The 121524-nt window shown below is 44.5% G+C and overlaps 1 protein-coding gene across 2 annotated transcripts; it reads left to right on the top strand.

Moving 5' to 3' along the window:
• The first annotated feature begins 12681 nt into the window (after positions 1 to 12681).
• LOC117056443 (A-kinase anchor protein 13-like) lies at positions 12682 to 121114 on the top strand. 2 transcript variants are annotated; one of them, XM_033166808.1, is made up of 8 exons: positions 12682 to 12857; positions 67876 to 67967; positions 82243 to 82286; positions 94861 to 95011; positions 102458 to 102754; positions 111296 to 111479; positions 117196 to 117385; positions 120884 to 121114. In XM_033166808.1, exons 3-8 carry the CDS (start codon positions 82254 to 82256, stop codon positions 121085 to 121087), a joined length of 1059 nt encoding a protein of 352 aa, XP_033022699.1. In that variant the 5' UTR covers positions 12682 to 12857; positions 67876 to 67967; positions 82243 to 82253; the 3' UTR covers positions 121088 to 121114. The 2 variants fall into 2 exon arrangements, with proteins under 2 accessions (XP_033022699.1, XP_033022700.1); XM_033166809.1 differs by lacking the exon at positions 82243 to 82286.
• Positions 121115 to 121524: the final 410 nt, after the last annotated feature.

Raw genomic sequence — 121524 nt, 5'->3', positions numbered from 1 at the left:
GAACAATGTTAGCCTATGTTTAAGATTGTAAGAAATTCTCTCTTGGATTGGGCCAAAGGTCCAAGCAGATGAGCATCCTGTGAACAACCACTGGAGAGTACAGTACCCAGCTCTCACATCAGTGAATCCTATGCGAGGGATCCTAGACCCACTTGGCTGATAAAAACTAGGAGGGGAGAGCTGTCTGGGCCAGGGATGTGATTAATGCCTCCTCAGGAGATGGGTTTGTCCTTGCTTGCTTGAAGGAGGCAGTGGTCCAAACACTTCTAAATAAATACACCCTGGATTCTGAAAATTTAAGTAATTACTGGCCAGTTGCCAATTTCCCCTTCTTGGGCAAGGTTCTTGAGCAGGTGGTCACGGATCAGATACAGGCTCTCTTGGTGAAAACCAATTTTCTAGATCCATTTCAGTTGGGTTTTAGGCCTGGTTTTGGCACAGAAGCTGCTATGGACATCCTGTATGATGACTTCTGTTGGGGGAGAGATGGGGAAATGTGTCCTTGTTCATTCTTCTTGACCTCCCAGTGGCTTTTGACCATGGTGTTGGAGTGGCTGTCCAAGTTGGGGGTGGGTGGCACAGTTCAGTGGCGGTTCTGATCTTACTTAGATGGTTCTCAGGGATGATGCTTGCGAAGTGTCGTTTGGGTTTGATTTCATCCCTCATGCTGCTTAACATCTATCTACATGAAAGCACTGAGTGGGATCATCCAGAGTCTTGGAGGACTCTGCTGACAACACAGAGATCTGCTTCTTCAGAGGGTGGCATTTGTGGAATACTGGGGTTGATGGGAGTTGTAGTCCAACATTTCCGGGGGGCATCGGTTGGCTATGCATGTAGTAAGTATGTAGTCTTGTGTCTGGGGTCCCTCCTGGCTGTTCTGCTGACTAAGGCTCTGGATTTCCCCTAAAGTCTATCCTGAAGGCAGTGGTGGCAGTAAAGGTAAAAAAGGACCCCTGGACAGTTAAGTCCAGTCAAAGGCGGCAATGGGATTGCAGCGCTCATCTCGCTTTCAGGCCGAGGGAGCCTGCGTTTGTCCAGACAGCTTTCCAGGTTGTGGCCAGCATGACTAAACCGCTTCTGGCACAACGGAACACCGTGACCAGAGCAGTCTTTCCCATTGGTGTTAGTGGTTCATTGCGCCGGGGCGCTGGCCTCTCAGGGGCACCCTAGCAAGTGGGGGCTTTGCTGACAGCCTCCCTTTCCCTGCACATCTGCCAGCTGCACCCCGCCAACTATATGCCTCCCAAGCCTCTGCATCCGCTAAAGACGGCCCTGCTCCTGGTTGTTGTCCTCCTGCTTCCTGGCAAAAGGTGGTGCTTTCCCGGCACCCTGATGCCAGAGAGCATGTCCGCCAGCACGTTTTCCTGCTTGATCGCCACCACCACGCCAGGGATCAGGGCGGTGCGGGAGGCAGAGGACACTTTCACGCCCCTCCCTTGTTTTGGAGTTGCGGGAGGGGGTGCCGGAGGGATCTTTGTACCACAGTGCCGGATATGCTTAAGACGGACCTGACTGTGACGCAAACCAGAGCGCACGGAAATGCCGTTTACCTTCCCCTGCACTGGCGTGCTTCAAACTGCTAGGTTGGCAGTAGTGCCCATTGGGGGGAACGGTGGGGTGGAAAGCAATGAGCCCAACAGCAGGGCACTTATTATTTGTCCCCATCTTCTGCTGAGTTTAAGGAGGACCACACTGAGTCAAAGAGGAGGAAGCAGACAGGACTGAGTGCAAGTAAGAAAGCAACGTGGGCTTGGTGTGGAATCAAGACTGAGGTGGTGGGGCAGTGCCCCATTTGCCCTAACAGACACACACTCTCGCTGAGGGCATTCCATCCTATCCATCCTTGTGCCAAATTGCAGACTGATCAGCAATTTCCTGTTTCCAAGGTCATTGCTTGGTTTGGTGGTGCAACCCCTTGGCCTGCATCCCGAACCTTTGCCAGCTGAAGGGCATCTTTTAAATGGGAACCAGAAATTAAGGGTTGCCATGTAGAGGTCTTGTTGCTTCCCTCTCTTCTATTTTGTGGTTTGCTGCCAATTTTGAATTCATGCAGAGAGTTCACGGAAGGAAGTTAACACCCCCAAATGCAGAGTCTATTTTGGTGCCTTAGAATGAAAATCAAGTGCCTTAAAGCTGCGAACATTTCCTTTGCATTTTGTCACGAGCTTGTTTCTCTCTGGCTTCCTCTTTGCGCCCATCTCAAACAGGAAGAGCTCTCTTTGCTCCTTCCCTCTTGGGAAATATAAAATTCTTCTGGCGACAGGAGACTGGAACAGTGGAGCCACAGGAAGGTGTGTAGCCGGAGACACACATTTCCCTTGGCTGCTTTTTAGTGTGTTATGCACACACACACACACAGAGAGAGAGAGAGAGCGAGAGGAGGAGAGAGAGAGAGAGAGGGAGAGAGACGAGAGAGAGAGAGAGAGAGAGAGAGATTAAAAGCACATGAACTAACATCTGCAGTAATTTCTAGCATACTTCTAGCAAACACAGGAACATAGGAAGCTGCCATACTTAGACCATTAAATCATATACCTGTAGATCAGTATTGTCTACAATGGCAGAGGCTCTCCCAAGATTTCAGGCCAGGATCTGAACCAGCCCTGTCTGGAGATGCCACAGATTGAACCTGGGACCTTCTGTGTGCAAATTTAGAGGTTCGTGCCAATGAGCCATAGCCACGCTTCCCCTGACCAAAGCGGTGGAATGTGGGTTGCACAAATCACTACGTATAAGACAATTTAATTGGCAGATTGTGACGCATGTTTGTTAGTGGCATGAACAATAACATATTGTTGAAATAGACAATGGTCACCCACTGTTTTAGGCCCATGGGCAGGTCTGGTTTTTTGAGTGGGCGATATGAGCACCACCTGCTCTGGCCACTTCTCTCCCCTGTATCAGCCCCTCACTCCAAAGAGACAGAAAGAGAGAAAGAAAGTGCACACTCGTGGGCTTCATTTTTTCCAAGCAATCTGGGTGCAAGTTAGGTTCAGATGAAATAATCTGAGACTTGAAAAGCACATAGATGTAAAAGAGCAAGCAGGAAAGAGCACCACTAGGGGAAGGGTTGTAACTCAGTGGCAGAGGCCGAACATCCGCTTTGCATTCAGACATGGGCATCTCCTTATAGGACTGGGAGAGGCTCTCTGGCTAAAACACTAGAGAGCCACTGCAAGTCAGTGTACACAATACTGAGCTGGATGGGCCAGTTGTTCCGACTCTAAGGCAGCTTCCCCTGTTCCCAACACCCAACTTCAGCTTTATATACTTTTCTGGGGAGGAAAATGTAAGCTCATCACTACCTCATGACTTAGAGGCTTTGTGGGCACCAGAGGAAGACCTCAAGGGCGCCATGTTGCACCCCCTGAAATAGACAACAACATACAATTGCATCTGTCTCTGCTTTCTTTTTCTTCTGCTTCTGTTCTTTCTGAAGAGCTATAAAAAGTGGGAAAGTTCGGGGCTTTCAGCACTTGGGGGTTTCCTTTTGCAAATTAAATAACACCAGACTCCAATACAAACTCTACTCAGAAGTAAGTCCCATTGAGTTCAATGAGCCTTACTCCCAGGTAGGCACAGCATCACAGTCCATTTAACTTAGCGGGACTTATTTCTGAGTAGATATGCGCTGTAAGCTGGGATTATGTGCTACTGAATTCATTGTATTTCCGAGTAAGCATGTTTAGAATCGCCCTGTGGTGATAAATGTGTTTGGGCAATCCCAGCAAATAGTCAAGTGCTTGAACTGACACTATTTAGCCAGCTACAAGAGTCCATTCAGGTAAGGGCTGGGCATAGCTGTCGACCTTTTTGCGGGAAATTCCCTTATAGCAGTGGGGAACAGCTGAGGGTTGACAGCTATGGGGCTGGGGAATCTCTGGCCCACCAGATGTTTTGGAACTCCAGTTCCCACCAGCCCTTGCCAACAATGGCAAGGGATGTTGGGAGCTGCTGTCCTGGAACAGCCGGAGGAAGACCAAAGTTTCCCATCCCTTTTCTAGACTTCTGAGTGTTTGTCACACCAGCATGTTGTAGTGGTAAGTGTATCAGATTAGGAATTGGGTTCAAATACCCAGTCAGCCATAAAGTTATCTGCGTGAACTTTGGCCCATCACTCTCTCCCTCATGAGGCAGGTTAGGCTACTCAGAGCAAAGTCTTAACCCAGTGCCTAAAAGATGTCAGTGTTAGCGCCAAGAGGGCCTAACTTGGGAGTGCATTCCACAGGCAGCGGGGGCCACAACCAAAAAGACGCTCTCCCTTGTTCCTACTCTCTGGGTGTCTTTCATGCAGAAAGGCCTCAGATGATGCTAGTAAGGTGTGAATTGAAGGTGGTAGATGTGGAGGAGGGCTCTGAACAAAATGACTGTCTCTTTAAAAATAACTCATTCACTCACATTCCCATACCCTCTGCCCCAGTGACCTAGATTCTTCATTACAGAGCAGCCACCTTGTCACCTCTCAATCATATTCACCATGAGGCGGCGGGGTGTGTGTGTGTGTCCATAGCAGGCCTTGCCTTCAATAGGAAATCTCTCCCATTCCACGCCTCTTCCTCCCTTATTCCTTAATAAGCCACCTTCCTACACATTCACCATCTCCTACATGCACCTGATTGAGAGATGGTCCAGCTCCCGCCCACAATTCTACTGGCATAAAAGTCAGCTTTTCCTTATGTGAATTTGGACCTCAGCTGAGCAAGATGGGTGGCCTTTGCTAAGTGTAAGTAAGAATTAGACTACATGTATAAATTTTTGAAAAAGACTGACTGGTGCAAGCTGTTTAGAATGTACTAAATGGACTTACGAATTTGCCTATTTGCTTATCTTCCTAATGCTAGTGAAGGCTAATTTGGAACTGGCAATTTGATGGCACACTTTTGACTGGGTGCCAGATTGCTTGTTCATACTGTGTGTGTTTTTTTTTTCTTAAGAGAGGCTAAAGGGCAGGCAGGAGGGTGGGACAGGCTGAAATTGCCCACTGGTGACTGTGGAGTTAGCTGGCAATTGCCCCCTCCTTGGTTAAATCTTGCAGGTGTTTTGAGTCCTCCTTGCTGAAAATCTAGAATTAAATTTAGATAAATGGAGAAGTGTTGCAGGCTGGACTGCCCTATTCTCCGTGGTAGAATGGATTGTAATGTCTTAGGCTGCAGGTGGGGGGGGGGTTCAAACTTTTAATGCTGCTCTGTGTTTGAAACACAAACGTGTGTACACACACACACACACACACACACAAAACTCCATGCAGTTAGAAAACTAACATATCTAGCAGACACTAGGCTAGCACCTTAGGTGCTAGATTTTTATTTTTACTTGTAGGGAAGACTGAAAATAGTTTCTCCTCTTTGCAGCCTCAGCTAGCACAGTCTATTTCAGAGCAGGTGGGGTTGCCTTTTTTGCTGCAAAAGGTAGGTGAGGTTTTCACCAACAGAAGGTATGAGTGCGTTGGTATACTGAGTAATGAAATGCAATCCCCTTCCTTTGGGCGAGTGGAACATCTGTCTCTGATGGTATTCTGAAAGGCAGGCAATATAATCTAAGTTCTGAGGCACCTGAGACCTCCCAATTTCCTGACATAACCAGCCTTGGTCTGGTCAGTGTCTGGATGGGAGACTTCCTGGGAGCCACATGCATGTTGCCTTGGGTTCCATCATGGGGAAAAAGTGGTCTATAAACTTAACAAAGGGAGTTACAGGTAGGTAGCTGTGTTGGTCTGCCATAGTCAAAACAAAATAAAATAAAAAATTCCTTCCAGTAGCACCTTAGAGACCAACTAAGTTTGTTCTTGGTATGAGCTTTCGTGTGTGTGTCTAAGCAGCAACCTTCTTTAGTTCATGCATCTCTGACTGCTATGTATTTACTGCTGCCTTTGTGTGGCCAGGGAATTGCAGGATCTGCTGTGCATGTACTCGCTTTGCCACCTCCCCAGAATTGTGGCAGGATAATTCTTGATATCTGTGTTCGGATGATGGATTACTGTGTGCATGGTGATGAGGCCCGTTAATGATGGGAAAGTACCACCAGATGGCGCAAGTTCACAGATTGTGAGCTCAGCCAGTTTCAAGCCTCCAGCTGCAGACTTTCTTAGACCGGCAGTTCTGTTGCCTGTGGACCGGATTTCCTGGCTGTTTCTGAAGCCTCCTCCATCTCTTGTTAGAGTGGTAAAAGCGATGGCTGTTCATAGGAGGCAATGCAGAAACCCAGAAATATATCACTGTAGTGACTACTTGCAGCACTGTGTTGTCCCCCCCAAACTAAAAGGAAACACAAATTCGTAAACTCCTGAGCTCAGGATCACCACATACAGTTTCCCCCTCAGCTATTCTGCAGCCTACCTTCAGGCAACCTGAATGCAGTGGACCATTATTTGAGAATCTTTGCCCTAGAGCAGGTGTGGGAAACCTCTGGCCCTCCAGATGTTGCTGATCTACAAATTCCCATCTAGCATGGCTAATGGATGGGACTTGTTGCTCACACCTGCTCTAGGGCACTGGTCTTCAGCTGGTGGATCGGGACCAGTTGCAGCCTGATCCAAGGTGGGTCACAACAGGAGCAGTATCACCATGTAAATATATGATAAAAGATTAAGCAGTGCCACCCTCCCCATGCATATTTGGGATAAATGTGGGTCCTGGGTCTCAAAAAGTTGCAGATACCATACCTGCTTGAGAAGACGTTTCGGCATTTTGTGTGTCATGCCAATACTTAACCTGGGTGCTAGGAGTACAGATGGGAAGGCCTGGGAAAAAACGGGGGGGTGGGGAATGGGGAAAACCCAGTTTCCCCCCATTTTTTTTCCTAAGCCGTTTTTTCTCGAAAATTTGAAAAAAACAGTTTGATATAGTTTGAATATTCCACATACTTTCCTCCCCAATTTCTCTGGAGAAAAACCTGGTGTCCCCCCCCCCCCATTTTTTTCCTGGTTTTTTCCAGGCCTCCTCATCCCTAGCTAGGAGTCAATACAGTTGGGTTTTGTGTATCAGTTACACTTGCTAAACAAAAGTACAGTACAGTATTCATTTATTATAGGCAATGAAATTCATGGCCACTGGGGGGAGATGTGCTGTTGCTCTTACTGCTGAAGAAGAAAGCTCATTCACAAATGTACAAAAAAAGGGAAACCCAGCCATATTGCATTGCTCAGATTAAGTTATATTTAAGCCACTGTTAGTGGGCAGTTCCCTTGACCGAATGGATTGAAGGTTGCCCACTCTTGATGAGGTTACATTCCCTCTGAAGGAGCGGGTACATAGCTTGTAGGTACACCTGGATCCTTTGCTGTCACTTGACACTCAGGTGTCCATTATTTTCAGTTGGGGGGCCAACTGCACCCCTATCTGGACAGGGATAGCCTAACTTCTGTCATCTATGCTCTGGTAACTTCCAGGTTAGATTACTGCAATGTGTTATATGTGGGGCCGCCTCTGAAGGCAGTTTGGAAACTTCAGCTGGTTCAGAATTCAGCAGCCAGGTTGCTCATTGGGGCAAGACAGTTTGAGCATATTATGCCAACCCTGGCCTGACTGCACTGGCTCCTGATTAGTTTCCAGGCCCAATTCAAAGTGCTGGTTTTCACCTAGAAAGCCTTAAGTGGCTCAGAACTGCAATACACCCCCATATGAACCACCCCAGACCCTGTGGTCATCATCTGAGGCCCTCCTTCATGTGCCTCCTCTGTGAGAGGTTTGGAAGGTGGCAACACAATAACAGGCCTTTTCTGTGGTGGCTCCCTGTTTGTGAAATGCTCGACCCCAGGGAGGCTGGCTTGGTGCCTTCATTACATATATTTAGGCACCAGGCAAAACATTCCTCTTCTCCCAGACCTGAACAATCCAGGGTGGGGGTGGTATTAGTTTTGTTTGTTACCATGTTGTGCGTTTTTATGTTGTAAACCACATTGTGATCCTCGGATGAAGGACAGTATAAAAATTTAATAAATAACAATATGAAATGCAATAACACCAACCAGTAAATATGCCACGTAGTTAAAAATGTTAGTAAAAACATCAGTAGAAAAAGGTTGGTTTACAGAAATCCATATTGCGAAGGGCTGTCTAAACAGTGCAGTTGTTTCAAACTGTTTTATATATGTAACTGTCTTTGTGTGTTGTTGTACGCTGCTTTAGGAGGCCTCATAGGAAGTGATTAATGAATGAAAGTCCAGTGATTCTTGCTTTTATCTTTCTTGCTCCTTCAACTGCTGTCCTGCTGTTTTAAGCAGGTGGGAAAGCTTTACCTGTATAAATTCTGCATCTCAAGCTGATGTTTCAAAGGTGCAGCAGGAGAGTCAGAGCAACACAGTTACAGCAACCTCCAGCTGCAGTCTCGTGTTTACTTACTCAGCCAGGGGCGTACCCAGGATCAAAACTGGGGGGGGGGGCAAGCCATGGTCGTTCAGGTTCAAAAACAAAAACAGCTTCAAAAAAACAGAAAAACTCCCCCCCCAACAGAAAGCCCCAAATGGCTGAAAAACTCAGTTTCCCAGGATCTTCAGTCCTCGCGAAGGAACTACTCACCATGCAAGGGAACTCCATTTCCCAAACTCCCTTGCAACAATGAATCCCGGCAAATTCAGAAACTGTTCCTCTCTTCCCAGCATGATGTAGCGTGGATACAAAAAGCAGGCAGGAAAGGAAGGATGAGAACCCAGGCTAAGACCATGGTCAGCCCTCGGATTCGCCCCCTGACACTGCCCAAGTCTCAGCCTGCATCCCCATTTGACCAAGCAGGGTGCAGGCTAGGATCCGGTCTCTGATAGGCACACAAGCTCTTTGTAGGCATGAGGGAGGGGGAAACAGCCGGCGCAACACACACACACACAGTGGCCAACAGTGCCTCGGCAAGAGCTCAATAGTTATTGAGATTTTGGGAGGGGGAGAAAGACCAGTCGTTGAGCTTTTTTCCAGGAGGAAAGCTTTTTTTCCCTTTTAGGCTGCCGATAACCTTTTTTTTTTTTTTGCTTCTAGGGAGGGGCAGCTGCCCCCCTGCCCCCCTGGGTACGCCCATGTACTCAGCAGTAAGCTCTCACTGAATTCTATAAAGCTGCATGCGCTTGGGATGCACAGGAAGCTGCAATAGGGACTACGACACCTTTTCTTTTTATGTCCCCTCCATCCCTTAACTCTCAACCCATTGCAAATGGGGCAGCGGTCTTCATGGCAGGGAGGTACAGCTGAGAAAGGACTCAGTCTTGTCTGCCTGGTAGGAAGGAAGATGAGGAATATCCCTTGCTTTCCGATTACATGGGGCTGACCTGAAAGCAGCCACTCTTCAACAGAATGATTTAAAAAGGAAGACTGGGATGTGGAATTCCTGAGCTATCTGCTAGTTTGTTTCTATTCACTTAGAATTCAGGTGAAACCAGATTTTCCCCCCTCAAGGTTGGGAAATTAGCATATCAATACTGGGGAAATATCAATTACTGCTGTGTATAAAATCATCCTGCTTTTATGTTTGAGCTTTGCATAGATAGGCTGTACATTGTGCATTTCAGTGCCTTCTCTGCTTTACATCTTACGCATATATTAAGAATTGGTGCTGGGTTTTACTTCTTCCTCTTCCCTCTCTGTCACTCCTTCCTTTTGTGCCATGTTGTTTAGAGAAAGCTTAGCTGGTGGGGACTGTTTTATTTGAACTGGTTGCATTTAAGCTGCCCTGAGAGTGCCACTCTTCCGGGTGAAGAATGGGCTGCACATGTTCTGATATTATAATAAATGTTCTATTATGCAACAATATATTGTCATGATAGCCCTGCCAGCTTCATGTATCAGATGGAGACAGCTCTAATTTGCATTCTGTTAGTTTTCATGGTGCCCAATATTCCTTTTTAATTTTTAATTTTTGGAATGTTTATTTTTGGAATGTTTTGCAAAGGTATGAGGAAGCAATTTTGTGGAGGACAGTGGGAGAGTGCTGTAGTGCTCATGCCCAGCTTGTGGGCTTCCTAGAGGCATCTATATGGTTGGCCATTATAATAATTTTTTATTTACACTGTGCCCTTCTGGCTGGGTTTCCCCAGCCACTCTGGGCGGCTCCCAACAGATAATTAAAAACATGATAAAATATCAAACATTAAAAACTTCCCTAAACAGGGCTGCCTTCAGATGTCTTCTAAAAGTCAGATAGTTGTTTATTTCCTTGACATCTGATGGGAAGGCGTTCCACTGGGCGGGCGCCACTACCAAGAAGGCTCTCTGCCTGGTTCCCTGTAACCTCACTTCTCGCAGGGAGGGAACCGCCAGAAGGCCCTTGGAGCTGGACTTCAGTGTCGAGGCTGAACGATGGGGGTGGAGACACTCCTTCAGGTATACTGGGCCAAGGTAATTTAGGGTTTTAAAGGTCAGTACCAACACTTTGATTTCTGCTCGGAAACGTACATGGGAACAGAATGCTATGCTAGATGGTACCTTGGCCTGATCCAGCACAGCTCTTCTTATGTCCCTATGACTGAAACAATAGGAATGGTATTATCTAAGAAGAAATATCCGCAGGGGATTGACCTGTTTGCAGCAGACTCTCAAGTAGTATCTAATCTGAAATCTCTAGGTGGCTAACTCAAGTCGTAAAAACAACAAATAAGACAAAATAAGGAGGGGAGGAGAAAGATTTTTGCCTCCACAGTGACTTCTTAACCTTTTAAGGTATGTTGGCTGGAATAGTAATGAGGACTAGCAGAATGAATGTTAGGTGCTTACAGGTATTAGACTTTCCCTTTTTTAAAATAAAGAATTTATTAAATTTTTCCAATAAAACAAACAATACAAAATACAACAAAACAACAACATCAAAAACAACTACAAACAACTACAAAAACTACACAAACAACAAAAATCTAAGTATCCTTATCTTATTCTTAACATTATATTGGGACCTCCTCACATCCTCTCTTCTGCGTTCATTTCTAATCTTCTTTAGTAACTTTGTAACATTGTAAAAACAGCATCTTAAAAAGCAAAGACATCACCTTGCCGACAAAGGTCCGTATAGTTAATGCTATAGTTTTCCCAGTAGTAATGTACGGAAGTGAGAGCTGGACCATAAAGAAGGCTGATCGCCGAAGAATTGATGCTTTTGAATTATGGTGCTGGAGGAGACTCTTGAGAGTCCCATGGACTGCAAGAAGATCAAACCTATCCATTCTCAAAGAAATCAGCCCTGAGTGCTCACTGGAAGGACAGATCCTGAAGTTGAGGCTCCAGTACTTTGGCCACCTCATGAGAAGAGAAGACTCCCTAGAAAAGACCCTGATGTTGGGAAAGATGGAGGGCACAAGGAGAAGGGGACGACAGAGGATGAGATGGTTGGACAGTGTTCTCGAAGCTACTAACATGAGTTTGGCCAAACTGCGAGAGGCAGTGAAGGATAGGCGTGCCTGGCGTGCTCTGGTCCATGGGGTCACGAAGAGTCGGACACGACTGAACGACTGAACAACAACAACAACAACAACAACAACATTGTAAAATTCTCATCTAATCTTAATCTTTATAACCAATAATCATAACTCTAATCTTAATCTTAATAAAAATAAACATAGCATATTTCTAACTACTTCTTATATCCTATTTTAGTCTAACTTCTGACATTACTGTAGCCTTAAATGTCCTCTGATTTCAAATTCAAATGTCTATCTTTTCACGTCGTTTCAAATAGTCTTTAAATTTCTTCCAATCCGATATTAGACTTTCCAACAGTGTAGCCCCGTTAGCTTGCTGCAGCAAAACCAACAAGGGATATTTGTAGCACCTTAAAAGATTAAGCCTAGAACCTGGTGAAGTGGTCTGTAGGGCAGGGATAGCAAATATTGTGCCCCCCTGAGGGTGTTGGACTGCAGCCCCAGTTGGCATGACCAATGTGTTTAGGGATGGTGGAGGTTTAAGGCAGTACCCGATGGGGCCCACATTGGCTCTCCTTTCTCTGTGCTGTAAGAGCTTAAGCACAAATTTCTCTCTGTGCAGGTGCCCTGCAAAGTATAATTTTTATGGCTTCCTCTCCAGTGTGCCAGGAAGTGAACTTCTGCAAAAATACTGTGTCCTCTGCAAGAGTTTCCTCTCCCTTCAATAGAACCACAGTTCCCCTTAGACCCTTTAAACCGGGTTCGAAAATGGTTTAACCTTGCAGTGTAGACATGCTCTGTGGTGCATTGCAAAACACTGTTTGTAGGCAGAACAGTGGTGGCGAACCTCAGTCCCAGGGGCTAAATGCACACCCCCCAGGCTCCTGTCTCTGGCCATTGGGACTTTCTGCAGGCTACACCTTTCTCCTTAGCCACCCTGCTCACTGACACAGCTTTGCACCTTCTTTGAGTGCTTTGAACCATGATAATTTCTCTTGCATGCCTGGAATGGAGGCTAGAGAGGAGTGCTGGTAGAAAGTAGCTCATGGTCCACAGACAAAATTTGCATTAATTTTGTCTCTGGCCATGTCCACTACACTGGCATGTGGTCCAGAGGGAAAAGTGGCCCCCCTTGGGGCCGGGAAAAAGTTCCCCACTTCTGCTTTAGGGGAACCTGTGTTTTGAGCTCACCGTCCAATAGGTGGCGGTCATGGAACCTATTTGGGTTCCATGCAAGAGCAGAGGGAAGAATAGCTTTTCTCCAATGTCCTCTTTCAAAGTCTGTGCTTTCCACGCAGGCGCACGGCGTTGGAGAGCAGCCAGCCTGCTTGCTTGCTTGGTGCGGGAGGGGGCAGCCCAGAGCTCTCGGGTCCCGGACGGAGCCACAGCCACCACGCAGCAGCAGCGGGCGGTGTGAGCGGCCATTTCCCCCCGCGGCTGCCCATCGTGGATGCTTGGAGACCCCCCACCCCAATTCTCCTGCGGCCAAAGAGGGAAACTTCCTCGGCGGGCGAGTCTCGTGGTGAGCGGAGAAACTTTCCTCCTCCTTGTTTGTTCTTTGCCTTTGCTCGTTTGAGGAGCCCGCGATGCAGCGGCTGCACAGGATCGGGGATCGCCACCCTCCTTTGCGCTTTTAATAAAAAACTGCCGTAGGGGGACCTTGGCCGGGCCGAGCTTTTTCATTGCGGTTGGGGGTTTAGGATCGGGGCGCGCACGGTGGCAAGGCTGGCGGCGCGCGCCTCCTTGGGAGTAAATCCCATTGAACTTGTCGCGCGGTGGTTTTTAATCCCGAGTCAATGATCGGTGCGCTTCCACGTGCAAATAATGGCAACAGGTTCCTTTGCTCGGCGGCCGGGTCTTGCAGTTCGAGGGAAAGCGGAGAGGGGGGGGGGGTCCTCCATATTCCGTCTTGCGTGAAGCAAGTCGCTTTACCCCCCCCCCCCCGCCGCCGCTTTGTGGGTGTGTTAGCAAAGATGGGCTCGAGAAAGGGGGTAGAGTAGATGCCACTTTAAAAGGTGATCTTGGGAGAGGTGGGGGTAAGTTTTGTCTTTTTAAAAGCATTTCTAAAGTCTGACGTTTTACAGATGGCCTCTGGGTGGCGGGGGGCTGCTCATGGATCCCCTGCAAAGATTTGGGGGTGGGTAGAACGGAGGAAGGGAGCAGGAAGGGGGGCGTCTGTGCTTGCGGGAAGGGGGGGGAACTTGCTGCTCTTCCTCTAAGGGGAGGGGGCTTGTTTGGCGGGGGTGTGTGTGTTGATTCCCCCTTGCAAAGCCCCCCCCCCTTTCTACTTCGAAGGGAGCGCCCCCTCCTCAATTTAAACGTGGCTTTATTCCAAACCAGGCTCATGGCAAAGTTGCAAATCTTAAAGGGGAGCGGGGCGCTTGGGGGAAGTCGGTGTGAAGTTTTGCAAAAAGTCGCCGGAGGGGGAGACTCATTTTCTCCCCAACTCTTTTAAAATGTTTTGCAATGCGGGTGGGGGGATCCTTCCTCCACCCCCACCCCCCCAAACAACTCCCTTCTCTTTCTGCACATTCTTGAGTATTAGAAAATGTTGTAGGGCGGGGGGAATAGGACTTTTAACTGCATGGAAGCTGGTTTTTTTCTTCCTTCAAAAGTTCCTCTCGGGTTGCGTGCGGTGGTGTGGTGTAATCTTTGGCATTTTGGGTGATCTGACTTGGTACAGGCCAGGAATGGGATGCGATCTGTGCTATGGCGCTGAAGGGTCTCTGCTGCCTCCGACTGCCGCTATGTCTGCCGGCCTTTTCCGCTTTAACAGACATACTGTGCGTGAGCCTGTTGAATTCCGCTGTGCCCCTGCATGTGGGGCGGAGTTTGGGGGGCTAGGCTGTTGCACACACGAGACATTTAAGCCCCATTCTCACCCCCGCCTTCCAGAACCCCGGGGGTGTATAGATTCTTAAGCGGTGCTGCGAATTGTAGCTCTGGGAGGGGTAAACTACAGTTCCCATGATTTTCTGCAGCGAGGCTGTGCTTTAAAGTGCACACAAAAACGGGGATCTCTTTGGGGATTTAAGTGCGGTGGGGTGGGGAGGTCCTGGATGTCTGAAGCCCCCCTCCTCTCCCTCCCAGCTCAGATTCTCTCCCCCCCCCCCTCTTCCAAGGGTATCCTGTAAAGTCATTGTGTTCCTTTTCTCTTCTCCACCGAGGCCTCCCCTTCCAAATGTTTTTTTCTGTCTAATAGGCTGTATCCAGCCTCCTGGTGTTTTGTAACATCTGGGCCTTAAAACGGAGCTTCATTTAAGCAGGCAACACTGTAATTTCTCAAGTAGTACTTTAAAATTTTGAAAGTGTAATTGAGAGAAACTTAAAAAACAAAAACAAAAAACAAAACCCAATGCCATTTTTTTGGGGGGGGGAGGCGGTTACAAAGAACTAATTGTGGTGAGGTTTCCATTCCTTCTCCACCTACCATGCAACTTTTCACTCATATGAAGTCTGATTTTTGATTATTATCCCCTTGCCCCCAATTCTGGTTTGGGATTATGATCATTCCTGCATATGTAGGCTAATTTGCAAGTCCCCCCCCCCCGAGTTCTTATTGAAGGCCATCGGTTATAGCACACATATACTCTCTCTTACTGTTATTTTATTTTTCATTAACATATGTACCATTGAAATTCTGGATAGTTTCTAAGCAGTTTGCAAAAAACATGAAAATAAACTGCAAAGCATTGGTAAAAATCCAAAATAATTAAAAGCACATCTAAATTTGAAATACACGACAAAGCAACCCCATTAAAAAATATAAACCACTATGAATAAAAATGATTTTACTTTTGATCCACTTGGTATTCTGGATAAGAGGAAGGGGAAGGTCTGGTGGAGAGTTGCTTTATTAAATGTGTACAGTATAAAGTTTTTTGGGAAAACGTCTTGAGCAGAAAGCGCATGCATCCCATGTAGTGGATGAATAGCTGGGGGAAAGGTTTAATAGGAAATTACTGAATGCTGTGCAGTACATTTCATTGGTCTGCTGTGAGCTTGTTCAGATGATCTGTTCATTCAGCATTCGTTCTGTTTTGCTTGCTCAAAGCTCACATGTTGGTTGGATTATGTCCAGTCTTTATTAAGCATTTGTTTTGATTTGTTTATGGGCTGTATGGCAGTGAGCATATATACTGATACTTTTGTTCATAAGTTCTCCATTGAGCATGCATTCGTTCATTCACCCTACACTTTAAATACCTTTTCTCCATCACTTTCCTAACCACAAAAGTTTGGGTTTTAAAAGTGGATTTGTTGTGCTGGGGCAACAGTAGCGCCACAATCCACTTTATTTGTGCAAATGTATGTTGACAGTCTGTGTCTAAATCTCTCCCTCAAAATATTGACAATCTGGAGACGCTCTTGAGAGTACGCCTTGATGGAATACTGAAATTATTTACAGTACATTCAAGTGTTTTTCTGTAATAACAATAATGTTTTATGTGCTCTGTTTTCTTACCTTCTCTAGTGGTTATTGACTCGCACACACACATATAATATAATCCAGGACATGTCCAAGGTCCAAGTTACAGCTATTTTGCGTTTACTCCTTTCACATCTGGTAGTAGATGTTCCCTTTATCGTCCTAAAGCTTTTGCGTGTTTGTCAGTGAATCCATGTTTTTATTTGTATAAGCAGAAGTTTGCTTTGATTTTTAAAACAAAAAATGTTCACTAATGGCACCTTATTGTTTTAGGTTATTCTAGATTCAGGTGGTAGCCATGTTGGTCTGAGGTAGTCGATATATATATATATATATATATATATATATATATATATATATATATATATATATAAAATAATTTTAAATGTTTGGTAGCACCTTAGAGACCAACTAAGTTTGTTCTGGGTAGAAGCTTTCGTGTGCATGCACACTTATTCTTACTTGGGTCTGGAGCCGCCCTGCCCATGAGGCGGGATGAGGTGGCTGCCTCCTGCGGCACTTTCCCAGGAGGCAGCATCCAATTCCACCACCCAGCTTTGCTGCCAGCCTCCCTAGCATCTTGGGGCAGAGAGGGACCGGTGGCAAAGTTCTGCAGAACTCCTGCCAATCTGGGAAGAGGGCAGGTGTTCTGCCACCCGGCTTTGCTGCCAGGTGGGATAGGGGAGATCTTTCCCTCCTGCCCGACCTTGCGGTGGGGCTTTGCATTCTGAGTCAGCCAGATTTGGCCTGGGTCGTGGCTCTCTCCAGTGGCTGATCTCTACTTTAGCCTCTTGAAGCTGTTTTGCAGAGTTAACTATGTGATGTTGAAGGAAGGGGTGGAGTGCTTCTAGTAGTTCATGTTGTTGTCCTAATGTGCGTGGGAGATTTTAATCTTGCAGCATAATCTGTACATGTTTTTCCCCCAGTCTGTGCAAAGTGGATGTATATTTGTTTATTTACCCTTTATTAAAAAAGAACGCCCCCCCCCTCCGGTGAAGAGCCTGGGTTAGAGGTATATGAAATGTGCCTCTAAAAATTATCTTTATAGCACATTTGAAGAACATTCTTCCTCAAAGAATTCAGGTTACTGTAGTTGAGGGTTTTGACCTAGTTGACATTCCTGCATTGCAGGGGGTGGGGGTGGGCTTGATGACGCTCGAGTCCCTTCCTATTGTTACTGAGAATTGAAACTATGAAGGGAAGAACTAAAGTGCCCAGAATTCTTTGAGGGAAGGAATGTGTTTTGAAGGTATAATGGGTACACAGCCAAAGACTTTGGCCTGGTTTGCCAGAGGTGGGGAACCTCTCTATCCTCCGTTGATGCAAATAAACACACCAGAAAGGACACTTCGTTGGGAGCAACAACTCGGAGGTCTTGCCCCGTTGTCTGAAGGTGGGTTTGTGGTTTGTTTCTCTCCATATAAATCACAAGCTGCAGCCAAGTTTGGTTTTTGGCTTGCCACTTGTGGGGAACAAACCATGAATCTTGAGGAGCCATGCGGGATTACTAAGAACATTTGTTCCCCCTCTCCTCAGACAAAAAGGCTCCCAGAGTGTGGCTTGCTCACAGTCAATTAAAATATGGTTGTCCCACCCACAGGCTTACATACAATCTTAAAGGGGGGAAAAACAGCACCGTGGCACACAAGGTGAAAGGGAAGGAAGGGGGAAATCAAACTCGGACACCAATTTCTAATCAGTTATAATGACCAGCTGACACAGCTCAAGGGTAGGAGGTGACTGTTAGAGCTGGCCTTTTCTGATGGAGTGAGAGCTCTGCTTTCCATCTCTCCCACTAAGGCTGTCTGATGAAATGGCTGCTCCCAGATGATGGGTGGAAGGAGAACAGTTGCTCCCAGTGTGTGGTGGCGAGGAGCCAGTTTTTGAGCCACATGCACCAGCAGGCTGCCCATTTGCTTTAAGCACAACTGTGGCTTATTTAATGTGACTTCCAATACAGCCATTTTGATGCAGTAGTAGGACTTGGGGGGTGGGTGGGTATATGACTTATAAAGCACTCCACCAGAGCCAAGTAAAAAACCCTTCCTTTTTGTTTAAGTGCCAGTGCCATTTTTTATTTTTATTTTTTTTAAAAAAAGCTTATGTGTCATTCCCATTCATTTCAGTATGGGAAGTGGTGGATAATGTCCTGTGAGTCACGTTTGTCTCCCTCTCTGTGACTCCGAACAGCGCCCCAAAATCTACCACTTGAGACGGACACATCATCTTGATGCCTTGAGGCAGAACCGCCTCAGTTTCCATGAATTACTGTTGAGAGAATTTCTTTTTTTATTGTTTGGCTTTCTCCACCCTGACGAAGGCATTTATAGACACCCCCCTCCTGTACATAACAAATCACATTATTGATATTTATTGATATGTGATTGTGGTCCTTGTGGTCCCTGAAGATGATTGGTATTAGATGCTATGGAGGAAAAGTAGAACGACTGCATGTTGCTCCACTCCCGGTCATTAATACTTCATTCCTTTTTGAATATTCCAGATGATAATTTTGAGAGGAGGCGAACTACTGGGAAAACAAATTTAAAAATTAATTTAATTAAAATATTTCTGCCTTGTCATGTATTGCTAGACCATGGGATGGGTTCATAAAAGCAACACATATTAATATAACATGACGTGAAAACTGAACCTGTCAGCAATAAAAGAAGTTCAAAGGCAAATCATTATATTAACTATCATTGGCTTATCCAAAATACCTGCATAAACAACCAGGGTTTTGATGCAAAAACAGAAGCCGCTATGATCATGTCAGGCCTCCTCTTTTCCCCTAGAGTAGGATATAAATGCCACCCCCTTTTTATCGTCACAACAACCCTGTGAGGTAGGTTCGACTGATTTCTCACAATGTAACGTCTTTATCTTCAGGGATTATAGAGATTTGTACTAGGCCGCATCCTCACAATGCATGCGCCATACGCTCCTTAGCATGGTTTGAGTCAATCCCTCTTCCCAGGGAACCCTGGAAATTGTAACTCTGTGAGGGGATTAGGGGGTTCACAACAATTCCCAGCCAACAAACTACAGCTCCCAGCATTCTTTGAGGGAAGTCATGACTGTTAAAGTGGTATAATATAATAGTGCTTTTAATGTATGATGCAGATGTGATACCAGCCTAAGTCCAATGTCTTCTCCACTACAGGTGCATTTTTCATACATTGGGAGTCTTGCATTCGCTTTCCTGGTTGTAATGCTAGCGCTTCTTTCCTTTTACACTACATTGCCTGTTGTTTTAAGGAACTGTGGCTTTTGATACGTATAATGCTATGTTGCGCTAAATTTCATTCACACCAATGGTGTGTCATTGAACATGGACTTTATAGGTGTGCATGTTTCTGTTCCCTCATGAAGACACTGGGAAAACAACTGTATGCCGGAATGCCACCCCAAATTTCATCACATTGTATCATCCATGAAAACCACGGGAAAGTTACAGCGTAGAAAACTCCTGCGATTTTCCAGGTCAGGAAGTTGCAATTGTGATTTTCCTGGAAGCAATCAACATGGAGATCGGCATTAAACTTCCGTTATATGTTACTCGATTTCCAGAAGTCGTTGTTGCATTGGGTGAAAGCTGAACTAAAACATTAAAATCTATGGATATGGAAACGTTTGGGGAAATGGAATAAAGTCGTGTTTGGATGCAGCCTCCATTATGCATTAGGATGGCTCTAGGAAGGCTGTCAACAAGATTCGGCACCTCTTTAGGAAAAAAAGCCCTGCCTCCCTCAGAGGACACCAGGCTTGTATTCCACCAGTTACACCCCCCCCCCAGCTGTCCTTGCATTCTCCTCTTCTCCCACCCCTGGTCTCCAATGCCAAAAGCTGCAGTTAGGGCTTGGTATCTTAGCAACAGCCCTGCTCTTGAGTTTCTTTGGGCCAGGTGGCTGCAGCTGTCCCAAGCCTGGAACAGTTACTTCTTGTTACGCTCTTTAGTTTTGCAGCGAAGTATTGACAGCGGAATTTTAAACATCGGGGGTTTGGGCCAGAAGCAAACATTATGGGATCTGTGGTGCTCTGAGCATCCAAAGGTACTCTGAGATTGCTTTTGCGCCATCACCAAATGTCCGCTCATTTATTGTGGCACTTACCTGAAGTCATTTTACTGTGGTTTCCTGGTAGCCTCCTTACAATCTTTTTCTAGCCCTTGGCATCTTAAATGTGAATCTGGGAGGTGGTTGTTTTTTTTTTAAAAAAGAGAATAGATCACAAGCCATGTTGCTCAGCTCTACTGTGATAGCAAGTTGATTGGCGATATGACTCGGGATTTTAAAAAGCACCTGGCTCCTAACAGTCAATACCAACGGTGGAACTATGTGTGATCAGAAACACTGCCTACCACATAAGAGTTAATTATTTATTGTGGCAGTGCTCACACTTTGAAACTCCCTGCCTATTTACACGAGGCAGGCACCTTCACTCTGTTCTTTTCAGCACCTAAAAACCATTTTAAAGTCTATGTTGACACGTGTTTTTAACCTGGTTTTTAGAGATTGTCAATTTTAATCATTTTTTGAATGATTCAAATATTCGTTTTTAACTGCGTTCTGTTGAGAATTTCATTCTATTCTTTTTTTTCGTAAACTGCTTTGAGGCTTTTTAAAAACAATAAATGTTACAAAATATGTAAGTTTCAAAGTGTTCCATTCTCAGAGTTGTTAAAGCTATTAGAGCTGACTTCAGGCTTGTGGGATCTACTTAGTTTGCTACTAGAAGCTCAAGATCTAGAAGCTCAAGATCGGCAGCAGATTATAGTCTTCCAGGTCACTGGTCACCTACACCAGGGGTCAGCAACCTTTTTCAGCCTTGGGCCTGTCCACCGTCCCTCAGACCTTGTGGTGGGCTGGACCACATTTGGGGGGGGGAAATGAATGAATTCCCATGCCCCACAAATAACCCGGAGATGCATTTTAAATAAAAGCACACATTCTACTCATGTAAAAACACCAGGGAGGCTCCACAAATAACCCAGAGATGCATTTTAAATAAAAGGACACATTCTACTCATGTAAAAACATGCTGATTCCTGGACCGTCCACAGGCCGGATTGAGAATGCGATTGGGCCGCATCTGGCCCACGGGCCTTAGGTTGCCTATCCCTGACCTACACTGAAAAATGAGAAAGCAGCACCCAATTAGCAATGGCTGTATCTTTCTCTCCTTCCTTACCTGATTTTATCTTGAATAAGTGGCTGTAACCTTTCTCTTTTAGGTTACTGTTGTTGGTTGCTCTAAATGATTCTGTAGTTATATTTTCAGTGTCAAGAGCAAAAGTTTTTAAAAAGAAGGAAGAAAGTAGATGTACTATAACCGGAAAAACGTGTAACCTGGCTCAGAGTCACAGGTTATATGCAGGTAAAACAATGCCAAGTATGGAACCTGATCTGCGTCCAGAACACTTAATAAATTGGTGGGGGGTAGAGTGTGAAAAATGGAGCGGGTTCAGCTTTTGGCTTGATTCTCCCTCTTGCCAAGTCTCCTTGTGCTTTAATTGGGCACTGCTAAGCCCAGAAACTCCTTCATGGATCACTGCCTTGTCATGGCAAAGGGGCTTGAATGCTTTGGCCAATATTTTGGCCACCTTATGAGAAGAGAAGACTCCCTGGAAAAGACCCTGATGTTGGGAAAGATGGAGGGCACAAGGAGAAGGGGACGACAGAGGACGAGATGGTTGGACAGTGTTCTCGAAGCTACCAACATGAGTTTGACCAAACTGCAGGAGGCAGTGGAAGACAGGAGGGCCTGACATGCTCTGGTCCATGGGGTCACGAAGAGTCGGACACGACTAAATGACTAAACAACAACAAGCCCAGAAAAGGAAAGGCCATAACCATTTTGCAAAAGCAGAGACCAATTCCCACCCTATGCCAGCCAGCCTGTGTTTTGCTAACCGTTATAAAGCTGTTTTAGCCTGATAAAACATCAGCACTCTTAAGCACCTTTATCCAGCTAAGAAGGAACATGGGTGTAGCAGCTGGGTATATGTATGTTTCAGCTCTGACTTCCCAAGATTGGGTGAATTATTCTAGCCTGTTTTGTGATAAAAAGTGAACCTTCTGTATTGGGGAGCCTTTGTGTCCATGGAAAACTCTCATCTTCCAGGCTTCTTTACTGCGATAGATGCAAAAGTCTCCCTGTTGCAAAAGTTGAGTTTCATCAGATGAGGGGCTAGTAGACATTTGCTTCTGTTGCTCGGCTGTGCGCATGTTGTTGTCATCTGCATACTCAGATGTTGGTCATGTTATATCTCGATGCACTTTGACTGTTCTGCATCCAAAACTGAACATCAGGCCAATGTGGGGACTTCAGTGTCCTGAAATACGGTAAATCTATCCCACTTAGGGTGGTTCAATCTACTTCCAGGGTCAAGTTTTTAAAATAACATAAGGTATGGGGGACCTGTGCCCCCAGATGTTGTTAACCTGTAACTTCCATTGTTACAACAACATCTGGACGGTCCACAGGTTCTCCACCTCTATCTTAAAATATTTGTTTAAAAAAACTAGTCGCTTTACTAAGTGAATATATTTTCTTAGCTGTCTTCCTCATATGGAGTTAATCTTTAAGCTGCTCTAGAAAGCCATAAACATCACCTTGGTGTTCCTTTAGTTTGTGATAAGAACTGTACTGGCTGTATTTCAGCAGATGTGGTTTCTGAGTAGTGAAAATAGGGAGCACAGTATTCCTACTTAAAATATATACCCCTTTGCGTCCTTAAAAAAAACCCCTCTATGTGACTCTTTTCAGTGATGACAGAATTCAAGCAAGTATCTTCCACTTAATTATATTACAACACACAGTTTCTTAATATGTTTCCAAACAGAACTCTGCCCTGTTTGTAATAGGCTTTTAATACAATTGTGTGATAAAAACTGAGAGGGGCATTCCAAGTTCTGTGCTAGGCCCGGTTGAACTGCAACCTTGATAAACTATGCAAATTTGTTCATTTTGCATAACATGTACTCTGCAGTATTTTTTTTTTGTTTGCCAACAGGAACTATGGAGGGTATAGGGCTCCAGCTTTCCAGCCATTTGAAATCTTCACCAATTCTTTTTCTGTTGAGATTCCTATGTACTTTTCAAGCCACGTTCGCAAGGTTTAGGGACTTGAATGTTCCAATGAAAGGTTAATTCATCAAGAAGCAGTGTAGTGATTCGTACCACAAATCTCTGGGCAAGGGTTCAAGTCCCTACTTGGCCATGACTTGTTGGACCACTCAGTGTAATCTACTTGACAGGGTCCATGAGAGGATAAAACTGCTATTTTGGAACAAAGTCCACACAATCTGGTAGCAGCTCTCCAGGGTTTCAGATCGGGGGCTCTTGCACACCCAGAGATTCTGAGGATTGAACCTGTGGCTTCTGTATGCGAAATAGATGTTCTACCCCAGAACTGCAGCTCTTTGGAGAGAAGAACCATTTATATCACCTTGAGCTCCTTAGAGGCAAAGTGAGATATAAATGTAAATTTGTACCCAATACCACAACCCACCTACTCCCAACCCTTGCAGAACAGAGAGTACTTGTTCAAAGGTGCCATGGGCAACTTAATCACATCCTCATGTTGCCATCTCTGATCATGAATCTGCATCTTTTCTCCACTTCGGCTACTAAACTTCCTTTCCTAAAACTGATCTGGTTGTTTCTTCATTCCCCGAATAGTTTCTTTGTGGTGGCGGTGTTGATGTTGACTAATGTGCAGTGTGCACTCCCCTTTTGTGCCCTTTCTAAGCCTTTTGAGGGTAACTGCTTAGCAACCGTCCTCGTTTGGTTAATGTTTTTACAGGCTTTTTCTGTGCAGAAGTGGGATCTGCTTCAGTGACTGGAGGTTTATAATGTTCATCAAGGTTGAAGGCCCAAAGCAGTTTAAATCCATGCCTGGATTTAATTCCTTGTTCTCATTTCAAGAGGCCTTTCCTAATAATTAGTGGGCACAGTAATCTTCCATTCTAGTTGTTAATTTGCACCTGATAGGACCAAGAACTCTAAAAGCCCTTGGCTTTTCATTTGAGTTGCCATAATAGTGTCTTCCGTTACTCTGGTTTGATGCTAAAGACCAAAGGCTGGGGATGATTGAAGTGGCAGGATATCTTCACTGGGGCTGTTTTTCAAAAGTGGGTTGGTTAGGAGCCCAGAGACACATGCCTCCTTAAGATGGGACAGCTCTTTCCACCTTGCATCCTTATGAGACCAGACACCTTTTTCTGTAGGTTTGCTGCATTTCAAAGTTGCTCCCGTACTGCATCCTGCATGTAGCTACATGACTTCTCTCCAAGGTGGCCCAACATGTAATGCACCTGTAAGCATCTTTCAAACCTGTTGTTTGTGTGCACACACTTTTTTTTCTTTGTAATGCAATCTGAACTTCAAAAAGAAAAGAAATGCTTGTGGCAAAATGGCTGTTTTTTGGCTCTGTGCTGGCAACGCACCTTCTCTTCCAGAACACTAGACCTTACATAATGGCAGTAAAATGGAATTATCCTGTGTCAAGCTATCATCAGAATTGTTGAGAGTGTGGCTTAAAAGAGACTGGCTTGTAGGCTGAAAGGTTCTTCTTGTTCATGTGGCAATATTGTTCTCATTTGACCCTTTTCTTGCTATCTGTGTTCTTCAACTGTGAGTGCGAGAAATGACCTGTGGACTTGTGACATCTGAGGATCTTATCAATTAGACCAGCAGTTCTCAAATAATTGCTCTCACAGACCACTTGAACATTGCTGTGGGTTTCTGTGGGCCACTTAATCAAATTCCTTTGTTCTATAAATTACAGTGCACAACTCGAACTTTAGTAACTGGTATAGGCTTGCTTTTCTAACATGAAAGATGGGCCTGTTTTTGTGAGCAAAGTTATGTGAAGCTGGGTGGAAGACAAAAGTCTGAGAACCCAGAGCTGGGGAACCTTTTTCAGCCAAGGAGCTACATTCCTGCATTGGCAACCTTCGGGGGCTGCATAATAGTAGTGGGTGTCACTAGATGAGCCCATCATGCCTGTTATAACCTTGGTTGCTGTTTCCCAGGATGTTGGCACGTGACTTCCCCTGAAGAATCATGGGAAGCATGATTTGTTAAATATGCCTGGAATTTGTAGCTCTGCGGGGGAGAAACCACAATTCCAGGATCCTTTGAGAGGACTCATGTGCTTTAAATGTGTGATAGATGTGTTTAGAATGTATGGCGTGTGCATCTGCAGATGTACCGTTTTATTCTGATTCTGCCAGGGCAGGTAACTTAGAACCCTTCCAGGAGGCTGGTTGGTTGAGCATTCATCCTGATTTCATTACCGGGAGATTAGACAAAGTTGGCTGGTTTAATGAGCTTGGATTTGTTAGTGGGGAGGCTAGGCGGCATTGTGTCAAAGGAAGTGTTATCTCATACTTTTCCCAGTGATTTTCCCTGTCGCTTTCCTTATCGCTTTCCTTGCGCAGAAGCCTTCCAATCAGCGTACAGTTGCGCAGCCTGAATTTTCTGCTAAGCGGTTGAGTCGCATCCAAAAAAACAGCGACAGCCTGGAGTTGCCCTTAGATAACATTCAGGACTTATTTAGCACCGTATCAGCCATGGTGGAAAACAAAATAATTGAAATGTCAGATGATAATAATTGAGCAAAATAAAAGCAATGTCTGCTGTATCGCCTCAAAATTATGGCAACCCGCTAGAGTGATTTCAATTACTGCTTGCGTTTCCTCTCTCAGAGCTGCATTAACTGCAGCGAAATAACGGAAGGCAATGTTCTGGGATCTTTGGGGAGTTTTTCTTTGGGAAGGCTGTAATTCAGTGGCAGAGCACCTGCTTTTCACACAGGAGGTTCCAGTTTCAATCCCTGGCATCTCCAGGTAAGGCAGGGAATGTCCCCTGCCCGAAACCTAGGAGCGATTCTACCAGCAAATGTGGGCAAGACAATTTCCTGTGTCCAATAAGCAGCATGTAATGTAAAGTGGGGATACAGAGTTGTGGATGTTGTCACCCGTCTGTCTCGGGAGACAATGGATTATCTTCTGGAGTTCTGCTCTGTGGATATGAAAGGACAGTTGATGGTTCCATCATACGACAACTTCTCTACGGATACTTAAAATGCAGTGTTAGAAACTCAGATATACAGGTATAAGCTAGGTGCCAAAATGGCTCTTTAAACCAAGGTTACAGTCACCAAAATGGAATGTCTAGTTCAGTGTTTTTCAACCACTGTTCCGCGGCACACTAGTGTGCCGCGAGATGTTGCCTGGTGTGCCGTGGGAAAAATTGAAAAATTCAAGAGAATTACTTTATATATAGTCAATATAGGCACAGAGTTAAATTTTTTAACATTTTCTAATGGTGGTGTGCCTCGCGATTTTTTTCATCAAACAAGTGTGCCTTTGCCCAAAAAAGGTTGAAAAACACTGGTCTAGTTGTCGTTTTTGGGCAAGACGGCTCTAAAGTCTTATTTTTCAAATGATGGACTGACTGTGATTGATTATCAGTTAAACACCTGGCTAGTTCAGGTGGCAACCTTGAGCTAGGTTAAGAGCTTTGAGAACTTAAAGAAGAAAAGCCACTTGATCCAGGGAGACTCCACATATATTCCTATTCCGACTTCTTTTTCTTAATGGTGACTGCACAGGAAAAGCATTTTGGTTCCTGAAATTCATTCCGTTTGTGCAAATAAAATATAACTGATAGAATTCTACAGGATGGCGTATTAGGGTGTGGAAACAGTCCAGATTCAATGATCTCCAGGTATGCACCTCCAGATGGTGGCGATGTCAGGTGCCATCCTGGCACCCAGACATCTTCACTTGGTCTCAAGTGGTCGAAAGCCAGGTAGCAAAATGTGCCTGGCGCCTGGCTAATTTCAAACACTGCTAAAATGTGACCGAACCATGCATTTCTCTGCTTGAAGAGCCTTTCAGAAGAATGATCTCCGCGTGAGAAGTCCAGTTTGTAGGATGTTCAGTATTCTTCAGCAATGCTGGTTTCAGGGGCCTTGTGGGCTGGGGCCTTGCTTAGTGAGATGCCCGTGGCTCTTCAAGCACTGATCACAGGCACGGCTTCCCCAAAGAATCCTAGGAATGGTAGTTTACCCACAGAGCTACAATTCCAAACACCCTTAACAAACTACAATTCCCAGGATTCTTTGCAGGTAGCAATGTTCTTTAAATGTATGGTGTGGATATGACCATAGGGCAGTAGTCTTCAATCTTTTCAGATACAGGACCTATCTTTAACCCAAACACATATTTAGAGAACTGCCGGGGTGGGGGGAGCTCTGCTTATCTTTTTAATAAGCTGATTTTAAATCAAATTTTCACAATTAGCCGTCTTTCTTGGGGATTTTTAAATGACCCAGACGTGAAGCTCTTGTAACCATTCAGGAAGAGCCAAGTAGGTATTGCTATTAATATGATTGCTATTATTAGGCCTTTTGTAAATGTTCCCTCTAAGTATCAGATTTGCGTCAAAAACCAGCTCAACTTGTTATCAAACTGCTGCCTTAACGTACACATTTTGTAAGAACCTCTGCCTGTCCCTCTGAAGGCCAGACTTGGGAGGGAGGATTCATAATTAAAGACCTGGGTGAAAGCAAATCTTGGGTGGTTGCTACGTAAACCTGAGGACCTGAATCTAGAAAATGAAGCTAATGTTCCTGGCAGTCGAGTTGTCAAGGAGTCTTCATTGAAAACAAACAAACCCTCTTTGCTTATCTGTCTGCAAGAACTGAATAGACCCGGCTATGCTTTGTGGTTGGATTCCTCTGACTCATGAGAGCCCAAAGTGTTTTGAGCCTGGTGGCTGTTCCTGACGTCCACAAGGTTGTGCCTGCAGGTCACTTCCAGCTGGCTCTCTGTTAATTATTACTACTGTGCTTCCAGATTCCCATTGCACAGCCAGGCACCTCCATTTGCACTGACTAGGACAATCACAAATTTCCTTTCCGATGGTGGCTTGTTGGGCAACATTCAGCTGAGCTCTGTGAAGGATCTCCAAACTTTCAGGAGGTTTGTCTTGCCAGCTGGGGGGGGGGGTTCTTGCTGGGAGGCAAGGACTTGAAATCTGGTACGTTTGCCTTGCATAGCTCTTTTGATCTTGTCTCCTAGTTCATTCTTGCAACCCCCTGTGACATGAAACCAATAGCTGTCTGACTTTTTTTTCCAACTGACCATCCCTAATGTTTTCAGGCATGCTCAAGTGTTAACCAAGTATGTATGTTAACACTCCACAATGCCTGTCTGCCTCCCCCCCCATTAAAATCTAAATAATGGAAGGGATGTACACGATATTGTGCTGCCTTGTCTGAAAGCATTTACTACAAGTATTCTCATAGAAGAGATTTTCAAGTAAAGCTTTTGAATAGGACATTTAATAAACCATATAAAATGCAGTCTGTCGAATTTCCGATATTTCCATTCAACTACTTTTGACTATCGGAAATACTTTTTTATTTTTTATTTTTTTACAACATGTAAATTTAAAGTTATGTTTCTGTTTTAGCATGTGAGTGGCTTGCAATTCTGATAGACAAGTCTCAATCTATTTTAGGGAAGTGGAAGGACTTCCGGATCGGAATTCTCTGGGAAACCAACATCACTGCTTGCCTAGAAATTTAAGTTCTATGGAACTGAAATCTGAAGAATAGCACCTTTCTTTAAAAGGTGGTTACCAGGGACAGATTTGATACCTAGACATCTGAACTGCCCTAAGTAAATATTTATGCACTTTTTTAAAAAAGTATCTTGCCTTTCTAGAATGACATGGGTTTTATCCTTCTGAAACTGTTCTGGAACAATTTCTGAAACATTTTTTATTGTTATGAAACTGCACAATAAATAATAATAAAACTTATTTTATAATGGATGGTTGTATCTTTCTAGAGTAGCTCATTTCCCCCTCTGAACAATCCATCCTCTTTCGGATGCTGCAAATGGCTGCGATTCGGTTTCTCATTATGACAAAGCGTCTGCAAGGAGTTACATGGAGCTGACCAAGTATTTTTTTACTGTTTCCTGCTCTGGATTAGAGACTTTTGGCATGATGAGGGGGACTCGGGGAGCCTGCACATTGCTACTGCTTAGTCATCCATTGCGCTGGTTTATTAAACCTCATTTGGGAACAGTTTTGCCTTTCTCTGCTAGCTGCATATGCTTTTTTGGATCCTTCCTTCCCGGAAGTGAAAGCTTTACCCACCCATTGATGAATAATGAATTGAAAACCTGCCTAGTTTCACTGTAATCTCTGTTTACAGCCTTTGCTGCCTTCACAGAAAGGAAGAGTCTAATCACAGGAGGATTGTGGTAAGCAGGCACACCTGTTTGAATGCCGTGGCTGCTGTCTTTTAGTATCTGGTTTTTTAAAAAAGATGTTGGCTGTTTAATAAATCAGTTGCTTTATTTGGCGGTAGTTTACTATTCACAGTTTGGAGTTCTCTTGTGTCATAAAGCTGGTTGAATAAGCTCTTCAGTCAGTTGTTCAAAGAAACAATTTTGGGGGGCTATGAAGTAGGACATGGGATCGCAGGGGAGGAAACAGCCCTTTAGTTAGATCTGAGTGTATAGCACCACCTTCCTGAAATGAATCGTTAAAAAAAAAATGCTAGTCATTGTGATATGCTTGAAAATGTATGGGCTAAAATCCTGAAAGTCAGAAGGTGGCTGAATAAAATTTCCAGGGATTGAGGGATAGGGGTCTAGCGTTCTTCCCCGTGACTAGCCAGATTGAGTACAAATACGCAAACTGGCAAAAAAACTGAATTGATTGTGCTTTCAAGCTACAAGTGTTTGAGCAACCATAATCTTCCTTTCCTTCTCCCACCAAGTGGACACTTGAAGTATCTTCTTCTTTGGCGATCATTTGTAGCGGAGTAAGATTGTCTTCCATAAACACAGTTTTAGCAATGAGTCCGTAAATGACCGAGGAGGCCAATTCTGGATCCACACGTCCTTCCACAGCAGGGACATCGGTTTTTGGGCGGTAGTTGATCACGGTGTGGATTTGCCAAGCATGCCTTGCTCTTAGCACGTTTCTCCCTTGTGTCCTAAATTTGAGTGTCTTCAAAGCCCATGACACATTTTGCAAAGGATGTTCTGCAGTTGGAGCGCTTGCAGGCAAGTGTTTCCCAATTGTTGGTGTTTATACTAAATTTTTTAAGATTTGCGTTGAGACAGTCTTTGAATCTCTTTTGTTGACCACCAGCATTACGCTTTCCATTTTTAAGTTTGGAATAGAGTAGTTGCTTTGGAAGACGATAATCAGGCATCTGCACAACATGACCAGTCCAACTAAGTTGATGTTGAAGAATCATTGCTTCAACATTGGTGATCTTTGTTTCTTCCAGTACACTGGTATAAGTTCGCCTGTCTTCCCAAGTGATGTGTAAGATTTGAAGTATGTGTTACCATTAGCCATAGCTTAGTAGTGGAGCAAATTCCTTGTGGACAGAAACTCCCAGGTTCAATCCCAGGTGTCTCCAGTTAAAAGGGTTAAACAGCAGATGACAGGGAAAGACCTCTTTACCTGAGGCTCTTGAAGGGTCATTGCTGCTGAGTTTCAGTAGACAACATCTGCTAGTTGGACAGGAACAAGGTGCACAGAGCAAATGAGATGATTTATATCTTCCTTACATGGTACCATCAGCCTACATGCCCATGTTCAAGAATAACAGAAATAAAATGGGTAGTTTGCTGCCTCCAGAAACTTGGTGATCTACATTTAGACAGTGTGAGGAGGTGGTAACAGGTGGAAGACTGTAAGAGAAAGAAACTGTGAGTGACCAGGGATGTGTGTGGGCAAGGGAAGCAATCTTTCTCAATTATAAACCTGAAAGGGATTGGTGTAGGTTTCTGGGCTCTCATCAGTTTAATGATATAACATGGTCAAGTGAAAGACAAGCAGCAAAACATGCCACCAGTCACTTTAGTCGGGGCTGGAGCTGAATTCAAGTAGAGCAATATGGAAAGTGGCAAATTGGGCACCAGATGCTAAATCCAAGTTGCTGTGTGTATATGTTTGAGAGATTTCTATCCACCCTGTCTTCAGTTCAACTAAACAGATCCTGGCAGAATGATTAGAGGTTGAGAAATGCAAATCTATAGTCAGGTAGTGAAGTCTATTTGCCCAAAACTGTTGGCAGTGTTTTTGGCTCAAAGCAGCTGTCTATTTCCTCCTTAGCTTTTTCCATATTTGCTCAACAGTTGTCTCAGGCGGTGGTATCTGTATTTGGAAAGGATCTTGTTGTGAAGTGGAAAGGCAGTTCCTCCCTTCAAATGCATGCATTTAAAACAACCAGCAGGTCTAAAAGGACAGCAGCGAGGGTTGGCCCAGGCTTAAGGTCTTAAGACGCGTTGCACGGCAGTCTTGCTGAAACCAAATTGGTCTGGGTTTGGTAAATGCCTGAGAATCCTATTCCTTACACTTGAGTTTGTTGGAGGAGAGAAGGGATTATAATGAAACTAACAATTCCACAAAGCACGAGGTTAAACATGGTCAAACAATGAAATATCTTAATAGATAGAATAACACTAAAAAAGAAAAGCTACCCCAGAACACGAAATCCTAAAAAGCAAGACATAGAAGTAGGATTTTTTATTTTTTATTTTAAAGAATTGCAGGTAGCTATTGATCTATTAGATCTGTTACTGCGACGGGGTGAGCTCCTGTTGCTGGTCCCAGCTCCTGCCAACCTAGCAGTTCGAAAGCACATCAAAGTGCAAGTAGATAAATAGGTACTGCTCCAGCGGGAAGGTAAACGGCATTTCCATGCGCTGCTCTGGTTGCACCAGAAGTGGCTTAGTCATGCTGGCCACATGACCCGGAAAAACTGTCTGTGGTCAAACGTCGGCTCCCTTGGACAGTAAAGCAAGATGAGCACTGCAACCCCAGAGTCGTTCGCGACTGGACTTAACTGTCAGGGGTCCTTTACCTTTACCTTTTATGTAACTTAAGGCTAGGCAGTAGTCTTCTGTCTACTGTTTGCTGTCCATGAATTGGCTGGTTTTTCCACAATAGAAATTAATTTTATTTAGAAAGACATATGGAGTGAAAAACAGCTGCCCTACCTACTCTGGGCAATGCTGACCCAAGATCTGAACATTTGAACGCTGCCAACTTGAGCACTCTCAACTGCACCCATCTCTATCAGTTCTGGCCTTTTAAATTTAAAAAATGGATGAGCGCAATTGCTAAGCAAATAAGGGAAGTTCTTTCCCACATGATGGATCTGAATGGAGGAGTTCTGCTGGTGCCAGTATTATTGAGGCTCTATTGTTGGCTCTGACAAGTCATCAAAGGAAACGGAATTCCCATATCAACTTGTTATTAATGCTGGAAATGTTTACAAGCTCAGTTCAGGTTTACTTAGCAGCCAAGAGAGGTGTGACTATTGATAAAAACTCGGAAGTTGGAGATTATAGCCCCAATTTGGACACAATGCTTGGTGTCTGCTGAATGTTTTTTCTTCTTCTTCATGCTCTCTCTTTCTCTTTCTTTCTTTCTTTCTCTTTCTCTCTCACACGGGCATCGTGAGGGGGGGTGACACTTGGGCCAGCCCTGCCCCGCCGTCGGGCCCTGAGCGAAGCCGCTCCACCCTGCGGCCCGTCCGGGGTTGCCTGCCGGTGCCGCTATGGGGCTGCCCCGCGCGATTGGCGGCTCGTGGGTCTGCGCACGGACGGGGAAGCCCCAGGAGCTGGTCCTCACTCGGCGGGTTGCTGCACAGCGCCAGCGGGATGGACTGCGCATGCCCGGATTTCTGGGCATGCACAGTCTGTCCTGACGCATACGTCGTGACACCCCGTCCCAGGGGGTGCCTCCGTGCAGCAATGCCGCCCCGGGTGCCCAAGAGGCTTCCTACACCTCTGCTCTCTCTCTCTCTCTCTCTCTCTCTCTCTCTCTCTCTCCACACCAATGTTCTTGTTAGGTGCATAAATATGGAAATGCTGTATGGCGCTGATTTCTCTCTGTGTAACTGTTTTTCCAGGGATCCATCGACTTAGAATTGCTCATTAGATTGGCAGATAAGATGGCACAAGCAACTAGTTTGCAACTCTCCTTACTAATCTTCTTTAGTTTCTCCTCAGTTTTAAGTCATTGCGGCGCATTCAGAGCTTGGTTGGTGTGTTATGTAAGTAATCTTTGTACTTCAAGAATTATCCTGCTGGTCACCTCACAGTGGAATCACTATTTGAACAGGGATAACTTGGCTAATCTATGCTCTCATAGATCGGATCACTACAACGTGATCTGTGCAGGGCTTCCTTTGAAAACTGTCCATAAGCTTCAATTAGTGCAGAATTTATTTGTTAAATTTATACCCTGCCCTTCCTCCTGAAGGAGTCTAAGATGGCAGATGCAACGCTGTTAAAGCATTAAAGTTAAAATAAACTAGCAAGTTTAAAACATCTGACAGCAATACTCTCTCGGCAATAGTTTCAAAGGTGCCTAGATCAGAATCATTCAGCCTTCAAATGCCCAGGCAAACAGGAATGTTTTTAAACTCCTGAAAGTTATTGGGGGGCGGGGGGGGGGGGTCAGACACATCTTACCAGGAAAGGCACTCCACAAGCAGGGAGCCACCACAGAGAAGGCCCTGTTGTAGGTCTGTGCCAACCAGACAACGCTGAGTGACAATTAATATACAATAATCCTGCAACTTTCACGCAACCCCGCCCTCCATTGAACCCAATGTGTTTTGAGTATACGTGATTTTGGCTCTAGGCGTGATCCCTAGATTGTAACCCCCATGTAATTTGTGTACTTACAGTAACACCATTTTTGCCACAGCTGCAGTAGTTGCCTATACATTTCTGAGTGCAGTTCAAAGTGCTGTTTTGACCTTTAAAACTTTACAGCTCATGACCCCCATTACCTTTTGCAGCATGTCTTCCAATATGAACCTACACAGACCCTTGGATTTTTATCTGAGGCTTTCCTTTGAGAGGTTCAGAGGGTGGCAACAAGGGAAGAGGCCTCCTTTTGGTTCCGAGTTAAAAGCTTTTCTCAGTCTTTGATGACAATGCTTGCCTGTTTTTAGTTTTCTGGTTTTGCCGCTGGAGTTTTGTAGATTTTCTTGACAAATTGCATGCTGCTGTTATTATTGTGAATCTTACCACCATCCATTCTTATGCTCTTAAAAATTGTAGTATATCACTCGGAGACCTTTTGTATGTCACCAATAACAAACAAGTTCAAGAAATAACAATAATATGGGATCTACTCTCTGCAATAGCTTTCCTGTCAGATTTGTCCCCATGGAAAAGTTACATGGATACTGTAATTGGTTCAGACCTGCTAAAGATTAAGTCATCCTGTAATTGCCTAATGTGACATATTGGCACAGCATCTCTGAATCAGTAACTGGGGGGGATGGGGGAGGAAGCAGCCTGAGCACACCTAAAGCTGCCTTATTCTGAGTCAGAACATTAGTTCATCAATCCTAGTATTGTCAATTCTGAATAGCAGTCATTCTCCACTGTCAGGTGAAAGTCTTTCAGATCCTTTAAGTGGAGATAACCAAATGTTGAACCTGCAGATTGACTGTGTGTACAGAGTATATGTTCTTTCACTGGCCTATGGGGTATGATTTGAACTGCTGAGAACAAATGGATCCCTCTTAAGTGTGCTTCTTGAATAATTATTTGTCTTTATGTCCTGCCAGCCTTTGGTCCTGGAATCAAAAGCAGCATACAGTACATGTTTCAAGGCACTCTTCTATCCAGGCACTGATCTGTTTAGCTTCAGCAAGGTGGTAGCTTCACGTGGCTCTGGAACATACCCTGGGAACGATACTCAATTTAATTAAGGATTGGCACAACAAAGTCTGTGACTTGATAGAACCAACTCCCTTGCAATGTCTGCAGGATGAGCAGACTTCATCCTGGAAAAAAACATTGCAACACTTTTTGTTCTAGGAAACGCCCAGTGGGGGTGTGTTTTTGGATCAAACTAAAAACACACACAGAGAAGCTGTACGCTTTGCTGGGGCTGACTTGCACCCAGTTTCCAAACTCTTATTTTGTCTAGAGTGGATATGCATTTGAGGACCATTGTGTTTGTAGTGGATAAGGCTGGACTAAGACTGGGGACACCTAGGTTCAAATTTCTGCTTGGTCATAAAGCTTGTTTGGCTGGTTTGGGGCTGATTGCCTTCTCTTAGCTTCAGTCTCTCAGGGTTGAGAAATTAGTGGTTAATTTGCAAGCCACTTAGAGGAATAACAGAATACAAATGTGATAGATAAATAAGAGCAGATCTCTTTCCTACAGAAGCCCATTTTTTCCTGGAGTAGCTCAACCCGGGCAGGAGAACATACCCTTTTCACTTTTTACCTATTCTGATTATTTGGACAAGTTTGATGTCTTTTCCTGACTTCTGGAGGAGTGGTGATGGTACGGGAGCTAATCTGTTCCTTGGCCTTTTCTGCGTTCCTGTGGCCTCCACTCTTAGAACTTTCATCTGCTGTGGAGGTTGATCTGCTTCTCAAGGCTGTTTTGTTCTGGAGTGCATCGTACCTGACGAGTCCTGCTGGATCAAGCCAGACACCCATCTAGTCCAGCACTCTGTTCTCAGAGGCCAACCAATAACCACATGAACACAGCAGTGCTCTTCCCACTTGCAATACTCTGGCATTCAGAAGCATGCTACCTATGTACAGGTAGAACATAGCCACCAGAAGTTCGTGGCCTGCGAGCGGGTCTTCTCTGTGGCAGCCCCTAAGTTGTGGAATCCCCCCCCCAAAGTTGCATGTGTCAGCTTCCTTATGTAGCTTTCAGCAAATGCTGCTGATGTGTCTCTTTACCCTGGCCTCTTTGACACTTGAGATGTGTGTTTCAGGATCCACCCTATAATTTGCTTTAACTGTTACTGACTTCTGAATTTTAAATTGTTGTAACCTGTCCTAGGACCTGGTGTTGAAAGGGGGTTAACAAATATAATGACAGTAGTAGTAATAAATAATAATCGCAACTAGCAACCAATGATAGCCTTATCCTTCCTGAATGTGTACATTTTCTTAAAGCCAACCAAGATGGCGGCCAACACTTGCCTCTTGGTGGGGGGCGAGCTCCATGTTTTCAGCTATGTGCCACATAAAGAAGTACTTTATTTTGTCTGTCCTGAATCTTCAAGAATTCAGCTTCATAGGATGTCCCTGAGTTGTAATATTATGTGAGAGGGAGAAAGCTTGTCTCTATCCACTTTGTTCACACCATGTATAATACTGTGTACCATTCTATACAAGATAACTTACTTAACCTTATGTGTTGAAATGGGTCAACATCTGATGGAAATCAATGCATGGCTCACTACAATCAAGGCGTGGCTGAACGTCCACTTTAGAACAACATCTAACTCCTTTGCTGTGCTTGAATATCACATTTCATCTAGATGGTATAGAGCAATTCAAGATAAAATCCGTAGTTTGGGCATTGCTCTTGAGAGCCTTGAAGCATGTGATGAAAGTTACATATTCCAAATAATCAAGCAGCAGCTGTACAACCATGAAAGACGGCGCGTGTTACCTCATACTCCAAGATCCTGTTCTCCGAACGCCTTAGGTATTATAACACCCTATGGAACCTGTGGCCAGATATCTAAAGGATCCACTACTCCCTTCCTATTGAAGAGCCTTTATGCTCGCAATATTAAATGCCTTCCCCTCTGCAGTGACCAAAGGTAGATTCTCACATATCCCATATCAAACCCGTTTGTGTGCCTGCAACCAAGAAGTACCCGATTCAATGGACCACATTCTATTAGATTGCTCTCTACACCAGTGTTTTTCAACCTTTTTTGGGCAAAGGCACACTTGTTTCATGAAAAAAATCATGAGGCACACCACCATTAGAAAATGTTAAAAAATTTAACTCTGTGCCTATATTGACTATATATAAAGTAATTCTCTTGAATTTTTCAATTTTCCCCACGGCACACCAGGCAACATCTCGTGGCACACGAAAAACACTGCTCTACACAGTAGACCTCGCCAGCTGATGCTGAGCAAAATGTTGGACCTGTGGCCTATAACTCTGAGAAGAAGTCAAATGAGGTTTCTCCTGGCAGATACCACTGCTTTAGTACCTTCCTTTTTAGCCACAATTTCACCCGAAAGGGTTCCCAACGAACCATCCTTTTGGGGAACAGACAGGGCGAAGCAGTATATCTAAGTGTAAATGATCACAGTGTGACCTTATGACCCTCGACAGCTTCACCCTTCTCCTTTTAATTATCCCAGTGACCTGAAATGTTTTATACTGTGATGCCAATAAAGGTATTTGATTTGATTTGATTTACAAGATAACTTGCTATGGTTTCTGACCTGTTAAATTTGGACCTTGCTAGCACTTAGAAATAGGGGAGGGACACGAGTTTTGGCCATCCTTATGACGTTGGACTCCTATCCCCACCAGCTTCACCCAGTGTGGCCAGTGGTTAAGGAAGATGAGAGGAGCGGTCAAGCAACATAGAGAGAAACAGGGTCCCCACTTCTCCAAAGGGATTGGAAAATGGAGTCATGATAAGGATGCTGCTCTTGAAGACTGTGCTTTTTGTCAATTGGTCACAGGTAGCTCAGTTTCAACTTTTTCTCGTACAGGTGGAATTGCTGAACATTTGGAAAACCGGGTTGGCCCATGGGTATGTGCGTTAATAGTCGAGCCTCTCTTGCTGTCCCCTTGTGTCCATGCTATTACATAATCCATTGCATAACCAAAAAAACCTGACTAAATTAAAATCTGGTTAACTTTTTATTTTATTTTCAATCCTGTGCTTGCCTTCTCTCTGCCTAACTGAAATCGACCATGATGTTTATGGGTTAACTGGATGGGTTAAAAGCAAACCATGCTGCTGTGAGTTTGGACATGTAGCAAGAGCCCTTATTGAATCTATATGGCCCATTTGGTAATGTGGGCGTACAACAAGTTGCTCAGCATTAGGGGCGAGTGTGTGTGGGGGTCACACTTACCGGTAGTATGGGCTTGTAAATAGCCACTCTCCTGGTGGTGCACAAGACTGTCCTCCAGCTGACTAGATAGGGATGCTATACAGTCGTTAGGTCTTCTCAATAACTGTTTATTTTTATAACTCCAAAAGAGCTGTTAGTGGGCCTGGCAGCAGTTTTGAGTTGTGCGTGAATGTACTTAAATTGGGGGAACTGTGGGTGGGATGAGAGGACTAAACACATCCTTGCCAGCATTGTTGTTCAGTTCAAAGTCAATGCTGATCTTATGTGGCCAGTGCAGTTTGGATCTTCATTTGGAAAGTACTAATTTTATCTTGGGTACTTGCCCTTATGGGAAGAAGATGCTCTCAGGGCTCTATATATTCTGTGCTAAAAGACTAATCTGTATTAAGACTATCTGTACTAAAATAACCCGAATTATGTGACATGCAAGTTAAAGGAATCTGGTGGGTATTCTGCAGGCTCTGCAAATTTCATTCAGCTTTTGCTAGTCAGAAAAGGGGTGAGAAGAAGCTATATTGGACACTTGAAAGCCTGATTGCCGACCACTGGGAATTTTATTCCGTGCTTCTGAGTTTCACACCAGGCACTGCTGATGCTCTTGCTCGCTTGAGGGTTAGAATGTTGTGGTTCCTTCCTTTAAAAAAGAAAGAAAAGAAATTTGACACGTTCTCCGCTGAATTCTTTGTTCAGTATCACATTGTGCAATCTATTCTGCTGGATTGCAGTTCACAGACTTGTTTCCTGAGAAGACAATTTCGCATTGAATCTTTGTTTCTGTCATTTTGTAGGCTGTGTAATAAATGGTCCTTACTGAGTTTTTGTGTGTGACATTTTCGTTTGCAGGCAATCATTAGGTGTGTGGTGGCTGTAGTATTTTGTTAATGCATGTGGTGTTTAGGTGAAGTAGATGTCTTGAATGGAGCTGAATTATAGCCTATTAATCCCCCTTAATGCGCTGCAAGATCAAGCCTTTCCTCTAATGAAAAAAAAGAAAAAAAAGAAATCTCTACTCCTTACACCTCTAAAAGCCTTTTACTAAGTTTACACTTCCCACCTGAAGGTTGCAGAGTTCTCTGTATTCTTCACATCACTTCTGAGTTGTTGTTAGATTATGGCAATGTTAGCGGCATGTGTGTGTTTGTGTAGGTTTTCCTTTCCTTCTTTAAAGTCACACTGCACTGAATTAAAACACAAACAATCCATCTGGTTGTACTCTGCTGGAAAGGAAGAGCTTGTTCAGAGTCCTTACTCGAAATTGAGTTTCCAGATGCTGTAAAGCTTCCTATTCTTTTCCAGATAATCAAGTACTTTACCAGGCATGCTGGTGGTGAACTCTCTTCCATCTGCACTCACCCTGCTTGACCAATATCCATAAAGACCGTTCTTTTCACTACCCTAAGTCGGTGGCCACATGCATTTGAATTGGTATTTTTTATGCAATTATTTCATTTATCACAGAATTGTAGAGTTGGAAAGGGAGCCCCAAGGGCCATCTAGTCCAGCCCCCTGCAATGTGAAGGTGTGGCATGCATGGTTCTCCCCCTCATTCAGTCACCACAGCAACGCTGTGAAGTATAAACAGAATTTTAATTTTTTTTTTCTTCCAATAGCACCTTAGAGACCAACGAAGTTTGTTCTTGGTATGAACTTTCGTGTGCATGCACATGAAAGCTCATACCAAGAACAAACTTAGTTGGTCTCTAAGGTGCTACTGGAAGGATTTCTATTTTATTTTTTATTTTGACTATGGCAGACCAACACAGCTGCCTATCTGTAGCTGTGAGGTATGTTAGGCTGAGAGGCAGTGAATGGCCTAAGGTCGCCCAGTGAGTTTTATGGTTGATTTGGGATTTGAACACTGGTCTCCCAGGTCCTAATCCAACACTAACCACTACAGCACACTGCCTGTCAATGTGAGTAGCAATTTCGGTTATACCAGTAGGCGGTCCCTTTTGCGTTTGTCTCCACCTTTTGATTCCTCCCCCCCTTCAAATTTCTGTTATGGCAGTTAAGTAGCAACAAGGCATGCGTGTAGATAGCTGTGTGCACACTTAAAAAAAAACCAAAACCTTGCTGAGGAAGTTCACATGCATACAGTCAGGAAGTTGTAAATTTGCTTGTGCAGTTTTGGAGTTGGGGGTTATGTGCAAATCTATTCAAATCTACCGGTACTATTTTGTTCAACTATATGCCAGCATCCCTCTGTGCAGGAGCATGCTAAGCACAGTCGGATAATAAGTGAAAGCAATTGTAAATTCTCAGCACACATTTTTCAGGTCGCTGGTGTGGAGATGTTTAATGTGTGATGTTTTCTGCAGATCTGAGGAAGGAACAAAGTGAGGCTCTGCTCCTCTGTTCAGGAGCACAGCAAAAATAGGAGCACTGCCGGAAAGGGGAGTGGCAGAAAGTGATGGTTGAGCCACTCACCCCAAGACACCAAAATAAAAAAATCTGCAACCCTGAGTGGAGTGGTTTGGAGCCCGATTTCCCCCAAAGTTATCAACAAAACTTTAGGTTCTGCTTACCAAAAAGCTCTCCAAGGACACAAGAGTGTCCAGTTGCTTCACCCTCTTTTTCAAGATGTGTCTTTAGCATGTGTGCAGCTACACATCTTCAAAAAGAAAACGGTTGGACTTGCTGCCTTTGTTTCTGAGGTTTTATTTTTCTAACTGCGGCTGTTGAGCCTTGCCACCCCTTCCTGCCGAAATTCCTTATCTGCTGTATTGTAAACCCTTCTTCTGGTTGTCTTAACAGCCTCTCTCGCCCAGGGGGGGAGAGAGATGTATAAAAAGGGTCTTTTCACTACCAAACAGGAAGCAGAATGAATAGCAGGAACTTCTGATAATGCACCGTCTGTGTAAAAGAAAGAAAAAAAGAGCCAGGAGGGAGTGTGTGTGTGTGTGTGTGTGTGTGTGTGTGTGTGGTGTGGTGTGTATGGCGATGAGCAATGAGGAGGGGGAATTTGTCTCTGTGAAATGTACCAGAGCGATGATTAGACCCACAGGAGGTATCCAAGACTTGCTGAGTGTAATTAATACTTGTGGCTGAAGAATGTTCCCTCTTCAACTAATTATAAACTTACTGCCCAAAGTGCTGACCCAGGAAATAGCTGCCTGGTTTTTTTTTCCTACACAAGAAGAAGTTCCCATATCCATACTTGAGGGTGCTATGATACCACTTTAAAACAGTTGTGGCTTCCCCCAAAGAATTCTGGGAGCTGTAGTTTCTTAAGAGTTTTGAGAGTCGTTTGGAGGTTCCTGCTTCCCTCACAGGGAAGTCCCTCTTCACAAGGAACTTTCCTCCACTTTTCCCATGCCGTGCGTAATTTCATAAACTTCTCTTGTGCCACCTCCTACTTGGCTTTTTTCTAAACCAAAAAGTCCCAAACGTTGCAACCTTTCCAGTGTGGTGTAGTGGTTAAGAGCAGTAGTCTCGTCATCTGGAGAACCGGGTTCGCGTCTCCGCTCCTCCACATGCAGCTGCTGGGTGACCTTGGGCTAGTCACACTTCTCTGACGTCTCTCAGCCCCACTCACCTCACAGAGTGTTTGTTGTGGGGGAGGAAGGGAAAGGAGAATGTTAGCCGCTTTGAGACTCCTTTGGGTAGTGATAAAGCGGGATATCAAATCCAAACTCCTCCTCCTCCGAGTTGCTCCAGTCCCTTGATCATCTTGGTTGTGCTTTTATGAACCTTTTCCAGTGCTGCAGTATTTAAACCCTGTGTATCAGGTGCTTAGGAAAGGCGTTCCTGATGTAGAGATGCTGGTGTGTGGTTGCCTGCCAGAACTTGTAGCTGCCAGGCCACTACCCCATTGTTTCCTTGCTGACATCAGTTAATGCTGCGTTTCCAAGGCATATCCAGCATCTCCCAAGCTCAAAGCAAACAGTAATTTAGGTTTGATTCCCTGCCCTCTTCTCCAGCTCCCTGCTCAGTAGGATGGCTGGAGCTAGTCTCCCTTGTGCCTGTGCGAAGTGCTAAGAGCATCTCCACAGTGGAGTGTAAACATGGAAAAGCCCCACACTCCTTGAGCTTGGGAGCAGGCAGTGGAGATGATCTATTTATGCTGCTGCGCTGGTCTTCCAATGTGTTCAGAGAGCCTTGAAGAAGAAGAGGAAGAGGAAGAGTTTGGATTTGATATCCCGCTTTTCACTACCCGAAGGAGTCTCAAAGCGGCTAACATTCTCCTTTCCCTTCCTCCCCCACAACAAACACCCTGTGAGGTGAGTGGGGCTGAGAGACTTCAGAGAAGTGTGACTAGCCCAAGGTCACCCAGCAGCTGCATGTGGAGGAGTGGAGACACGAACCCGGTTCCCCAGATTACGAGTTTACCACTCTTAACCACTACACCACACTGGCTCTGGGAAGCACAGCATGGCAGAGGCTTAGTTTTTGTGAGCTTTGGGGTCGGTGCACACAGCCATTTCCCCCCCTCCACTTGTGGCACTCCTAGATGCCATGCAGAAGTCTACAACTGACCATAGTTTCCTCTCTCCCCCCTCCCCCCAAAAAACCAGGGAACTCTGGTTACCAGCTTTGGAGCAACCCAGGATTTTAAATCACAGTTTGATTAGTTACTTTGTTCTGAAGCTGCTAACTGTACTTTCCTGGTGTTCGAGGAAACAGGAATTTCTGGTTAATTGGTGACTTCTGCGTTGCATTCAGGTAGATCGCTGAGGGAGGACAGAAGAACCTGTGTGTGTGTTTGGGGTTGCGGGTGAGAGGGAGCAAAAAGCTAAGAGATGACCATCTGAACCTGGACAGGCAAACCTGACTCTTTCTGCTCAGTCTTGTAACCATAGGTGGGATGTAGGGATTCTAACCTACAACCGTGCAGTGCTTTGAAGGAATCTGAATTATCCTTTCCCAGCAAAACCTTGGAATTTTGCTTTGTGCTTCATGGCAAAATATATTGTGCATCAGTAGTCTCCATTGGCAGCTGGTTGGGACGCTGAGAGTGGAGAGAGTGTATTTGGGGGTGCCCTGTTCTCCTTTGCCTTTGCTTGGGTTCCTAAAGCTAGTTAAATATTTTCCTGGCTTCTGTTTTGTCGCTCATCTTAAGGTATGTTTTGGAGCAAGGAAGCAATAATAAAATGACATATGCTGATGTTTGCTAAAGCTCTGCAAGCTCAGCGTACGAAACTGTGCAGACCTACCTGATAAATATTCCAGCCTGGTAGCTTTAATGAAGGAAGGGCCTAATTAAGTCTGCAGTCTGTTCAGCTTTCAAGTTGGGTCCAGAGCGGTAATGCTTTTTACACTGGAAAGTTAAACACTGTCATTATTCAACAGCGAAAAGCGCACACAGAGCTGACATTGTTTCTGCCTCCTTTTGATTTAATAATCATTTGTAGCAGGTTTGATGGGCTGTTAGCTGGTGTCTGTTCTTTTGCAGAGGGACTTTTCCTTATATACAAAGACATGCTCTGTGCGATGGTGCCTTGTTCGCGTGATTCATGTTTTGTGTAATATACTACCATTGATTCAGAGGTGCGTGTGCACGTGTGGGTTTGTAGTGGAGGAGGAGTGAAAACATTTTGGGTACAAATCTATTGTAGCTGAACTGCTTCCAGAACAAATTTCCATTAACTCCCAAGTCTTGCAAGGAAAACTCACAAGGCTAGAAATCCATACACTTTTTAACTGGCCTCTTGACTTGGGTATATACTTACATGAAGTTATCGGAGTCACAATCCATAAGTCATTTGGACACCAGCCCCACTGTCATTGGTGGGACTTACTCCCAGGAAACTGAGTGCAGCTAGGATTGCATATGTGGGGCATGGAAGAAAGAGAACTAATTTGAAACATACAAAACTGCCTTGTCTCAAGTCAGACCACTGGTCCACCTATAGCTTGGTATTGTCTACATTACATAGATTACTGCAACATGCTTTCTGCAGGGTTGCCCTTGAGTCTGGTCCAGAAGCTATAGCTAGTATTGAGTGCTGCAGCTAGACTGATGATGGTAATAGACTAGCACCAACACATAACACAAGAAAGTTATCCTGAGATCAGCTGGAGGAGCACCATTAATGGTCCCCTGTAGACCAGGAGCATGACTCATGTCAGCAAGAACTCATGCCTTCAGTGTTGTGGGCCATTTCTATAGAACTTCCTTCCACTAGAAGTTAGGCACTGTCCCTGCTGAGTTTAGGACATCTGGTTAAAACTGTTTCATTTCAGGAGGCCTTTGCATCACAAATGCTTCTCTGCTGGTTTGCGTGTTGTTGTTTTTAATTTTACATTTCTGAGGTTTTAAATTTTAGAGGTTTATTGTAGGTTTTCAATTTTGTATTTTGCATATATTTATCCTTGCAAGCCTCTTTGAGACCTAGGTGGTGGAAAGCAAGGATATACACCTTGAAAATAAAGAAAAATAGGGCAGTACAGTACATGGATTGGCATTTTCTCTTGAGGGCTTCAGATGGCGATGTCCCCAACCCTATCTGGAGATGCTGGGGGTTGAATTTGTGACCTTCTGCATGCAAAGTAGATGCTCTACCACTGAGCGATGGTCCCCCCCCCCATTTAAACAAAATGCTTCCCCCTTGCAGGCAGTACTCAGGCTAAGTTCTTAACTGCTTCCTCTATCCTTAACTCAGTGAATGTGATACAGATTCTTAGATGTTGGGTTTTAAGTACATCCCTGAGTGAAAAGCAAGGGATTCAAATTTGCTGGATTTTTGCCTTTCTTCATTACAAGACGTCAAAGGAGCTGTGCTGGGATCAAACCAAATATCTACCTAGTCCAGCTTTTTATTTATACAGTGGTTAACCAGATGCTTGCAAGCAGAACCTGGGTGCAACAGCAGGCTCCTCCTCTTCTCCCCAAATAGCTGGTGTTTAGTAGCATCATCCTCTGATACTGGAGGTGATACAGCCATCATGATTGGTAGCCTTACCCTCTATAAATTAATCCAGAATTAAAGCCATCTGGATTTCTTGGCCATTGTTGTATCTTGTGGCTGCAAATTCCATTGATTTAATGTCCGAATCTCCCACCTTTCAGCTTCATTGGATGACCCTGCTTCTATTATTGCAAGAAGATGGGAGGTAATTGCTTATCTGCTTCCTGGTCTGTGGTTTGGGGGTTGTGAACTAATGTGGTATAGTGACTAAGACTACAATCTTGGAGTTCAGGTGTTTTGAGATGGTATCATAGCTGTATTGAACGCACAGGATGGCCTTGAAACAATCCACAGTCTCTTGTCGCTAAATCTCCCTGCTCCTTTGTATTGGATAAAAAGGATGTTGACTTACCATTGCAGGGTTTCAATGGTTACTGAAATGTTATGTAAAGGTAAAGGGACCCCTGACCATTAGGTCCAGTTGCGGACGACTCTGGGGTTGTGGCGCTCATCTCGCTTTATTGGCTGAGGGAGCCGGCATACAGCTTCCGGGTCATGTGGCCAGCATGACTAAGCCGCTTCTGGCGAACCAGAGCAGCGCACGGAAATGCCGTTTACCTTCCCGCCGGTGCGGTACCTATTTATCTACTTGCACTTTGACGTGCTTTCGAACTGCTAGGTTGGCAGGAGCAGGGACCGAGCAATGGGAGTTCAACCCATCATGGGGATTCGAACCGCAACCTTCTTATTGGCAAGCCCTAGGCTCTGTGGTTTAACCCACAGTGCCACCCGCGTTACTGAAATGTTACATGGATTGCTTTAAATGCATAGGTCTCAGGAAAAGGCACTTGCTATATAACTGCCTATCATCTCTCTCTCTCTGTGTGTACACACACACACACACACATATATAATTTGCAAGGAGGATGGCAAACTTTGAACAGGTATTTGCTGCTCCAGTTAATTTAGTAATGTTTGGGGACACCTCAGCACATAATGGATGTGCTAAATGCACGTTTGTCAATGTTAAAGTGGGGATTGCAGGAGACTTGTTCTTGAGTTGCATCATTAGTAGTAAAACGATTTGTTTTTGCTGCTTTGTGGAATGTATGAAACTGCACTTTTTTTTTTAACAGCACTTTATACCGGGGTGGATAGATTTGAGTCATCTTATCACATCTACTTTGATTTTTTCCCCCTTCTGGAACCTGAGGAGCTACCAACCAGCAACAGGTGCAGAGACTTGTAGTTAGAATTAAAGAACAATCTGAGCACCCTCTGAGCCTAGGAATGTACTGGAGTTGCACTGCACTCACCGACCTTCCATGTAAAAGTCCAGCTCTCACTGGCTTTTTTCATTGAGAAAAAAAATAGGTGGTTTGCTATTGTTAAACAATTGGGCGTCTGAAATCCTTGCCAATCACCTGGAGATCTTCCAGTAGATCCTGTTCTACCTTGCATCCACTTCTGCTTTAGGCCAGTCACATACATATAGCAGTTGAGCTTCCAATTCGTTTAAGAAAGCAGAGTACAGTGGTACCTCGGGTTACTAACTTAATTTGTTCCGGAGGTCTGTTCTTAACCCAAAACTGTTCTTAACCTGAGGCTTGCTTTCATTAATGGGGCCTCCTGCCGCCGCCATGCCACAGGCACGTGATTTCCATTCTCATCCTGGGGCAAAGTTTGCAGTCCGGAGCAACTACTTCTGGGTTAGCGGAGTTTGTAACCTGAAGCGTTTGTAACCCCGAGGTACCACTGTATTGCAGAAAACTTAAACAAAGCTTCTAGCATTGCAGCCTTGAAGCACGTTTTTGGAATTGTATCTCGATGTGTGCCGTTGTTCTGTTGATAAACAGAGGGAACTATGGAGAGGCACCCTTTCTCACTGTGTAATAAGGGTCCACAGCTTGGCAGTAAAATCTGCAGCCACCCTAGAAACAGTGTGAGCCTCTCAGTTGTCATTTCATAAGCCAGTATATGTGTGTGTGTGTGTGTGTGTGTGTGTAGTGGTGGATACAGCTGTGAGACCTGCTTGTAGTCTCGTGTAGGGGGAATGTGGGACCCTGACTCAGCACCATTTTTCAGGAAGGGCCATTGCTCAGTGGCGGAGCATGCATTCAGATGGTAACTGGTTCAATCCCCAGCATCTCCGAGTGGGAGTGGACCCTCTCTGAAATGGTGAAGAGCTGCTGTCAGTTAGTGCTTAGCTAGATGGACCTAATAGTCTGACTTGGTATAAGCCAGCAGCTTCCCTTTGTTCAATTATCATCTCCAAAATGGTGTCTCCATAAAAAAACATGTTACCGACTGGTGAGTTTGCAAGGGGAAGACATCTGCACAGTAGTGACCTCGCATGCGTTTTGGAGCATCAACATATGGGGAGAACTGTTGTAGCAACATGCTTGCTTTCCAGAGGAAGTTCTGCAAGGATTCCTGCTCTTTTCTCCAGATGTGTTTTCTTTGGAAAGGCTGGAGCCCTTAACTTGTTTGTGCTGGGCTCTGTTTGGGCCTCTTTGGCTAACAGTGCGACTTTAAGTTTGGTCTGTTTGCAGAGCGTGTCCATTAAATCCCCCTTTCCTGCTCAGAATAAATATTGCCAGGGGGTTCCCTTTCCCTCTCCTATCTCTTTTTCCTGGACTCTAAAAGGTTTTAACTGGCTTCCCAAGAGAAGCTGAGAGCCCCCTCCAGGGGTCTTTTTTATTGTGCGTTGATGACTGTTTGTGCTCATGATGGTATCAGGGTGGTTATACATGATCGTGCTTTCAATATTGTTGGGGGCAAACGTTGAGGGCAGACATACGCTTTCATTTCCAATCAGTGCAAAGCTTCCTATAGCTTCCTGCTGAAATCCCATAACTGTCCATACCACAAATGTTTTGTGCTTTTTTTGGCCTTGTTTTTGTTGTGCTATAGTGCAAGAATGTCCCTCCAGATGGCATTGATGTGGTAACACTGGGGAAGCATTTCAGAACAACTAGTGAAACAGTATGAAGCTGTCTGCCATGAACACACTGTTATTGTATCAGTGACATGTTGCAGAATACACCCATCTAAAAACATAAATCTGGAGAGGGTCTAAAGCAGTGTTGGTTTGTGGGCAACCTAGGGTGTACAAGTTCAGAATTTTACTTCTAAATATCTTTGTGTGGCACCTTCGGACTCTGGATGGGGGGTGCATCTGTGAGTCTAGTTCCTTGTACCCTGCACCACTAGGAATGTAGGAAGCTGAATTTATACAGAGTCAGACCATTGGTACATCTAGCTCAGTGTGAAAGATACTCTGGCAGTGTCTCTCCAGGGGATTCTCTCTACCTGGAGATGTTGGGAATTGAACTTGGGACCTCAAATGCCTACCATTGGAGCTACAGCCCTTCCCCTTGCTGACCAGAAGAACTGTAAACAATACAAACCAGAAATGGGCACCACAGCCTAGAACACCCCCTGGCCCTGCAGTTTCTTCAACTTTGTCACTGTGGAAAGCAACAAGGTTGGTCCTCTGCGTTGATCCTAACCATCCTTAACCTGGTACTGTCCAGATGTTGCTGTGGACTACATGAGCAGCAGTGAGCCTGGCTGATGAGAGTTGGTGCCCCCCAGATACTGTGAACTACAACTCCCATAGTCCTTGAGCATTGTCCATGCTGTCTGGGACAGATGGGTGTTGTAGTCCACAACATCTGAGCTGTCTTAGCCTCCTACCTCTACCCAGCTCCTGTGGGAATGGTAGGCCTGAGTAGGTAGTTTTCTGTCCACTAGCACAAGGGCTGTTGCGTCAGTGGACAGGTGAGTTTTCATGTTGTTCAACAGAGGAATCCTGTGCAACAGCTGAGCTAGTGGAAACTTGTTAAATGCATTGCACAAAGATACCAGCAACCTGCTTATGCATTCCCTTGCACAACGATGTTTAACCTGGCACAAAACATTTAACCAGTGGAACAAGTGTACCGCTAACTTAGTGGATATAATCTGTAGTCAACTTGTCGGCCCTGCATTGAGATTTCATGTTATTTTTATCCATTTGTATTTATTTAGAGACATTTATAACTGCAATAATGTAAACAAATAAATCCAATGTAAGATTCTAATTTAAAAATAATAATTGGTTTCTATCCTCCTTGCTCACTTTCTCTGTGCTGCTCCTGCTATAGGGCACTTCTTTTGCTTTCTCTATGATGATGACTTGTAACAGGATATGGGAAAATGAGCTGCTTTCAAAGCATCCAGGAGCAGCGCCTGGCTTCTATTTCATTGGCTTGCAGAGGGTTCATTCATTCATCCAGTTCGCCATCTGTTCTAGTGCACGAGTATGCGGAGACATTTCCTCTGTCTGACCCACTTGGCATCGTAGCTCTGAAAGCCTGCAAGGCTACATACAGCTTAGCCTTTGCCAACCCGGTGCCCTCTGAACTGCTTTCTGCAATCCAGCCCTATCGACCCCTACCAGCACACCTGAAAATAGGAATAAAAGGATCTGGGTAAAAGTTTATTTCCGGAGATTGAATTAATATGTGTGTTGAAAAGCACAATGCAGCTGATGGAGGAAGTGGGCAAAGTGCATTATTCTACCAAGCTCACCTTTAGTTCTGTGCTCCTTCCAAGGAGGAAAAGGTATCCATCCTTGCCTTCTCATGACCATGGGGGCAGTGTGTGTGTGTGTGTCTGTGTCCATCCCTAAGGTTTTGTGGGTGCTTTGGGGGGGGGAAAGGTTTGAAGGGCACTGTTGTACCCATGTGTGTCACGTTGGTCATCCCAGTCTACAAAAACCCCTGTTTCTCAGGCCGAAGGTCCACCATTCCATTCCCTGCCGTGGCCAGTTGGGTTCTTCTTGGAAGCCCACAAAAAAGTTTTGATAGCAGCAGCCCTCTCTTGTACTGTTGTTCTGCTTCTGCTGCTCAGAAGTACATAGGAAGTTGCTTTATAAGGCAGACTATTTAGTTCCATTTTGCTCACGCTGACCTGCAGCAGCTGTCCAGGGTATCAGGCAGGGGACATTTCAAGCTCTAGCCGGAGATGCTGGGGCTTGAACCTGGGAGTCCTTCTCTATGCAAAGCTCTGCCACTGAGCTGTGGCTCCTCCTAGTCCAGCACCATCTTTTTCAGAGTGGCCAACCAGATGCCTTTGGGAAATCTAGCACCTCTGAGCCTCATGGTTCTGTTTCTGCCGCCATGGCCTACAGCTGTTTATGCGACTGTCCTCCATTGGTTTGCTACTCCCCCCTTTGAAAGCAGTCTTGAGCCAACATCAGTTGCCATGTCATGTGAATTCCACAAAATTGATTCTACGTAGTATACAGAGGTACACCGGGAAGCTCTTTCCGACGCAGGTGCCTTCTTTGTCGGAGATCTTCTCTTAACTAACCTAGGCCTTTGGGCAATTCACCCTTTGTCACAGAAAACTGGGTCAAAGGATCATATAGCTCGCCTTGTGGTTTCCTTGCTCTTGGCCGAGCCCTTCATTCAGGCGTGGATAAAGCGAGGAATTTGATCGGAGCTGCTCATGTCAACCGGTCTTTGAACGATGTGAAATGGGATCCAGGCTGGGTTACTGCTCTGTGTAGGGTCTTGGCTTTATTGATGCAAACAGACACAAAAGGCAGGGGGACGGGGATGGGGGGGGGACTGTTTTCAGTTGTGACCTCTGGTTGTGTTTAGGAATTGGAATTTCAGGGGTACGTTGTTTTTGCATCAAGTACAGCTAGTGGTTCTCTGGTGCAGTGCCTGTGATGTAATGGCAGCCATGTCTCTGGAGGGCTGGCTTGAGGAAAACCTTGGCACGTACACTCAACCAGCGGTGCGTGGGGATGCTTCAGGATTTCAGATGGCTCTTTCTCCCCACCTCGTGAGTGCACAACATTCAGTGTGAATGTAGGCCTGCACACTTACGCTGTCTGCTCACTTGGCTCTGCATAGGGAGCTGCTTTATGTTGTGTTGGTGGATTGGACAGAATGCCAGCAGGAGTTCTCTAGATGTCTTTCCCAGTTGTATCTGGAGCTGCTGCAAACTGAACCTGAGACCTTCTGCATGCAAAGGGGTGCTTCCCACCGCAACACAGTCCTTCCCATATTTATTGCATGGGCTGAGGGGGAGTGAGGAATCCAGTGACGTGGGTTTACAGAAGGAAAAAAGAAAAGCAATTTTCTTAACTATATTAGGGTAGTCTGCATCTGATAATTTTCAGTTAGCATCTGATTTTTTTTTCATGTTGTAGAGCAGGGGTAGCTTATGTGGTGCCCTCCTTGCACTACAAGTCTCATTAGACTCAGCCACCACAGAAAAATGTGTAAAGGATGATGGAAGTTGTGGTCCCACAGTATCCAGAGGGCACAACATTGGCCACTCTTACTGTAGAGTGATCTAATCTAGCATCTTTGGTTTTTATCAGTCAAGTTTTTATTATAGTTTGTAGCCAACGGCCATTACAATACAAACATAAAGTACATATATATAAAATCCACACACAAAAATGGATCATCAATCCAGTAAGACAGTAATAAACCCCTTGGATTTACTTGCATTTAGCAAACAGTTAAAAACCCAAACTTCCACACTTCCCTAAAGCTGTACATCCATTCTAGTGAACTAGAAAACGTTCTGCAGAAGCATAAAGCACTGGGAATTTTCCAGAAAATGATCTGTTTTGGAAAACTTTCTGTGTCACTGGAGGAACTTGATATATAGCTGCAGTTGTGCTATGAACGTCATCTAAAGGCAGTAAAGTGTTTTGCCTCACAAAAACACACACCTATAAACGAATGCTTCCTCCCAAATGTGGACCCAGCCCATCAAGTGCTTAGTAATCCCATGGGCAACTTTCCAAAGTAGAACCCGTGTATTTTGCCCCCTGGCCTTACAAGCAGGGCAGTTTTTGCAGAGGGCTCTGAAAGGGGTGGCACCGTATGTCAGTGGGGAGACATTTACATTTCTCATGTAGATTTAGAGGTGGAAGGTACCGCCCGGTTGGGTGGCAGCTTTCTAGAGCCTGCTGGGACATGATCTTCCAAATCTTCTTTCCAATTTTACCTTTCCTGAGAGCATCCGAGATGATAAGGCATCTGTTCCAAGCAATATATGTGCAAGACAAAGAGAGGTGACCGCCTTTTCCTTTCCCCCTTCCTCCTCCTTCCTCTCACACCTGTTCTGTGGCTTTAACCCTTGTATCTTTTTGTTCTGACCTGGCACTATTGCATAAGTGTAGGGCATTTGTTGTTTTGACAACAAATTGTGGGTCCTGCTTCTACCCCAGTTGAACAAATTCCCCCAGCAAATTCCCCCAGCCCCCTTGCCTGCAGGAAAGGGCAATGGGTGCAGTCTGATTTGCCTCAGAGGTGGACGAGAAAATGTTAACAGGACCCAGGTGGGGTGGGGAGGTGGCTGGTTTGGCCTTGCCAGAAGGAGGTCCCTGGGGTGCCTTAGCTGCGCAGAAGTGGCAAACATTTGTGGGACTTGGGGAGTGGATGGTGTGCTCTTTCCCACACCTGCAACTTCAAGGTTTGGAGGCAAGGTGGGGCCAGTCACATGTGCCAGAGGAAGGCAGCAGCCTGCTCTCCATGGTGAGCAAAAATGTGAAGCCCCCGAATGCTTAATCTGATGCACTTCCTTCATGGAATTCTTTAGCTACACCTGATAGGACCTTCCACCACATCTTGTGTGGTTTTTTTTTAATTACCGGTATCTGCCGACATGTTAGCAGTTGCTGTATCATTGAGATAATGCAGTTTGCAGAGTTTCCCAAACTAAAACAAAGTCACAGATAATTCATGTTATGTAGATTCCAGCTGCTCCGCCTCAAAAACTCCTTCCTTACAGTGATGTTTTTCAGTTTTAAGATCTGCAGAAGAACTTTTGCTAGTTCTGTTGCCCTCTGTTGGGGTGTTTGCATGGAGAGTGGCAGCCCAGAAAAGGGTGTTTTGTGTGCCAGCCCCTAAGTCAAGAAATTCCCAACCCACAGATGTGTGTCTTGACACCTTCACTATACAGCTTTCTGTGAATGCTGAAGAGGCTCCACCCTGACATTTTGACACATGAGAGAGAGTTTTAGGACCATCCTACTGTTGTGATTATAATCTGTTCTGATTTGTTTTTAATAGTGCATTTTTAAATTGTTTTAACCCACCCTAGGAACTTATATTGAAGGGTGCAGTAAGCATTTGGATAAAAGATTATCCTCCTGGTGCTGATTATTTGCTTCGGATTCTCCTGAAACATAGCTTGCTAGTTTTTCTTGATCACCTAATTTTATAATCAAAACCCAAATCATTATTATTGTTCTCACCCCCCTATCATTCACTGAAGACCATTTGCTATTGCCACAGAAGAATATAAATATCCATTTGCTTAGCATTGAAAGATTCACAGCCAAACCTCTCAGCTAGGCCCTGCGTGTTGGATTACTGCCAGCACCATTGTATACACAGTTCTATACACAATTGACTGCTACAATAACTTTTTTTTGGGGGGGGGTGCTTTTAACCGAAGATCTCAATGGCAGCCTGCCATTCCATTATTTAATAATTAAATTGTCAAATTATTATTTCAACTTCTTCCTTAAAAAGCTATATTAAGTCTTAGGGGTGGGCATTCCATTCTTTTCTAACTCAGGAGGTAGAAGCTTTTTGCATTCCTTCGTGTTCTCGTTTTTGGCTGCCTTGCTGTGGTCAAGCTGTGCAGCTGTTGGGCATAGATATGTTAAGTGTTACAATCTTGTTTTTGTTAGCTTGGTTGGTGTCCCTAATTATTATTTGATTCCCCCAGAACTATAATGTGAACTGCACAGACCTACAATTCCCAATGCAGTTTAACAACCAACCCCTCTTCACAGGGAACTCTGGGAATTGTAACTCTCTGAGGGGAACCGGGGGTCTCCTATCAATGCTCAGCACATTTAACAAACTACAGTTCCTATAATTCTTTTGTGGAAGCTATAACTGTTTAAAGTGGTATCATAGGGTTTTAAATGTACTGTATGGGGTGGATGTGTACACCCGCAAGTGTGGATATGGGAATTTTCAAGGCGGTTTCTTGGGTAGGGGAAAAAAAGGTAGCTATTTCCTGTGTCGTAATGCGCTAGATGTATGGTGCTGGTGTGGCCTTATTTCACTATGTAATGATGTTTGTTATAAGATAAACTGAAGCTGATGAGGATGACATTCTCTCCAGTTGGTGACCAGGTGAATTCAGAAATGGCTTCCTCCTGTGGACATCCTGCACGCATTTATTTGTGTGTTGGACTTACCAGTAATTGTCGGATTTGTTGGCATTACCCATAGCAACGTTAACAAAAAGGGAGAACTTGTGGATGTACACACTGGACATCTTAACATAGCCTGGCCTCAACCTGAAGGATAGTACCAACATTGCTTAGCTTCAGCGAAAAAAATCCCTTCTGAGTGACTGGTGGAAGCAGAAGCAGATATGCTTTGCTGCGAGAATGCAAAATTTGTTTTGTTCGTCATTGGAATAAATATATGGTATTGGTGATGGACTACATTTTGCCAGGCTCCATAACAAACTTGTCTGAAGTACTGTTTGACGCTTCCATCTAGTATCTCATCCTGGTGTTCTTATTCATGGGAAGCAATGATAGCAAAGGCCAGCTGCTGAGGAGCCTGCCTGAAAGGTCTATTTCCATTCAAATTCCCTCCTCTCCTTTCTTTGACCTCATCGTTCCATCATCACCCTTCTTCTGTCATCACCTTTTGCCTTTTTTAGCAGCAATTTCCCAGCACAGTTTAGCCAGGAACAAAGCCCACTCTTTCTGCAGCAGTTAATGACTTGCTACGAGGAAGTGGAGCACACTGGCCCATTAGCTGGCTCTCCTGGTTTTTGTTTTGGTTATTGGAATAATCAGCCATGAGACCTGTGCGCAACCCGCCCCTTGGATTTTAGGTCACATCTCATGCCATACATATTAAAGCGCATGGCTTTCCCCAGAGAATCCCTGGGAGCTGTGGTTTGTTAAGCATGCTGGTAATTGTAGCTCGCAGGATTCTTTGGGAGAAGCCATGTGCTTTCGTGTGGATGTGTCCTTTATAAGATTAGAAAAATTCATGGATGGAGGATAAAGCTATGTTCTACTTCCACTGTGGAAGGCAATATTCTTTTGAATACCAATTGCTGAGAATCACAGGTGAGGAGAGCGATGTTGCTCTCAGGTCCTGCTTGTGGGCTTCTCATAGATGTGGAGTCATAGAATTGTAGAGTTGGAAGCAGTGTCAGAAATTCAGATAGATAATCCATTCATCAAATGGCACCTTAAACCTAGGTTACGGGTGCCACAACAGATGTCTAGGCACCTTTTTTTCCTACATTGAAGTTTGTTGTTGTTGTTATTCATTTCATTTCTATACTGCTTTATATATTTTAAAGAACAAATTTCAAAGCAGTTTGCAACACATTAAAACATGAAATAAAGCAATCCAGAATCATTCAAGCTTCAATGAAAACATTTCAGATCCTTCTCTAAGTGACAGTCTGGCTAATATCTAACATCTAACACTTATTGGAACGGACTCCATGGATCATGTCCAACAGGGGTTGGCCACTGTGAGAACAGGATGCTGGACAAGATAGGCCTCTGGCCTGATCCAGACAGGCTCTTGTGTTGAATTTCTGACTCTTCTTGCCTCATGTGAATCTGAGCATCAGCTGTGCTGCTTTCTCCAAAATACACCATTGGGTGTCTTCCCGTGTGGGAGAAGCAAAGTTGCTAGGAGGAGAGCTTGGTTGATTGTTTTGCTTCTTTGCTGTAAGAGATGCTGATAGCTGACTGTATTGTATAGTATAGTTAAAGAATACAGCTCTGCTCATTTGAATGTCAAACACCTAAGTGTGTCACTTGACTTCTAACATTGTTTCTCAGCATTTGGCAGGGAGGGATAGGGTTTTGGCTTGGCGTGCGTTCTAAGGCAAACCTACCAATTCTGCAACTTAAATGGTTAACCTTTGAAATTTTGCACTTCTGATTTTTTTCAGTGCAGTTCTTAAAAAAAAAGTAGTTTATAGTGGGGAAAGTGTGCCTAAAAACACACGTTTATGAAAATAGCATGCAAATATGCATTGCAGTACAATTTCCTGCAAGCAATTTTGCCCATGTCCCTGAATATGCTGATGACAGATTTTCATGAGGACATTATATATATATATGCAATCTAATGTGAAAAGGGCAATGAACTGAACTTGAGACTAGAAAAATGAGAACCTGAGAATTTAAAAATCTGTCCATCCTTTGTTACGAGCCAGATCAGCTTTGGGCAGTTTCTTATTAAAAGATTAGTCACATTCCCAGGTGGACAGGTCTACAAATGACTATTAGGATATCTAAATAGAACTTCTTGCAAGGGTTTTTTCCAAATATATTTGGTTGGCTGTTGTTGGAAGCAGAATATGGACAAGGTAGAGCTTTTAAAAATAATAATAATAATATTGGAGCTCTTCATATGCTTTGTATATGTTGTCTACTCTAAGTCCAAAGTAAAACATGACTGAAAAGTGTCATTTCTGTCAGCTCTGGAAGCACCCTTAAGTTCTGCCCCTCATGTAAAACTGAGGCATAAGAACCTGCTGGATCAGGGCAATGCCCCATCTAATATAGCATCCTGTTTTAGCTGTAGTTGACGAGAGTCCTGTGGGAAACTCACAAGCAGAACCTGAGCACAAGAGCCCTTTCCCATCTTGCAGTTTCCAGTAACTGGCATTTAGAAGCATTACTGCCTCCGACCATGGAGGCAGAGCATAACCATCATGGCTAGTAGGCATTGATGATAGCCTTATCTTCAAGTTAAGGCAACTTAACTCCTCTCCCTCCCCTTTCCTTTTCTTTCTTGTGTGGTCCCCTCTACCCACTGTGGTGGGCTGGTAATTAGCACAGCAGCTGGATTCCATGCAGAACAGCTTCCCTGCAGATGTGATAAACGTTAGGTGTTTGCAAAAGTCCACCCGCAACCCCCCCCCCATGCCTCTGCTGTCTTTCGGTCACCTAGGTGCCTCTATGACTCTCATGTTCTCTCTCTCCCCCCTTTCCCTTGCTATAAGGGTAGTTATTTATCTCTGACCCACCCTCCCTCCCTCCCTCCCTCCTTGGCACCAGACCACAAGATGCCTTTGTAGGAGACAACATGATATAGCGTGGGAATAGACCCTCATCAGCACCACTGCTTGGCTCTTGATAAAGATGAACCCCCCCCCACTAACTAACTTATTTAGGCTGTAGTTTTGACAGCTCCCACGCTCTTGTTTAGCGTTCCAACTTTTTTTTGCCACGTTGACTCTCTAGTGGTAAGGAACAATGTGCACAGCGGCTTGGATATATATATATATATATATATATATATGTATGTATATGTATATATGTATATGTATATATGTATATATTGCAAATAATAAAGGATTGTGATTCTGTGGGTACGCTTTCACATGCCATCTCACTGCTAGAGCGCTTTCCTTTTGCCCTAAAACAATCAAAATACATAGAGAAAAGTTGCCTCCATGTTGTGGTGTCATCAAGCAGCTGCTTTACTCATTGCTGCATCTTGCAAATCAGACCTTGTTCCTCTTGTTTAAACTACAGTTTAACATACCTTTGTGCAAGCAGGGTCTGGGCATTTATTTAAAGAGGGGATGGAAAGTGTGTGCTTTGAATGCATACACAGCCTGATACACACAATTATTATTAACTGGGATGGTGAAACAGAAGGCTTGTATAGGAGGCGTTCTCTATTCCATGGCTTAGCTGAAATTCACTAAGTTGCAGTCGTGGTGGTTTAAGTGCCTTTTGCAGCAACGAATGCAATTCCTAACATTTTAAGAACCAAACCAATATTGGGCTGCTTGGAATCCTTTCCATACCTCCCTGTGAAACTATCTTGGGTGGTTATTGTTTGAAAAACTGAAGGGGTTGGACTCCTGGAATAGCCAGTGTCATCCTAGTTAGCAGTTACTGTGCCCAGAATTATTGGTGCTGACCACCCCCAAATTTTTTTACTCTGGATTTAGAGTTTCTACAGAAATCTGAAAATGAAAAACAATCAAACCCAGATTAAATTAGGGGAGCATACGAGCTGCATTTTGATGAAGATGAGTTTTGATGAGGATGACATGTGGATGCTGCAGAAAACTTGTGTGAATGAGCAGCACCCAATTTGCAATACGCTGCCACGTGGAAGCACCCAAGAGCCCTGGCATCTCCAGCCATAAAGCATATATAAGGACTTAGATGACCCTCGAGGTGCCTTGCAATTCTATGATCCTGCAAGGTCACTTGGCCGCAGCGTCATATGGTTACTGTGTGTGTGTGTGTGTGTGTGTGTGTGTGTGTGTGTAATCAATAACAAAATGAGCTATTACAATATGCATACACTCAACACACAATTTACTGTAAGCACAACACGTCCGTTGCAATAAAAGCAAGAGTCCCTGCTTAGATTAAAAAGAAGAAGAAGAAGATGAATTTGCATTTCTCCTCTAGCTTTTATTTGGGCCCACTCGGTCATAAAGCTCACTGGGTACTTGTGACACAGCCTGGAGTCTGCATTTTTGCCGGTCAAGTGCTTTTTGCTAACGGGCTCAATGGCTGCAATTTTTTTTTTTAAAAAGTATTTTTTTTATTAAATATTTTCTTGATTTACAAAGGTGTGTGCAATGTCTCTCCCGTATTTTTTTCCATGTAACATTTTTACAAATCAGTTTTGGTTGTTGAGACATTAGGAAGAAAAGGGGGAGATGGTTGGGGTGACGATGTTTCTATTTTACTTAATATATGTAGGGTTTGGTGTCAGCGTTGTTTGTGTAGGTTCTCTGTTGTTCGCTTGTAATAGCTGCAAATGTTGAATGGAAAATTATATTCCAACTATTTTCAGTATATTGCTTTAGTTGTTGTAACCTGCACAGGAACCTTAGGGTGAAAAATAAATAAATAAATAAGTGTATTTTTATTTCTTTTTAAAATAAAAGTATTATTAGGCTGTTCTTGACTCCAGTTGTTGTTGTTGTTTTTTAATAATTTTTGATTCTTGATGGTTAGACCTGATTTCTGCTGTCTTTTCTTATTTTATTGAATTCATGAACTGCACTTCCAAAATAAATACAGCAAGGCTGGGGCTGACTCTCTCTCTCTCTTCTCTCTCTCTCTCTCTTCCCCCCCCCCCCCCCATTCTTCCTTTTAGCCAGAGCATGATGGTGTCCATGCAAAACTCCTGCCTGAAAATTCTCTGGTGACGAGTCAAGGGCAAACTGGCTTTGTGGACACCTTAGTCCCATCAGTTCCTATCTAGAATGGTCAATGGTGGGAGATGATGGTTATTATAGTCTAACACAGCAGCATCAGGAGGGCGTCCAATTGTTTCAAGGCATCAATTCTCCAGATATCTGGTACCTTGTGATGCTTATTGCCCGGGAGGGCTTTTCAGAATTTATTTTACAAGTATTTCATAGTTCACTTTGTATGCTGCTTTCCCACATAAACATGTCCAGAGCAGCTCATATCACTGCAAAAAACAACAACCAATCAATACATCGCTGCAATAGTGGTCTAAATGCTGGTTCATTTCACAACATACTGTGACAACAAAAAAAATCGTTTTGATCATATTTGTTATAACATTTTAAAGTAGGCCTACTCATAAAATAAACTCTCAAACTTTGAAACATATAAATTGATATCATTTAGGAAAAAGATATACAGGTGAAACTCAAAATTAGAATATCGTGGAAAGGTTCATTTTTTTCAGTAATTCAACTTAAAAGGTGAAACTAATATATGAGATAGACTCATGACATGCAAATAAAAATGTGTCAAGCCTTTATTTGTTATAATTGTGATGCTTATGGCGTACAGCTGATGAGAGCCCCAAATTCGTAATCTCACCTTTGGGGTTTTCATCAGCTGGACGCCAAATTCATCACAATTATAACAAATAAAGGCTTTGCATGTTACGAGTCTATCTCATATATCAAACTCCATTGGCTAATGAAAACAATTGCTTACATAAATGGACTTTTCCACGATATTCTAATTTTTCGAGTTTCACCTGTAAGCTGGAATAGGATATGATGAACATTTACAGTGCAGTTGGATATTAACGATATAATCAGCAATTGGTACATGAAGTACAGTGGTACCTCAGATTAAGAACTTAATTTGTTCTGGAGTCCGTTCTTAACCTGAAACTGTTCCTAACCTGAGGTACCACTTTAGCTAATGGGGCCTCCTGCTGCCGCCACACGATTTCTGTTTTCATCCTGAGGTAAAGTTCTTAACCTGAGGTACTATTTCTGGGTTAGCGGAGTCTGTAACCTGAGGTACCACTGTACTAGCAAATAAAGTGCATAACATTTTTTTCATAGAGGTTAAAAATTAAAGTGCGCACGGTTCCTAGTTGTACTCTTACACTGAGAATACGGAAGGGCAAAGTTTTGTTTGTCATTACTGGGAGATTTTCACAATCGTCTTGTGGAATATACGCTTGCAACACAAAAGAATCTCCTCTAGGAATATAAGAATCTGTCCTTGTACCACTGACACCATCTAGCCCAGTCCTGCCAACACAGGCTGGCAGCAGCTCCTCAGGTTGTTCCTGGCTGGGGACATTCCCAGATATACCTGGAGAGGCTGGGCATTGAACTTGGGACTCTTCACTTGCAAAGCATATACTTGACCATGGAGCTGCAGCTGTTGCTTAATATTTTATCATTTGGTGTACAGCGCTCTACACCCAAATCCTGGTTCTCATAAACAAACCACAGCATAATAGATTTAGCAAAAAGTACTTGATGCCTACTCCTCTTTCCCCAAGAGCATTAGTAATCCAGCATGGGTCCACAATGTATTTTTATGCCTATTTATATTTTGGTGTTTTATTGACATTTAAAAAAACACACGCACAAAGTAGACTTTGTTGTGTAATTTATTGAGGCTTTGGCTTGGTCTGGGCGTCACAGTACGCTGCTTTAGGGCTACATATACGAGCTGCCCCCGAGTGAAGCAGCTGACTCTCGAACTCCCCCCTTTCCTCTCCTGCAGTTGCTGGAAGGACTTCTGCAGCGTATCGTTCCACTTTCCAGAAATCTTGGTTTGCAAATTGCCAAGTAGGGGGTTGTAGCTTAAAACAAACACTTATCAGTTTCAAGGCAAGCCAGTTTCAAGCTATGAGTTCCAAAGCTGGCTTATTCAACCAGTTTGTTCTTAAGCCAGACATGCTTAAAACAAACCTGGATTTGTGGAAAACAGAACAAATCTCTGAAGAAGTCATCCCCTCTTGCTCTTGTGGAAGCATGCGAGTCTGCACTTGGACTCCTTCCAGCTGCATGTATGTAGCACTAAACGATGGTTTAGCATGGGGTGAAGCTGTCCACTATTGAGAAAAGTAGGATTAAAAAAAAAAAGGGAAAAAGAAGTGAACTGAATTAAACCTGAATTTTCCCTGGGGTGGTAGTGTGGTGTGGTTGAGCTCGTCCCTTTTCAGGTTTTTTTGTTTCAGCTGGAATGTGGATGTTGTGGTGTGATGCTATTCCTGTCAGCTTGCTATTTTACATTCCGGCCTTTCAATTGGTTGTAAACCACATGCGATCAGTTTCGTAAAAAAATTTGCTTGGAAAATGGCAAAACTATAAAAACGAAACTTTCCTCGTTTTTTGTTTGTTTTCTTTTTAAACCTCCAGTTGCATCAGGATGAATAGTGCCTCTTTTTTATGACTTGGGACTAGGAGTGGAGATTTATAAGCCACTGAACAAATACTCATGTCCCTTCCTAATTAGTTGCTTGTGCCGTTGCCATAGAAGCCTTGTTGGAAACAACCCCGGTAGATAGGCTTGTTGATAGGCTTGTACAGCAAGGGAGTGACGAGATGGGAATGTTGAGTCATGAAGCCGTCGAGGTGTTGGTTGTTATTATTAAAAAGCACATAAATATAACTGTCGAATGGGCACGATATTAGAGAGCTCTTGCTTCATACCCGTTGATGTATAATGCCTTTCTCCATTTAGGTAGGCCTATAGACAAGCCTTTAGCTAGGGCTTGACCCTAACATTGCATCCCTCCAAATTTCAGAGGCCCTTCCCCAGTCTTGTAGCACCACAAAGTTGTAGAAATTGCAGGTTTTGAGGGGAAACGCTTGAGGCACGTGCTGTTATGCCTGTATTTATTCTGCCTGTGTTGCAGATACGGGGAGGGAAGGGGCTGAGGGAAGAGCGTCTGGCTTAAGGGAGAGAAATTGACCATGTGTCCATTTGGGGCGGAGGCCACCTGTTCTCTTCCAGTTTTGGGTATTCAGAAGGACAAAGGGTGCCTTTAAATGGAATGGCAGTAGGGGCGAGGAATGCCACAGAGGTGAAGCGAGGGCATTGCTTGGTGGCTTAACTTGCAATTTCCTTGTTTGTTTTAAAGTCTAACCCTGCGTATTGTTTTTTTTTTTTGTATTTTCATTTCCTCTGTTTGAGTCAGAAGTGTGGGGTGGGGAGGTCAGAGGTGGGTCATTTTGAAGACACTAAGAGAAATGAGCACATGGTGCCTTGGAAGCAAACAAGCCATAGGTTTCTTATGTTCTTCTGCATTAACCACTCCCACAGCAGCACAGAAGATGATGAGAAATACAGTAGTTGGCATGCTTCAATCAAAAGGAACTCAACTCATTTTAAAATGCTTTAAAATGAACTCATTTTAAAGTATATTTAAAGCAACCCCCCAAAAAAAGAACCATGGGAATTGTAGTTTACTCCTCAGAGCTACAATTCCCAGCACCCTTAACAAACTACAGTTCCTGTTGTTGTTGTTGTTGTTGTTGTTGTTGTTGTTGTTGTTGTTGTTGTTGTTAATAATAAATAACTTGGGGGGGAATTCCTTTAGATGTATCATATATATGCAGCCTTAATAAGATGAGATCGCAATATGACATCTCTGTGTGTGTTTTCTTTTTCATGGAAGAACATACAACTCTTGGCTTTGTTTGCTTTGAGATTGCTTGCAATGAAAAGAGGGCTTGGAATAAGTGGGTCAGAGGCTGGGATTTAGCTACCCGGGACTATCCAGTGCAGTGATTTTTTTTTTTGATCCAAAAGAGTGCAGATGTAAGACAGGCATTAATAATACAGCTTTAATCAGCAGAATTCAAGCCAGCAGTTTGTACAGCATCAGTCTCTTGCTTTTCCTCTGCTTCAACAGCTCCATATGACTAGGGCATGTCCACAAATTACTCCCCTTTAAGAAAGTGTTGACATGGTGCCCCAAATTAAGGGAACGTCTCTAAAATACTGTCATCACAGTAAGTGCTCAGGGTCCTTTCAAGGCTAAGAACACAATATAAGTGAGTAGCGCCAGTCCTCTACAGTAGATTACAATGGCCAGATCTGTTTAAATCTTTTTTAGGATTTTTGTATTCTGTCCTTTGCCAATAGGCCTCAGAGTGGTTTATATCAACAAAGATATATTTAAGAAATACAACAGAATACAAATAAAATATAATTCCAGCCTTCAGAACAGAATACAAATAAAACAAAACTCCAGCCTTCAGAAGAAAAGCAGCATTAAGTTCATAAATTGCATAAAATCTGGCTGCTGAGAGTCTTGGCCTGATCAGCAGATCCATGTGTGATTACATTTGTTTCTTTGGACTGGGGGAGCGGGAATTATGTTAATTTTAAAATGTTTGTTTTCTAAATCTACCCCCTTTTTTAAAACATTGAAACCCTACTTCTGCTCTCCTCCGTCTTTGCTTGCTCTCTTGTCTGTTCACAATTCCTTCTAATTGTACAGGGCATTTACATGAAAACAGGATGCTTGTTGCTTAGGATTTAATCTGCTCCTGCTGCTTTATTCTCCATCCCAACTTCCCAAGAGATTGGTTACTTAGGTAGCAGGCCAGCAAAAAGGCCTGTGTTGGGGGTGGGGGGTGGGGCAGGAAGCACCATCTCCTTTTAAAGTTAAACCAAGTCTTTGCTGCTAGGTTGTATGTGTGTGTGCTTTGGGTCCTCTGTGTCCAATCTACCTGCTCCTGGAATAACAGGGAGGAAGAACCTTGGTCTCCTTATCTGGCAGTTGCGTAAGTACTGGTAAATCCCTCCCCACCTCCAAAAAGTAAACAATTGGAGAGGAATGCTCATAAATCTGCTTCTTAACTGTTCTTTTTAAAAACTCTGGGAGCGTCGCATTCCAATCCAGTGTCCGTAGGCTAGTTGTCCCCCCCCCACTTTTTTTTTTTTGGGGGGGAGACGAGAAGTCTTCAAGCATTGGGTTTCAAACACCAAAGGTTACAGATTCTGAAAAGGGGGAGGCATAGAGAGATTGCAGGACCACGTTGTTGTTCGGTGGATGCTGGAATCTTAATTGGCCACATTCATGCCATACCTTTAAAGCACTATGATGCAACTCTATTTAAGCATGGCTTCCACCCAAAGAATTATGGGAATTGTTAAGGGGGCTGAGAGTGGTCAGGAGGCTCTCAATTCCTCTTGGAGAGCTGCAGTTCTCAGAGTTCCCTGCGAAGAGGAAACCACTTCGGAAACTGGAGGGGGTTTAGAAGTCCCATAATAATGCTCAATGCTCTTAACAAAACACATCTCCCAGAAGTGTTTGAGCAAAGCACTTCAGAAGTATTGTGTGGCCTTTTAATTTTGTGTTGCAAAAGGATTCCTTACTGATTGTAGCCCTGAGGCTAAGGTGCCATTGCTTTGGCATTGGGAGTACAGCAGTAGTGCAAGGAGAAAGGGTGTGTATATTGTATGCTGTGTTGATGTTTTCCCACAGCAGGTGTCAGGAACCTCCCTAGCCATTGGCTATACTTACGGGGGGGGGGGGCTGATGGGAGTTATTGTTGAACAGAAATCGGGAGGGGCAAAGGTTCCCCACTCTTCCCCTAGAGAAAGCAATAATGTGACAGGTGGAGCATTGGTGGACATTTATAATTAGAAGGCCCTATGAGGGACCGGACCACCGAAAACAAAGCAATAGGTTGCTTTTTAGGTGTTTGGTTGAAGTTGAGATGGAGGTTAAGCTTCAACCTAACACCACGTGTCTTCCAAAGCTAAGAAGCTGCCTGATGCCAAGTCAGATTATTTGTCCGTCTAGGCCAGGCTTCCTCAACCTCGGCTCTCCAGATGTTTTGAGACTACCATTCCCACCATCCCTGAACACTGGTCCTGCTAGCTAGGGATCATGGGCGTTGTAGGCCAAAAACATCTGGAGGGCCGAGGTTGAGGAAGCCTGGTCTAGGCCAAACTGTGGCCCTCTGGATAGTGTTGCTGTACTACAAATCCCATCAACCCAAAGCAGCATAGCGAATGGTCAGAGATTATGGGAGCTGCAGCCTAACAGAATCACTCAATTTAGCCACCCTGCTATAGGTTGATACGGTCTCCTCTGGCAGAAGCTTTTGGTAGAGGTATTTCCCATCACCTTTTTGTTTGAACTGGAGGTGCCAGCGGCTGAATTTTGGACCTTCTCCGTGCCAGATGTGAGCTCTGTCCCTCAGCTATGTTCCCTCCCTATGTTCCCTCCCTGCCCAACCCCACTTCCTAGTAACTTGAAAGTGTGGCAAAGGTTGGGAGCTGGCGCTTAGATAGATCCTGCACACCAGTAGAATTTTTTTCCTCCTCTTGAAGAGATGATAACCTGTTCTGTGTGGCCCCCTGAAGTGGTGTCTCTTCACTCAAGGAATACTCTTCCCTGGTAGGCACACCTGGCACCACTTTAGATACTGGTAACTTTTCGTGAAAAGAGGGACTGATACATCATCACAGAAATTCAGCTTATTATAAGTTTGTAAAACTTATGCCGAGGTGTACTGTGTGGGTAATGATGGCTAAAATCCTAGGAGTCAGAGGCAGCTGAATAATACTTCCATTGCGACAGCGGTTTGCATAGGTATCCTTGCCCTCCTCTTTGTACACCTGAATAAATTATTTAAAACTCCTAAGAATTGCCGATTTGTATAGTTTTATACAGGGTTCAAAATTCAGATAATTCAGACATAATTTGATCTGCTTGGCCACAGTTATTTTAATCATCGTTAGAATTTGCTTCCTATTGAGAGATGTTACAGCAGCTGCTACTTATGGCTTAGTCAAATTGCTAATTGCTTATAAGCTTTACCTAATAAATCCCCTTTGTGACATGGTAATTTATAAGAGATCACTCATGGTAATAGAGTGTTTCTTTTTCACTGCATACTTAACAAATAGGGTCGCGGCAGTGTTCGAGAAATTCGCCAGGCACCTTTTGCATCTCTCTATTAGCCACTTGCGACCAAGTAAAGATGCCCAGGCGCTAGGATGGCACCTGACATTTCTACCGTCTGGAGGTGCATGCCTGGGGATCATTGGATCATGACTGTTTTCACACACTAGCAACACATCCTGTAGAATTTTATCAGTTATACCTTATCTTCACAATCAGAATGCATTTTAGGAACCAAAAAGTCGTATTGAAAAATACAACTTTCGAGCCATCTGGCTCCAAGATGGCAACTCGGCATTCTGTTGTGGTGACTGCAGCCCTGGTTTAAGGAGCTATTTGGCGCCTAGCTTATATCTCTGAGTTTCTAGCACTGGGTGGGGGAAAAAGAAGTTATTGTGGCTGGGAGATGTGAAACTGAACCATAGTATCAGGATTTGGCTCTGGGGTTGAGTAGTTCCTTCTGCTTTCTTTTCGTTCTTGTGAAATAACCCCATCCCACCTCCTTTGATTCACCTCTACCTTGATTTGGTACTACATAGGACTACCGTATTTTTCGTGTATAAGACTAGGTTTCCCCCCTAAAAAATAATGTCAAAAATTAGGGGGCGTCTTATACACGGATACATCTCCCCCATTTTCTTAAATTTGAGTCTTATAGATGGAAAAATATGGTAATTGCTAACCTTGCTTTAGAGCAGGCTTCCTCAAACTTGGCCCTCCAGATGTTTTGAGACTACAATTCCCATCATCCCTGACCACCGGTCCTGCTAGCTAGGGATCATGGGAGTTGTAGGCCAAAAACATCTGCAGGGCCGAGTTTGAGGAAGCCTGCTTTAGAGCATCCCTAAAACCTAAGTTCATTTTGATTCTGCTCTGAATTCTGAAACCATGAGTCTGGATTCACATTTGCATGGCGTTATTGACATCCATCTGTCTCGAGAGACAGTGGAGTGCGTCTCCGGAGGTGAAGTTAAATCACTATGTCAGGAATCACTGAAGTGACCTCCCCCAAGTGCAAGGCTGGGCAGTGTGTATGGAGATCCTGGGCTGCCCAGAGAAGACCCCTATTCTGCCTTGCTGATGTGGTCCAATGGAAAGCAAGAGCAGTACATTTGGCACCAGTTAAGCCAAGATAACTCACTTGCAGGTGTTGCTGCCCCTTGACCAAGTTCTCATTGTTAGTGGTAAATCCCTGCCTGGAGCTGTGCTCACCTGGTTGAAGAGGGCCCTTCCATGTAAAAAGGTTCCTTGCACATAGAAATCTAGTGTATCAGGGATTCTGTCATGATAGTTTTCTATTCGGAGACAATTTTTGTGTGTGCAGAGGAGCAGTTCGCGTGAGTCCTTCCTGCAAAATGTGCAACCAGAAGTAGTAAGCTCAGTCAAGGCTGGGGCATTTGTATGCATTTACCAATTCGGTGAGAATTTCCGCAAGTAACATTTAAATCTGTCTCACAGCACTTTCTCTTCAAATTTTGATTAGGTCTTAATTTACAGTTAAAGGTGATTAAAATATCTGGGGCAGATTTTATTGCACAAGAATTACTGTTGGGTAAAGTTGAATGGTGGGTTTGTACCCTTTTCACTTGCAGAAAGTTCTTGTCCCTTTAAAATATATATATATATATCACCAAAAAGCAGCAGCCACAAATGCAAGTGTTGCCAAACTTCAATGTTTGCAGAAGTACAAAATACCTTCAACAACAACAACTTCCAGGTTATATTTATAAATAAATTAAATCTTTAAAAAATATTTCTACTTCAACACTAATAATAATAATAGATTTTCCTCCAGGGAATATGAATTAAACTGTTAGGAAACGTCCCGCGGGGGCAAGTTGTGAGACACATGCACTGACCCCCAGGTAGGGACGAAGCCTGCGTGCCCTCCTGGCTACTCGAGTCCAGGGGCACATTGTCAATATGCGATTGTTCCTCAGTGAGGAACTTTTGTACTTTGTGTGTGTGTGTATGTTTAATCTTAATTTTCATTCTTTTTCTTCTTATTTGTTAATAAAGTGAATGTTTTGTTTAAATACTAAGACGTTTAATTAATATAGGATCAATATATATTCCAAACAGTTAAATAGACTAGTCTTTGTATTGTTGGTAAGTTCCATGTTTTCTACTTATGCACAATGTTTTCTCTTTTCTCTAGGGCTCTGCCATAATTTATGGTGATCTGCTGTGCCTGATTCTTGGGGTTTGGCAGAAGTTGCTGGAGCTTGCATGCTGCTTCATGCAGTTACAGTAAGTTAAAAAACAACAACAAAAAACAGAATAATCTATACCTTTTTATGGAGATTTCCAATTGACCTGACACCACAGAATGCTAGACTTCCTGTAGATAGCCTGTTGTCTGATCCAGCAGGTCTCTTACATTCTCAGGTGCTCATGCTGTGATGTATGTAATGAGCTGGGATCCAAAGTTGCGTCCAAGGGGCTTAGACAGGGAATGCAAGTCCTGTTCAAAGTAGACGCATCGAATCAGATTCAACCAAGTTGCTATGCTAGTGCAACAAGTCCCACTAGTGCAAATGCACATTTGTCCCCCTGCATCTCCCCAAATGCTTGGAAGTATCAGGAAAATCCCCCAGAACAGAATTGGGGGTGGGGAGGGAGAACAAAAAACAAACAAACAAAAAACATAAGAGCCTGCTGGATCAGGCCAGTGGCCCATCTAGTCCAGCATCCTGTTCTCACAATGGTCACCCAGATACCTGGGGAATATATCCTCAAGCAGGACCCAAGCACAAGAGCACTCAGCCCTCTGTGCTTTCTAGCAACTGGTGTTCAGAAGCATTACTGCCTCTGTCTGCCTCTGAAAGAAAGGAGATTGTTTTGTCTGGTGAGCAGAAATGCTTATGCTGATGGAATTATCTCCTTAGTAAGCTTTTTAAAATGTATTGTGACACCGGCTTCCACCTAAAGAAATAATGCAACGTGGCTTAATTTAGGTCCATTCATTTCAATGTGTCTACTGTAACTTGGATACAGCCCATTGACTTTGACATGCTCAGTGTGATTTTTGGCTCTTGAGCAGCAGAACAGCTGTATCACACATTGCTTTGGGAAGCCCCTGCCCACTCCGCCGTGTGTCTGAAAAATCTTTTGTTATGTGACATTGGGGGGGACTACTATCAATGCCAAGCCTAAAGCCCCCATAAAGGTGTATGGAAATTGCAGGACTCCTTCAGGCCCAATCTCCAGTCTCTTGGAAGCCCACTTCCACAAGAAGAGGGAATGGCCAACAGCTTAGATGGCTTTCAAAGACAAATTCGACAACAATCTTTATTACGGTCCAGAGACCCATCAAAACGATACAAAGCAATACCCAGTTTAGATAGCCTGCCTCCAGGTTACGCAAGCATTTTGTTCAGACTTAGAAATAGGGATCGTTGGTTCTTGCAACCACCGATAGAAACTTCGCCACTGCTAATGTTCTGGCATTTGTCCGGTCTTCCAATAGGAACCTGACATAGTAAGCCTCTGATTTTCCTGGGAATGGAACAAGCAAGGGTAAAATCAGTTCAGCCCTGACTTGCTCAAATTTCACACAGTGCAGCAAAATAAGTTTTAAAGAATCAGTGTCTTGGGCACATGAGCACAGTCTTTTCTGGTAGTGAACTCCTCTCACCCAGCCCTCCAGCACTGCAGAAGGAAAAACGTTTAGTCTGGCTTTTGTGAATAACCTTCAGTAATTTGGGACTGTCAGGTTTTTAATGTAAGATGTTAACTTAAAAACATGCCCATATTTTTTACTCCAACTGCCAGCGGACTGCTGACTGTGTGTGATAGATGTCGCAAGTCGCTGTATGTATTATCCCAAAGTCTTTGTTTTAAAGTCTTTAGGGCACCTTCATAACCCAGGTAATAGAGTTGGGGAGGGGGTGTTAGGCCAATAGAGGTGGCTTTTCTAGCCATGATTTTCTGCCAATTGCTGACATACTCCTCATTGGTTAGGTGTTGATATAATCCCTCCCCAAGATCAAACACTGCTATCTTGAGCCAATGCTTTAATGCAGCCCACCATGCCTTGGTTGAAATTGGGCATTCACCCGTTTCTAGCAGAAGTATGGAGCTGGGGACACAGTTGGGCACCTGAAGCAGAGATCGTAAAAATTTAGCTTGAAAGCCATCTATCTTAGGCAGGTCCCCATTATGCCAGACATTTGCAGCGTACAGGAGTTGGGGAACGGTTTTTGCGTTGAATACCCTTAAGGCTGCTGGTACATACTTGCCGCCCTTTGTGAAAAAGAATCTAAGTATGGCTAGCTTTGTGATCTCCGCCTTTTGAAGAGAAGATTGCCAGTGGTGCTTCTAGGAACTTGTATGATGGAATGTAAGCCCCAGATAGCTGAAATATTTAATCTGTTCAAGTTTATGGCCATCCAGCACCCAATTTAACCGGGAGAAGCTTCTTTCGAATACTAAGATTTTTGATTTTTCATAGTTTATGGATAAACCATTTCCAAGACAATAATCAGAAAACTTCCTCAGCAGATATTTCAAACCTGGTCTGGAATGTGAAATGATGGCCGCGTCATCTGCATATAGCAACAAGGGGGTCCTTCTCATTCCTATTTTAGGAAGGTGTCCGTCTGGGTCCATTAGGCACTCTTCTAGGTCGTTTAAGAATAGGCAAAACAATGTAGGGGCCAGGATGCATCCCTGTCTCACCCCCCTATTCATCTTGATACTGTTCAATAGCTGTCCCTGCCGACCGCATCAGACCTGCAATTTGGTTCCATTATATAGGGCTTTTATAAGAAAAAGGAGATGTTTGCCCTATAGTATCAGATCTAATTTAGCCCATAGTTGGGATCTGGGAATGGAATCAAACGCTGATTTCAGATCCATGAAGGCCACGAAGAGTTTGCCCTGTAGAGGCCTGGTATACTTTTCGGCTAAAAAGGACAGCATTAGACAATGATCTGATGTTGAATGGTTCTCTCGAAAGGCTGTCTGGGCTTCATTCAGATAGAATGTTATGTTCATTTAGAAAAGTTGTCAGTTTACTACTGAGAAAGCAGGCATACAACTTCCCAATTACTGAAAGCAGGCTAATTGGCCTGTAATTTGAGGGTACGTTTGGGTGGCCTCTTAAAAAAAAAGAAAGGACAAATTCAATGACTACTAGCCAGGATTGCTTTGCATGGGCCCCAGTGTCGGAGGGACCGTGCCACTAGTTACCACTTCAAACAAAAAACAAAACCCTGCAGTTTTCCAAAAAGCATTTAAACGGAAGAGAAGTGTGTTTTTGCGTTGGATGTTAGCTCTTGAAATATTTTGCCCCTGGCTCTACCTTATTTCACCCACCGCTAACCACATTGGTGGGCCAGAAGTGGAGTTGGTTAGTTGGTTTTCCAGCCTGTCTGACCTCTGCTTATTCCCCCTATTTCTTAAGTGTCGAGTGGGAGGGAATGTTTATAGAGGGAGAACAGTGAGATAAATGTACACATACTCCCATAATCTCATACATGCACCTCATTCTCCAAGCGCCCATACTTATGTCTCCAAACAGCACCACTCTCACACACAAAATCGAGTACAGTGGTACATTGGTTTAAGAACAGCTTAGTTTATGAACAACTTGGATTAAGAACGCTGCAAACCCGGAAGTAGGTGTTTTGGTTTGTGAACTTTGCCTTGGAAGCAGAACATGTTCCGCTTCCTGTTTAGTGTGTTCCATTTGTAAATTGAGTCCCCCGCTGCTATGGGAAAGGACACCTTGGTTTAAGAACGGACTTCCAGAATGGATTAAGTTCATAAACCAAGGTACCACTGTACTGAAGTGCAGAACATGTTAGAACAGAAAACCAGAAATGTTGGAGCACAAAATGGAAAATCCAAATGGTGCCTTTTCTTTCTATGGATATAGTTCTCAAGAGTGGTTAAGTAGTCAGTCCCTCTTCGCAGGGAACTCTGGGAACTGTAGCTCTGTGAGGGAAATAGAGGGTGTCTTAACAACTGTCAGCACCCGTAACAAACTGCTGTTCCCCAAAATGCCATTATATTGTTCTCAGAGTATAGTGCAGACGATCTCTGGTACAGCATTACTGGGGCCTCACAGTTGGAACATATCACAACAAACACCTGGCGTGGTTTTATTCTGGACAAGCCGGAAGTTGTTTAGTTGTCTTAAGCAACTATTGAGTTGCTGCTGTATTTTCCAGTTTGAAAGCAGATAGAACAAGGCTATGTTTGGAAAGGGCCACTGCATAAAAATAGTCACAGAATAGAGTTATCTAGCTTTGGCTTTCAGTTCCTCATACCTTTCTAAAAAGTAGATTGAGTCACTGCGGGCAGGCAATTGTGTATTCTCCGTTCAGCTATGTGCATCAATACTTGTGGTAAAACAGTGAGCATTGTGTTACAGATTCTGGACAAGGGAAAGAGGCTTATGACGAGGGTGAGCTCAGTCAGTATTATTAGAGCCAGCTGATAATCCTTTTACACACCCGTTACCGCATCGACAATATTTCTGCTTTTTCCGAAACGAGAGTGCAGAAAGGGCGAGAATGGTGAGTGGCAGGCTGTTGCTTCCTGCCAGGGTTTCTAAAATGGTGTTTGTGGGAGGGGGTTCTTTTGCAGGGTGAAAAGAAGTGGAATGGAGGAGAGGAGCAAGATGCCTGGATTGAAAGGGGAGGAAAGCTGTTGTTGTCCTCCCTTCCCTCAGAGGATGGCCGATAAGATGTCTATAGGCCAGTGTTTTTCAACCTTTTTTGGGCAAAGGCACACTTGTTTCATGAAAAAAATCACAAGGCACACCACTATTAGAAAATGTTAAAAAATTTAACTCTGTGCCTATATTGACTATATATAAAGTAATTCTCTTGAATTTTTCAATTTTTCCCACGGCACACCAGGCAACATCTCGCGGCACACTAGTGTGCCGCGGAACAGTGGTTGAAAAACACTGCTATAGGCATTATTTACTTCTCGTCCCTGTTTTGTCTGCTTGCAGCATTTCCTTGGATGAGGGAGCTGGAGGCTGCATTTCTAGGAATTTTGAGTGAGGCGTGTTGAAGACTTTGTAACATTTCTTCCTGGAACCACTTTGAGCTATTTGCAGAAAGATTATTTTTAGGCACAGGGGAAGCTGCCTTTATACTGACCATTGGTCCATCTTGCTCAGTAGGTTCGCAGCAGTTGGCAGCAGCTCTCCAGGATTGGGAGATGTCAGGGACCTTCTGAATGCAAAGTGAATCCTCTACCCCCTGAGCTTTAGCTCTTCTCTTTAAAGTTCTCGTTCTCTCTCCCCACCCTCTAGTTTTGTTTTGTTTTGTTTTGTTTTTTAATTTGCTTAGGAATTCCTATCTGCTTCTGTACCAGTCTTGCAATTTTGGAGGTGCTGTTCCTGTTAGTTGTGATGAGGCAGCTGCCAGTCACTGGGCATTAATGACCTGAGTGGACAAATGGTCTCATGCAGTATAAAGCAGTTATACTTTATACTATATTTGTATGTTCCTAAGAAGTATCTAATGGCAGGTTGAAGAGGATGGAGTTTAATCTGTGAAAAAGAGCCTCTTTGGAAGTTGATGATGAAATTGAGGCGGTTGGCCCTATTAAGAACATCTTAGTAAGCTTAACTCAGTTGGTTTTAAATATAAATTAAATCTGCATATAGTTGCATATGCATAAAAGGCAATTTGCGTAAGGAAAAATACTTCTGTTTTTAGCTATGTTACTGCCAGTGCCATCTTAGAAGAGGCATTCCGCCCTGCCTGTCCATGAGATGGGGTTACCTCTTGTAAAAGTGCACATTCTGCCTATGTGTTTTTTATGTTAAGATTTGTTTGATATGTCATTTTTAAAGCCACCTTCCTGATTTTAAATAGTCAATTCGATTGTTGCAGCCCTAGTTGGTACCTTGCACAGAGGAGATGAATAGGGTTGCAAAATCATAGCAGTGATGCTGTATGGGTGCATGAAGTGTCATTGTTGGGTGAAACGGGGCTAAGGAATTGCAGGAGAGGGCTTGTGCATGCACAGTTATGTGTGCTCAATAAGATGTGCCGGGCATCATTGAGAAGAGAGGTAGGTTAGAGTATTGTGGAATCTTTCTTACAGTATACACTTGTCTTTTCTAAGTACTTTATAATCCAATTGCAGCCCAGACCAGCTCCTGTTGTAGCTGCTGCCTGGCTACATTCTGGGTGGTGCAGTGCAATTCCCTTTGCGGCAGACAGGATACTGCTGGGGAACATACCTTGGTGCTCTTGTGAGTGTTGCACGGAGCACATTTTCAGAGTTGACGGCTCTCATCAGGAAGCCAGAAACTCGGGTTGCAATTTAAACACAGAAGAGGTCAGTTTGTGGAGCTCCTCTCGAAACAGTTCTGAGAAGGCACAGCATCCCTTGCTTTTAACTTTAGTGCAGCCTTTTTGTAAAAATCTTGTCTGCTTTAAAAAGCAGCATTGTTTATTTTCCTTCATGTCTGTATTTTGCTAATGATGTTGGCCTGTTTTGGGTGTCTTGTGCCCTGATGACTTGCTGAGTCTTCCACCAACAGGCCCGAGCCTGAGCTTCTTAATCGAGAGGTCCAGAGGGTAGCAACACGAGAACAGGCCTTCTCTGCAGTGGCTCCCTGTCTGTGGAATGCTCTCCCCAGGGATGTTCGCCTGGTGCCTTCATTATACACCTTTAGGCGCCAGGCAAAAACGTTCCTTTTTAACCAGGCCTTTGGTTTACCTGATCAACATCCCATACCCTTTTAAAATGTGGCTCTTTTTTTTGGGGGGGGGGTCATTATTGGGTTATTTCTTTTCTTTTATTCTATTTTCTTTTAATTTTGTATACTGTGACCTTTTTATGTGAACTGCCCTGAGACTTCCCGGTATAGGGCAGTATATAAATTATAAATTATATTATATAAATTAAATAAATCATCATCAGCAGCAGCATTCTTCTCCAGTGTCCTATCTTCAGCATGATCTGTTCCCAGGGATTTTGAAAGTATTGCACTTTTCTGTGAAGGGTGCCAAACGAGCCCATGGAAGTTACTAGAGGCTGACCTCTTCTGTATCTCTTCAAAACAACAACAACATTTGGTATTATCCAACAAACAAGCAGCTCCACTGGCACAACACATCAAAACTTCCTCTTCCTTTCCTGTCCTCTCTAGGTGGGGGACCCTCTGGAGCAGATTTGGAAGTAGGGGCGGCATACATACATACATACATACATGATGTTATTCATATGCCACCTTTCCATAGTTAAAACCATGCTCAAGGTGGCTTAACAACATGAAAAAACAAACATAATTACAAACTTAACAAAAGCAGTAATAAACAATAAAACACCCAAACGGACACAACCAAATTAAACAATTTCTACTATGTTTTTATATATGCTGAAAGCTGCCCATAGTGACTGGGGCAACCCATTTAGGTGGGCGGGTTACAAACGTTGTTGTTGTTGTTGTATTTTATTTTCATTATTAAATCATAAAAGGTATAAAATAAAGATACAAAAATAATGTCAAAACCAGCAACAGCAACAACACTCCCTGTGCCAACAAAAACCCCTAAATGGCACTCCAACCCCAAAGTCTGTTCAGCAGTCTCAGCTTTTGTAACTAGCATCTGTCAGGGCCCTGCCCTCTCAGGCCAGGTGGAAAAAGACCTTCAAGGCAGGGAGCAGGTCTTCTAGGACTCCCAACCAAGATGGCCGCTGGCCTCTTCAGCAGAATCAGTTTTTGTAGCTGGAGTCAGTCAGGACCCTGCCCTGCCCTCTGAGTCCAGGTGGAAAAAGACCTGCAAGGCAGGGAGCAGGTCTTCTAGGACTCCCAACCAAGATGGCCGCTGGCCTCTTCAGCAGAATCAGTTTTTGTAGCTGGAGTCAGTCAGGGCCCTGCCCTCTGAGTCCAGGTGGAAAAAGACCTGCAAGGCAGGGAGCAGGTCTTCTAGGACTCCCAACCAAGATGGCCTCTGGCCTCTTCAGCAGAATCAGTTTTTGTAGCTGGAGTCAGTCAGGGCCCTGCCCTCTCAGTCCAGGTGGAAAAAGACCTGCAAGGCAGGGAGCAGATCTTCCACATCTCAATGCTGATGACAAGACATGGGGTGAGGAGTGGAAATTGGAAGTCTTGTTGTGCCACTGTGACCCTGCTTCTGCAGCATTGTTATACAACCCTTTAAACAACTCAGTTGAGCTATTAGCTTGATCTGGCAGTATAAAATTGCCCAGTTTTAATCATTAACAATTAATTAAAAAATAATAATAGTTGCCTGATAGAAATCATCCAAAGTGTAGCAATCAGCAGAAGTTTCCTTAATGGGGTGCGTTGCTCCCTTTAAACTGCCCTATAAAGCAGGGAAGCCTTCCAGATGATGTTGGACTACAACTCCCATCAGGCTTTGCTATTGGCTGCACTGGCTGAGGCCGATGGGAGATGTAGCTGAGCAACATCTGGAGGTTCCCCACCTGTGACCTAGAGGGTGCAGGACCTGCCATGTGGTTCACACGACTTTGTCCCGAGCGCATCGCCTCTGCTCCTTTGCCCTTTCTCCAGCATCTGCCGCCTCCCTCTGCCTAATGTTAGGACTGGCCCTGATAGTTGGACATTTCTATGTGTTGTGCAGGGCGACAGCCAAGCTAGCTGGACCTCAGCATTGCTCTTTGTTGATCTTAGGGCATGCCCTGGGATGTGCCTGACACTCCCCAGCAATGTAAGATCAGCCATGCTATTGTCTTGGGACATTTGTCTACCCTTACTGATTATTCTTTTGTGAGCATAGGAGAGCTTGAAAGACACTGTTGTAGGGAAATCAACTCCCCACAACCACCTCCCCCCCCCAAGACTCCTCCTGAGCAGGAGAACCAAAAAACAACACACACACACACACACACACACACACACACTGTGCTTTCATGCTCTGAGCAGCCACTGACAGTGATCATCTTCCCTTGAGGCTCTGTAAACATCCTTGTTAAACGTCAAGGATGCAACACAATTGTTCCTTTGTTTAGACTTTAAGCTTGCATCCAGCACCTCTTTTCTCCCACCACCCATCTGTGGTCTCTTCCTCTGCTCCCCCCTTCTTTCTTTCTTTCTTTTTTTTTGCTGCTTTGAATAGCTCACTTATAAGCAAATTCCACTTTTGTCTCTGTAACTGTTTTGCCCCAGTGAGCTTCCCTTGCATAACTTCCTTTGGATTACTCCAAATGTAGTCCTTCCTTGCTAAGAGATGGCTTCTCCTAGACATCATGCTGTCATCCCTTGTCATGTGGCCAAGTCATTTGTAGCCCTGGTTTTGAGAAAGTTCTATGTGTGATTACATAACGAATTCTGCACCTAGGAAATCCAGTTTTTGCACAAAGAAAAGCTAAGTTCTGTGCTCTGTGGGGATGGGGGAGAAATTTGATTCAGTTCGCCTCTCAAGATGAATCTATCAATTGAATCAATCAATATGAGAACCAAAACAATCAATATGAGAACCAATTGAATCAATCAATATGAGAACCAAAACACAGCCATCCTTCGAAATTTGTGCTTGTTTGAATTTTGCAGTTCTCCAACCAACCATTGTTTACAAAAATGCATATATTAGGTAAAAGTGTACCTACAGATGAATATATTAATGAAAATAAGATACAAAACTCACTGTCTAAATAAAAATTGCTTGCAGAAATACGTACATTATTCAAAACTGCATAGAAAAATGTTGAGGAGAAATTTGCACTAAAGCACTCGTAAAATCCTCCTTTCATGAGGATTTTATACACCACAATTTCTTGCAGAAATTTGGAGAACTAAATTTAAGATTGGAAAAACTGAGTAAATGAGAGAACCAAAACTGACAGATCTTGCTATCCTTAGCGCTCACTATAAATTTAGGAAAATTGAGCATTTTAAAATGTTTTTTGCTTTTCTTCAGTTTTTACATCCAGAAAATCTGGGTTTTCTGTTACTGGGAAAAGGCAAGAAACTATTCAGAGCACTGAATCCCCACCCCAAGATTTCCCCCAGTGGAAATCTTACTTGGCTGCTTGGGTTCTGAGAATTTGGTAAATGTCGCTCAGAAACTTTCAAGTAAATATTTGCAGCAACGAGGTCTAGAAACTTGCTTTCACATTTCACATGTCTGCTAAAACACGGAGATCAGAAATGTCTCCTGTTTCTTTTCACTGGTAAAGGTAAAGGGACCCCTGACCATTAGATCCAGTCGCGGACAATTCTGGGGTTGCGGTGCTCATCTTGCTTTATTGGCCGAGAGAGCCGGCGTACAGCTACTGGGTCATGTGGCCAGCATGACTAAGCCACTTCTGGCGAACCAGAGCAACACACGGAAACGGCGTTTACCTTCTCGCCGAAGCAGTACCTATTTATTTACTTGCACTTTGACATGCTTTTGAACTGCTAGGTTGGCAGGAGCAGGGACCGAGCAACAGGAGTTCATCCCGTCGCGGGGATTCGAACCACCGACCTTCTGATTGGCAAGCCCTAGGCTCTGTGGTTTAACCCACAGCGCCACCTGTGTCCCCTCTTCACTGGAGATTTTGTCTATTAAATGATTTAAAATGAAACTCTTTAGTTGCAGGTTTTCCCTGTGGCACAGAGAATCAGGGATGAATGGGTCAGACTCCTCTTGGACAGAGCTATAATAATGCCTGAGAATGGCTTACCAGTAATTCACATTAACCATGAGCATGCACAGTCGGACACAACAGGCTCCCTCTTCTGTGATGTTGGTAGCGTGTACTCAGCCAGGGCTGAGAGTTTGTCGTGATTCTGCAGGAGCACTGAATAATGTAGAATGTGGTGTTTGTCCAAGGCTTCAACTTTCTTGGGTTTCATCTCAAAAGGAAAAAAGCAAAGTTTTTAGTACTCCTGCATTGTGATAAGATACAACATGAGCAATGCTTACTAAAACCAGAGATACTAGAAATGTGATTTGAAATTAGGCCTCAAGAGGATTGTCACCTGCTGCCCTGCATAGCTGCTCCTTATCTCCCGCTGATTAGCAAAACCCAAATATGCAAGTTGTGCTAATTTGCGGGAAACTGGCTCAATTTCTAGTTTTTGCCCTTTCTAAAACTTGAATATTTTTAGCTTGGAAAATTAACATGATACACTGCTCTAGGTATATTTATACTGAAGATTTATACCGTTTTATACTAGTTTAGCTGTCATGGATTCCACTAGAGAATCCTGGGAAATGTAGTTTGGCAGGGCTGCTAATAATTCCTATGGCTTCCATCCACCATGCTTGGGGGGAATGAATGGTTATTAAATCTCATTTAAATCAATAGTACAGATGCCTGCTAAAAAGAGGACATGGGCTTGTTGTCTTGTGCCTTCTTCCAAAATTTGAAAAGGAAACATTTTTTGGGCATTGTCATGCTACCCTTCCTAAAAATATTTTGGATGGAATGCTTTCTTATTCACAGTGCTCTATTCCTTCCCATAAATCTCTGCACCCTGTTTCTGCAAGAAAAGAAAAGAAAAGAAAAGATGATGTTACCAGAGCAAAGAATCTGTCTTGTTAAATGTACCAGGAGCAAATTGTTTGCGTAGTATGTCTGGCAGAGAGTGAAATGGGACAATCGTATAACAATTGTATAACACAGCAATACTAATGCCATACATGGAGAAGTTTTATCAGATTCTGAAAACGTTTAAGGAACAGTTAATAACTGAGGTTTGCATGAGCTAGGAGCCGTCAAGGTAAGAGGCAACCAAGTATGGTTATGCTTTTCAAACTGTAAGGCGTCCCTGCGTTTGACAAATCTTTAAGTGGCTTGTTCAACTTACTGTTTCTTAAGAAACCCATACAGATTCCCAAATGATACTAGAGTGCTTTTTAAATACATGAGTTTAAAATGATGCTTTTTTTTTTTTTAAATTATTTTTCATTTCCGGTATTGAAGCATTAATAACTTTGAATGATAAATAAAATTAGATGGATTAAACAAGGAAGTGGGGTAGAGGAAATAGCAAATAAATTTATCTATAGAAAAAGCAGAGGAAGTACCGTGTTTCTCCTAAAATAAGACACCGTCTTATATTTTTTTTCGCCCAACAAAACACAGTATGGCTTATTTTCAGGGCATGTCTTATTTTAACCGCGTCGCATCGGTACGCTGCATAGCCACGCCTCTCCAGGCTGTTTTAATGGGAGGTACCACGTCACTATGGCTTATTTTTGGCGTATGGCTTATTTTTGGGGAACGGCTTATATTTCGCAAATGCATAGAAATCCTGCTATGGCTTATTTTATGGCTATGTCTTATTTTAGGAGAAACAGGGTATTATCAGTCGATTATCAAAATCCACAATTGGGTAATAACTGTTACCCCTGGTCATTGGCCGTGCTTGCTAGGGCTGATGGGAGATAAGGTGCAATTACATCTGGAGGTCCAAAGGTTTCCCATTTATTGGAACCAACCCAAAAGTTATATTCTTAGTTGTTCTTTGGGCCAAACTTAGTGTGACACAGGAGATGCATGGAGTGCAATGGATGCTAGTAGGGGGATAGTAGAGTGTAAGGCAGGGAGGCCAGCAGTAGGGGGCGCCAGAGTAAATGGCTAGTGGAGCAAAAGCCTATGATTGGTTGAGCCAAATTCTCAGTCTTCCTCCCTCAGTTCTGCAAGGGCAACATGGAGACCTAGGTGATAGTCAGGACCACCTCCTGGGCTGACTGTAGCCAGGTGAGGATGGGTTGTTGACAAACTTACCCATATGTATTAGCCTTTACTGATGGAGAGCCTGCTGGCAAGTTTTATTTAGTCTAATGAAGTAGCCGTGGATAGTAGGGAGACTGAATGTGATCAGAGCAATGTGTGTGTGTGTGTGTGTGTGTACTTAACCCTATATTCACACAGGGGAAAACTGTAGCTCAGAGTTTTGGCTCCTACCCAAGAATAACAGCAGGTGCACTTTCTTCTAAGTAAAGAAGCCAAGCTTTATTCTAGCAATGTGACAGTGCAAATGCAGCAAAAGGAGGAGAGCAGGAATCAGTCCAGATGCCTTAAGGCTCCAGTGATGAGGCAAGGATCAAAACAACTTAAGAGAAGTGCTTCAGGGTTCCCAAATCACAGTTCAGGGACAAGGCCCAGGGATCAGTATTCCAGGATCTTCTATGTGAGGCTGCATGGCTGTTCCAACAATAGGTCCTGTCCTGTTTTGCAGAACTTTTTTCATATAGTTAGGGTGGTAAACAGACCAGGGTGGTGGTAAGTGGAGATGGGTGCTGTTGAAGCCATTGAGTTTGCATCTTGCTGAGAACAAGAAATAACAAGAAATACAACAGTGGTTTTTTACCCATACCTGGCAACACAAAAATTTACTATCCAGTAGTGTCTCCATCCTTCAAAGACACAAGTTCTTTGATGGGCAGTGAAGAACTCTGGAGAATGCAAGAGGTTGCACACTGTTTTGTGCGTGGTTTTTTTGTTGGCCTAATAAAAGTATTGCCTTTATAACGGATTTGAGAATATTTCTTATGGACCATGACTTTACTGTGTGACTCTGGAAGTAGCAAATAGTGTGCAGATATCTGCTGGAGGATTCTAACCTTGAGTCCTTCTAACAAGGGATAATGGGTGGAGGTGGCTGTGCCTTGGGCATTTGACACCTTCCTTTAGGGCTTTAAGTAGATTAAATCATTTCAGAGATCCTGATTTGATTAGGTTAGAGGTCAGGCAGAAAGAGGCAGCTGCACGTTCTGGAGATCTTGATGAGTTTCTCTCTCACATTGATTCAGTATCAGTTGAGGTCAGCATATAAACACACAACTATGTTGTCTTGTGTGCCTAAAGTTTTGCTTTGCATATTCTCCCAGGCAATGCGGACATTCCTTTAGTCAGGATACTGGGGGCATACTTAAAATGTTTCTTGTTCACCAGTGATAGGTCAGTTTTCTGATAAGTTAAGCAGATGGTGTGTGGAGAAAGTTGAAAGTGAAGTTCCTAATGGCAGCTGTTTGCATGCTCCAAACCTCAGCCACATAAAAGGTGTTTGCAGATTTCAAGGCCCCTGGTTTTGTCTCTGCTGTTTTTTTTTGGGGTTTTTTTGCATCTAGCAACCCTGGAAGAAGAGGTACATTTGCATTGACAGGTGTAGCTGTCACATTCAAAGGCAGCTAGCTGAGTATTGTCACTTAGGTATGCATCTGTGTCAACTGTGATTGTCAATAATGACTTTAGAATTGTTCTCTTAAGGTGTAAATCTATATATTTCAGCATTTCGTTTCTTGAAAACCTTCAGATTATGTTTCTCTAATTTGTTCCACTGTGTTTGACTTAAAAAAAAAACCAACAAAAACATTTGCCATTGAGAAACTGAGTAAAATAATACCTTCAAAGTATTTTTAAGCATGACCATGAATGATCTTGGAAATAATGTATGAATTTTTAGGGTTTGTTCTTTTTTGAAAATATTGGACCGAATATTGTGAAACCTCAACACATAAGTTAAAGCTTTTATGTACTAGATTCCACTTCATCAGAAGTGGATGTTATTTTTGTGGTGTGGATGTTGGAAAATTATTCTGGTAATCCTTTCCCCCTCTTTCTTTTTCAGCGTTCTGGGTCATGAAACTTAATCCACAGCAAGCTCCGTTGTATGTGAGTAAAACTTTTTTACCTACTTTTTCCATCCATGTCGGTTATTGAAACTAAACTTTGATACTCTTTTTACCTAATAACCAAGCGTCCTTTGAAAATGCATGCTACTGAGAAATAATTGCATTTGTTTGAAATTATAGTATTGTTGATGTGAAGGTAAACTGGACCCAATTTCAAGATTTACTGTAAGCAGCATATAATTTAGAGTACAGTTGTACCTTGGCTTCCAAACGCTGCAAACCCAGAAGTGATTGTTCTGGTTTGCGAATGTTCTTTGGAACTTGAAAGTCTGGTATGGCTTCCTGCAGCCAATTGGAAGCTGCGCCTTGGTTTCCGAACATTTTGGAAGTCGAACTGACTTCTGGAAAGGATTCTGTTCAACTTCCGAGGTACCACTTTACTTAGTACTCTACATTCTAGCTGCTTCAGGGTTTCAGGCAGAGTTATCACCCAGCCCTAACTGGAGATGTCAAAGATCGAGCCTTGGACCTTATGCATGTAAAGGAGATTACTCAGGCCTAACTCCTACACCACACTGGGATTAGTGTAGGGTTGCCATACGCCTGGATTTTCCTGGATATATCTGGAATACCACAGTCATAAGCAGCGTCTGGATGGAAATTGGCAAAATGTCATTGAAAATCCGGACTTATGGCAATGTATGGCAGTGTCGTTTTTGCCAATTTTCCTTAAAAGGGCTCAGAAATGTCTTTTTTGCTATTTTGACAAAGAAGCTCAACAACTTTGGCAAAAAATAAAAATTCTATGTCTGGATTTTAACTGTTTCAAATATGGCAACCCTAGTTAGTGTCCCGTTCCTAGTAGGGAAAGATGTTCTGCTGGGCCCCCGGGAGCAGCTGCTGCCTCTTTCTTCCTCAAAGGTAAATTTGGGGGCTTTAGGGAAAGAGGAACCTGTTTGGCCACTGTGAGAACAGGATATTGGACCAGAAGGGTCACTGGTCTGTGCTTAGGTGAGCAAGTTCGGTACTCCTGTAAGTGACCTTGAACCTTTAGCTAGTCTAATGGAGCACTTGCAAAACCTTAGCCTCCTTTGGGGGTGAACCATGTGATGCTTGTACACATGTAGAGATCACAACTCCAGTCACCAAGGAAGCAAAAAGTGTGGTGTGAAGTGTTGTGCTGTGAGATTTGCATTATCCCTTCCACCCGCTTGGAAATGGCTGTAGAGTATGTTGGGAAGTGCAACAGCACATTCTTTTTGGAGCTTCACGGTTAATTCTGTTATCTATTAACCAAGAAGGGTGGTGGTGGTGAAGGTGTTGCTTAACAACCAGGAAGAGTGACCTGATGCTTGTTGAGGTAGCATGTGCCCTGATTGGCTGTGTAGTTTTGAGGGAGTTTTTCCTCTCTATGTTTGGTTGAATGTCACCTCTCTATTTATTTCTCCTCAGTGTTTTTGTTCAATTTCATCAGTAAAGTGTTACCAGGACTTCTTTTCTCTCTGGACTCTTGTGTTTGCATTCTTTAAGCGACTTCGCTAACAGAGTGAAGGAAGGAAGATGCCCAGTAGTCAGGGATCTGCATTTGTTGGTGGAATGCCACCTTGTTTTATAGTGCTTAATAAAAAGAATTCTTCGCACACTATGTTTTTTTTTTAATAAAAAAGTATAATACATGAATTACCTTGTGGCAAGGATGCAGCCTGCGGTTTTGCAGCTCTGTGTAAGCTGCTCAGACATCCTGTTCATGTGGTCCCTTATATTAAAATGTGGTTGCTGAGCACATTTTTGTTTACACTTGAGTTTCTGGACAATATCCCAGAATCCACCAAGCAGTCCTGGAGATCATATTTGGTACTTCCACTCAGGTGTTCATGCTTACTCATTTTCCTTTAAAAAAAAAAAGGCATCGACTGAGATAATGGTGCAGTACTGAGTATGTGTGACTGAGAAAACAGGGTGACATAATTTGAACAAGTGAACATTGCTTTGTAATACCTTTTTCCTGTGAAACATTTGGAAAAGACCTACTATATGTTCTAAGAGACCTACATTGGCTCCAAATATGTTTCCAAACACAATTCACAGTGTTGGTGCTGACCTTTAAAGCCCTAAATGGCTCGGCCCAGTATCCCTGAAAGAGTGTCTCCACCTCCATCGTTCAGCCCAGACACTGAGGTCCAGCTCCGAGGCGCACTGCAAGAAGCGAGGTTACAGGGAACCAGGCAGAGGGCCTTCTTGGTAGTGGCGCCCTCCCATCAGATGTCAAGGAAATAAATAACTACCTACCTAACTTTTAGAAAACATCTGAAGGTAGCCCTGTTTAGGGAAGTTTTTAATGTTTGGTCTTTTATTGTGTTTTTAATATTCTGTTGGGATATAAATAAATTATTATTATTATTATTATTATTATTATTATTATTATTATTATTATGGTGCATGGAAGTGTTTCTCTGTGTTGGTGGGGGAGCCATGATGGATTGTGGGAAGGGCATTTGGAGGAGGACTGAGGGCAGATCATCCTATGGTAAACACGAAGGGAAGTGGCTCTTAGGTTGCCTCTAGACTGTCAGTATTTTGCAGGAGGGATGGAAACGCATACCAGAACTTTATAAGTTTGTGTAATAAAAGTGAAACTAAGAGCTCTTGTAGCCCTGGCACTTTTGTGGTTAGAAAAAACTACAGGAAATGCACTGAAAACTGGGAAGAATGAATAATGAACAGGAAGACGTGTAAACATTGCAGGAAGTAGTTCAGGAGGAATGCTCATTGTCATATAACCGCTCCATAAAAAAACTGAAACATATTCTCAGTGAAGGCTGGGTATAGTCTTAACATCCGTGAAAGATTTGTGCGGCAAATTGGGATGAAAGCTCATTAAACAGGTTGTCTGTGGGAAGCCCCCCTCCCGAACGCAGTGCAACAGCTTTCAAACCTGGACTCGCCTAGAATAACAGTGGACGTCATTGGTGGCAACTTAATAAGCGAGCCCCGTTTGGAAGGCTAGCTTCCTTAAAAAGGCCCCTTAACCATGGCTGCTGGGGCTGCTTTTGGGGGGCATTTGCAGTTTTTTGTGGGTTTGTTGCTGATTGCTGAGAGCCAACAGTTCTGTATGTTGCCTGAACCAGAATCTGTGGTACTCAGATGGTAATAATGCAGAAACATTGGTGGAGCCTAGCAGAAGCAACTAGTAAAGTGTTTCAGTATAAATCACGCCTAATGATCCATTGTTGCATCAGTGACACCTTCCGGAATACACTTGCAAAAAAAACAAAAAAACAACAACAACACACTCACCGCCCCCAGTCTGAAGGGTTTACTGTCTGAAAGTGAGTTTTGGAAGCTTTGTCTGAAATTAGTTCCATCCTTCTCCTCCACGTTCTTAAGTCTGTGTGGCATTCAAAATGCAAGCCGAGGTTGAGGGCTGTGCAGCGCCACCTGGTGCCCGCTGCAGGACGCACACACCAACTTCTGATCTTGGTTTCGGTCCCGAAGTTTCCCTTTTCTTTGTTAGCGCTAATGGGGACTTTGAAGGAACAAAAGAAGCTGGTTTCTCCCAGCTTTTGCAGAAGTGGCCCTCTAATTGAAATACTAGTAAACCATGTTTCCGTTTTGATCAAGACACTGCTTTCAAAATAATTGCCATTGCTCCAGCTAAGGTTGCTGTAAACAGAAGGCACTAGCTCTCTTACTCAAGCTCAACATCAAAAAAACTAAGATCATGGCCACTGGTCCCATCACCTCCTGGCAAATAGAAGGGGAAGAAATGGAGGCAGTGAGAGATTTCACTTTCTTGGGTTCCATGATCACTGCAGATGGTGACAGCAGTCACGAAATTAGAAGACGCCTGCTTCTTGGGAGAAAAGCAATGACAAACCTAGACAGCATCTTAAAAAGCAAAGACATCACCTTGCCGACAAAGGTCCGTATAGTTAAAGCTATGGTTTTCCCAGTAGTAATGTACGGAAGTGAGAGCTGGACCATAAAGAAGGCTGATCGCCGTAGAATTGATGCTTTTGAATTATGGTGCTGGAGGAGACTCTTGAGAGTCCCGTGGACTGCAAGAAGATCAAACCTATCCATTCTCAAAGAAATCAGCCCTGAGTACTCACTAGAAGGACAGATCCTGAAGTTGAGGCTCCAGTACTTTGGCCACCTCATGAGAAGAGAAGACTCCCTGGAAAAGACCCTGATGTTGGGAAAGATGGAGGGCACAAGGAGAAGGGGACGACAGAGGATGAGATGGTTGGACAGTGTTCTTGAAGCTACTAACATGAGTTTGGCCAAACTGCGAGAGGCAGTGAAGGATAGGCGTGCCTGGCGTACTCTGGTCCATGGGGTCACGAAGAGTCGGACACGACTGAACGACTGAACAACAAAAAGCCAGCTTCAAATAGGGATGCGGGTGGCGCTGTGGTCTAAACCACAGAGCCTAGGGCTTGCTGATCAGAAAGTCGGTGGTTTGAATCCCCGTGACGGGGTGAGCTCCCGTCGCTCGATCCCTGCTCCTACCAACCTAGCAGTTTGAAAGCACGTCAAAGTACAAGGAGATAAATAGGTACCACTCTGGTGGGAAGGTAAACGGTGTTTCTGTGCACTGCTCCAATTCGCCAGAAGTGACTTAGTCATGCTGGCCACATGACCTGGAAGCTGTATGCTGGCTCCCTTGGCCAATAAAGTGAGATGAGCGCTGCAACCCCAGAGTCGTTTGTGACTGGACCTAACGGTCAGGGGTCCCTTTACCTTTACCTTTAAGCCAGCTTCAAATGAACACTCTCCCTCCTTTTGCTGCTTCCTAGAGCAAAGTGTGGTTTGCTGGGACCCACAACATAATGTTACATATATCCTTAGTCTCTAACAGGAGTGCTCGTTTACAGATGTCACTCTGAGATGGGATTGGCTAAACTGTGGCCCTCCAATTTTTGTTGGACTCCAGATCCCATCAGCCGCAGCCAGCATGGCCAGTGGTCATGAATGATGAGAGTTGTATTCCAGCAACATATGCAGGGCCACAGGTTAGTCATCTCTGATGGCAATGATTATTCAGGGGCCCTCTGCATGATACAAATCTCATTTTCAACCAAATAAATAGACACAGGGGTTGTACATTTCAAACAGCAGTTTGGTTTTGACACGACACACTACAGAGGGTCTTGAATCTGAGGAATACGGTATCTGCCGGTGTTTCTTACCATCAACACAGGATCGATAAGAAACTAAGATTTAGTTTTCTGTCTTGGAGCCTCTTCATATCCTTTAGAGTCCTTGGGTGAGGACCCTCAGACCTAGGGACTGAATGAGCCTCCCCCCCCCCACTCTGGCCTCCATTTGGCACTTGGGACTTCACCTCAGGCCACACCGCGATCTCCTTGGGTACTTCGGCCTGGAAGAAATGTGTCCTTAAACTGCGATAATGTCTGTTGTGTGTCTGGCTGGAGGGATGGTGTGTAGGAATCTTCAGACTTTGGTATGGCTGACTTGCAGCCTGCTGCACAAAGGTAAACGTCACCTCTATTGCTGCACCCCCCCCTTTTACCTCTGCACCTCCTGTGTGCAACTGGTGTAGCGCCCCCCCCCCCGATGACTGCTCATGAAGGGGGATGACCCTCAGGCTTACAAAGTTTACCCCCACCTTTGTGTTAGGGACTCAAGGAAGCCTCTTATTCTTTCTCAAGTTTTCATATTTCTTTTCTAAGCATAACTTAATGTTCCATGGTTTCTGGAGAGTCTGTCCTCACAGGGATGTTGTCCACTGTGTGTGTGTGTGTGTGTGTGTGTGTGTGTGTACTTCTGCATCCCTCAGGATTCACCTAATGTCACTTCTTGTTTCTAGTAGCTTAGCTTTTTGCGCCAATCCTGTTGGCACACAGTGTTTGCTATCAGAAAGATTGATGATTTACTTACAAACTCTAATTTAAAGAGGGTCCATGGATACGAAGAATGCGGTCCTGCCTCCTGCTCCCAATCTCTCAGTTGCAGTCGGAAGAGCCAGTCTTACATTTGCACGGTGCTGCTCCTCGTCTGTTGAAGAGTTAAGAGTTACATCTGCACTGACCCGTGCACCCGGTCTGAAATATTTGCCATTGGGATACTTCAGCAGCTGCTCAGAAAGCTGAAACGCACCACCGGGCCCTGCTGTGTCTTTTGGCAAATGGCTTTAACGGGATTAGGCGGAGAGTCGGCTAGCACTAGCTCTGCAATCTTGGCCTTGGACTTTGGATCTGGAAAATAATTCAAGGAGCAAGAATGTTAAGGGATGTGTTTTGAAGTTTTCATGGAAAACACTTTTATCCTGTAGGGAGATGGAGCCAGGGCTCTTCAGATTTTTACCCTAGCTGTGGTCAGCTCTTTAGGTGTTGAGGGTTCACCTGGATTTCTTGGTTCAGTGGATCAGTGTCCTTGTTGGCAGCATCTACTGCTCTATAGGTATTCAGCAGGAAGGCTCTTAAGGCTGCTTTAACACATTGACCTGGTTCACATGTAACCCTAAACTATGGCTGAGCATTACATAGAATCATAGAGTTGCATGAACCTTGGGGCTTGCACGTTCCTCCCCGCTTCCGTGGCATGGCTTCATGATCAAATGTTTTTGCCTCTGTTTTCAACTAACACATTAGGTACAAATACGGACATACTATTGTTAGTCTTAACTATGGTTTCGGGCAGTGGTTTTCAACCAGTGTGCTGTGGCACCCTGGGGTGCCTTGAATGATGCTCAGGGGTGTGGCGGGCAACACTGGCCTCTGTCCTGCCCTCCCTGCTCTGATCCCTCTTGCATCTCTGCCTCCCAAAGACTTGCACAGCTGTTTGTTGCAGCAGCCCCGGCTACAAATTCGCCAGGCGAATGGTGCCTCTGGGGATCATAGAGTCATAGAGTTGGAAGAGACCACAAGGGCCATCCAGTCCAACCCCCTGCCAAGCATGCTGGTTGCCAGGAGCTGAGGCGGCCTCAGAGTAAGCAAGAAAATGGGCGAGGGAGCCCAGCCAGCCAGTTCGCCAGCCCTTGCTGTTGGGAATGGACTAGTCCCAAGCCCCTCTGGGGCAGTGTAAGGAAGCACCTCTCTTTTTTGGGGGGGCAGTTCAGAGACTTGGGGCAGCGGCAGTGGCTGCCTGGAGGACTCTCAAGGAGAGGGGAGAGGAGAGGAGGCTGAGGGAACACTCCACAAGGGAGGGTGTTTGAAAAAGGGTGAGAGGCTGCCAGCTCTACAGGCAAGGGGTGACATAAATGGGCTCTTGAGCCCCACAGGGGTGCCGCAGAAAGAATGTGGTTGGTCAAGGGAGCCGTGGACTTAAAAAGGTTGAAAACCTCTGGCTTAGGGCAAGAAACCAAGTTTTGATCATGGTTTATGATCCTTACTTTGTTTTCTCTAAACCAGCTTCCCCCAAATGTTGATGGTCCTCCAAATGTTTTAGTACTACATCTCCTATCAGCCACAGCCAGAATAGCCATTGTTAACAGATTATGGGAGCTGTAGTCTAAAACATCTGGAGGGCACCAGGTTGGGAAAGACTGTAACAAACTATAGGTACTACTAACTACAGTTCTCTGTCCAAATGAAACAAGTGACTGTCAAAGACTGTAAAAGAAGTTTCCAATTGTCTCATGGCTGCATTGGGGCCGGAGAGCAGGAAAGGGGGCCATAGTCATTCTAAATGGCCTATTCCTGCTAATTAGTGCTTTAGCGTTACATCTAAACAGACAGGCTACTGCTTACTCATCATATTCAAATACGTTTGTTAATGTGAACAGCCTATACACCTGAAACTAATATGCTCAAATGGCCCTTGGTCTTAATATTTGGAACCGTGGAACCATTATTGGTTTGTAAGCGATGCGGATTTTATTTTTAAAAAAACGGCACTGGAAAGTTCAGTATGAAATTTTAAAGCTTAGGAAAATGAAAATATCTTTATGTCTTCTTTATGTGGTGTTCTCCCCGCATGTTGTGAAAATACTTGCAGCAGATATATACCCTTCTTACACTAGGCAAGTAACTTGAAATGCCTCAACTCCAACAGGCAATTTTCCATTCCATTTATTTCTGGAATTTTTCCCTTGGAGGCATTTATCTGCTGAAGCCGGCATATGACATATGTCTCCTTCTCCGAGTGCTTGACCCAGGTCACTGTTTTTACTGGGGGCTATTTTGTTGTTGCACAAGCAGGTATCTCTTGAGCTTCAGAGACAGGCTTACGTTATGAACCCCAACCACCTGCAGCTCTGCAAAGCCCATGCATTCCTAGGCAGTTTTCCAGGTGTTGTTCTCTGGGTAAATGAGCAAAGACAAAAGTTGGGGGCTGGGTGATGGAAGGGTTTGCATCAGGGCCAGGCAACTTGTGTTGCTGCACAAACAGCTCCCATCATCCCTGATCATTGGCCATATTGATTTGGGCTGGAGGGGGGAGTCTAACATCTGGAGAGCCACAGGTGTCCGTTCCTTGGTTGGTTTACATAGTTGGTCGCAAGGAACTCGGGATGACGTGGGGATCATTCCGCCACAGCGACAGAACACCTGCCATGCAAATAGAAGTTCTCAAGTTCAATCCCCAGGTAGCAGGTAATGCTGGGAATGTGTCTGAACATGGAACACTGGAGGGCAGCTGCCAGTCAGAGCATACAACACTGAGCTCAGTGGGCAAATGGTATCATCTAGCATAAGGCTATGTTCCTATGTTCTTATGCTCATAACAACCCTGAGAGGTAGATTCGTATGAGAGAGAGTGGCTGGGGGAAGGTGAGCCAGCGAAGTTCATGAGTGTGAATTTGGGCCCAGATCTCTCCAGTTAAAGTCCAGCAAATATAGACTAGGGGTCTTGGTATTAGCTCACATGACTACACCGGCGACTGCCAAGCTTATCTCCCCCCCCCCACCCCCAACCCTGGAGATCTGTCTTATTTCATCCATCACTACCCGGAAGATGAATTTTTAAAGACTCCTTTCTTCACCTTTCCCATATGATTTGCTCATTTTTCCTGGCTTCTTTCCACGTGGAGCAGGGCGGGGGGAAGTATATCCTTTGGGTTGTAAGTTTGCAATTGGAGGCTGCCTCTTTTTAAAGCTCATACCGCTTTTGTAACCTGTATAAATAAACAAGAGCCTGGGGGTTGTTGGGTGGTAATTTTGCCATGCCAATGGTCTATTGTTACTTTATTTTACTGCATTGGTTTCGAAAAATGAATAGTCTGCTTAACCAGAAAAATCTCTCTTAAGTGGTGTACAAAATAAAATAATGTACTATATATTTTTGAATGTTGTTGTTCACCATGATGGCTCCTGAGATCAAGGGACAAGTTTTCGTCTGTTTGGATGCAATTGGCTCCCATTTTTGAATCAAGATGGCAAGCTGAGGTTTTCAAAATAGCACAAATTTTAACCCCTGGTTTCAAAATGGCACTGATTTTGTGTGTGTGTGTGTGTGTGTGTGTGTGTGATCTTTTAAAATTCCCGAGCAATTGGTGTGAGTTTGCTAGTATTAAGGCAGCTGCATTTCCCTGCATTGCAGGGGGTTGGACGAGATGATCCTTGGGGATCCCTTCCAACTCTAGAGTTCTATGATTCTATGAATAAAACACAGATAAAATCAGCAAACCTTCTTAAACCCCACAGAGCTACAGTTCGTAACTCCCTGTGAAAGGTAAAGGTAAAGTACACCTGGATGGTTAAGTCCAGTCAAAGGCGACTATCGGGTGTGGTTCTCATCTCACTTTTCAGGCCGAGGGAGCTGTCGCTTGTCCACAGACAGGTTTCCAGGTCATGCGGACAGCATGACTGAAACGCTTCTGGTGCAATGGAACGGCGTGACGGAAACCAGAGCGCTCGGAAACACCATTTATCTTCCCGCCGCAGGGGTATCTATTTATCTACTTGCACTGGCATGCTTTTGAACTGCTAGGTTTGCAGGAGCTGGGACAGAGCAATGGGAGCTTACCCCATTGTGTGGATTCGAACCGTCGACCTGATCGGCAAGCCCAAGAGGCTCAGTGCTTTAGACCACAGCACCCCCCTCAGCACCCTTAACAAACTACACTTCCCATAATTCTTTGTGGGGAAGCCACAGGTGTTTAAATTGGTGTCACAGTGCGTTACATGTATGGTGTGAATGTGGCCCTCATCCAAGAATGCAACCTGCACATTAACTCCAGGAGACATATTGGATTTTTTTTTTTTTGGAAAAAAATGTGGAACAACTAGACATGTTCATGGGTCTGTGTTATTCTTGCATATCTAATCTAACTCCCAGGCAGAGACCTTTAACAAAGTGTTAGATGTCCCCCTGGCTAACGCCTGCTCACAAAGGGAGCTGATGAAAGGTGTCAGCTCTGTTTTGTGGGCATCCACTTTGGGAAATCGTCCTTGACCATCTGCGATACGGTTTGGTGGCCAGTCCTGCTACGAAGGGATTGATGCAAACTGTCACCAGAGGCTTTGCTTGCTTAGTATTAACAATCCTCTGCTAGTGTGGAGAATGGATGTGTTATGAGCAAGTGTTGACTGTTAGTTTTTCATTCCGTTTGGCACGCTGTTTTTTTAATTTTGCAAAGAATTGCTGCCCTTCAGTTAAAAAGAAAACAAAAGCCATTGTGTTGACGTCTGGATTTCATTAGATTGTAGGTTTAGAGTAGGTGGAAGCGCCATCCCTATCTTGCGATAGCTGCGACACCGTGGTTTGCAAATGCACTTGCCGGCGACGAGCAAATCGTTGGCTCTGAAGGAAAACCTGCCCTTCTTTTTCTTATTTGGAGGAAAAGGGGGACACTACCCAGGGCCACATTAAGAAGTGCAGGGTGGGTCACTCTTGCCCTCAGTGTGAAAAAAGTTAGCCATTCCTTCCCTAAGTGAATTGAGACAAATTCTGTGTGCATTCCTCACCATTGGAGGCAGTGTGCCTCTGAACATCAATTGCTCAGGTCCTGCTTTTCAGCTTCCCACAGGCATCTGTTTGGCCACTGTGAGAACACGATGCTGGACTAGATGGTCTGATCCTGCAAGGCTCCTCTTATGTTCTTAAGTCTTCCCATGGAGAAGGCTGATGTAGGACATAGCAAACTGCCTTATGCTAAGCCAGACCATTGCTCAGGATTTCCTCTAGGTACCTGTTGCTGGAGGTCACGAGCAGAGAGAGGGCTGCTGTGATCAGGTCCTGCTTTCGGCCTGGAGTCCAGTTGACCACTGGGAGAAGAAGATGCTGGACTTTTGGCCTGATCCAGCAGGGCTTTTCCTACAAAACGCTGCAGCCTGGCTCTCTTGACCATTGCTGCTCGCTGCCTTTTGGCTGTGGGACTGTTGGCGTAGCTTTCCCCCACTTTTTGTAGCTAAAAATGGATTGGGCTGTGAAGACGCAGCTACTTCCAGGTACACGTCTCTGAAAGTTTCCTGACTTGAAAGTAAAGGTGACCTTTGTGTGTGTGTGTGTGTGTGTGTTTGTGTGCGTGCGCGTGTGGTGGAGTTAAATGGCATGTTTTCGTTGGCAGCGGGGTACCAAGCCAGGTAAACATTAGTCAGTCAAAGCTAGGTACGAAATTAAGTTATACTTTTGTTTGCCGGCCTGTGCCAGAGGCTCTCTTTTGATCTTGGGAGACTTTTCTCCAAATGGGGTTTGGCTGCCCAGCTTGGCTGCTTCAAATGAACCGGGGTTATAATAACCACCTTGTGTGGTAGTGATCTCAAGCAGATGACATTATTTGGGTAATAATAAATGAGGAAAGGTAAACATGCATGAGTTAAAACGTCTCTCTCTGGGTTGAGGGCAGCAGTGCTTTTGGAAACAGATTGCCTTCCTAGGTTACAGGAATTCATCTGCGCTTTGCTTTAGCTCCAGAGTTGTTTAAAACCATGAACCTTACACCACAAATTGTGAATTTATATTACTGACAGGGTTTATTATGTGTGTGGGAGGGAAACATATTTCTGGACCCAGTTTTACTAAAGAAAAGAAAAGAAAAGAATAGAAAAAGAACGGTTGGTGGTAATTTTTCCTTAGTATTCTCAGCTGGAAAACATGCACTAAGTATCTCATCTGTACCAGACCCCTTTCCGTAAGGAATTTAGGGCACTGTGTGGATTTCTTCCCTTGGCAATCCTATTAGGTAGACTAGACTGAGAGCAGGCCCCAGGTCACCTGCTGAGCTTTGTAACTGGGCACCTGAATTCTTGGTCTTGGAGTTCCAGGTCTGATTTTTTTTTAAAAAAAAATCACGCTTCCTTTATCTTATTGGCGATTAGGAGGTGTGAGAGTATTCCTCAGTTCCTACTGGCAGCTTGATCTTGGTCGGAGCAGCTGAATGGACTTTGCTCTCCCCACAGAAAGGAGTAAATTATTGCTTCTCTTTGGTTGCGTCTTTGTGTATTCTTTTTTATTATAAAAAACCCCCAACACATTTTATTTTAATTGTGCTTCTTGGGAAAGGGAAAGGAGGTTGTTAGGCTGTATCTTTACCCTAGACCTTTGGATAGATGAAGTATTTATTGGATTAGGGTCTGGGAGACCAGGGTTCGAATCCCCACCCTGAGCCATGAAGCTCGCAGTCAGCTTCTCTCACAAGGCTGTGAGCCATAAATGCAAAAAACAAATTCCAGAAATATTAAATCCTTCTGCTCTTTTTCTCCTTTTAGGGTGACTGCATAATCACCGTATTGCTTACTGAGGATGACAAAGCTGGAAGCGATGATGTAGTTTTCTACCTTGTGTTTACTGGATCCGCCGTTCAGCACTGTACGAGCACTAGGAAGCTTGATTCAGGGACATTGGAGACCATTGCTCCTGGTAAGTTTTTTTTAAAAAACAAAAACAAAAAATATCACCTGCAAATCTACCATCATAAGCCAGGGGTGAGCGAGGGAACCTGTTTTTCGTCTTCCCCTCTGGACAGCCTTCCAAGGGGGCCCTGTGGCAGTTTGTGAGCAGCACCAGAGGGGGTCTTTAGATTTGTACAGTAGGCTAGTCTCTCTCTATACACACACACCCCTTTATCCTCCTCCCTGACAAGCAAGAGGCATTATCAGGATTCAAGGACACATTCCAGCCGGGCGAAATGATGTTTAGCTGGGGACCATCAACTGTGGTTTAGATAGATGGGGTGAAGCGATGGAGCAGTGTCTCCGCGCTCTCCCAACCATTTAACCATGGCTAAGCAAGTGTCCCCTGGTGTGTCTGTGGTTGCTTAGCCCAAGGAACAGGCTGTGTGGACAGCTGCACCCTTGCACCCTTCTTAACTTAGTTGCCTATGAAGATCTGTGGCTTTGTTTAAAAAATGGCATGCTTTCTACCTTCTCATTCAATTAGGTTAGTAAATATAAATATGTTAATTTTGCTATTTTTGCCCAGGGCGCAACCCACTCTCAATTTCTTGTGAGTTTTCAAATGTTTGCTGTAAAAATCATTCTCTTCCCTGCTTCCTTTTATGAAATAATCTTTGTCCTGGGAGACCACAAGAGTAAACAAGTTGTGTAAGAGATGGTCACTTGAAAGCAACAGTCATGTGGCCTTGGTTTTTCTTTTTTTAAAAATACCCTTTTGTATGAAACATAGCATCATTTCCCCACCCCAAAGGCAAAAAAGAGCGCCATGAAGCCCTGTTGAGCAATAATTTTTCTTAGAAGGCCCCTTAAGGGGGCTGACCATTAACTTTTATTGCATACAGTGGCATTAAAGGAAAGAAAGAAAGAAAGAAAGAAAGAAAGAAAGAAAGAAAAGAAAAGTAAAGAAAAGAAAAGAAAGGCACATGAGAACAAATGGGTCTTTGACATTTGAAGGCTTGTACTGAAGAGATGCGGGTGGCGCTGTGGGTTAAACCACAGAGCCTAGGGCTTGTTGATCAAAAGGTTGGCGGTTCGAATCCCCACAACGGGGTGAGCTCCTGTTGCTCGGTCCTTGCTCCTGCCAATCTAGCAGTTCGAAAGCACATCAAAGTGCAAGTAGATAAATAGGTACCACTCCGGCGGGAAGGTAAATGGCGTTTCCGTGCACTGCTCTGGTTCACCAGAAGCGGCTTAGTCATGCTGTCCCACGTGACCCGGAAGCTGTACGCCGGCTCCCTCGGCCAGTAAAGCGAGATGAGCGGCGCAGCCCTAGAGTCGTCCGCGACTAGACCTAATGGTCAGGGGTCCCTTTACCTTTACTGAAGAGATAGTTCATGGGGTTGCATCAAATTTAGTGTTAAGGTAAAGTCACTTAGTGGTACTTGTTCTGCTGGTGAAATGTTTTCCTCTAGCAGAATGTTGTTGCACAAGAGAATGCAAAGGTTGCTGGTGACTTCGATGGACAATGAATTGCACAGTGTTGCACACAGAAAATGTTGGGTGCAGCCCATTGGAGGGGGAGTTCTATAATTATGGGAGCCAGCACAGGGAAGGCCCTATCTTTTGTGCCCACCAATCTAATTGGCTGTCTTGGCGAGCACTCAGTAGTTGGTTTTAATAAACTGACAGGATTATTTGGGCAAAGGCAGTCCTTTAGGCAACCCAGTTCCAAGCCATTTAGGGCTTTAGAATTTAACATCAGCAACTTGAATTGGGCCCAGAAACACATAGTTAACCAGTCCAGTTGGAGCAATATGTGCATGTGGAGTCCAAGGCGGAACTCTAATGAGGCTGGATTTAGCTTGGGATCTACCACTTGCTTACCCCCTACAGTAAAGTCAAGAAACCATAGCTTTTCTGGTAAATGTTTGGGACAGGATTTCCCATTTTTGCAGTCTTATTGAATAAAATAATTTTGTTGTTTGCATTTTGTTTTCTGACATTTAACTGATTTTTAGCTCTTTTGTGTTTTATGCTGTCGTAAGTTGCTTTCAGGCATCTCTTTTACATTAAGTGGCCATAAATGCAGCTTAATAAGTTAAATTTTCTCCCTTTTCAGGTCCTAAACTACTTTTAGTGTGGTGCACATACACACAAGGGTGCTTTTTAGAGATGCCTAATCTAGTTTAATGCGCTTTTTGAAATTTGCACCCCCAGATTTCAGTCCTGGTGAGCTGCTGTCCGCGGTTGCCTGCAGAGGCAATGCTATCCTGCCTTTTCTATGGAAACCTAAAAATAGCTGCTGGAGCCGAACGCCCATTGTTTGTTCTGTGAGATCCGAGTCCTCAAAATAGGAGCTCTTGGATGGGTTGGCTTCCACTCCTGGCTGGACAGGCCATGAAGTCATGCGCTGAGCTTGGCTTCCAGCTGCCACTTGTTTAGCTACAGCAGTGTTTCTGTCTCCATGCAGCTTGATGATAAAGGAGCCTGCTTGGATGGCTACCACCCTTTCGGAAAACGGCTGACCGTGATGCGAGCCAAAATGCTGAACTGTAGACTGCACCACTTTTTGCTGTTTGCCTGTCTAGACTTTTGTTGCCTTCCCTATCTCAAAAGATACGGTAGGCCAATGGGTTCAAACACTCAAAACTGGCCACAGAATTGAGGTCCGTTTCACACTAAGGCCCTATCTGCACTTTGCATTTAAAGCAAAATCATGCCTCTTTAAAGAGTCCCAAAGAATTCTGCGAAGTGTAGTTTAAGAGTACTGAGAAGGGGCATAGACCAGAGACAGTGGGGGGGGGGCATGGTCTTCTGAAATTAATTCATGTGTAAAACTCAGCCCAACTGTGTGTATATGGAGGGCATTGTGGTGAGCCCCTTCTCTTTTGCACAGCACAGGAGAACAGGAGCTCATCCCTGCTGCGCAAATGCAAAAAGCAGCAAGCAGTGTCATGGTGTTTTATTGATTGCTAATCCTATTCAGAGTAGACCCAGTTAAATCGTTAGTCACTTACAAAAATTTCAGTTGGTCTGTTCTGAAAAGGACTAGCATTGGCTGCTACCCGTGGTTTTTCCAAGTGCCGGACAGTGTCGCAATGCTGACAGGCATGGGATGTCCAGAGTGAGGGAATTAACTATTTATTGTCAAAAGTACATTTACAAGTTAGGGAAAGGCATGGAAAATAGGGAAACTTGGAGGGTCTGTCATATTGGAGGCCACCTATCTATCTATCATCTATCTATCATCTGTCTATCTACAGTGGGGCCTCTGGTTGCGGTTGGAATCCATTCCGGAGCTCCAGCTGGATCCCGAGGTTTCCGCAACTGGAGGGACCTCTTCTGCACATGCGCTCGCAGAGAAACACTTCTGAGTTTGCCGCTTTTGCAACCCAAAGTTTACGTTACCCAAGGGTAAAGTAAGCCAAGGTGCTACTGTATTTTGTTCTACCTTTGTCCTTTGAAATTACAATGCAAACAAACAAACAAACAATAAAATGCATGCACCACACAACACTAAATTCCATGTAAGAGCAGCCATGACGGAGATGGGAAAATAAATATGGGAGGAGAATCTGCAGCTTGCTGCGAAATCATTGGTTTAGCTTCTCTGCCCAGTGGCAGCAGGGTTGCATTTTGTTTGGAGGAGAGCTCTGGAAGTGCAGGAGACCTAATGCTAAGGGTTTAATTTAAACATTTCCCATATTTGGGTGGGGTGGAGGGTTGTGCAGTTTTCAACAAGTTGGTTTTGGTTCTGCATTCGACTACATTTGTAGTGCAAAGCCTTAGCAAGGCCTATTTTGTGTTCGTAATTCTTTTCTCTTTTCGGCTATTGCAGAAACTAGGCAGACAATTTCAAGTGACAGGTTTGAGGGCCTCCTGGTGTCGCTTGCTCATTATGGAATAGCTCCCCTGATCTTTTGAACTTATTGCCAAAGTCAAAAACTTATCTCCCCCCCCACCCCTGCCCCCCCAAACTTGGCCTCAAATCTTTGTCAGTTGTAAGTGAAAAGGGGGGGGGGGGGCATCAAAGCACTTGAAAGGGACTGAACATGTTGCCCTCGAGGAACACATTAAACTCCTTTGCTGTAGCCGGATATGCGTTTGATCTGATCAAATCCAATTTGTCACCTCGTCCAAGTCTCTGAAAGCTGGGGTTTTTCAGATGCTGCTTAGTTCTGCATCCCCTCCCAGAATTTCACTGGTGAAAATAGGCAGAGGTATGTGTGTGTATGCGTGACCCTTGTTACAGCCTAATTCACTACCTGAGTCCATGCCCCTGCACTTAATAATACTTATTCACACATAACTGGAAGCTAAAATATGGTTTGGTGCACAGTGAGAAAGTTATGGCTGCTTTCCTGCCCTTCCTCCATGCCATATTAACTAGAACTAAGCCATGGTTTGGATTAGCATTGTGACCAAACCTGGGTTCATGGTTTGTCTGGCTCCAGACCTTTCACAAGCTGTAACCAGTGTTTTTTCCCTTGGCTTTTTATTGCTTATGGTTTCTTTTTTATGGGGGGGGGGGAAATAAGCCACAGTTCTGGGTTTAGATGTAAGCAGCCAAACTATGGCTTAGCTCCCAATAGTGCAGGAGCGAAGCAGCTGAGTTTTTCTCCCTAGGTTAAAGAAATAAATGCAGTCAGTGCTGTAAAGAACAACCCCAGCTGTTTCCTTTTCCTTGCTCGTGAAGTCACAATTATTTAAAACTTCCTAGTCTGCTTGAGCCTGTAATTTCAGCTTTGTTGGTGATGGTGGGGTTTTTTTTTTCTCTTCAACTGGGAGCAAAGTTCCTCTCTGTACTGCTGGAAAAGGAACGTTCCCGCCTGCCACTGTCCAAGCGAGCCAGTTGTAAATTTCAAGCTTGTTTCTGGGCGGTGGCAAGGGGGCGATGAGGGATCCGACTCCATTTATGCAATTAAAAACAAAGAGAAAAGGAGGATAAGAGTTGATTCACACAGTCAGAGACTGAGGTAATGGGGCAGAGCAACTTTTCCAGTAATTAGTGAATGGTCTCTGCTGTTCTGGCACAAGGAGCTGTGACGTCAGTGCAGCAGTGGGGCGCGGGAAAGAGGGAGGGTACAGAGCCTGCAGAGGACATAAGTCACCAACCTGGCTATTAAAGGGGGCTGGGCTGGCAATCATGGAACAATGGCTGTGCTGAAAATATGAAACTTCCACCTCTCAGCGTGTTGTTTGAAGTTCGTCACGCGTTTCCTGGGTCTGCACAACTTGCTTGGTCGGTTAAATTCAAAGACGTGCCCCAAACACACTCTTTCTTCCCCACCTCTTTCCCCCTTCAAGTACTTAGGCTCATAAATTCATATTTATTATCTGTTTATTGCATGTAGTTGGTTAGAGCACAGTGCTGATAATACCAAGGTTGCAGGTTCAATCCCCGTATGGGACAGCTGCATATCAGTGGGGGAGCAAGGTCAGGTGGTACCTGGTGCAGAAAATTTCTTGTCAAACCCCCCCCCCCACTTTGGGAAAAAATTTTTTTTTGTCCTGCAACAGTGGTTTGACTTTATTTCATTTTGGGGGGAGCCAAAGTTGTCAAGCTTTTCTGGGGGAGATGGCGATGAGGAATTAGCCGGCCACCATACAGCTAAGGGAGAGCCGGCGGGCGGACCATTTCAGCAGCAGGAAGCCTGCACGCTCCAAAGCAACAGCGTCTCTTACAGCCATTGACTGCTGCAGCTAGGTTTACCTCCAAGCAGGAGCTGGGCGCTAAAGCAATGGCTTCTGCCCTACTTCTGGGTTTGCAGAGAGGTCGGGGAGGCGGGCCAAATGGAGCTGCAAAGTTTTTTGAAAGCGCCTCGCCAAGGATCGCATTGGCGAGGCGCACATGGCCTCGCTGGTGCTTCTCCAGCACCGTGGCCAGAGGAGGGGGTGGTGGCATGATCACGGTGCATGTCAGCCAGGGTGGAGGAGTAAGGGGGGCAGCAATTGAAATCTACACACACACACACACGCCAAAAGAGAGAGAATAAAATGATGTGTGGCGATGTTGGGCTCTAATCTGCATGCCACCCTTTCGCTCTTCATCCGCCTCCCTCATCTCCTTTTGGGGAGACTGTGTGCCTTGCGATGGGAAACCTGTTGGCCGCCACACAGCTGAGGGAGAGCCAGTTTGGTGTAGTGGTTAAGAGCGGCAGACTCGTAATCTGGGGAACCGGGTTCGTGTCTCCACTCCTCCACATGCAGCTGCTGGGTGACCTTGGGCTACTCACACTTCTCTGAAGTCTCTCAGCCCCACTCACCTCACAGAGTGTTTGTTGTGGGGGAGGAAGGGAAAGGAGAATGTTAGCCGCTTTGAGACTCCTTCGGGTAGTGAAAAGCGGGATATCAAATCCAAACTCTCTTCTTCAGTGGGCGGATCATTTCAGCAGCGGGAAGCCTGCGTGCACCAAAGCAATAGTGTATCTCACAGCTGTTGACTGCTGCACAGCATTTTGTCGCCTCCCGCAGAGTGGCACCCGGGGCGCAGTGCACCCACCTTGTGACGCCTCTGCTTCATATTCCTGCATTGCAGGGGGTTGCACAAGATGATCCTCAGGGTCCCTTCCAACTCTACAATTCTATTATTTCTACCCCGCCTCCCCCCACCCCCAAGAAGCTCACGGAGGCGTATGTGGTTCTCCTCATTTAATCCCCACAAACAACGCTGTGATGTGAGTCAGGTGGAGAGGCAGCGACTGACCCACAGTCACCCAGTGTGCTATATCATGGCTGAGTGGTGGATTTGAACTGTGGTCTCCCAGGGCTTGGTTTGATGCTCTAAGCACTCCACCACACTGGCACCGATGCTGCCCTGTGGGTCCCCCCCCCCACAAGAAACCTAAATCCACTTGGCAGTTGTAGTGCAATGATCTGTGTCCACACTCATCTTTTAGAAGGGTCTCTAGCTTTTTAGTGTCTGTAGCAACTCATTGTGCTAGCTCAGGGTTTCCCAGACTTGGGTCTCCAGTTGTTGGACTATGACTCCCATCAACCTTAGCTAGCAGGACCAGTGGTCAGGAATGATGGGAACCCTTCTCTAGCTTAATTACAAAACAGTTACTTAACAGACCTGGCTAGGCTATTTACTTAAGAAAGGAAGTGTTTTGATAATTTTTGTGGTCCTCATTTCCTACAGAATCCCATCTTGCCGCTTTAAAATCACAGGACTGGAGGTGACCACAAAACCCCATCTAGTCTAACCCCAGGCTCATTACATTGTGGTACGCAAGCTGAGATTCTTCCTCAGTACTAATAAGCATGGGACTGCCACAATGGTTTTCTTTGCCCATAGCGGAACAAATCTGAAAGGAAGCTGGTACAATATTTAAGCAGCATTTGAATCCATCATGTAGATGCTACGGTGGAATGATTGACTGCAATGTGGTTTTAGGAGTAGAATTAGGGTGCAATAAAAGTTTTTTTTTGCAGATGGAGACTGTCAGCTGTGTCCGTTCTTGTTCCACAGGCCACGATTGCTGCGAGACGGTGAAAGTCTCTCTCTGTGCTGCCAAGCAAGGCTCCCCTCTCTTGGTGGTGGCAGAGGACAGCCTGCAGTTTGTTCAGGATGAAGCTTACGACGCAGCTCAGTTCTTGGCAACCTGCGCTGGCAACCAGCAGGCTCTGAACTTCACAAGGTTCCTGGACAAGTCCAGGCCGCCGGCTGGGGATGTGGACTTCCTGGACGAGAAAGTGGCTTTGGCATTTCGTCATCTGAAATTGCCGGCTGGGTGGAATGTGCTGGGAGCAGACCACACTGCAAATGGTAAGATGGTTAGTCGAGATCCTTCTATATCCATGTTGCCAAATTAAATGGAACTGAGTCAAAAGGTAGAGTGGAAAATCTAAATTAAAATACCTCAGTGAGTTTTGGACACTAATATTTGAATGGGACTTTGATATTGGATTGGGTTTAAAAAAAACTTATCATTTCAGTTTTCTTGCAAATGATTCCATTCTGTTGCCTCTTTCTTTCTATGACTTGTGGAAAATGTCTTCAGGGGTGAATTGGGATTGTGATCTCTGTGCTCTGTGAATATGTGGGGAATCTTAAGGTTACTATGGGATGCTCTTAAATGATGGTTGATTCTTTGCCTGGCTGTTTCCCGTTCCACCCCCTTGTGGCTGCTGCTCACGAGTTACCGTATTTTTCGCTCCATAGAACGCACCGGACCATAGGGCGCACCTCATTTTTAGAGGAGGAAACAAGGAAAAAAAAATATTTTTCTGATTTTCCTCCTCTAAAAGCCCTCTGTGTGTGTGTGTGTGTTTGTGTGTGTGTGTTTTTTTGAGGATCAGCTAAAAGTTTTGCAGCTTTTTTTGCAAAGGGAAAAGCCCTGGCTTTTTTGAGGATCAGCTAAAAGTTTTGCAGCTGTTTTTGCAAAGGGAAAAGCCCTGGGTTTTTTTTTCGAGGATCAGCTAAAGGTTTTGCAGCTTTTTTTGCAAAGGGGGAAAAGCAAAGCTCCTTTTGCAAAGGGGGAAAAGCAAAGAGGAAAAGCCCCATTTTTATGAGGTTTAACTCACATTTCTGAAAAATCTTAAGGAAAGGGAGCCATTTCTACAGTTTCCAGACAGATAATCTAATCAGCCAGTCACATGTCCTGGGGAAACAAACAACCTCCCTCTGCAGCACATTCAACAAAGGAGGGCGGGGCTGAAAGGGAGCAGGGACTCTTATCTCTCTCCCGATCTCTTGCTGATCAGCTGCTGAGCGGGGTCCTTTCAACACTCCCTTTTCCTTTGTAAAATAAAAAGCATGATCCTCTTTTGGCCCCTGGGCAATTCAGCTGCAGGGACCACCATTCGCTCCATAAGACGCACAGGCATTTCCCCTTACTTTTTAGGAGGAAAAAAGTGCGTCTTATGGAGCAAAAAATACGGTACTGTATAGCAACCACCATTTGTTCTTTATGCAAACAAGGAAACATGAGGAAAGCGACCGCAGTTGAACCAGCAATTGTTTCTGAGTGGTCACAATGTTTGCATTCAGTGGGCTTTCTTGAAACTGAAGCTCAACCACTCTGCATGCCATGACGTGCTTGCACTACATAATCAACCACCCATGAGTGCTCCACATCCTCTCTTTCAAACTTGGGAATAGAGGAAGCTGCTCTCTATTGGACCAGACCAATAGCTCACTATTACCTGTTTTGACTGGCAGCTGCTGTCCAGGGTTTCAGGCAGGGGTCTTTCCCCACCCCTACCAGGGGATGCTAGGATTGAACTTTGGACCTTTTGCATACATAGCAGATGCTCTACCCCTGAACCACAGCACTTTCATGTAAAACCTCCAATTTCCAGGAAACTCTACCTCGATCCAGCTGCCAAGGAGCTCTTGCAACATAAGATAAGGCTATCAACGGCTACTAGCTATGCTCTGCCTCCACATTCAGGGGCAGAAATTATTCTCCCTCCCACTCTACACTTAGGAGACCCTCTATTCCTCTCACATAGCTACAGTTTCCAGAGTTCCCTGCAAAGAGAGACTGACTACTTAACCACTCTGAGAACTATATGCATAGAGACAAAAGGCACCAACATTTCTGGTTTTCTGTCCTAATGTGTTCTGCACTTCAATACCTCGTTTTGTGTGTGAGAGAGTGGTGCTGTTTGGAGCCATAAGTATGGGCACTTGGAGAATGAGGTGCATGTATGAGATTATGGGAGTATGTGTACATTTATCTCACTGTTCTCCCTCTATAAACATTCCCTCCCACACGACACTTAAGAAATAGGGGGGAGGAAGTGGTTTTAGCTGGAATAAGCAGAGGTCAGACAGGCTGGAAAACCAACTAACCAATTCCACTTCTGGCCCACCAGTGTGGTTGGCGGTGGGTGAAATAAGGTAGAGCCAGGGGCAAAATATTTCAAGAGCTAACATCCAACGCAAAAACACACTTCTGTTCCGTTTAAATGCTTTTTGGAAAACTGCAGGGTTTTGTTTTGTTTGTTTGTTTGAAGTGGTAACAAGTGGCACGCTCCCTCCGACACTGGGGGCCATGCAAAGCAATCCTGGCTAATAGTCATTGAATTTGAAAGCCATCTAAGCTGTTGGCCATCCCCTCTTGTGGAAGTGGGCTTCCAAGAAACTGGAGTCCTTGAAAGAGTCCTGCAATTTCCAGACACCTTTATGGGGGCTTTAGGCTTGGCATTGATAATAGTCCTCCCATGTCACATAACAAGATATTTTTCAGACACACGGCGGGGTGGGGAGGGGCTTCCCAAAGCAATGTGTGATACAGCTGTTCTGCTGCTCAAGAGCCAAAAATCACACTGAGCATGTCAAAGTCAATGGGCTGCATCCAGGTTACAGTAGACACATTGAAATGAACGGACCTAAATTAAGCCATGTTGCTTTATTTCTTTAGGTGGAATTCAGTGTCACATTAAAGAAACCCCACACACCAAGGAGATCATTCCATCAGCATAAGCATTTCTGCTCACCAGACAAAACAACCTCCCCTCTTTCAGAGGCAGACAGATGCAGTAATGCTTCTGAAAACCCGTTGCTGAAAACTGCAGGAGAAAACTCTTGTACTCAGAGGTCCTGCTTGAGGGTTTATTCCTCAGGCACCTGGTTGGCCATTGTGAGAACAGGATGCTGGGATAGATGGGCCATTGGCCTGATCCAGCAGCCTCTTTTTATGCTCACGAGATCCCTGTGTGGTGCAGGAGGGTCCTGGGCATGTTTGGGGGCCTGTACTCAATCCACGTTTGTTGTGGGGATAAACACTGTTTTGAGCTCCTGGGGGCGGGGGGGGGAAGGGAAATAAATGCAATAAGTAAGAAATAGCATAAGAAGGGTGCAGAAAAGTGTTTGAAGCCCCAAGAAGAGAAAAATAGTTATGGGGGAAATTGCACATAAATTTCGTGTGGGGGAGCCATTTTTGCTGCAGATTAAGCAGAAGGTATCTGGAAAGACTTGCCCGGTGACCAGATTTCAAATTGTTGAGAAAGTGAGCTGCAAAGGTTATATTGGAACACGATCAGAAAGGCTGGAAAAGAGCCACTGAAAGGATCTGCTCTGGTTCCTGGGAATTAGAAAGGATTTTGGAAGTTAATCCCGGAGTTAAATGCCACCAGAAAGCTGGTTCTGTGCCTGTGGATTTCTTCATCCCTTGCATTTTGAAAAAAGTGATTTTGCATGTAGAACGTTGCAGTTCAGAGCTGCTGATGGAGGCAGGACAGGGCCAGCCCTCCCATGAGACAAGGCGAGGCGACCACTTCGGGTGGCAGGACCCACCAGGACAGCAGATGCGGCCCCCAAGCAACACATTGCATGTGGATCTTCACACACACCCCATTCCTGATGCAGAGTTTCACTCCCCACTTCTTCCCTGGCTTGGGGTGTGTGTGTGTGTACCATTTTGTGGCTTGCCTTGGGTGCTAAAATTTATTGAGCTGACCCTGAGGCAGGATATGGAAGGTATTAGCTTAGTGGTAGAGCATCTGCTTTGCACGGAAAAGGCCCTAGGTTTAGTCCCCAGCATCTCCAGCCAGGACAGGGACAGATTACCTGTCTTCAAATAATACTGCCTCTGAACAAGATCAATTGCGTTTCTTTCTCTGAACGGTTCCAGGTGTGTTTGAAGCCTGCTACCAAGCGCACAAGGTGTTGATTCCTTGTTCGGCTCTTATCGGGGTGAGGCTGCAGTGGCTTCCTGCCAAGTTTAATTCAAATATGCTTGGGGAGGCGTGCCAGGACCCAGGAACCTTTTTTGGCTTGTGAGCACAGGTGAAGGAGCCCAAGTGCTTTTGAGTCACACAGCAAATTCTGTTTGACTCAAAGCACTGAAACAAGGTCCTTACGTTCTGACGATGTGTATGCCAAAGTGTATGCAAAATTTAGGAGCTGGTGAAATGTCCCAGGAGCCCCAGGTAGCAGGAGAGATGTTCTTCATGACCTTAGTGGCAACCTAGATCTTTTTTAGATGTCCTAATCAACCAGATATCTGTAATGGTTGCTGGTGCCCATTGGGGCTGGTGGGGCAGAAGGCAGGGATCCCAACTGTAGGTGAAGCTGCAGCAAACAACAGGCAATACAAACTGATTCTGGATTTGTCCCCACCACCCTCCCCGCTGAGTTATACAAGGGGCAATACTGAGGGGCAATACTGGAGTGGCTGTAAGCAAGAAGGCAGGCAGCTGGGGGCTGGCTGAGGTTTTTTTGGGGAGCAGTACCCTGTTCGCCCGAATTGGACAGCCTCCAGGAGCCCAGGAGTTTGTGGCATCCGTGAGGGATGTAGAGCCCAGCTCTCTTGAGAATCTCTGTCTTTAATTGTAAAAACATTTTTTTTTAAAGTCCAGTAGCGCCTTAGAGACCAACTAAGGTTGTTCTTGGTACATCTGAAGAAGTGTGCATGCACACGAAAGCTTATACCAAGAACAAACTTAGTTGGTCTCTGTAAGGTGCTAATGGACAATTTATTTATTTTTTTATGTTTTGAGTGCGTCAGACTAACACGGCTACCTACCTGAATCTTTAATTGTAAAACAAAGCAAGCTGCTTCTGGGCCTCATGGTTGTGAGGGTATGTTTAGAAGTAGGACAATAAGCCTTCTAATTATAAGCCTGCAAAAGTTACTAATCTCCAAAAAAATAATAATTACTGGACTGCTGAGGGATTGCAGAGGTGGGACAACGTATTCCTGTCCTGCAGGAACTCTATGCCTGGGCACAGATGAGGGGCAGAGCACTCCAAACTTCTGCTATATAATTCCTTCTTGCCTACAGGCATAATTAATTAATTAATTAATTAATTAAATTCGTATACTGCCCTTATACCTGTAGATCTCAGGGCAGTTCCAGGTACCAGAAATGGTTTGATTCCAACTCCCATCAGCTTCCATTGAGGGAAAGGTTGCAGAGCTTCAGCCTTGCACGAAGAAGGCCAGAAATGTAGCCTCCAGAGGCATTTCCAGGTAGGGCTGGAAATGTCCCCTCCTTGGAACCCCCCCCCCCCGGAGAGCCACTGCCATTCAGTGGAGACAATATTGAGCTAGATGGACCAATGATGCAACCAGGGTGTTTTTTTTCTAGCCGGAACTCAACCCTGGCACCTCTCAGGTGGGCGCCACTGCCATTATAAGAGAACAAGGGAGACGTTCATGGTGAGTTCCGGAACCTCTTTTCCTAGAAAAACAGCACTGGGTGTAACTCAGTGTAAGATAGCTTTGTATGCTGCTATGTTCCTATGATTAGCTATGCTCACTTGGTTTGGTGGTATAGAAAGTCCAAGACTTGGAAGGTGCTACCCGTCTTTAGTTTCTTGTGTCACTTTCCTGTATCTACCAAAAAATGATGGAAAATAGTAAGAAGCAGATTTTTAAAATGGCATTTTGGTGTATATTTTTTACAGGTCACAGAAGTGAGCACAAGCTTCCTATTACAGTGGTACCTTGGTTCTTGAACTTAATCTGTTCCGGGAGTCCATTCGACTCCTGAAACTGTTTGAAAACCAAGGCGCGGCTTCCGATTGACTGCAGGAGCTTCCTGCACTCAAGCAGAAGCTGTGTCGGATGTTCGGTTTCCGAAAAACATTGGAAAACTGCAACATTTAATTCTGGGTTTGTGGCGATTGGGAGCCAAGCTGTTCGAGAACCAAGCTGTTCAAGAACCAAGGTTCCACTGTATCATCATCATCATCATCATCACCATTATAGCAAAGTAAACACACGGTCTTGGCTTATTCTACAGGTTGAGACCACAGTTAACTCATTGACAAACTAGAAAGAGTTGTGGTTCTCACTGGAAACTTCTTGTGTGGGTCTCATAGCCAACCTGTTTTATATAAACTCATAAATCACTGCTATTATCGCTCAAGGTGCTCTTCCAGAGCTCTTTGCTTGATTGAATTGCTGCAGCTGTGCTCCATCGAGCTATGCGGTAGCAGAAGCAAACATCATTTGTAATGCTACCATTATTAATAAAAAAAATGTCCTCAGGAGTTCTAAATGCAGAGATGATAAATGCTGTACAATACATGCCACGTAGTGCAGATGAGTTCTTTCAAGTTGGTTGCAGACTGAGACAGACAAGATTATTTTATTTGTTTATGGAACATATTAGTCCCTACGCCTTTTAAACGATATGTAACTCAAAGCAATTTACAACAAGAAACAACGCATACGTTAAAACCAGTTCAAAACTAAACTAAACTAAAATCTAAAATTCATTATATATATATATATATAGAGAGAGAGAGAGAGAGAGAGAGAGAAAGAAAGAAAGACAGAAAGAAAGAAAGAAAGAAAGAGAGAGAGAGAAAGAAAGACAGAAAGAAAGAAAGAAAGAAAGAAAGAAAGAAAGAAAGAAATGGCAGGACTAAAACATCCTATCAGCTCAGACTTAATTTTATCAAACTATCAGGTGGTGTCTGTCAACCATGGGGAGAGAATATGGTAATGAACATTCTGTTTCGGACCTTGCTAGGTGTCATCCAGAAGATGCGTACACATACTGCTATGCATACACATACTGCTGGGTGTGTTGTACACAGAACAGGGGGAGGAAAGTAAAGCGGTGCTTATCCTATAAGTTTTGCCAAGACCAGATGCCTTTGGTCAGGGGTCAGCAACCTGCGCCTATGGGGGCAGTTTAACCTGCCCCCAACCCATCCCCAAACCGAGCCTCCCACTTGGTGAGTCCCTGTGCGCTGTGCTAATCCAGCAGGGCGTGGGGACTCGCTTTTGCAGTGCTGGAAATCGCGTCTGTGCATGCCCAGATGCTGGAAATCATGTGTGCGCTCTCCGGCCCACAGAGATATCTCTGTGGGACTTGACTGGCCTAGGCAGGCAAAACCTTGCTGACCCCTGCCTTTGGCCATCGCTCACCTGGTGCTGGCTGTTCCATCTGGCTACCTAAATTGTTTCCATCGCAGCTACTCATTAGACGAACTGGACTGCTGCCCTCATCATCCCTTTTTCCTTTTGTGCCATAAGATATAAAAAAAAAACCAGATTTTTGCAAGCTTCTGTAGAAGCCTTTTTACCTAAAGCGTATGTTTGTGTGTCCTTAAATAATGTTCCTTTGTGCAGAGAACTGCCTTTTTGTCGTTTTGTCGTTTAGTCGTGTCCGACTCTTTGTGACCCCATGGACCAGAGCACGCCAGGCACTCCTGTCTTCTACTGCCTCCCATAGTTTGGTCAGACTCATGTTGGTATCTTCGAGAACACTGTCCAACCATCTCGTCCTCTGTCGTCCTCTTCTCCTTGTGCCCTCCATCTTTCCCAGCATCAGGGTCTTTTCCAGGGATTCTTCTCTTCTCACGAGGTGGCCAGAGTACTGGAGCCTCAGCTTCAGAATCTGTCCTTCCAGTGAGCACTCAGGGCTGATTTCCTTCAGAATGGATAGGTTTGATCTTCTTGCAGTCCATGGGACTCTCAAGAGTCTCCTCCAGCACCATACTCTTCAAAGTGCAGTATAAAAAAGTAATGACCAATACAAATGCAGGCAATCCTGTTTCCTTAAAAGCTGCTCTGCAAAGTAAGTCTTTCTGCAAACAAACAAGAAGCCCCGCTTTGTTTACATGTCTTGTATTTCCTTTGTGCGAGAGAATTTTGGACTGTTCTTTTCTGTCTCTGGAGTGTTTTCTGCCTGTTGTTCTTACTACAGTATGTCCTGGAAAAATCCAGTGTGTTTGAGTTGCATATTGCCTTTCAGCAATGCCAAAATCCTGATTTATTTGAAATGGGCTATGAGAAGGAGAGAGACAGCCTGCTAATGAAGGCAGTAAGCCGGCTTTTCTTTTAAGGTGGTGTAGAAATTCTCTTAGCTACCTACTTATTTGGGAACAGGACAGTGCTTGGTGGCATTTAAGCGCAGATTGCATACTGAGTGAGAGGTTGTACTGTATCTTGTTTCAGAGTAGGGTTGGAGAACCTCAGCCCTGGGGGATTTTGACCTGGTTGGAATCCCAGCAGATCTTAAGGCAGGCAGGTATTGTGGAAAGCATTTATTTCAGGTCATTTAGGGCTTTTTAGACGAATGTCAACACCTTGAATCAGGCCCGGATGATCAACAACTTCTGAGTTTGAGCCAATAAGCTCTTTGTTATATGTTTCCCAACTGATTTAATTATTAGCTTCTCTTGGCTCACAATGGCACTTTGGCTTTTAATACCAGCCGTTCGACTCTTTATATGTGTGTGTGTGTGTGTGTGTGTGTGTGTGTGTGTGTGTGTGTGTTATGTGAGAGAAAGAGAGTGCAAATGTTCACTCATTCCACCTCCTTAATATTAATGGAGATTTCTAGAGATGGCATTAAAGCTAAACACCTTTTGTTTCTTTCTGGTTCTTCTTCCTCTCAGAGAATGTTCCCCGGGAGACATTGATGCATTTTGCTGTAAGGCTTGGACTGCTGCGGCTTACGTGGTTCCTCTTGCAACAGCCAGGTGGAAGAGGAGCCCTCAGTGTCCCCAACCGTGAAGGAGCCACTCCTGTGAGCTTGGCCTTGGAGAAAGGCTACCAGAAGCTGCATCAACTCCTGACAGAGTAAGGCTAACTTTCTGATTGCAGGGGTTTCTGAGTGGTCTCTCACCCAAGCACTGACCAGACCCATACATACCTGCTCAGCTTCAGTGAGGTTGTTTTATTTTATTTCAAAAAATTGATTGTTTTGAAAAGCAACAACCTTGAAGCAGGTCCCCCCCCCCCCCTCCAAAGAAAACCCACAATGAAATTATCAACAGGAGGAGAGTTAAAACAGATATGAAAAAAATTAAGAAAATAATTAAAATCAATGATAAGCTAAAAGCTAGATTAAAATGCACCCCAACATTCTGAGTACAGTGAAGATGCCTGCCTGATGTCAATAGGCAGGGCGTTACGAACCATTCCACTCTAAAAGACAGGTTTCTTACAAATGCAGAATCAGTAATAGGTACCACTTGTAACAGTGCCAGTTCCACTGCATCTCTGAACCATGCCCTGGGATGCTTGTTTGGTTTTCTATAGCTGGTCTCTCGCCTTACATGCACAGATTCCTTCCCTGAACAACCTTAGCCACAATAAAGTGTCACCACTGCATGATGTTAGTTGTGGTTGATGATAACCAAGGTTTAGCATTGTAAAACTGGTTTCAGTTTTAACAGGAGCCCTGGTTAGTGTGCTGATCAGTGCCAAGGTAGCCCGTATCCCTGTCAATTATACAGTGTGGCGTATTGGTTAGATTGTAGGACTAGGACAGGCTTCCTCAACCTCGACTCTCCAGATGTCCCTGACCACTTTCCCTGCTAGCTAGGGATCATGGGAGTTGTAGGCCAAAAACATCTGGAGGGCCGAGGTCTCCACACAGCCGTGAAGCTCACTTGGTGACCTTGGGCCAGCCATTGCATCTCTCAGCCTAACCTGCTTTATAAAATGGGGGGGGGGGGCGGGCGAGAGAAGCATGTACACCACCTGGAGCTCCTTGGACGAAAGTTGGGATACAAACTTAATAAATTAATAAATGGAATTAAGGCTGTTGAGGGAGGAGGAGACTTTGCCTGCAGAAGCTCCCAGGTTCAATCTGTGGCATTTCCAGTTAGCAGGCGGTGGGGGAAACCCTGGAGACTGGCTTCCAGTCATAATTATACTAGCAAATTGTCTAATTCGGCAGTTAGTTTTTCTTTTTCTTCTTCTTTATTTTTCTTTTCTTTTCTTAGTTTATTGAATGTATTTATCACCTCCCACAACAGCCTCAAATGATCCACAAGAATAAAATACAATGTACTGTAACAGTAGAAAAAGCAAAGCAAAACAAAACCCCTTAATAATCTAATCAGAATAAAAAACACCCTATCACTGGGTACTTCCAAAATACCCAGGAAGGCCTAAACATCAGTGCCTGGTGCTGAAACTATGACTAAGGTGATGCCAGACAACCCTCCCTGCAGAGAGCGTTCAGAGGATGGCGAGCTATGGAAAGGGTCTGTTCTGTGGTCACAATAACAATGGCCCATCCATTCCAGCTTCCTGTTCTCTTGTCACCTTTGGTCTTCCCTTGGAGGCTGCATGAAGAGAAGCCCCTCAGATGGTGATCTCAGAGCCCGGCCAGATTCACATGTGGAAAGGTGGTCCTTTATTAAGAACCCTATGTTCTTATCACTGTTCTTGCCTCCGAGTCCCCTCTTTTTCCACTTGCACATCCATCTGCCAAGTACCGCCTTCCTAAACAGCTTTAGAGCTCTTAATCTAAGTGCCTGTAATCTCTGTGCAGCTAATCATGGCCCTGGCAGCATTGAGGGAAGTACTAGGAGCCAGAATGAGTCACCCCCTCCATCGACTGCCATGCATATTACATTCTAAAAGTTTGAAGGGGTATATTCAGATCCTAGAGCATCTTCCTCTAAGCTTGGAGTCATTTGTTTGGGGGACAGGCATTTGTTTTAATGTGTCTGTTGTTTCAGCAAATGCGGCTTGGAGCTGCAATATAAAGGGTTACTGAGCAGGTTGTGAAACTGTAAATCGCCTCTTCAGCACGGCAACACGGCTTTCTCATTACAGAGCCAGAAGGTTCAGTCTGACCCATTGAACCAAACAGGAAATCCTTGCCTATTCTCAACAGTAGTGGTCTCTTAGCAGAACTGATTCCATGATGCATGCTTGGACTATAGCAATGCCCTCTACGTGGGGCTACCTTTAAGGTGACCCGGAAACTACAACTAATCCAGAGTGCAGCAGCTAGACTGGTGACTGGGAGCGGCCGCCAAGACCATATAACACTGGTCCTGAAAGACCTACATTGGCTCCCAGTATGTTTCCAAGCACAATTCAAAGTGTTGGTGCTGACCTTTAAAGCCCTAAACGGCCGCGGCCCAGTATACCTGAATCGTTCAGCCCAGACACTGAGGTCGAGCTCTGAGGGCCTTCTGGTGGTTCCCTCCCTGCGAGAAGTGAGGTTACAGGGAACCAGGCAGAGGGCCTTCTTGGTAGTGACGCCCACCATGTGGAACGCCCTCCCATCAGATGTCAAGGAAATAAACAACTATCTGACTTCTAGAAGACATCTGAAGGCAGCCCTGTTTAGGGAAGTTTTTAATGTTTGATATTTTATCATGTTTTTAACATCCTGTTGGAAGCCGTCCAGAGTGGCTGGTGAAACCCAGCCAGATGGGTGGGGTATTAATAATAATAATAATAATAATAATAATAATAATAATAATAATAATAATATATGGAGACGGCATGTAATTCAATGGGAGGGCATCTGCTTTTCATCTGCAGAAGTTTCCAGTTTCCCAGGATCAATCCCCAGTATTTCTAGGTAGGGCTGGGAGAAGACCCCAGTCTGAAATCCTGGAGAGTCTCATGCCAGTCATTGCAGACATTGAGCTACGTGGACCAAAAGATCTGACTCAGTATATAGAATCATAGAGCTGGAAGGGGCCATGAGGGTCATTATACCTCCTGCAATGCCGGACTCTTTTGTCCAACATGGGGCTCGAACCCATGACCTTGAGATAAAGAGTCTCATGCTCTACTGACTGAGCCATCTACCTTGTGTTCCTGGTCTAAGTTTGTATTGTATACATTCAGCAGGGTCCTACAGTTTTTCCTGAACTGGGCCACTTCAGGCTGCAGGTGAGGTCCTGCTTGAATGTTCCCCCCAAGGAAAAGAACCCCCTGCTTCCTGGCCTGTGGGAAAACGCTGCCCTGAAGGGAATGTCACCCTTTTGTAGCAGAGGCATGAGCTTGAAAGACTTGGTCACTTCCTTCCTTAAAAAAAATGCAGCCTGCTAAAGGTTTTTAACAGTTCCATTTCGTACTCAGCTTTAGTTAATCTTCAATCCAGAGCAGAAGAACCCAATAATTACATCACCACCGCCACCATTAGAATCAGTACATTGCAAAATGGAAAACCGAAATGAAAACAAGCTGATAGTTACAATTTAGAAAAAGACATAAAATGATGAGTAAACTTTAAGCAACAGTAATTAATATTATAACCCAAAATATCAATTGAAAATTGAAAAGAAAGAAAAAGAGAAAAGAAGAAAATGGGGAGCAAAACAATATATTAAGAACAATAATTACATTGTTCCAAACCCTTGTGCTGAGCTGGCAAAGCACTTCATTGGGCAGCTTGGTGGAGTAACCTGAAAGGGAGTTGTCTTTCCCCCCCCCGCCAGACATTTAAATCACATTATTTCCCGTGAAGAATCCTTGGAGCTGTAGTTTACCCCTTGCAGAGCTCCGTTCCCCAGCACCCTTAGCAAACTACAGCTCCCATGATCCTTTGGGGTAAATGACAAGCTTTAAATGTGTGGTGTGCATGCATCCTTTGTGAGCCACCAGGTGGCCAAAGAGCACTTTGATTCCCGAGCTGATAAGGGCGTGAGAACCACAGCCAGAGGTAGGATTCTCCTAATGGGCGGCAATTACAGCAACTGGAATTCATAATACATATGCCGCAGTAACCCCAGCGACTGCTGTTGTGTGCGGTTTTCTTTTTTGTTTGTTTGCATCCCATGTGAACATTTCAAAACAGGTTGGCTTACAAAGGTGTTGTCCTCTTGGAGGAGGGGAACGCTTCTTGCTGGCCTGTGAGAATAGCTCTGTGTATGCTTGGTATGTGTATGGTGCTGGAGGAGACTCTTGAGAGTCCCATGGACTGTAAGAAGATCAAACCTATCCACTCTGAAGGAAATCAGACCTCAGTGCTCACTGGAAGGACAAATCCTGAAGCTGAGGCTCCCGTACTTATGGCCGCCTCATGAGAATAGAAGACTCCCTGGAAAAGACCCTGATGTTGGGAAAGATGGAGGGCACAAGGAGAAGGGGACAACAGAGGACGAGATGGTTGGACAGTGTTCTCAAAGCTACCAACATGAGTTTGACCATACTGCGGGAGGCAGTGGAAGACAGGAGTGCCTGGCGTGCTCTGGTCCATGGGGTCACGAATAGTTGGACACGACTAAACAACAACATGCTTGGAGGATGAGGGGAAGGGAGAGAAATCTGAAGAGCAGGGGTACAACCAAGTGCTTGGCATCACATCCACAACATGGATTTAAGCCACCACATGACCTCCCCCAGAGAATCCTGGGAACTGTGGTATGTTAAGGGTGCTAGGAATTGTATCTCTGTACAGAGCAAGCAACAGTTCCCCAGGATTCTTTGTACGGTGTGCATGTGACCCTGTTGACTTGGGTTGTGCCCTAGGAGTTTTGTTGCTTTTCTGGGTCCTTGCAGACAGTTGCAATGGGGGGGGGGGTTCAGTTACACACCAGCAAATTAAGTTTGGGGCCGTTATAGCTGATCTAGGAGCTCTTGTGCAACTAACCCACTTCCTCAAAAGATCAAACTCTTTTTTTGGGGGGGGGGGAAGTTATGGGAAAATTCACTATGCAGGTGTGGAATAAACACATGCAACATCGTCTTACCCCTGCACAAACAAATTGGAATAAATGCTTGTTGAACAGCCAATGCTGTCTCATCTCCCTGCAAGCAAATTAGGATGAAAGTTCAGTAAACAGGTTATTGGGAAGCACCCTCTGAGTCTTCTACCTGTTACCAAGGAAATAATTGCATAACATCTCGTAGAAGGACTCCTGGCAACAAAGCCGGTTGTTGGGGCAGAGCGCAGTGCTCTTGTTAACTTCGTCCCATTCACTTCTTTGTGTAAAAGTGTCGTGTGACTCATAATAATAAGTCAATGACATAAGTAGAATTGCAAATCCTTTCATTTTTTTTTTTTAAAAGAAGAGAGGAGAGAGGGATGCAGTTAATGTAACCTATGCAGGTGAGATCCTGTAACGGCAGTTCCAGTTGCACTGACTGGCATATGGAGTAAGGTGATCCTGTGAGTAGCTGAAATGAGAATTATTTTTTTGTTTTATTTCACAATATTGTGTGGTTGTAATGAAACTTTAAAGCAGTTTACAAAAGGAATGGAACAGGCAGAAGATTCATAGGGTGTTCCATCACCACACTCCAGCTCAATCAAAGACAGGTAGGATTTTGAACCTCAGTCATCCTGTTCAAATGCTCCATCCTCCACACTTAGCAGATTATTTTTGTAGAGTAATCTATACTCTCTTTGGATAATATGCCCCTAAGAGAGCATTCCTGACGATGCCTGAGTGGGCTTGGAAGGAGTTGGAGAGATATGCTTTGATTGTACCGTTAATAAGCTAGTTTGGGCTGCAATATATAGCCCGTTGGCCAACTTTGTAATGCATTAACTCGAGTTTGTGGGTTTAACCTTTGGTGCTGTTTGTCATTTCAGAGAAGGAGCCAGCGAACCAGATTCCTGGAGCGCCTTGTCGCACACAGTACATTCCGGGGAGTACTGTGTGAAGTACCATCGGGGGCTAAACATTTATACCCTGACGGTCGAAACGAAGGAAGGAGCGGGATCGAGCATGGAAAGCGACGTCGTCTGCCTCCAAACGCACATACAGAACCATCAGCACATGGTGAGGGCAAGAGGACTGTGTCAGTTTGGCACACCAAGCTTGGAGTATATATAAGGGGTTAAAAAAAACCTTTCCAACCATTTAGTTCAGAATTTCATGGGTGCTTAATTGCCTGCTTTTTTTGCTCATGCACAATTTGGGTTGTTTGTCTCCCGTTTTTGGAAGGGGGAGGGGAATGACGTGTGTTTAGGGCAGGAGAGGAGAACTGGCCCAATGAAGACCCCAGTTTGGCTCACAAGGCTCTTTTCCCTGAACAATGGCCACCTGACTCTCACACAACTCTGCAACTTGAGTGCTTGGCTTGGCTGGAATGTGCCTGAATCGTGTGCGCCTGAATCGAGGAGAGAGTTGTGCGAGAGTTGTGTGTGGAAAGGAGCTCACTGTACAGAGGTACAAAAACTACATAAATCGCTGCACCTGCTTTTGACTCTGGCCCCTCCCACCACTGGCATGTGGCCCTCAGAAGGTTTCAAAGAAGGGAATGTGGCCCTGAGACTGAAAATGGCTCCTTAACCCCTGCCGTAATTGCATCTTGCATTATAGATCCTGCATTAAGCAGGAGGAAATAGGGAACACTGTGTTTCTTTTGAGAAATGTCTAGATTTCATCAGCTCCTGGAACCCCAATTAGTAAAATAGAGTCTTATTGATAGGGCTGTGGTATGTATTAAAATAAACAACACTTTAACCTGTCGCTTCACACTCCCACTGGTAAAGTGCAGCCAGCAACACATCATGTACCAGGATTTTTTAAAATGATAGCGCAAGCACTGGATACGGGTACATCATGTCTGACAAATCGGAAAGGCTATGTTTAGATGGCCTTCCTCTGAGGCCTGGTTTGCTTCACATCTAATCTAATTTGGATTTGGACCAGGGCCTGCAATTATTTCATTTCAGTTCGTGCAGGGTCAGCTGAGAGGCTGTCGGCTTCCTCTGGAAAGGGACTGAGGTCCCCCCCCCCCCCATTCAGTCTGTGTGGAAGCAGAATGACTTCATTCAGAGGATGATGGACAACTCCCATTTCCCTCTCTGCTCTCTCCAGGACACTTCTGTGTTTCCAGAACAAGTGTCACTTGTCCCTGTCTCTCCTCGTGGTGCTGGCTGGGAACCAGCTGAAAATTCTCCCTCTACTCTTGCAACAGCATCAGTAGTCACAGGAGATTCAGCTGAGGCTTCATTTGAGTGTGTCCACTTGTGCTGATAATTTTCAGAGAGGGAGGGGAGAGAAATCTATTCTTTTCTGAAGTGTGGGTGATACTTGGGACAAAGAGCGAGAGTAGAGGCGCATTACTTTTACGAATCAGCTGTGTGCGCATTGCTCTCACACACCATGCAACCGCAGAATCTGAATGCTGGATTCAGCATCCTGAGAGAGCCCCCACTTTGGATTTAAAAAGTCAAGTTTGTAGGCTTGAAAATGTGTGAGAGCATCGCAGCTATCAAGGCTAGCTCTGTACTGCATCTCAGCTGCAGGGAATCACAAGTGCTGGTGTGCTCAGGTCTTGCTTGTGGGCTTCCCACAGGCATCTGGTTGGACATTGTGGACTAGATGGGCCTTCAATCTAATGAAGCAGGCCTCTTCTGTTCATGGTGAAATCGTAGAAGCATAGAGAGAGGCAGCTAGGTGTGTTCAGCACAATTTCCAGAGGACAGCGGTTCTCTGCCCGACATAATCATTCCTTGCGCCTCCACATAACAAAAGCCTTGCAAAGTTTGAGCTAGAGTCCAGCATTCTGTTTTCAACAGCACATACTCAGGGTGATTGCAAAACTTGCAATCAGGGCAAGCAGTTTTGTCCTCCAGAACAGCTGGAATTTAGCGGTAGACTGCCTCTGTCGCTGGAGGTTTCACATAGCTGTAACGGTTAATAAATACTTCTCTATTAACTTGCATAATTTAACATTTAAAGCCAGCTAAATAAGTGTCTCTCTCCATGACTTGTGGCAGCAAATTATGTTACATTAAACACTCAGTTTCAGAAGCTCTTTCCTTTGGCCTGTCCTAAACTGTATTGCTAATCACTTTGACCCCCCCCCATCTACCTGGTCCCCTGAATTCTAATTCTAATTTATCATTCTAGAAAAGTCCCCTCTCAGTTGTCTTTCTTCCCACAAACTAAAAAGCTTCAGTGCCTTTCCTTTTGGGGAGGGTGTCCTGAGTCCTTCTCATTTTGGATGCTGTTCACTAGCTAAGGTGTGTCAAATTGTTCAGAATTACTTTTTAATTGCTCAGTTTGCATGATGTCGACACAATTCAGGGAGACCAACTTTTCACGAAAGAGAGATTGAGTTACTTTATGCAGAGTTCTATGTGCGCATGTTTAAAGCAAAGGGTAAGATAAAAGCATAAGAGCCGCGCTGCTGGATTAGACCGAAGGCATATCTGGCCCAGCATCCTGCTTTCACAGTAGCCAGTCAGGTGCCCATGGAAAGTCTGCAAGTTTTTCATCCAGGGCATAATTGCATTTTCTATTTATTGGGGGCCGGGGAAGGAAATAATAAAGAAGAGAGTAATCTAGCCTACAGCCTGAAATGATAAAAGCAGCTAGGGAGGTTAATCTGGCAAAAGTGCGTCATAAACCAAAAGCAGCTAAGCTCACTGAGGCTCTGGGTATTTGCAGAGGAAAGGCTGGGGGCAGGAAACTGGTGGCCCTCCCAATGTTGTTGGACTACCACTCCCTTAATCCCTCCTCATTTGCCATGCTGACTGGGGCTTATAGGAACTGGAAGGGCCACAGGGTTTCCTGTGAAAAGTAGTTGTCAGCTGGCAGCTTGGAGCCCAGTCCTGCTCCATTTGAGGTGGTCTTCCATGGGCACGTTAAGAGCATAATAAAAGTCCTGTGGAAACAGGCCAATGGCCCATCTAGTCCTTATTCCCACAATGGCCAGTGGGGTGACTGTGGGAAGCTCACAAGCAGGGCTTGAGCGCAGCAGCCCTCTCTTTCATTTGTGATCCTCAGCAGCTGGTACTCATATATATTGTCTCTGACAACAGCATTTAGAGGCAGATGGTTAATGAAGGCTGGGGTGAACCTTGCTGTGTGTGTCTGTGTCTGTGCACACGTTTTTCCCTTGTGGAAGGGAGGTGAGGGCCACATCCCAAAGTGGCTCTCCAGCAAAACCTAGTTGAAAAACAGGACAGTAAAATGCTGCAAGAATCTTAACAGAAAAGCACATCTGCTTTGCACGCATAAAGTCCCAAGTTTAATCCCTGGCATCTTCAGGTCAGACTGGGAGAGGCTCCTGCCTCAAACAATGGGGAGCCAATCAGTGAAGACAATACTGAGCTAAATGGACCAATTATCTATCTTTCTGTGTTCCTATGATTGCCACCCTGGGACTGATGTCTTTCTATGGTTAATTTTGTGTGTGTGGTTTCTTTTACAAACAATTAATAGAGCTGTTACAGAAAACTATTAAGTTACTCGAAACATAGCACGTGTACTTCCAGAGCATGGTACGATAAATGAATGTAAATCTCCTCTCCTCTTCTCCAGAATACCAGTGAACACCCACACCCTGAGCAGAAAACCAGTTGCGAGGACTGTATTTGGGCCAGGGAGCTGAGGGCCACACAGCTGTTCCGAGCTGCCATCCTGGTGAATGATGGCAGAAGGAAACCAAGGAGATGCTTCTGTCCCCTGGCTCTTACTGCGATGCAGGTTTTGGCCCTTGCCTGCCCTGAGAAGATAGACAGCTGAAGGTGCGCTTAGACACGCCAAAAGATTCGTTGAGGCTGGAGGAAGCGGCAAACCCAGAGTCTTCCTGTGAGAGTCGAAATACAGTTACCAGGCTGCACAAAGAGGAAGAGGCGGAGTCAGTCTTTGCTGTAGAGGCCGGGGCAGCACTGGAGGCAAATGACAGCAGGCTGAGTGCACTTGCCGGACTTCACAGTGCTGTCGGCCTCCCGCCCTGTGGAAATACAAGCCAGGAAGTTGGGATGACAACCCCCAGCACTGCTTTGGAGGAAGGATACCTGTGTGGAAGGGGTACCTCTGACCAAGAAGTGCAGACAGCTGAAGTGAAAGAAGCTGGAAGTGTCCCTTCGAAGCCTCTGACTTCCTGCAAGGACCAGGATGCAAGTATGGGGCAGGGCGAATGCAGGAGTTGTACGGGGACTGCGGATGCTGTAACCCAG

This window comes from Lacerta agilis, chromosome 13 (assembly GCF_009819535.1).
Source record: "Lacerta agilis isolate rLacAgi1 chromosome 13, rLacAgi1.pri, whole genome shotgun sequence".
NCBI classification, from domain to species: Eukaryota; Metazoa; Chordata; class Lepidosauria; order Squamata; family Lacertidae; genus Lacerta; species Lacerta agilis.
The sequence above is the reverse complement of the archived record's forward strand: the minus strand, read 5'-3'. Positions and strand labels throughout refer to the sequence as shown.

Coding starts and splice junctions, on each gene's coding strand:
- LOC117056443 (XM_033166808.1), top strand. CDS start 82,254: ATGAAACTTAATCCACAGCAAGCTCCGTTGTAT. Junction 82,287..94,860: donor CACAGCAAGCTCCGTTGTAT/GTGAGTAAAACT, acceptor TTCTCCTTTTAG/GGTGACTGCATAATCACCGT. Junction 117,386..120,883: donor TACAGAACCATCAGCACATG/GTGAGGGCAAGA, acceptor CCTCTTCTCCAG/AATACCAGTGAACACCCACA.